The 144,179-nt window shown below is 37.1% G+C and overlaps 2 protein-coding genes across 4 annotated transcripts; both read right to left on the minus strand.

The window, feature by feature from the left end:
- Positions 1 to 618: 618 nt before the first annotated feature.
- On the minus strand, positions 619 to 88,622 carry LOC306872818 (mitogen-activated protein kinase kinase kinase kinase 4-like). Of its 3 annotated transcripts, XM_079421674.1 has the most exons (32): positions 88,349 to 88,610; positions 87,969 to 88,034; positions 62,227 to 62,283; positions 52,954 to 53,079; positions 52,393 to 52,503; positions 52,103 to 52,193; positions 51,636 to 51,766; positions 44,119 to 44,173; positions 42,656 to 42,734; positions 41,391 to 41,566; positions 40,537 to 40,609; positions 40,200 to 40,410; positions 36,454 to 36,615; positions 36,288 to 36,374; positions 34,993 to 35,139; positions 34,248 to 34,274; positions 33,849 to 34,082; positions 29,011 to 29,114; positions 28,755 to 28,894; positions 26,502 to 26,599; positions 14,783 to 14,949; positions 14,574 to 14,691; positions 14,025 to 14,258; positions 10,987 to 11,104; positions 10,211 to 10,363; positions 9,954 to 10,097; positions 9,718 to 9,852; positions 9,528 to 9,628; positions 6,979 to 7,128; positions 6,654 to 6,813; positions 5,643 to 5,782; positions 623 to 1,333 (listed from the first exon to the last, which is right to left on the minus strand). In XM_079421674.1, the coding sequence occupies exons 1-32, from the start codon at positions 88,403 to 88,405 to the stop codon at positions 1,250 to 1,252; spliced, it is 3,936 nt and encodes a 1,311-aa protein (XP_079277800.1). In that variant the 5' UTR covers positions 88,406 to 88,610; the 3' UTR covers positions 623 to 1,249. The 3 variants fall into 3 exon arrangements, with proteins under 3 accessions (XP_079277801.1, XP_079277802.1, XP_079277800.1); XM_079421675.1 differs by lacking the exon at positions 34,248 to 34,274 and having other exon boundaries at positions 619 to 1,333; positions 88,349 to 88,622; XM_079421676.1 differs by lacking the exons at positions 14,025 to 14,258; positions 34,248 to 34,274 and having other exon boundaries at positions 622 to 1,333; positions 88,349 to 88,622.
- Positions 88,623 to 103,516: 14,894 nt separating this feature from the next.
- LOC306872824 (LON peptidase N-terminal domain and RING finger protein 2-like) lies at positions 103,517 to 133,591 on the minus strand. Its single transcript, XM_079421684.1, has 12 exons — positions 132,598 to 133,591; positions 119,079 to 119,197; positions 115,347 to 115,469; positions 115,015 to 115,176; positions 114,672 to 114,843; positions 114,132 to 114,234; positions 113,455 to 113,569; positions 111,724 to 111,845; positions 111,441 to 111,599; positions 105,583 to 105,745; positions 105,274 to 105,423; positions 103,517 to 105,037 (listed from the first exon to the last, which is right to left on the minus strand). The coding sequence occupies exons 1-12, from the start codon at positions 133,334 to 133,336 to the stop codon at positions 104,879 to 104,881; spliced, it is 2,286 nt and encodes a 761-aa protein (XP_079277810.1). The 5' UTR covers positions 133,337 to 133,591; the 3' UTR covers positions 103,517 to 104,878.
- Between the last annotated feature and the right edge of the window lie 10,588 nt (positions 133,592 to 144,179).

Genomic DNA, 144,179 nt, shown 5'->3' on the forward strand with positions numbered 1-144,179 from the left:
CGAATTTGGGAAGATGTTTGTCGCACGTATCACATTGTCACACGTCCTTAAAAAAAGATAAAAATGTTATTGAGCAAATGACAAGTAACAGGGTTTTAGCGCAGATTTTCCTCGCTTTGGACTTTAAACCCTGGCGTTGAGAGCTAGTGCAGCGCTTTTTGAATGCAATCCGTACGTGTATTTTAAAACATTATGCAGTTTATTTACTAATTGTTTAAGGCCATTTTGCGATTTCAATCACAGTAACCAGCAACAACCACCTCTTCCTCTTCTCATCAGAGACATGAGATGCAGCACTAAGCAGTCTCGTTGTCGGTGCTTCGTGCTTGTAATGAACTTTGCGTCTTCGACAGTTTTAAATACTTCCACACTGCAGGCGTTTGCTGCATTAGTGCGCGCCTCTATTTGATCTCGTCACGTCATTGTTCGGTACAATTTATTCGGTCTTTTCGCTAATTCGACCGAACACCGAAAGAGGTCTTTTTTGCTGGTATTCGGCCGAACGATTTCGGTTGCCGAACATTCGGTGCCATCCCTAGTTAACAGAGTAACAGAATACAAGTTGAACATTTAAGTGTCTGTAAATGTTCCTTCACTCAAATCATACAGTCTGCAAATCAATGGGAATATACTTTTGAATTTATTTAACAAGTGCAATACCTATAAAATAACAAGGACACTCATGAAATGTAGATTTAATATTATTAAAGAAAAAGAAACGAAGCTGCATCCCTATATTAACCGGCACTAGTACTGTGACCCAGGTCTATGTGGAATTGACAGTTTCACAGAAAAAAAAAAAAATTACAACAGAGATATCATCACAGATGGCCAGTCCATGGAAATACACTTACATACACTAGAGAATTAATTCTCAGCCCTTCAATTCCTTGATATAACAAAGACTGAGCAAACAAAGCCCTGAATAATAATAAATGTTCAAAAGGGGTAAGATTCAACAACAACAACAACAAAAAAAAAACATTAGAAATACAGCAGATCACCGATAGTAGAGCTGTGGACATAACAAATGGCATAACACTCCTCCACATAAAGCTCCTACTCCCTTTCAGAATGTCTTTAATGTTTACATAAGAGTCTCTCAGTTTTCCCTACAACAGTGCAGGTGTTTAGGACAGCACAAGACTCTTGAATAGAACTCAATTTAGCATTAATATTTATCATGCTGGGTCCACAGAGTTCGGACAGACAGTCTTGTTGGTAGTTTCATTAGAGGAAAGTATCCCAATCACCAGTTAAGTAGGTTGCTCCGTCCAAGTGTCATGAAATAAACTTGGCTCACCCCTCCAGAGCGCACAGAGGCGAAGAACACCTAAAGAAACAAAATGACTGCAGATGTTAAGATGACAGCCATGTAATTTACAAACAATAAAGGGTTTACCCCTCCTCAAAAAAATGTCACAGTTTATTCAGCCCTCATTCCAAACCTGTATGCTTTTCTTCTTCACAATAGAGGACAGGAAAAATGTTTCAGTGTGTGCATACAATTAAAGTCAATGGGATCTTTATTTTTAATTGCATAGAAAAAAAACTGAACGAGTGTTTTATCAGCAGGACAAAAATGGTAACACTATTTTATGGTATCTTTGTTCCACACTACATGTACTTAATATAATAACAACAACAACAGTAAATTATGCATAATTACATGCAACTAACCCTAAACCAATCCCTAATCCTAACCCTATAGTAAGTATAGGTTAATTAATGCACTGCACAAAAAGTTAAGGGAACACTTAAATCACACATTGGATCTTGATGAACAAAATATTTAAAACTTTACTTATATACACTGTGTAATTAGTTGAGAATAAAATGATGTGACATTGGTCAATGGAAACCAAAATCATACACCATGGATTCAACAGCACACCAAAAATGAAAGTAAAAAAATAAAATTACAGGCTGACTGAACTTGCATGAATTTTTATCAAAGCAACTCATAATGCGAGTCGCTAGCATGTATGGCTCCCACGTGTCTGTATGCACTCCTGACAACATCTAGGCATGCTCCTAATGATATGGAATGAGCGGATGGTTTTCCTGGGAGATCTCCTGCCAGAACTCGATCGGAGCATCAGTGAGTTTCTGGACAGTCTGTGGTGCTGCTTGGTGGCTTTGGATGCTCCGACACATAACATTCCAGAGATTCTCAATTGGATTCAGATCTGGGGAATGTGAGGGCCAGTAAATGGGATCAGTGCCTTTCTCATCCAGAAACTGGCTACACACTCCGGTCACATGAGGCCAGGCTCAGTGTCTTCTTCATGCACTTTAGACTGCGTAGGGCGACACACCAAACCTCCTTGCAACGGCATGTCATCCTGGAGGAAGCTGGACTACCTGTGCAACCTGACTGGGTTACAGGTACTGCTACAGGTACTATGCTACAAGTACTGACCCTAACAAAACACAAAACTAGATACAAGTCCGTTAGAAAGGATAAGCAGAAAGCAATCGTCTGTGGCCACTACATGCAAAACCATTCCCTTCATGGGCGATGTCTTACTGTTGCCTCTTCAGTGCACCTGTTGTCACTTTGAGTTGCACCAAAGCAGGTGACATTGATTCACAATCACTTAAGCTTCCTATCTGGACAGACTCATATCCCTGAAGTTTAACTGACTTGGTGTTATGGTGGAACTGTTATTATTAAATGGTTAATTTTTTGAGCAGTATTACTTAAGCCCCTTTCATACTGTTGGTCCTGGAAAATTGCCGGAGTGCCTTCTGTGTGAACGCAAACACGTCCTGGGATTAATTCCGGGACCGATCTCGGGTTGGGGATCTAGTAACATTGCCGGGTTCAGTCCCGGAATGAGCTCTGTGTGAGCAAAAGCCAGACCAAAGCCGTAAAGGCTGATGACGCGCATTATCATGCGACTCTTTTACCAGGTGTTTTGAAGGCAGATCAACGTTCACACGACAAAAAATTGGTAAACTGGAATGAAGCAGCGGTCGGGGAGCTCCTCACTATCCGCGCTGAAATCATTCGGCAGTTAAGTGAAATGGTGCGTGGTGCATTATACACGTCACATGAAATGTCACGTGTTTTTACGGGATCTTTACGGGTTGTGTCTTGTGTCTTGATCACGCACTGATTCCGGAAAATCACTGGCACTGTCAATGAACCAAATCAGACCATCCCGGGACAAATCACAGGACACAGTTTCCGTGTATTTTCCAGAATGGCTGTGTGGAAGAGGCTTTAGACTTAAATGTACAGTTACACAAAACCTCTATAGAATATAGAACACCTATTGAATTAATTACATTCATTAAATTATTCAAATCAGGGAATTACACAGATGATCACTTCAGCCAGCAGCACTGTACTGGTTCGATTGATAATGTTTTTTAATGGCCAAAAATTATATCGTTCAAAATGTCTGAATGAAGCATCACAGTTTGGCTAAAAAAATGCTCTGTGGAATTAAAAAGTCTGAGCTACAAATAATCTTTATCAGACAGTTTAAGTGAGCTGTAAACGTTCAATTAAGGCCTATTTTTATCTGTCAGGAAAATAATGTAACACTTGCTTTTTTAATGCGGCATTGGTATAGCAAGAGTATCTGTAGCAGATATTCTGCTCTTTCTGCACTCCATGTAAGACAGTCAGTCATACAGGTTTGGAATAACATGAAAGTAGGTGAAAGTTTCTCTTTTTCACATTTTCCCCCCTTGCCATGGTCACTTTTGGCTTGTTTAGTTGCGGACACTTAATTTCCGGAAATATTGTCGACTTGATTGCACAGATACTATTTGAACTGAACTGAGCTGGACCATGTCATTACAGAATCAATGATGAACTGACTGTAACTGGAAAATTGAGTGTTTACTAACATCCTTTTGCATTGTTGACACTATTTTCCTGTTTAATTCTATAAAGCTGCTTTGACAATCTTAATTATAAATCTTTATTGCTATATAAATAAAGATGACTTGACTAGGGCTGTGACGGTGGCAGATTGTTACCACAGCGGTGGTAATGGAGATATATATATAGAAAGTAGCCTAAATAAGGAAGTTAAATATTAAACATTCGTTGCCAAAACTTTGAAACCACATCAGTCACATGCTGGAAAATATGCGTTTGCCTGACAACAATTAGAACGCAAACATATGCTTTAAGACTACCTTGGCTTTTCTATACAGATTTGAAATTCTTTGACAGAAAAACTCAGAGGTTGACTGACTACGTTTACATGGACATCAGTAATCTAAATATTTACCTTACTCTGAATAAGACAATATTATGATTAAGGTGTTTACATGAGCTGCTTTTAGAATAATCCTTTCATGTTTCCGTTTTACATGTTATAGTACATCGATCGATTACTGTCACACGTCATTAAGTCACCATGCGACGCCATCCGACGTCCCCTCCAGAATTTCACATATAAACATATAGTTTGTCTTCGTGATGATGCCATATACAGTTTTGGGTGTTTAATTTTAATTTTATGAAAGCTTCAAGTGCAGTTAATTATCTGTATGTGCATACAGACGACGGCAGTGTTGAAGCTCTTTTATTTGCCGTCAAACGGTTGACCACTGCCATGTGTGTGTCCTGTCACAAAATGTGGCGAAAAGTCCTAAACAAAGGTAATAGTTTGATTAAGGTGTTTACATGTCTGTACTGCACTTCAATAATGGGACTAAAATAGGAATACTCCACATGTCTTAATTCGATTTGTGTTTACTTTGAATATGACTAGCTGGATTAAGGTAATCAAAAATCTCTGTTTACATGGTAGATTTTTAATCAGAGTATTGTCTTAATCGTATTAAAATCTGAGTATTGATGTCCATGTAAACGTAGTTATTGTCCGTATTAAGGGAGCACCTCATTGGTGTTACGATGTTTCCAGCCGCACTGAACATACGTTCAGATGGTTTGCTTGTTGCACAAAAGCATTCTTAGCAACTGTGGCCAAGAGAGGGTATCTTGCCTCACTGTTCCGCCACCAAGCAAGTGGGTCATCGCTGGCATCAATTGCCTCCTCTTGCAAATAGCGTCTGGAGATGTTTCTTGAGATTGGAAGTGTTCTCCCTTTTAACACTTAATGCTCCGCACCGCAACAGCTAAAGTCTGTCTACACTGGATGCGACAAAAGTACTGTTAAAAACCATTTGAACTTTGTGTCAGTTCATCACAAATAGAATGAGGCATCAGTTTACTGTTGGGGATTTGTCATGCCAGGCCACATCCAGTGTAGACAGCATCACTGATTATAATGGGTTCTATAGTATTTTGTCATGCCGCGCCTCTCACGTGTGGTGTAGACACGGTGTAAAGGAAATGGCATGTATGGTGTTTAAGGTAATTTGTGAATTAAGAGTCTTATAGTCTAAAAACTATTTAAAGATAAATTATATATGTTATAAATAGCTAATTCTATTGCAACTGTTACTATTATTGCACTTGTATACAAAACTTTGTATTTTATACTTGTTATAGAGTGTGTGACATCATGTGCACTGCCGTCGGTGGTAATCGACCACCGTGGTGACGTGGTTGTCATGACGACCGTCACAGCCCTACTTAACTTTTTTTTTTTTTTTGGTACCCATAAAGGTATGCCATCATTTTTTTTCAAAATTTTGTGTGGATGTCTGACCTTGTCATTTCTTTCACAGAGAAACTTCAACTGTTGTGCCCTCTTGTGCATGAACACACCATCCAGATGACCAGTCTCAACAGAACGGATCTCAATAGCTTTCTCCCCCCAGCCCATGATCTGGTTCGATCTGATGTAAGCTACAAAAAGATGCAAAAGAGTTCATAATTACAATTAAAGTTCAATTAACTGATATATTCCTGACATAAATCAAAATCAGAAAAAGGAATTATACACACACACAGCAGATGTTTGTTTCGCTATCTTAGTGAGGACATTGCATAGACTTTCATTGATTTTCTATCAGGTTAATGATATTTTCTTTCACCTAACCCAACACCTACCCCTAAACTCAGCAACAAAGAAACGTGAAGAACATTTGATTTAAATAAAAACAACTTTTGGCTGATTTTTAAGCCCTTTAACTAGAGAGGACCAGTAAAATGTGCTCACTAGTTCAAAATATAAGTGAGGACATTTGGTCCTCACAAGTATAGTTAAAATAAGTACACACGTATATTGTGGTGACCTGTCGTCAACCTGGGAAGTATTAAAATTAAACAATCTACTTGTTCCTGATGTTGGCATCCTTCTGAAGGCTGTACTGAGAAGCAAACAAGCTATTTAAACTGGATGTGTCAAAGCCACATTACTAAATATGTTACTCTCCCATTTGTCCTGTTGTCAGCCGAGTCAAGCATACGGATTATGACAGAAACTGTGAACAGAACAGGTATCTGTATGCTGTCACAACTCACTGATTCAATGTTTCAGATGGAGTAAGTCTCCAGTTAACTAGCCAAGTAATGAGCCTAAAAGTGGGAGAAATATGATTTTGAGCATGAAGAGGATTTGACTGATGGTGTGCAAAGTTTCTATTTGATATTTCATTAGCTGTACTCAAGCAAATTATTTATGTACTTCATCCACCACTGGACTCTTGTTTTCCACTAGGAAACAAGAAAAGAGCATGTTTTCTGCAATCTGAAGAGGAACAAATGTTCAACGTACCCACAGAGGTGGGCATCTCACCCCACTGCAGCACCACGTCTTTGGTGATCCTTCCATAAGTGTTTACATACACACCTTCATCCTCATAGCACACTAACAGCTCAATGCCTTCTGTGTTTGGGAGGATGATGATGGCATGGGTCTGGATACTTGTTTGAATCTGAGGAGAAAAAAAAGCAAAGTATTTTGATTAAAGTGATTATAGAAAGCATGACTGGTCCTTCAAATAATTTAAAACCGTAAAGATCACGATGATAAAAGCTGGAATATAAAAAGAGCATCTGACAATACTTAATTCAGTAGTCAAAGTCCTAAAAAAGCTTACATGTGTGGGAAGGTAGATGTCATAAACTGCCCCTGAATCCACATCTACAGCATGAAAACCAGAGCAGGAGCCATAGATGACCTTTAATCTTTGACCCTCTTCCACAGTGAGATCAACTAAGAGAGGCTTGTGGACCAGGTCTCCAAACGACTACAAAACAAGATGGCAATGTCAGTTAAGAGATACAACCACCACTCCGATTTTTAAAAACTTTACATTTTGTATTACTACAACCTGCAATTCAATGTCAAGTCACCTTTATTTCTATAGCGATATATACAATACAGATTGTTTGTTGAAAGCAGCTTCACAGAAATATACAGTGTTAGGTTTGCAAAATTAGTTATATTATCTTTATTGATTACAACAGCCTTGTGATTCCACAGCGAAAGATTCTGTATTTTCTACACATTTTGTAATGGTTTCTTGCTAGCTATTCTGAAAAAAAAAAAAAACAAAGAAAAGAAAAGTATTTTAGGCACACACAGACATCAAGAATCAGCGTATGAATCTCAACAACTGTGACAAACAGCATATTCAGATAAACAGATCAACTCTGAACATCACAAAACAATGGGAGCCAAGGATGAGTTTTATTGGCTACAACAGGCTTTTTTTTGATGGTCACCATTGTTGTGATTCTCACGCTGATTCTTGATGTTTTGTGTGTCTGAATTAAAGATTTTTTTAAATATTTAAATATTGAAGCAAGTTTCAAAAACATCTGTCCGATTATGCCAGAGCTTATATTTTTCACCTTGTTGACGTAATCAATCAAGAAAACCTCACAACATGATGATTAGCTCAAAACATAATCAACACCACATGATCACTTTTCCTCTGGTTTGTCTGGCTGTTATAAGTCAGTTACCACAGCCAAACAAAATGTAATGTTAAAACTGTATGAGTCAAGATCCCAACTAATGCAAACACTGACCACTAAAATGGTGACATACAAATTTTCTCCTTTGGTGATTCTGCTTGTTAACATCAGGTGTCTTCAATAATGGTCAATCATCACTCAATTAATCACCTAATTATCGCATTAACTTTAACACTGCTTAAGTGTTACTTTTAAAACTGCTTCAGTGTTTATATGAGTCCAGTGAGTCCACACTCAGAGTGTTAAATTAAACACTGGGGATTTTGGGATAATCATTTTTATTCTTAACCGTTTTAATTCATTTTAAATCATTCTAATTTTTTTTATTTCCTTGTTTTATTGTTTTGATTTTATTTTTTATCATTATTTTAAATCCTTTTTTATGTAAAGCACTTTGAATTACCAATGTGTATGAAATGTGCTATATAAATAAACTTTGCCTTTGGCTTTCTGAAAGAGCTTCTTGGCACTCTGTAAGGCTAATGTTGCTAAAGCTACCATTGTTTCTGCCTGTTTTCACTGATGCTGCTTTCTTGTCCTACCAGAATAATTGTAAATAGGAATGTGGTAGATAAAATATTGCATATGAAAGCAATGTGAAGTTGACCGCTTGAGAGTTTCTGACATTTTCAGTGTGTGAGATTGTTTGTTGTTGCCAGTGTCCTGGCATTTTATCCTACCCGTCAGATTGTCCTACCAGGTCTTACTGCACATGCGCACATCAATATTACGTAATATTTCTCACGCTGAACAACAATAATTACTGTATTTGCATAGGGTTGGGGTAGGTGTAGACGTTAATCAAACAAATAAGCAGAAATTCAGTGTTGTTAATTTATTGTTGGTTTCCGGGCCATAGCTGTGTCCCTTCTAGCCACACAACCTTGAACAACACATAATTACTGTATTTACATTACTTTAAGGGTACATTTAGGGTTGATGTAGGTGTAGATGTTAATAAACCATAATTTGACAGGTAGTATTTTTCATTGTCGAATTGAACTATCTACTGTTTTAAAGGTAGCAAAATCTGACAGGGTAGCACAAATCGACAGAACACCAGTATGACAGAGCATGAGCTCTTGAAGCTCTGCCTTCTTCTGAAAAGAGCACCAGCTCATTTGCATTTGAAGGGACAAACACAAAAATGGCACGTTTTGGCTCATACCCTAAAAGTGGCAACTGCAAAAAGCTATCAAAAAATGATCTGTGGGGTATTTTGAGCTAAAACACATACACACTCTGGGGACATCAGAGACTTATTTTACATCTTGTAAAAAGGGGCATAATAGGTCACCCTTAAGGTTTTCCTCATCCGATAAGTGTCAGTGAAGTATTACGGAACATTAATTATTTTTCAGACCCCAAATAACTAAGCCAAAGAAACCCAAACTCCATTAGGTGACAGAAATGGAGAAAAAAAAAACCAGGCTCAGTGGGGGACCAGGACTCTTCTGGTCTAAATCAAGTCAAGTCAAGTCTGCTTTATTGTATTATATATTTATCAACAAACATTATGAATTATAGTGCTGCAATTACAAGATCTGTGGACTGAAATTATTCCAAAATTTTGTATCCAGCTCCTTCAGCCTAAAGATAAGTATACATCAAATCTGAATTAGGTGGAAAAATGGTGTGACTTGAATATGTCGGGTATTGCACTCACCTTAAAGGCCATAAACTTGTGGTACGGCTTTGGTGCCCAAGCATACACTTCCACTACATTTTTCAAGGCAATAACCAAGAACTTGATTCTTTCGTATTTAACTAGAATGTGACAGAAAAATAAATTTTATGATCATATCCTACAGATTCCAGTTGTACTAACCATGTCTGACAGATGGAAACTTACTTACCGACTTTGTAGTGCACACATCCCTCCAGCTCCCCAACTGTAGTCCAACCCTGTTTCTTTTCCACCTCAGGGTCATTATGCAGAATCTTGTTCCTCAGCCATGAGAGATAATAAACTCGCAGTTTGTTCTTCTTTCCTGTACAAGGGTTACGATTATAAACAACATTTCAAATATTCACTAAAGGAATGAACAAGTATTTAAACATGCTCTGACAAGTCTGTCATATATTTTCCAACCTGATATTGTCACTAGAATATTAAGGCCTTCAAGAACATCCATTTGTTGAAAACGGCGTCTGTTAATAAGTGGATAAACTTTCCCCTGCCCACTGCGATCAAGAAGCATGAGGCCACTTTCAGTTCCTACCAACAGATTTACTCCTACACAGGGAAATACAGGAAAGAGAGAATGATAAAAAAAATACACAATAAGCTGTTTATTTTCTGTATCCACATGTCCTATGTCCAGTGGGCTATAACGGTGTACTACATACCCCAAAGTGCAGCACAGAGAATCTCAGAATTGAATCTCTTTTTATATTTGCGGATTTCAGGTGTGTCACTCTGTGGGCGAGTGTTTACTGGGTTCACATTCACCACAGAGCCCTTACGGGATGGGTCCTGCAGACGTCCATCATTATTAAAGCCTGTTGAGATAACATACTCATACAATCAGCTTGTGATTTAAGTGCATTTAGCTAAAATATATTCATTAATAATTTAAACATTTCACATGTTTAAATGTTTTAAAAATTTACATGTACTTCAAGAAAGAAAACAAAAAAACGTATTGATTTTTTATTAAAACACTGCCTCTAAATGATAAATACATGATTAGTGTTAGGCGATATGACCAGGTAGTTTTATATATCACAATATAATGATTTATGTTATTTTATCTTTGTTATTAAAAAATAAGAATAAAGATACAAATGAAAAACAGTGCTTTGTGTTTTTCAGGTAGAGTAAGTCAATTTAATAGTAGCATTCAAGTAAAATAATAGATAAATTGAATAATCTATAGTGGTCCTCACAGGGCAGTATACTGGATTTTGGTCACATACTTCATTTAACAGCAAACTGTGCCTCTCTTTTCTCAATTCCGCTCCACGTGAGACTCAGGAGTAGTGATGTCTGATTTTATATATTTGCATACTCATTATAGCAGAATGTCTATCGATAGACACTTTATATTGTCACCACAACATATATTGTCTCATAAGTCTTAGGCCTTGAAGAAATACTTGCCCATGACTTCAGAATGACTTACCCGTGTTGTTGAGGGAACTGCCACTGGAAGCAGAAATCTGTAGAAGACGTTGGTCAATAAATGGGGTAAAAGAGGAAGAAGACTTGTGTTTTTGCAGTGTGTTGCTGGAAGATTGTGTCTGGAATGAATAGTACAAAAAAATGAGACAAGAAACAGGGTTGAACAATTTAAGGTGACGCATTTAAGTTTCTCATTTAACATGTTGAAACTGGCTACTCATGAAATAAGCTAAAATATAGTCTCTAAATTATTTACTTTAGAGTAAATCCCTCATATCTAAACTTAACATGAAATAAAATGTAACTGATGCAAGTTATGTCAATTCAACACTATTTTGTGATGTTGCTTCAACTTTGCTTTTCAAACTGGACAAATGAAATGGCTAAGAAAAAGGCAAAAATATCCAGTTTCCCCTTAATAACAGACACTATGGCTACTAACATTGTTTTCAGTGATGTGCAACTTGCATATATCTGTTAATAGTGCTGGGCGGTATTTATAAAATTTATATCATGGTATTTTTCAAAATTATACCCGTTTCACGGTATATGACGGGGAGGGGGTGGTTTATGCATGACTGGGTATTAACCACATGTTCTACTTACTGAGAGAAGAAATGCTGCAGTACTTAGAATGCCATATTTTACTGTCATTATGAGTGAATATTGTAGAAAAATTCCACACTAAATATTGTGACATCGTCTGGTAAAATCAACATGCATCTACAGTAAAGGCGGCTATGTGGTGGTTTTGGCTATATTACTTTTTTGTCTCATGCAGCGCACTACCTGCGTCTGAGTAACAAACTACACAAAAACAAAAAAAAGTGGATAATTTTAATACAAACTATGCTCATATGCGACAGGTGCTTGGAAACGCTGTTTTGTACTCATTTACTGACAATCTGCTACGGTACGACCAGCTGAAAGCGATGCTTCTCTGCCACTCGCTGCACGAACAGATACCGAGCGAGGCGACACTGTGCCGGGAGAGTCAGACCTCACCCTCGTGAGGCACTACTGGCAACATCTTCCAACTAATCCATAGCTAAGGTTTATCCAGAAAAGTCGCTAGGTTTGTAAGTATGTATTTTCTATGGAAAAAAAGCAGATAAAATGGTCTGAAAGTTGCTAAATATAGTGCTGAAGTCACGCTCGTGTGTGTGAGACGCGGGAGCTGATGGCAGGGGGCGGTGGATATTTGTGGCTGAGTTCACATTCTAGTAGTACACATTCTAGAGCAGGGGTTCCCAAATTCGTCCCTGGAACCTCTCCAACACCGCACATTTTGCATTTGATTGATTTGATTTGATTTGATTGATTGATAGATAAAGGAGACATGCCAAATGTCCAGTGTTGGGGAGGCTCCAGGAATGTTTTTGGGAACCCCTGTTCTACAGCTTCAGTTTCGGAACTTTCACACTTAGTAACACATACAGCTGTGCCCTCCCCACAGTGCTACAGTGAAAAAAAACCCTCTCAAACTGTCGCATTCTGAACGTTGTTTAAACGACATACACCGACAACAACAACCCATCGTATTGCGATATTTTAAAAATTCATATAAGAAAAAAATAAATACCGGTACACGGTATGAACTGGTATACCGCCCAGCACTATCGGTTAACATATCAAAAATGTGTTTTAGGGTTTCACGCTGCTTAACGATCCACTGCAGGGCCTCATCTGTGTGTTCTAGAATCTGGGACTCTCTTAGTATCCCACAGCCAAGGGCGCAGAATTTAGTAGAGATAATAGGGACACGTCCCTACCAATATCCAGCAACTACTAAATTGTCCCTAGTAATAATTTTGATCGAACAATTAAATATATGTATAGCCTATGTAACCACTGTTGTTGTAATTTAACACCTTAATAAATATGTACCTATGTACAGACAAGCAGAAGATCCCAGAATATGAACTCGGCACCCAGCACTCTAAGGCTCTAAAAATTTTAATTATTGTCTGTTGAACATGCTAACATAAAAAAAAACAAAAAAAAACACTCTTTGTGAATTATGAGTATATTGGCTACCATGGGGGGTTGGTGTTGACATGTCACCACCAATGTCAAAATCAAACCTACGCCCTTGCCCACAGAGCTTGAAATTCATCTGCTCATCTTTACCACAATATAAGTAACTTTCAACCATACCAAGGAACAACATTGAACTGCCTGAAATCAGTATGTATATTTCTAAATATCAACATACTGTATTCGCTTAAATTACTAAATTAAATTTGGAAAATGTTAAATGCACATCAGACTCTTTGGCAACCAACTACTGTTCCACTTAAGACAACTGATCTTCTCTACATTCCCAGAATCCCTCTGATTACTAAATGAGACTTGCATCCTGAAATAAGCTAAAAAATAAATGCTAGAAACATACACAGATGAAAGGTCTGTTGTGTACTGCACCATCTACTGTATGAAAAGCTGTTCTTTCAGTCTGACAGATATTCATTTTGCTCTTGCTTTGAATAGACCCATCGCTTGTGATTTCAAAGCACACATTTTCTTCCCCCAGACCATCAGGCTCCTAAACTCTAACTCTGTGTCATAACATCTCACGACTCCATGTAAATATCACTACATCAATAAGTTATTCATAATTTTTTCTACCTCGTATTGCTGCTATGTAAATACCCTGTACAACTTTTTTGCACATTCCTTCTTATACTACTATTTAAGTCAACAACATACTGACCTGCACATTTATATTTATATTTTTTTATCTTATTTTTTCTACTTTTCTTTTTCTTAATATTTATGTATATTTGGGTTTTTGTATTCTATATAATTGCACTGTCCTTGGAGCGGACCTAACTTACATTTCACTGCTGGTTATACTCTGTATAATTGTGTATGTGACGAATAAAAATCTTGAATCTTGAAACTTCTTGCGTTTGGTGGGAAAAGGACTTCACGCGCTACCAATACCTCAAAAAATAATGGTTTTGTTTGAAGCAGTCAGAATAGTAGAGCCCACATGAAGACAGCAGCAGAATTCAGTGCCAAGGGCAGGGGACATACCTCACTGACTATCAGCATGTCCATGGGAATCTGGGGGGACATGGATGGGCTGGCATGACTGGATGAGGGGGAGGATGAAGGGGAGTGATGACTCTGTTGGATGAGATCAGGCAGCAGGTGAATGCGGCCTGCATAGCAGTTTCTCTCCTGGTGGCTTTGACTGTGTGAAGGGCTCAAACCTGGACCCAGACTGGGCCCGGGAATGGGACGCAACTGCTTTCTCTCAGATATGTTCTGGAACCAAGAACAGGGACAGTTCAGTCTGAACTCAGCTAAAAAGAGAATGAGGGTCTGAGGGAAGGAATGCTGTATTCTGCAGAAGCCATCGGCTTAAACATTGTATTTGAATCGTTTGTGTCTTATTCTTGCTCTGCTCTAAATAGTACCTTTTTTTTTGACAAAACATAACCCAAAATAAAAAATCAGCACAGAAATGATGGGAAAAATATAGAACACATGAAGACAAACCATGTGATATGATACACGACATGATATAATGAAACTTGTTGATATAATGAGTTGAATTGAGAAAAATTATTGTTACAGTACCTGTCTAATGATTAAAGTTACATCATTGCTAGGTGTGGTGGCTGGATCACTCTCCGATTCATCATGAACAAGCATGGTTTTCACTGACTCTGTTTCACCATTACTCAGCTTTGATGAGCTGGAGAGGAAAAACAATTTATCCTAAACAATTGTGGTTTCCTGTATGGTTTCCAGAGTAGTGTTTTAATTAATGGGACTGTGTCACATACCATGTCCTTGAGTCCTCTGCTCCTGAAGTAGATTCATCACCCTGCTCCTGCTCCACCACATCATCATCTACATCTGAATCTTCACTCGATGAGGAGTAATCTGTCACCTTATGATGAGGTCGCACATCTTCCACTGCACGTAGCTCCTTGGCTAGAGCAGTGAGATCCTGGAGGTGTGGGAAAAGTTTACATGTAAGAGTCTTTGTCAACAGCACTCTTAAACTGATCCCTCTTTTTCTTTCTCACTGAAAAGTTGGATTTATTGCAGGGTCATTCCGTGTCAAATCAATCAAATTTCAGAAGCTTCCTTACTTTGCTAATATTGTTTTCTGAAGAAAGATAAACATGTATAATGATGAAATCCAAAATATTAAATGAATATCTACCGAGTAATCCACCATTTTGTAGAGGGGGGTCAAAATGGCGATTCAGAGCCAAAGTACAGGGGGTTAAAATTAACTTCAGAAAGATGGCAGCAGAATAATGTTACTTTTACACAGAGATTTGTAGTTCTATTAGTAAAATCTGTTGACTTTAGCAATCTGTTACATTATGTGCCAGTGATGACCATTCAAAAATGGGGAAGCGGCACTTTTCAAGTTTTCACTCCAAAGTTTCATGCCTGCAACTCAAGGAGTATTAAAGATATTGCCATATGATTTTAGATTCTAGTTCCATAGGTGCCATAGAATGCATCGATACAATATTTTAATTGTTCTCTGATATCTACATAGAAGGTATGTGGCTTAGGTAAGGGCAAAAATTCTCCAGAAAGGGTTTAACATGTTCATTTACAACCCCAGGATTTTCAGGATTTCTCCCTAGAATGAAATAGTCTGTTATTACCTTATTTGGAAGGGTCATGAATAATGTTGAGGTCTGCTCTGACTGGTAGTTTCACAGTGCACTCATTTCAGTAGCTCACACAGCAGGAAGGAAACAGGGAGCTGCTATTAATATGCTGGGCATTGAAACTGCTTTCGAATGCATAATCGCTTTTTAGTTTCACTTTCACTTTCGAGATTTGCGATCGCATGTACTCTGTTTACACTATGGAGCGGCAGTATTTATCACACATTTTACAAGATCAGATGCTTGTCAGTGGTGCTCAGGATCTGTAAATCATTTGCCATCATCCTCAGTCAGCTCTCCTCACTCTGTTTATGTGGTAAGTGAAATCTTATGTACTGTAATGTAACAGGCTACCGCTAGCGAGGAGCTAACCATTTCTCTTTAGTGGCGTTATTTGCTTTCTGTGCCTTTCTGAATACAAACACTAACCCAACCCTGCACATCATATTCCCTGCACAGCCTGGAACATAACATTTAAATTTCCATGATCTGCCATTTTCGCTTGTTTCTTCACAATACCTGCAGAACTTCTGATGGTTCGGCTGGCAGCTGGCCTAGAACATGGGCGGGTATTAGGGCTGTGTATTAGGACTGCCAGCCTTGAGTGGCGGTCTTACTAACCAATAGAGTGAGCGCACCTCCGTTCTCCCCGATCAGCACTGCTCTAGCCAACTGCGTAAACGCCCACCATTTAAAAAGGGTCAGATCGAAAGTTAGACAAATTAAAACTAAAGAAAAACGTATGTAACTTTAGCTTCGAAATGACAGACAACGAACAAAAAAGGTAATTTGCAAGAGCTGCGTCACAACGCATTTCAAGAGCTCCCTTATCGGTTCTGCTTTCAGTACTGGAGAATAAAATATACATTTTTAGATGTTTTTATTAGTAGGCTACATGAACGTTATCTTACACATTTTATCTCCCCAACAGATTAATTTGAAATAAGTTTATGTTCGCTAAATCAGAAGACCGCACACAGCCCGTGTCTCTGAATGCTTCTCATACTCGCTCCTCTCTGCCCCACGCTAGGCGTCTCCCACGTCTCACGGACGAGCCGTTTACACGTAGCCTGTCTTGTAATGCGGTTTTACACTCGCGATCTCGCGCCCGGTTCTGCTCCACAAGCCTCTCACGAGAGCATCTGACAATATGGACGAGGCCTGAAGCACGCAAGCAACCTGTGTCCACTCGCGCCTGGCTCCGCGTTTAAAACGAATATAAATTAACTGCTTGCCAATTTCACTTGGATGAAATGAAACATTCAGCACATTTCCCACTTGTTCTTAAAATCCCAAATACTTAAAAATTAATAAATCAGCCCGTGTAACACGTAATACTTTAATAATTGACTAAAGAAATACAGTTCTTTATTTATAAAAAAATAAATTTTCTGTGAAATTCAGTAATTCTGTAAAAGTAGTAATACCATTATAATCTTCCCTGCAGAAAAAACAAACAAACAAAAAACTAAAAAAAACTGTAGAACCCCCCCAAAACAAAATAGAAAATGTAATGGATTTAAGGGTTATAATGGGAATTGTATTGGTTTTAATGTAAACTATAATGGTGTCTACTGGCATTTGATGCATTCTATTGCTGGGATGTAATCTAGCAGGTGACAACCAATAGAACAACAGTAATTCCTATTGGAATAATGCCCAAAACAAAAAGGAATTTTGTAATGGTTTTTCAGCAGGTTTTTCAGCAGGGTAACGATACTCATACTGTGCTGCACACTATTGACAATATTGAGCTGAAGCTTGACTTTGCAAATTAAAAAAAAAAAAAAAAAAAAAAAAAAAAATCACAAATCAAATTGCAATCGCAATGTCAAAAAAAATAAATAGCAATTTGATATTCTTCCCCAAATCGCACAGCCCTAGCGGGTATATGCAAATATTGGGGGCGTAACTATTTGTGATCCCGACTGTAACATCACAGTCGGTGTTATGTTCTGATTCGCCTACTTTTTCAGTGGTCTTTTGCATTCACGGGATTTACATAAGGTGGAAACAATGGTGTTTGAGGCTCACGGTTTGTCATTTCCATTTACAGAACTCTTTAGAAGTAGATACTACTTCGATCTATAACTGCTTCACATTTTATAACAATGAAAAAGAATTTCCAATAATTAATCCAACCGAGGTCAATTTTGGTTTACTGATATGAATGCAATGTGTGGCAAAAGCAACCACACTTCTCTATGAGGCGTGGGATTTTATTAAAACATGTTACATTACTGCATGCTTAAACTCTTGGTAGCTTCAGAAGCTGTTAAACTGAACAAAATCCCTTCTTCCAAATATCCCTGAAACTGATTCAAATATAGAATCTTATGAATAGACTACAGAGAGCAAGGTAATGTGCCTCAACATGACCATTTCAGTGAACTTTTAACACTCAAACGTGTGTTCTGTGTATTGTTTTGATAGAGGGAAACAAGATACAATTCTAATTTCAACATTATTTATTCTTAGTTCAAACATTGTTTTTTAAATTAAATAAGTATCAGCTGTCTACAAAGTGACTAACATTAGGTTTTCAACCACTGAAAATGGGTACAATTCAACAATCTGAATATAGAGCCTCATCATCATTCAGTCCTAGAGATCCCCATATCTCTAGGACTGAATGATGTAGGGCCTTGAAAATTAAGATTCCAAAATAAAAGTTCATTAAGAACTAAAATCATATTGGTTATAGGCACGCAAACTTTGGAAAAAAGAATATTTATGTCACTCAGACAGGTATTTTCAATGCAGTTGTCTTGACAAAATGAGATACATCTCCATTTTCAACATTGACCCACATTGGGTTTAAATGTGTACAATTTAACGATTTACTCCTGGAGCCATATTGATATTCCAAACCGAACCATGTAGGGCCTTAAAAATAAAGATGGAAAAGGAAAGTTTGTTGAGACCCAATATCTAAAAGGGCATTAAGATATCTTTAATACTTCTACCCCTGGTTTCACAGACAAGGCTTAAGCCTAGTCCCAGACTAAAGTGTAAATCTGAGCTGTTTTAACTGAAAGAAACTTGCACCGTCTGATCTTAAAATATATCAGTGCCTTTGTTTTTCTCGAGATGCACACCAGTAATGTTTTTTTCTAAGGCATGTTAAAAAAAATTACTTAAATTTCCTAATTGAACAAAGCCTATTCCTGACTTAGTCTAAACCCTGTCCGTGAAACCGGGCCCTTGAGTTACAGACATGCGATCTTTGGAGTAAAAACTTGAAAAATGCTGTTTCCCCATTTTTGAATGGTCATCATAAGCACATATTGTAACAAAGATTGCTAAAGTCAACAGATTTTACTAATAGATCTACCAATCTCTGTGTAAAAATAACATTATGATGCTGCCATCTTTCTGAAGTCATTTTTACCCCCTTGTAATTTGGCATTGAATATCAGATGAACACTGCCATTTTAACCTCCAAGTAATCAAAATAATGGATTATTCTGTAAATATTCATCCATGACATTTAGTATTTTGGCTTTCATCACTATACATGTCTATCTTTCTTCAGAAACAATATTAGCAAAATCAAAAATTTGAGCCAGGGACCTCTGGTTGAGTTGCCACGAAATGACCCAATAATAATTTGTAGATTCCTCAGCCAGTCAATAACATAATACAATACAAGGTAGTGGCAATTCAGGAATGTTGATAGGGCCTAAAGATGCATCAGTATGGAAGTTCTAAGAGGCCATGCATTATTATTTTTTTTCTTGTGATTACAAATAATAATTGAGAATTATTTTTCTCATGATCTCAACATAATTTGTTCTCTAAATTACACAACTGCAGAGGACTTCCTTCATGATTGCTATAATTTGTGCAGTTCAGTGCAGTCAGTTCATTACTGACATTACTAAATGTTAAACGCTTGAATAAATATAATTTTGCTTGAAAGTGTATCTGTTATCCTTACGTTATTACTGCTGCACGTCTCACAGTTTCACATATCCAGTGACATTTGTAATCTGTGTTCTCATTTTTAATCTATATTGATAATAAATATATATTGATCAGACATGTGTATCATTTAGTTTAGTGATTTTATAGCTTACAGTGTTGTAGCCTAATCTTTTGTATTTTCTATATTTCTTTGTAGGAAACCACACACAATCAAACATAAACACTCTTCTCAAACAGCATCCCAAGCTTGTATTGCACATGATATCACAGCCTATCCTACATGACTAATAAAAATCACCAACAAATTATTATAATATTATATATACTTATTGCAAACGCATGAGGAAAATAAAGTGAGTTGAATCCAAGCAGCTTAAGATTTTTAGAATAGGATAGTTCTTCTCTGTATTCTTCTGCCTGCGCTTGTGGTGTTGAATGCTTTTGAAACCTTTTAAACATGTTATATACACAAATAAAATGTTTAGCGTAGCTTAACTCTGGAAAAATAAGCAGTATTTGAGTAGCCTATATTTATTTTAGACGTTATTCGAAGCAACATTTGCTAAAATATCCATAAGAAACCGTATAAAAGCACATGGTTATCTGTCGGTCAGATGCGCCTCCAAGGGGACATTCTTAACGCTTAACATTGCTCAGTGCATTAAGATACGTTAGATAATATACACGGAGTCGGGACAAAGATGAAAGGTGTAAATAAGAGAGTGATTAATCCAGCGATCTTAAAAAATAGAAAATGGAAGATATTCCAAAACCTTAATCAATCTAGAATAGTTTGGGATCCTAAAGCTAAAATGAAGGGTCTCTTAGGTGGTCATCTAAACATAAGAAGTATTAAATCGAAAAGTGATCAAGTTCATCATCTCTTACTAAACTCAAATTTTGATTTCCTTTGTTTATGAGCTTGGCTTCACAAAAATGTTTCTACTGCAGTAATTCAGGTGCCTGGTTTTAAAGTTTTTAGAAAGGATAGAGAAGGTTCCAAGGGTGGTGTAGTAATGATATATATAAAGAATACTATTCAGTGTAACGGAATCCAGTGGGTGAATTGCCAGGAATTGGAATGCATTGGTTTAAACATTGTCTTATGGGAAGTCGTGGCCTAATGGTTAGAGAGTCGGACTCGTAATCGAAAGGTTGCGAGTTCGAGCCCCCGGCCGGCAGGAATTGTAGGTGGGGGGAGGGAATTTCCAGCGCTCTCTCCACCCTCAATACCACGACTGAGGTGCCCTTGAGCAAGGCACCGAACCCCCAACTGCTCCCCGGGCGCCGCAGCATGGCTGCCCACTGCTCCGGGTGTGTGTTCACGGTGTGTGTGTGTGTGTGTGTGTGTGTGTGTGTGGATTTGTTCACTACTCACTGCTGTGTGTGTGCACTTGGATGGGTTAAAGGCAGAGCACCAATTTCGAGTATGGGTCACCATACTTGACAATACGTCACGACTTTTATCTGCACAAATGTAATTTACTCTCATTGTAACTAATGGTCCCCATTTTTCTAATTGCAGTTTCTATGAAAATTGAGACTTTACTGAAAGAATGTAATTATCATGGGTGATTTCAACATTAATTGGGAAGATAAATCTACTATGAAAAATCTTAAGCAGATAACAGGTAGTTTTGATCTTAAACAATTAATTAGTGGACCTACTCGAATAACTCATTCTACTAAAAGTCAAATTGATCTTACTAATTACTTTACTAATAGACCTGAGTGAATTTTGAAATTCTGTAATATGTTAACTGGCCTGTCTGACCATAATAGGTTTCTGGTAACTAGGAAACTAAGAAGAGGTTTAGCTCATTTGTTAAGAAATGTGAATCCTTTGGGATACCAAAGAATAAACAAGAGAACTTTAAAGGTGCTATTCAGGGGGAAGTTATGAGGAAGATATATGAGGAAGATAGTGAAATTTTTACAAAAAGATTAGAAAATATTATTACTGATTATACCTGTAAATTTAATCATAGAAAGAAAAAGAATATGGTCCCATTGATAAATGTAGACATTCTGAATTTGATGAAAGAAAGGGATAATGCTTTGAAAACCTCACTTAATACTAAATTGAGGGTCCCACTTTATATTAGGTGGCCTTAACTACTAGGTACTTACATTTAAATTAATAATTTGGTACAATGCACTTAGTGTACATATGTTTTTACATACTTATATTTTTAAAAATACCTATATGTAATTGCATCTGTAATTAATTTCTGTAATTACATTTATAATCACACTGTTGACCCTTCCCTTACACCTTAACCCACCCTTAAACCAATCCATACCACCAAACCTGTCCCTAACCTTACCCGTATCCCACCTCAATAGCAGCAAAAGTGTTTTGCAATGCAATATGAGCACAACAAGTACATTGTACTTATTTTTTTTATCTAAGTACATAGTAGTTAAGGCCACCTAATATAAAGTGATATATTCCATATCCACCCAGATTTTTTCCTCACTATGATAGAAAAAGCAAGAAGCAATCCTAGAATCCTATGGAATCATTTAAAAAAAAATTAACAGGATGACAAAATGAAGATAAGAAAATTCTAGAACTTCAAGTAAAAGGGAAATTAACAAACAATCCAGCTGAGGTGGTAGTGATTTTTAATCATCATTTTGTTGATTCCGTAGAAACTATTACTCGTAGTTTTCCGCCTACGTATACTAATGTCTGTCCAGTTACAACAGTGGAGCCTGTTTTTAGAATAAGGCCTGTTAGTGATTCTGATGTTATGAGAACAATTAGATCTCTTAAATCATCTGGAGCAAAAGATGAATATGGCATGGATGTTGTTATGCTCAAAGAGTCTAGTTTGACCCTAATTAAACCTATTACTAAAGTTATTAATCTTTCAATTTCCCAGGGAACATTCTCAAGTGTTTGGAAGGCCAATTAGTATTTTACCCACTGTTTCTAAGGTTATGGAGAAACTAGTTGCAGAACAGATTAGTATTCTGTGTTTCATTGCATCCAATGCAGTTTGGTTTTAGAGCAAAACACTAAACGGAAACCGCAAATTGTTTTTTAATAGAAAATATTAAAACTTTCTTAGATAAAAGTGGTGTAGTTGGAGCAGTGTTCCTTGATTTAAAGAAAGCCTTTGACACCGTTAATCATAGAATCCTTATGTCTAAGTTATCTTTTAATTTCTCATCACATACACTTAACTGGATAGAGTCATATCTATCAGATAGATTTCAGTGTGTTAGAGAACAAAATCGCTTATCCAATGATTTAGGTACATCAACTGGTGTTCCGCAAGGATCTATCTTGGGTCCAATGCTTTTTGCTATGTATATAAATGATTTGCATGTCCTGGCATTAATATAAAAATGTATGCGGACGATACAGTAATTTATATACATGGTAATAGTCTGACACAGGTTGCAAATGAACTTACAAATTCTTTGGTTAATGTGTCGGCATGGTTAAAAGAGAATTGCTTACAACTAAATGTGTCCAAAGTCTTACAGTATTATTAAAGAGCTGGATGTTTACGTGTCAGTGGTGAGGCTGCTGGTAGTGCCTCAATATAAATATCTGGGAATACTGATTGATTCTAAATTTACATTTACAGCTCAAGTTAAAAAGGTTTGTAAGCAGGTTAAGTTTAATCTCTATAATTTTAAAGTTTATTAGAGATTACATGTCATTAGAGGCAGCTAAGATGTATATGTATTCTATGGTTATCTCTCACATGACTTACTGTTCAACCACCTGGTCTCAGGCGAGTTCAGTGACTCTAAAACCATTAGAGTCCTTACACAAACGTACACTTAGCGTCTAAGATATGAAATCGGTACATCATCATCATTGTCAAATACTGGAAAAATATAATTTGTTAAGTTGGGAAAACATGATTAAGTATGCAAATGTATGCTTGATGTATAAAACAATTTATGGTTTATCTTCTCCCCCTCTTAGTCAGATAGTTCATATCAGAACAACTGATTATCGCACTACAAGAGGCGCATTAAGAGGAGACTGTATCATACCACTTAGACAAAGTAAATTTAGTCAGTCTGCTTTTTGTGTCAAAGCTGCACGAGAATGGAATACTGTTCCGACAACTATAAGAGCGATCTAGACACGTTTTATTTAGAGTTGAACTGAAGAATTGGTTAATTAGTACTCAGATTTGTCAACACTAGAATCTTATATCTGCTAGCTATCCTATTATTGTTTGTATTTTGTTTGCATTGTTTTTAATTGATCCTATATAGTTCTCAAAACACTACTGTATGATTTGTATTGTGTAATTACTAAATGTTCTAGTATGTATTTTTAATTAAATTAATTTAGGGTGACTTGAAACATCTTGTCCAGGGACTACGGATGTAAAATAGCCTTTGGCTAATTCTGGTACATTTACAGGAATGTTTTATTAATGTACACTGTCCCTGTCAACTAAATAAATATTATTAATAAATTATACTGTGTACAGACAAGCAGATGAGTCCTGGATGCGAACGCAACTTGTTTTTCTTAAAGGGGTCATGTTGTTGAAACAACATAAATGTGTGTTGGAAGTGTTTGTACACATCCATCCTATAATGATAAAAATCCACTCAAGTGTTTTTTTTTTTAATTCCTATTTTAAAATCCCCTCTCTCAAATCAGGCTGTTCTGAGATTCCTGTCAGAATGACGTAGTTCTGCACAGGCTGTTCCCATGATAGTTGACAAGGCCATCTTCCCTTAGACCTGCACTGAGTGAGCTGAGAGCTGTCTACCATTGTGTCGACTCACAAGAATGTCTCAAGACAAGAATGTCTCAGATTAAGCGATTGAGGTGTTTTGTTGTTGGATGTAGTAATGAACATAGCAGTCGTCATTTACTCCCGACATCTGAGCCGCTGAAGACACAGAGAATTAATGTTACTTTCATTTTGAATGCGCAAATCCCGATCTGCCTAAATGCGTCTGTTCGCGCAAATCATTCGTGATCCAGCCTCACCTACAGAAGAAGGGAGTATAAGGGTTTTTTATGAATCTTTGCAAATCGCCTTTTCTAATAATGTGCTAGTTAGCCAGTTTCGCAGGCTGAAGTTTACAGTCTGCTCGTCATTCCATGGAAGAGAGGGGTGGGGTCAGCAGAGCTCATTAGCATTTAAAGAAACATGGACTAAAAACAGCTTGCTGAAAACAGAGCTAATTTTGACGGTAAAAAAAAAAAAGTTTTTTACATTACCATTGAGAAATTTTAACCAAAGTATGTTATAGACTTTTCATTAAGACCCTAAAGAATCATATCAACTTGTGGAAAATGGGCATCCGATGACCCCTTTAAAATGGTTTTCTATGGGTAAAATGTTTAACAGGTTAAACGTATTGCGCTAATTATTGGCTCATTTGCTTGTCTGTGCATAGAATGCTTTATTAATGATGCATTTACCAAGTTTGGCCTTTTAAAAACACTGCCTTAACGCAAGTGTTAAGTGTTGTCTGTATGGTATTCTATGGGAGGAAAACACTTAACGTGTAACTAAACGCATTGTGTTCTTATTACGGGCTCATCATCTTGTCTATATATAGTATGAATTAGTAATAATGTGTATACTGAGTTTGGCCTTTTAAAAACACTCTCCATTAACGCATTAAGCCAGGATGAGCATTATAGAATGTCCCCTTCAAGGATGCGTTCATTACTATAGCAACAGTAGACTCATGATGCATTGTTTGATGCAAAAAAAAAAAAAAAAAAAAATCTAACAATCATTGTTACAGGAACCACTTTTATGTCAAGATCACGAGAAAAGACAAGACACTTTTTGCTTCCATCGGAATAAATTAATTCTGATCGACGAATCTGAACATAGCGTTTACATGAACACTAAATAAAGTGATCGGGTTGATGTGAGCGTTTGTCACAAACTTCTGATCGGATTTAATCTTTTGACGTGCAAACTGCATGAATATACAGAGTTTCCCGCTGTTGTTGCATACCGTTTTAAAAAGCACACTTTGTATTTATCTAAATGTTACTTTGGGTCCTAATTAGGTGACGACGACCAGCACATGAACTGTTGTGCTGTGCTGCTTACTTTAGAAAGCCGTAAAAGTGCCCCTTTCCGCACTCAAAACCAGTCGTCTGTGGACGAGAGTCTTAAGCAAGGACTAGTTGGACGTTGTGCTGCTCTACTTCACAGACGCTGAGTGAAAGCAGAATTTTAGAATGACTGGACACTCATTTATGACACTTTATTCACCAAAGAGCAGTCATTACGCTATTTTTACATCACTGCATATGCGTATTTTCCAGTTTCGGGTTTTCAGTTCAATCAAGTGTTTACATGTCCTCTTGCTCAGATTACAAAAGGAATAAACCACCCCTTACAATATGATCGAAATTTTAATCAGATCTGGCCAATTCAATCCGATTGACGTGGTTACATGTGACTTTTTTTTATTCCGATTGTGCTTCTAGTCCTATTACAATCGGATTACTATGGTCCATGTAAACGCATCTAGTGTAACATTCAAAATGTAAAAAACAAAAAAAGAAACCCCAAAAAACTTTAATAAGATGTGGTGTTCACTTGAACAGAAAATGTACAGCTATTCAAAAAGATCCAAGTGCAGTAAAATCAAATATCGCAATACAATATGTGCAGACATGGCATCCAACTCACCACACTAACAAGTTTAAATTGTCACTGGGATTGATTGATTGATTGATTAATGGTGAAGATGATCATTGTGAAGAACACCATGGACAGTACAAAAAAATTCCAAAACTCAAAATATTGCAAAAGGAGTAGAGGAAGAGAGAGCTACAACCAGAGTAAAAATTTTCCATGTGAATGTGTCTATCATTTAGTTCAATAAAATATGTTTGAATATGAGGCCTTTTGACATGTCTGTAGTGTACACCAACAAATCAGATGGTTTGACATTCAGGACAGCAGTTACTTACAGCATGTCTAGCTGGTCTTACAAAGTCTTTCTTCTTTTCTGACTTCTTCCCAGCAATCTCTGGCCGCTGCATTGGTGAGCCCTCAGACTTTGAAGAGGCTGCAGAGAGAGTGAAAGAGCACAAGATTTATTTGCAGGTAGACGGGTAGGACACATCCAGATCACTTTTTCCCAAAGCTATAGGTCGCCACTGCTTGTAGAAAAAGCTCACAGAAATGCCTTATACAGGGGAAGAATCGCTTCAAGTTTTGATTTCATTTGTGTGGGTTTATGAGTGGCAATCTAATGTTTGGCACTCTAAATATTTTAATATACATCAACTAATATACACCTATAAAAATCAAGCATAGTGTTAGTTCTGGCAGGTTACGTTTGTCAAGCTTGCATCAGCTGACTCGCAGCTGATCCCCATCTACCTATAGGGATACAACACAAAGCACCCATATATAAGGTCCTTCAGTATTATCAGCAGCTTTTGCGTTGCTCAATAGATAATTACCCTCCTCTGTCCAGTCAGGATTTGGCCTCCTGATTACAGTTTGATTCAGACTAATTTCTAAAATGTTTACATTAAATTATTGAACATAAATAGTATCCACAATACATTTATGTTGGTTCTGTTTTGTTTACCCTAAGGGGGTTATCGCTGCTCTCATCCATGCTAGGCTGCATGGATGCACAGGGAGCTCTTGCCCAGAACAGAACCATACTGCCAATCCAAACTGTATGCTAATTGTCAATCATCATTGACGATAGTAGTCCTGACAGAATTTGGTTTATTAAAACAAAAAGTTAAATAAGGGCACATTAGAACACAGGTACTCACAATGAAAATGTTACCAACATTATCAAAATCAGATACTGATTCATGAAATTTTAGACTGACATACAGTATCCCAGACCTGACAGTGGCAGATGAAAGAATAAAGTTATGCAAAGTTAAATAAAGTTATGTGAGGATCCTGTTTGTGGACTTCAGCTCGGCCTATAACACTATCATTCCAGACCTCCTCCTGTCCAAACTAACTCAGCTCTCTGTCCCCACCTCCATCTGTCAATGGAGCAACAGCTTCCTGACAGACAGGCAGCAGCTAGTGAGGCTATGAAAATTCTCATCCAGCACCCGCACCATCAGCACTGGAGCTCCTCAGAGCTGCGTTCTCTCCCCACTGCTCTTCTCCCTCTACGCAGACAAGGTAAGGAGCTGGCTGTATGGTGCAGTCTTAACAACCTGGAGCTGAACACGCTCCAAACTGTGGAGATGATCGTGGACTTCAGGAGAAACCCCCCTGCTCTCCAGAATGGAATTTTATTTTAATTTTTTTACTATCTGTGTCTTGTCCTGTTGCGGTCATTCTGTCGCACTGTGGAGCTACTGTCACTAAAACAAATTCCTTGTATGTGCAAACATACCTGGCAATAAAGCTAATTCTGATTAATATGTCATTTGATCACGACTTGACATCAAGATTTAAAGACAACTCCTTCGATGTCAACAAATAGGCACTACATTTCCTGTTTAAATAGTAATACGTTTGGGAGATTTTTAATTGAAAAGAGGTCATGAATTGAGGAATCACATTTTATCTTTTGACATAAGAGATCATATAAAAACGTTTTTCAGAACTCAAAATGTCCGTGTCGAAACTGTTTTTATTGGAACCAAACGACTGTCAGAACGACTCCCTTTCAACTTCCAGGTTTTTACATTTATACAGAGGAATACATCAGCACAAGATGCCTGAACAGACACAGACAACTTCAGAATTTACCAATTTACAATTTTGCTGTTGACCATCAATGATTAAATTCCACTATACAAAGAGCACCAATTTGGGATTATAGCATTAAAAATTAAACATTACAGTATGTATGTGTTTAATTTTTACTTTTTATTCATGACATAAGAGCAGGAGTGTCCAATCCTGCTCCTTCAGGGCCAGTATTCCTGCAAAGTTTAGCCTCAGCCAGCTTCAACATACTTGCCTGGAAGTTTAGTGTTAGTGGCTAGACTCGATAATGTCTACTAAGGTTTCTGACACCACTAAAATGGCTGTCCCCTCAAATAGGGCCCTGTTTAAGGGTATAGGGGGCAATTTTGGGCACAGGGAGTGAGTCTGAAAACCTTGATTTACTCTGGTTCAGGTGTGGCCCTCCAGGAAGAGATTTGGACACACCTGCATTGAATCATGTTTGTAAGTGTTGAATTAGTTTGTATGTCAGTGTTTTATTTAAAAAACAAAAAACTACTCACAACGGACCCTGAACTTCTCCCCTGAGGTGGCCTGTGATCCAGTCTGAGAGCTGGAGTTACTGGAGCCAGAGGAACTCCCACTACCTGGTCTAGATGAGAGCCGTTCAACTCGCTCCCACAGCAGCCGTGGCTCCACGTTACTAAAGGGATGAGAGGTCAAAAGACAAAATTACGGAAATGTTCCTGAGAAACATAAACTTGTACATGTAATGTCAGAGGTGAACATTCTGCATAGAAATTATGTTAAAGATCACACATTCCAGCATTCCTCTGTCCAGCTTGGTTGTTATGCAGCCCAGGTTGTAGTGGAGAATCTTGACGGGACAATACAGGAGATCTGGATGTTGTTCTTATTGGCACCTTGCAGGAAAGTAAGAAGAGGATCTTGTAAATATTACGTGCATATTAGATTACATTTGATTTTGAAGCAATTAGCACAAATTACTACTTGTATAACAACAAGCAGCATTTTGAAGGATCAAGCAGTTTTAAAAAGTGGAGAAAATGACCAAACATGGCAAATTTAAAAGAACCAGTCTTGATGATGTGTTGGTAATAAATGTTAACACACAGTTAAACAGTGTTTTAGATCACTGCTTCCAACGAGCATAGTTTGGTATGGAATGATATTCCGGACATTATTCAAACGGAATTGCAAATTGTATTTGCAATTGCGTTTTCAATTTGTGGACGCATAAAATGTGACAATCCAAACGCAAATGCAAATCGCGCATTACCGTTTGCATTTTAATTTAAGCGAACGCACAGTGACTGCCAAATTTAAAATGGAAATGCAAAGTCCGTTTGCATCTGTGTTTCCCATATCTTACGAGTATTGACCCAGTCATATTTAAATAGCAATTTCAATTACCACGTCTGCTTTTTCACTTTCTCAGCGTCGCGTATGTAGCCAGCCAAAACTCAAATGGAATCGCAATTCCCTTTGTATTTCCATTTCCGATGCCTTACACGGAAAACCTGTCAATCAGTGTCAAGGGTGGGATTATGCTATGGGGCGTGTTCGTGTTGGGACGTGACGTCACTCACAGTCAACCGCATTTGGCGGACCATGCGTTCAATGGGTTTACGTAAAATGTGTTGATCAGAAGATCGGGCAGTTTTTTTATGTACAATTTTCAATTTAATCTCGTAATGGAGAAGTCAATCTCTCAACTGCTGCGAGAGGCGGCTGCAGCTCTGGAACAATCAACATCGGACGTGTCTCCATCGAGTGCTCCTTCCCCTGTGATGATACGCACAATAGTGTTGTCACGATACTGGAATTTCTAACTTCGATACGATACCTTGAAAAATATCGATATTCGATACCATTTTCGATACCACAGAGAAAAAAACTGCCACAATATTAAGGGGGTATTTTTTTTTATTTAAAGATAAATGTAACAAGTCGAGAACATGCGGTGTATTTTACATGAACAAAAAATGTCTTGAGGTACTGCATTTGTTTTATTTATTAATCTTTTATTAATCTTAGTAAAATTTTAATTGAAACTAACGTTTACTAATATATATACTAATTAAAATCCAAAGTTCTATTTGTTGATATTCTCATTTGCTTCATAACCAAAATATTTACAGATATAGGGCCCTATGAAATCCGTTTTATTTTTCCCCAATTTCCATTTTATTTTTTTCTACATTCAATTTTTTCCATTTTAATTTTTCTGGATTCCCGTTTTTTCCCGTTTGAATTTTTCTGGACTCTTTTTTTTTAATGGTCAAATTAAATGCTATTAATCTAAAAGCATGACTAATTCATTAAAATCATGAAAATTATACAATTTAACATTTAATTTATTAAAAGTGTAACAAAAATGACACGTTTAGGGCCGTATGAAATGTTTTATTTTTTTCCTCACCTTATGTTTTATAGTTACCAAATTCTGTGTTTTAGCATGTCTATTATTTGAATGCATACAAACAATTTTTATTTATTCTTACAGTAGCCTTATGAAATGTTTTCTCCCCCTCAGAAATTCTGTGTTGTGTATTTAAATTTTACTGGATATCAGATGAAGGCATAAAACTATTTTAATTAATTTATATTTGAATTAAAGAAAATTAAACATTTACATTTTTGGCAAATGAAGGGGATTTACTATTAAAATTTAAATATTTTGTGATTATTTCTTTAAAAAAAAATTAACAGTAGTAGTAAGTAGTAGTATTATGTACATTCTACTAAATAATAGTAATATAGCCTATTTCTGGCACACAGTCTTTAATAGGCTAAGTTAAACAGAGTTAAACCTTTTATTTTGACGGGTTGCCGTGAATACTTTTAAAGTTCTGTGTATGATATGACGCTAGTTTTACTCAAATTAAATGGTAAAATGCTCATAAAGTGCCTTTCAGATCAGTTCTGGAGATATTGTTGATGTATTTATGTCCTCATTGAGACGGCAGACGCTGAAATCACCCCGAGCGCCACATTAATAAACAACCAACCGCACGTGCAGCACATTCACACAGAGACGCGCAGAACATGCAGGGTTCATATTTAAATAGACGTTTTGCAGCTTAATATTTACAGATACTAGTCCATATCGCGATTTGATTTAAGTGTAATGACCTACTTTTGATTAATTCATCCAAACTTTGACAAATTCCGTGACATTCCGCGTTAAACTGTAAATTCCGTGTTTATGACTGGATTCCGTGCGCGTTCTCTGCATCGCGGAGATCATAGATCCCTACAGATAGCGCTCCTGCTGTGTTCTTTAACAACCAGAGCAGTCATCTTTCTATTCACTTCACTTTTGCCATTTATCCAGAGCGAAGGAGACGAGTGCGGTCACGTGTGGTGCTTGTCCACGCGCCTTTGGAGAGAAGTGAAAGTGACAGCTCGGCTAGTATCGGTGTATCGATACGTCGGGAAATTAATATTGGTACCTTTCAGATATTTATCGAAATATCGATATTTTTGACAACACTAACGCACAACACAGACTCGCGCACCCTTGAAGCTTATTCTGTAATTAACTAGAAATTCAACCCATTCTGGTATTTAAGCATTTTACAAATAAAACCTGAACCTTTAATATAAAACAACCTGAGAGATTAACTTCTCCATTACGAGATTAAATGAAAATTGTACATAAAAAAACTGCCCGATCTTCTGATCAACACATTTTACGTAAACCCATTGAACGCATGGTCCGCCAAATGCGGTTGACTGTGAGTGACGTCACGTCCCAACACGAACACGCCCCATAGCATAATCCCACCCTTGACACTGATTGACAGGTTTCCGTGTAAGGCATCGGAAATGGAAATACAAAGGGAATTGCGATTCCATTTGAGTTTTGGCTGGCTACATACGCGACGCTGAGAAAGTGAAAAAGCAGACGTGGTAATTGAAATTGCTATTTAAATATGACTGGGTCAATACTTGTAAGATATGGGAAACACAGATGCAAACGGACTTTGCATTTCCATTTTAAATTTGGCAGTCACTGTGCATTCGCTTAAACGAAAATGCAAACGGTAATGCGCGATTTGCATTTGCATTTGGATTATGTCACATTTTATGCGTCTACAAATTGAAAACACAATTGCAAATACAATTTGCAATTCCGTCTGAATAATGTCTGGAATATCATTCCATAGTTTGGAGCTACCTTGTGTCAAACTTAAAAACATTACACATTAAGTTTATAAAATGATACCTTAATTTTTACTCTTCGTCAGCGGTTTTCAAAACGATTTTTATTTTTTTACTGTTTTTGGCCTAATCGACACGAAAACATGAAATGCTCTTGTTGCGTCATGCCGACATCACGAGGTCAATATGTTAACATGATGTGTGATTGACTGGACATTTCAACTCGGATGTTCACACTTCCAACCTTGTCTGGAATGTGGCATAACGACCATCTCATACGTGCCAGTATTCATCTTTTTTTAATGTGTTTATTTTTAAAAACATTCTGTGCAGTGTTGCCAAGTCCACGGAATTGGGCTACTTTCAAACTTTTGCCGCGGATTGTTTTTCATGTTCGCAGGTTGAAGCGACCCCAATAATGTGAAATTTAGCACCTGGAATGCAAATTTTACCAGGGGAGCCCTGCCAAAAAATTTATATTTTACCACCCGGAACGCGATGTTTACCAAAGGACCCCCCTTCAAAAGCTTTTGAGTAGCAATTGGGCGGGTTTTGTTGTGAAAACCTGGCAACCCTGCTTCTGTGGCTGGCTATTTTCATGGAGAGAAAATTTTACGGTAAAACTATGGCTGTTTACACTAGTGCGTTTTCGTTTTAAAACACATAACTTCTGCTACGGTTACGCCTATCTTTTACACTACTCCGGCGTTTTCAACCCTCAAAAATTGAGACTTTCGGAAACGTTGCAGACCTCATTTTAGTTTGAAAACTCCAGGGTTACATTTCAGTGTAAACGGACCAAAACGGAGACTTTTGAAAAAGATGGCATGGCTGCCCACATTCGCTCTCCGTGTCCTTGGCGACCGTGTAAACAATAACATCATGCTCATTGTTGTACCATAGATTTGTTAGATATAGATAGGTAGATTCCCCATTCGACCGGTCCAAGCACGTAGATGCATCCACCATCTAAATAATGAGGAATTTAGACAGATCAACCACACTCGAACAAACCTGGGTGGCTTGTGTACGTCAAGCACATTTGAGCTTCCATTATTTATATGTGCATAAAAGCCTAAATAAAATGTGTTCAACATACTGAGCGATCATGTCTTTTTAGCAGACTTGAATTAAAGCACTCAATTCATATTCAGTCTTTCATGTTGTCTTTATGAACTTTTTGAAGCTTTAAAGTTTTTAGTTGAATAGACTTTAAATGGAGGGACAGAAATCAGGTTTCATGAAAACATTGACTTTTAAAAAGGAAAAATAATCTTTGGGTTTGGAAGGTGAGTAACTGATCACAATTTTATTTGAGGGGGGTGCACTATCTATTTAAAAGTATTGAAAACAAGATTTTAGCCTATACGATTGAAGAGTTATGGGTGAAAAGATAAATGTACTCAACATAGTGCAACTTAGTGCAAGACAGATGTCTCTAAAAATGAATCCATGGTCCCTTTTCTTACCCTCGGGGGCACCTCTTCATCAATAGTCTGCTCAGGGGCCTCATGGCCCCTGGATTGAGGAGGTTGTGGGTGGTCAGGGTATGAAGGGTGCACTGGGTGGTGCTGGTGAGAGGAGTCCTGAGAGCGAAGATGAAGATGTGCAAAACTTGGAACAGGATCACTGAAGGACTGGGAGCGAGACACATGGGGTGCAGATGAGTTGCTCTTTAGAGCAGCTAAGTGAGACCACTGGACCTTTCAGGGAGGGGGAGAGAACAACAGGTAAGAGTGACACGGAGGGTATAGGCACACTGAGCAGTCAATGAGTGAGCAACTGTGAAATATGAGGGAGACTATTAATTCCCAGATGACAGAAGAATTATGTCATCCAGAACCTTTTAACAGTTCAGTTTCACTCACATGTCTGTCACGCGTTTCATCATGAGTCTTAGGTGACACAGTAAGCATTACCAGGGGTGGGAGGGAAAAAAAAAAAAGATTATCCAATGAATTGTGATTCTCTCTTTAATGTTTTTAAGTTTATTGTTTGTGCGGTGGCACTTGTGTGCACTAAAAACAACTGTATTCTTCTTGCTGTCAATTAGGCACTGTGTAGTGGCGAGACCAATCAGACACATAATTGTTTTGTTTTTTTAATTTAATGAATAATCCAACAGATCTCTCACCATGTGATAAAACTAGGTGCCAATGTAAACTAACACCCAGATGCAGAACAGAGGCCAGTTGTATAAAAACAGCCACTATGCTGTGTTTTAACAACTGGTTTTATCAACTAGCAGTTAGGCAAGGGGTAATCAGTTTCACGTTTCAGATTCAAATTGCAGATTAAAAAAAAAAAAAAAAAAAATCAATCATAAAATCAAATTGATTCTAGAATCAGAATTGGACCAGATTGTGAGGTGTCTAAAGATTCCCACCCCTAACTATTATGATGTGTTTACACCTAAGAAAAAGACATGCTGTATAAAACAAACACACAAAGTAACCGAACAGACACAAAGGTATTAAAATGGTACCCCTTACGAGTTGACATTTACACTTTTAGATTTAAACAATGTGAATAACCTTCTTACAACTGTTAAACAGAGACAGAGACAGATGGGAGGAGAAATAGGAAAAATAGGAGTGAGTTCTCTCAAGTTACTTGTGGTTCCATAGGCCTGTGCATGCCTGAAGACTCAGTGGAGGAGTTTTCATTGGTGTACAGTTCAGATCCTTGCGGCAAAGGCGGTTGTTTGGGTGGAGCAGTATGAGGGGTGCCCTGAAGATTCTTACGATACCTCTCATCAGCCTGAGAGATGGACAAACAGGGTGATAAAGTAGGATCAGCAGGTATCAAGACAACAGTCAGGATATGCTCCTCATGACATCATGCTAATATTTGACAGCCTGACTGAGACAATGGATAAGTGGGAATATACAACAGAGGAAGCTATATTATGATATATATGACAAATCTGTGTAAGTATAGCACATAATCTAACACTATATGCCATCAACATTAATTTTAAACAACTTTTTTTATAACAAACTTTTATAAACAGAACTTAAATAAATGTAAAGGTTTCAGGATAAATACAACTACAAAAGATAATACATAATAAAATGAGCTTGCCAAAACACAACAATACTATTCTTCATAAGAGGTCATGGTTCAGTTCATGGAAAGAGCATTTTCTAAATTCCTTCATTTCATTAATCTATAAAAAGAAAAGCCCCTTGTGAATGAAACTAAGCAAACAAAAAAAATAGCTACAAACAGCATTAGTGCATGTTGGGGGAGTGCATCATATGTAGATGTGTTCAGGCCTCTCATAACCCTACAAAGGATATGGCGTTTAAAGAATGGAAAGGTGGAATGTATGAATGTCTTTGGGGGCAGGATTCATCAAATGTGACGTCTGGTGCAGATTGGACCTTATAATTTTAAAATAGCACAAAATTTGCAGATATATATCAAAATGATTGACTTCCTGTTAGGTTTATAGTATAGGTCAAATAAACTTTTTATAGGTGTTATGATGTGCCTACCGAATTTCATCAATGTATGTGAAGGTTGAATGCATTCAGACTGAAATTTGATCTAAAATCACACAAATGGGGGGGGGGGCCTGTCTACTGCCTTATTAAGTAAACAGACAGGTTTTTATGCATAGTTAATAGATGTACATTATTAGGTTACTTTGACCATCGCCCACTAGATCAACTAACAATCTATAAAAGATGAGAATCAAGATATTTCATGATATAGTTAATGAATTTGGGAATGTTGCGAATAAAAAGGAAAAAACTAAACCTTAATGTACAGCTAAATCTTATATTAGACAAACCAACAATCACTATAATTTGAAGAACAAAACACTATTAAAACATAAAACACATACAGCCTTTATCCTGAAGGGCTGAAACAATGACAACTGAAACAAAGGTTTTTAATACCAGTAGTTTGGCCTGCTCCTGCAGCAGCTGTTGCTGAAGGATTTCAAGATGTCTTTGCTCCTCCTCGAGCTGCCGGTGGATAAACTCCTGTCAAACAGAGACAAACAGAATCAGTGTTTAGCTTAAGTTCCATGTCATTATAACTGTGAGATACTTATAAAGTCACCTGTTCAAGGTCAATCCTTCTCTTTTCCTCTTCAACTCTCCTGCGCTCTTCTTCCTCTTTACGCCTAAGTTCCATTTCCTCCTTGTGTCTTTTGTCCTCCTGCTCCTTGCGTCTTTGCTCCCGCTCTTGCTGCCGTCTCATCTCACGCTCCCGTCGCTGTTGCTGTCAAAGTCAAGAGACTTTTGATCTTAACTTTTTTGATCCACTTCAAATGTTGACTACTGTATTTGAAATCTATGCATCAAACAGTCAAATCCCATACTGAATGCTGTTAAAAATGTCCTATACATGTAATGTGTGTAGTGGACAGCACATTCCAGGGCCCAGTTTATGGCGGAACCCCTCTCTGACAACAATAGTGTAAGAAGGTTTGCTGATTGGATCTTGGAGGACTAACATAAGCAAAACCTTAAACTGATGCAAAACTACAACACACACATCTTATACTTATTCAAAGAAATAAGTATTCTCAGTGACAGCGATGTGTAGTGCAAAACATCTTACACAAACTCAGCTGTTAATGAACAAATGAATGCATGTATGACAGTTCAATCTTTTCCATCATGTTTGGACTTAATGTGTTCGTAACATTGCCAAAGGTATTCTGGTTGTGATTTGGAAAGTGAGAAATGCACTAGTAAAACATTAGTGACACTTTCCTAACTTTGTGATTGGACTATGCAAATTAAGTTCCACAGGAGGAAAGAAGGGTGGGCCACACCATGTCCTCCCCTTGTGATGGAAACGGCCAATCACAGCACGGAAATGGAGAAGCGCTAAATTGCAATCTCCTCCTCATTGGAAAGGGAAAAATGTACCTTCCCAAAAGACACTCCCTCTTCTGAGTCTCAGTCCTGTAAGGGAGAGGGACACTAACAGGTCAACCACCATTCTGAGTCCCGTGAGGGGAAAGACATTAACCAATACACCGTTCTGAGTCTCCCATCCAGAGAGACAGAAACAGGCATTCTTGTTCCAGACCCTTTGGTGCTCCAGGAGATTAACATCCTACAGAGCTTCATATTCAAGGATTCCTGCTCCTTTCCCCACTTGCATTGTTACCAGCACAACCAGTGGATGAAGTCACTGCCACCGTACTGCTCACTCAACCACAGAGAACGTAAATATCACTTATCCAAACCTCTTCCAGAGACCTTGGCATTGTTTTATATTGCCAGTATATGATTTTTATAATTTACATTAGATATTACATAGCTGACCGCCGTTGACAAATAATTTTTCTCGTATTTGCTTGATGCATAATAAGGTTCTTCACCTTATTTGTTTCAGAGTAGCAACTGCTTATCTTTCCAGATAGCATAGCTCTGACATAGCAACACCCAACATAATCACTAGAGATCGACCGATATATCGATTTACCGATATTTAAGCATTTTACCATAATTGGAGATCAGTTTTGTAATATCAGATTTACTTAATAAAGTTATAACTTTTACCACAACTGAATCCCTCATGAGTCTCACATGCCGTTTCATTGATGATCAATGAATTCGCAGACAAGTAATTCTAAACACAAAAGCAATGACTGGATCACACACTGGGGAGTACATTAGTGAGATGTTCTTGGGAATGCTGGAAGAATGGGAAATTGACAAAGACAGAGTGGTTCTTGTTCTCAGGGACAGTGGTGCTCACATTGTCAAAGGTATGAGAATTGCTGAACTGCCTGACATGAGCTGCAGTGCCCACATATTACAGCTTGTTGTCAATGATGGCCTCAACTCACAAAGAGCTGTCCAAAATATTCTGTCAGTGCTGAGAAGCTGTGCTACCCATTTTAATCATTCATTACTAGCCAAACAGCAGTGATCCAACAGGACCTTGGGCTACCTGCACTTTCCATCATTCAGGCTGTGCCAACCCGATGGAATTCCACCTTGCACATGCTGGTCAGGATGCTACAGCAAAAAATGTCTTTGAACATATTTGCCAGTGAGCACGGTGGGTTCACTAGCCTGAGTGCTGAGCAGTGGAATATTGTCAGTAATCTTATTGACACCCTTTCTCCAGTGGAAGAGGTCACTCTTGAGATGAACCACTACGAAAGTTCAACGCCATGCATCATCCCATCTGTCAAAGTTCTGAAGATGTTGCTCAGCAGCCAAGGTCCCTCCTCTCATGGGATTAAAACAATGAGACAGGAGATGCTGGAGAGTCTCACCAGACGGTTTGCAAAAGTGGAGGAGGTGAAATGTGCAGTCCTTGCCTGTCTTCTGGATCCAAAATACAAGGCACATGCCTTTTCATCTGACACCACACTGTCAAATGTAAAAGAGTGGCTTAAGGAAGAGACCGAGACCTTACACGAGAGCTTTTTTTTTGCAAGGAGGGAGGTGTTTAGTGGAGGGAGGGAGGTGTTCAGTTCAGTGGTGTTGTAATCATAGTGTCAAAAACAGAAGTATAACAGTAAGTAAATATCGGTTCTGCATATCGGTTTATCGGGAACAAACAAATTATCGGTATCTGTTCTAAAAAAATAAATATCGGTCGATCACTAATAATCACTTGCATTTTATGCATCTTATGCACTTTATTCCTTTTCCATTCATGGTATTCCCTTAGAAGTTGTGATTACTCTTGTCTATCTTTTGTTAAAATTAATTTTATTGCACTTGTGTCTTCCTTGTGTTGATGATACAGAAAGAGGTTCTACAAGTTAGGTAACCCACCAATCTTTCTTATGTGATGTACTCATAACTGCACCTTAAGTGACAAGTAATCCAAAAATCATAACGTCATCGGTGACGTGAGTATCCATCACCACACTATTTAGCCTCCCTAGGTGGTGAAAGCAAATTCACTACATGTGCCTGCCTTGCATAATGATCATTACACATTTAAACTTAAGCATTCACTTAACCATTTTTATTTCTATGCACTTTCAATGTTCATTGCACTAGTGTTTATATATCTTAATTTATAGCTTATTCATATCCATTTGTAATTATTTTCATAGTTTTTGCTCAGTGTACATACATTTACTGCACAATCCATCTGTATAGTATGTTCATATCACCCATCTGTATATCATACTGATAGTATTTAAAAACTTGTAAATTATGTCCATAGTACTACTGCCTTATCTGTATATTCTGTACATATGTAACATATTGTAGGCACTGTATATCCTGTACCTCTGCTTATTGCACTTCTGGTTAGATGCTAACTGCATTTCGTTGCCCTGTACCTTACATGTGCAATGACAATAAAGTTGAATCTAATCTAATCTAATCTAACCACTTAACATTAGCCAATACATTCGTATTAAAATCAACTGAATTAATAGGCAGCACAGGACCACAAAGAACAAACTCAATATTATAAACAGAATTCCTCCAAAAAAAGTTTGTTAACGTGTCACAATATATAAAGGTACTGTTGTTCGTTGCCACAGCAACCACCTACAATTCCATTTTCTCCAAAATCACACAAACACACACGTACGTTCATGCAGAACAAGTATAAGCAAGATTAAAGCCCCGTTCACGCCAAGAACAATAACTATAAAGATAACGATAATAGCGTCCACACTAGCGTCTGTTTATTCTAAGCGTGCACTCATCTGCCACTTTAAATTCTCGAGCTTGTGACAGTAGGATGGATTCTGATTGTCTGTCAATGTTTGTATCGTTTAACAGAAAATCTAGTTCTGAAAGTGATTCCAACGATATAGTTTCTTAACGGGCCTTAAGACAATAATAACATTATTTATATCGAAGCCCAACCTCCTCAAGTCGTCTTCTTTGCTCCTTCTGCTGTTCAATGCGTTTCTGTCTCTCAGCCAACAATTGCCGCTTATATTCCTCCTGTTCTCTGAGTTGCTGTTCCTGGAGTAGCTGTTGTCTCCTCAGTGCCTCTGATCGCTCCTTATTCTCTTGCTGCAGACGAATGAAGTCACGTCGCAGAGTAGATTCACCAGGCACGTTCACTATAGAACTAAGGGGATATATCAGTAAGAATTGCGACAAACCACCCAGGAATACACTGAAAGTTTCAAGATACATCTCAAGCTAAGTATTTGTTACTTTGGAACAAAAAAAGGTTTGCCAAGTTTTGTGATACCTGGGTTCTCCTTCCTGTTCTTGTGCCTCTTCTTCCTCTTCTTCACTTCCACTGTACTCATATTCCGTCTCATCTGAAAGGAGAAAGAAATTAATCAAAAATCTGATTTGCTTTAAAAAAAAAAAAGAATTCATGCAAAATACTTCAACTCAGCTTTACAATGTGAAATAAAACACTACAAATTTCAGATAACAGAATTACACAGTTGGCAACCTTTATATGTTTTTGAACTACATTATATGCAGTGGTATTGGTACTGTCTGTGTTTTACAACTAATGCTAATAAGCAAGGTTTACTTGGTCTGATCCACAGATGCATGTTTTGCTGTGTTTCTCATCTGTTCACTGAAAGTGTGGGGTTGCCCAAATTGATATGTTCTATGCACTGAATTGTGTGAATGGTTCTTCTGTGCCACAGGAAAAGGAATTTGGCTTCAGTACCAAATAAAACTTGCTACATGACTGAGAAATGAGTTCTGGCATGCAGGTATGAACAATGAAAACAATGAATATGAAAGATCAAGAAACTGATATTATCAGTCCAGCACTAGTGTCCACACTGTTGACATCTTCACTTGTTGACGTTTATCTACATTGAGCACGAAACAGACAATGGCATAAGACAAAACACCTGATAAAGAGAAACTGAAACATTAATGAAACGTCAGTATCTGTCAGGGATTTCAGCTCTCCAAACGGATTTTTTTATTTAAAAAATTAAAATTGAAATTATACAATGGCCTAGTGAAAATCCAGACAAAGTCAGACAGGGCAAACCCTTTCCCAGCACTATAAACTGTTTTATTATTTAAAAAACAAATCCTATTAAGAATTCCTGTATTAATGTGTCTAACCTCTCTCTCCTCTCTTCTTACGAGTGCGGTCAATATGGTCTTTGAGCTGGATGCGAACATGTCTCTCGTTAGGTTGGTCTCTAATGAATGGATGTTTTAACAGTTGCTCTGTAGAGGGACGATGGTTGTAATTCTTCACCAGGCAGGTTTCAATAAAGCTGAAGAACTTCTTGGACCTTTGGAAAATGGGAACAGAAGCTTAGAGAGAAAAGCAAAGTCTGGTCCGTTAAAGGGCTAATTCACCATTGGCAAACTTGGGTTTTTAATTAAAATATGCTGTCTATGCAGTAAAAAGGCATTTTTTTAAATAATGCTACACAACTAGAGAAAACAGTGAAAAAGGGCTGTTTTGAAAATAGGTAGGAAAACTTCAACACTCATAATACACTGGACTCAATCAGACTGTGTGCAGGGACACAAAAATCTGCAATTTCAACAAAAGTCCACTGGACATATAATTTTTCCTCATCCAGGAAGAATTTTCTTGACAAATAAACAGGAATGTCTAGGTGGAGGTAACAAAGAAAAATAATACACATTTACTTACACTACTGACATTGGCAAAATCCAAAGCTGATTGAAAATCCTTTAATTTGACATCCAACACTTGCCGGATACCAAAAGGATACAGAGATTATCAATTAATAAAGGCTAATTTTTGTGAGGTACCTTGTACAATACAAAGCTATGACCTCAAAATACTTTTAGCATACCACACATTTTGATGTTGGCATATCATTAGCTCCTCATGTAAGGCTGACATGGTAAACTTGCTCATTTGTAAACTTCCTGTGAAACATTAGTCTTGATAAAAGAGCTCAAAGAATTGAAATGGCATGGTTGTTGCAGCAAATGTGTTTTTATCTAATGCTTGCTTTTGTTATTGCCTAGTCAGGTTTAGTGTAGGTGGTATGCTATTTTCAAATTTGATAAAGCATTATTGTTTTAGCGCCACTCATCAGATATTTCATTTCTGACCAACCACGATATGTACAACAACCAGTGTAATAAAACACTGACAGATTCACATTCATCTGCTCTTTTAGCGTCACTCATAGGAAATTACACATTGAAAGTAAAGAACGAGCTTCATGACTATAAAAGAGAGAGGGTTTTTCTGTGATGGAAAAAAATCTTGGTAACATCTGACATCACCAATGTGGCTGTTCTGTTACGAGTAATTTATCATTCAAAAATAGTTAAAAAAAATACAAATACAATGATGGAAAAAAATTTAAAATAAAAATCACAGGGGATCGTCTCACCACTTCTTTGATTTGAGCCGTGGAGGAGGATTTCTGGGAATAAGGAAAAGGGCACGCATTGGATGCATGTCACATAGAGCTGCAGAAAGAGACAGGAGAAAAGACAAAAAATTGCCCATCAGCACAACAAAAATAAACACACTTAAATGTAGCTTTAGTCACACTTGGGGAGAAACTAGGGGAGCAACAGAAAACTTTAAACAGAGCATTCAGTATTCAAAAAAGGTAATTGTAACAGACATATTTAATAAAGACCTAACAATATACTTTTTTGTAAAAATAAGATCACTAAACAGATAACATGTTTTTTTTTTAAACAGGAAAGGTCATAGACCATCTTCGCACACACAACTTTATCGGTGGCTGATCTCCATTCTGCTGCTACTCTCACTGAAACATGCTGAAATAGAGTGAACTGACAGTTTACGTATGAAAGATAATGACAAAAAAAAAAAAAAAAAAAAAAAAAAGTCAGGTTAGGCACCATATTGAATATAATAAGGATGCAAACATGACTGTGAAGGATAGACTTACAGTATTTACAATTCCAAACACTGCATAAATGTCCTAGATCATGTAATTTTCATGGCAACTTTCCAAATAGTTTTATGTCTACTGTAACTTCTCAGAGACGTTTCGTCAGCTGAACAGTCAGTATTAGGGGTGGGCTATATGAACAAAATCAAATTTCAGCGTATTAAAAAAAAAAAAAAACGTTTACAATAATGACATTTTCCATATAGTTATTTTATTTTTGTTATTAAAAACAACAAATAAGCAAATTATAAACAATAGGACAAAAAAAATAAAAAAGATACAAACTTTCAGTTTTAAGTCTAAAAAAAAAAACTACAGAAATTTAATAATCAAGTGTTAAACTAAAACACAGCATAATATTAAATGCAGTGGTGTAATGTAACAAAGTAATACAATTTAAGTATTTTTGGGGAAAATCTGTACTTAGTAGTTTTTATATGTGTCAACTTGGTTCAACCAACTCGGTTTCATACATTCCTAGATAGCTACACTGTAAAAAATTATTGTGATTTTAACAGTAAAAAACTGTGAAAATGCTACAGTAAAAACCTGTTAAATGGTTAACGGTAAGTTCCTGTAAAATTTACAGGAAAAAACTGTAAATTGACATTCCCAGAATTCCCTGCGTTGCATTTCAAATTTTGTTTGAATTTGATGTTTTTTCTCTGAAATAACTATGCTGCTTAGTTTTTTCTTATCAGTTATGTTTATTAGGATTGTGCGTTACATCTAATGTTGTTAAATTAATGTTTATTGCATATTTCAGTTTAATTACTATTACTAAATGTAATAACATTACTATATGTACTATATGTAATACCATTTATACTATTATTTGACTGATATCTTAATGAGCAATTAGTCATTTGTACTGGAATGAAATGACCTAGAGGACAGACTAGACCAGGAAATGTCTGGATACTTACGAGGAGCTCCTTCACCCATTTCTATAGCAGTGATACCACACGACCACAGGTCACTCTGGAGAAAGAGAGAGAAAGAAGGTCTCTCAATATTGCAGCACACAATCACATTTATATGCACACCAGAAACTGGTTATTGTGAGAAGCAGTCTAGCAGCCTGTGCACCCACATGTTTTTCCATCAAAAGGTCAGTTCAGAGCTAGAAAGTTCTTCAGTAGAAATCCAGGGGCCGTATTTACAAAACATTTAATCTTACTACTAAGTTTTTTGGTAAGAGTTTCTTCTTCACAGAGCTTCACAAAGCTGCTGGGAATGGGGAGAAATCTTAAAGGGATAGTTCACCCAAAAATGAAAATTCTGTCATTAATTACTCACCCTCATGTCAACGATGTACTGTAAACTGGAATGTTTCCAGACCCAGAAACGTAGTAAGAACATCAATAAAATAGTCCATGTGACATCAGTGGTTCATCCGTAATTGTACAAGGCTACGAGAAAGCTTTTTGTGCGCAAAGAAAAAAAGACAACTTTAACAATTCTTCTCTTCTGTGTCACCATCCCTTATCAAGAGTACCATGATGTAGAGCCCTGCACGAGACGCTCAGACCGACAAGATAGGCAATTTCGCGTTCATAATCGCAGACGAATCGCCTTCAATTATGAACACAAATTGCCTAGCTTGTCAGTGAATTACGGTTCTGTGCAGTAATTCCTGCTCCATTTGAAAGCAGGTGATGGCGATTAACTACTAATCAAGAAACCGGTTTTACTGACTAGATGCGCATGATAATCGAATTCGATTAATTGCACAGCCCTACTAGACACAGGTGGAAGTTGCTCCATGAACATGCATCCATTTTTTCAGCAGTTTTATTTATTTCTGTTACATATTCATAAAGCAAGTGACTATAACATATCTACAAGAAAAATAACAAAATCTGGAAAATCGGGATGATACATTGCAGAAATTCTGGCTGAAAAGGGGAACGAGCAGGCAGCTAGTGATCCAGCCCAAGCGGAGGATGAGTTGCAAACAACCCTTTCATCGCTAGCTCAGAAGATTGTGGACACTGAAACGGCATTTAATGACTCAGACGGCCATTTGACTGCGGTTAAGACAGAAAGCAGAGAACAGCAGCCTAAAATTTAAGGTGGATGATGTGGAGAACCATTTGCAGAGGCAAAACCTAAGGATCACCGAAATACCAGAAGAATTGGAGGGCTAAAGTCCGGATGCTTTCATGATTTTGTTTTTTACTGAATTGTCCGGCTCCACCATTACCAAACCTAAGAACTCATATTGAAACTTAGGCCCAATACCATTTCTACACCTTACCTGTCTCAATTCTGTTCTGGTTGGAGGGGCAGGGCAAAGGGAAAGGGGCAGATAGACCTTCAAATGAAGATTTTTCGGTACCATACTTCAAACGAAGGGGTATGAGAATTATCACCGGCTACGGCGGCAACATGGCTGCCCAAGCGAACAAAAAGACACATAAAATGTAAGCATTTTTGGCATTAACAACAATTAATGAAAAGTAATCTAAATAATCCCTGGGAAAGTCTATGCCAGGGTACTGGAGAGGAGAATACGGCCGATAGTAGAACCTCGGATTCAGGAGGAACAGTGTGGTTTTCGTCCGGGCCGTGGAACACTGGACCAGCTCTATACCCTCTACAGGGTGCTGGAGGGTTCATGGGAGTTTGCCCAACCAGTCCACATGTGTTTTGTGGATTTGGAGAAGGCATTCGACTGTGTCCCTCGCGGCGGCCTGTGGAGGGTGCTCCGGGAGTATGGGGTCCGGGGTCCTTTACTAAGGGCTGTCCGGTCCCTGTATGACCGAAGCAGGAGCTTGGTTCGCATTGCCGGCAGTAAGTCAGACTTGTTCCCGGTGCATGTTGGACTCCGGCAGGGCTGCCCTTTGTCGCCGGTTCTGTTCATAAGTTTTATGGACAGAATTTCTAGGCGCAGCCAGGGGCCGGAGGGTGTCAGGTTTGGTGACCACACGATTTCGTCTCTGCTTTTTGCAGATGACGTTGTCGTGTTGGCTTCATCAAGCCAGGACCTTCAGCAGGCATTGGGACGGTTTACAGCCGAGTGTGAAGTGGCTGGGATGAGAATCAGCACCTCCAAATCCGAGGCCATGGTCCTCAGTCGGAAAAGGGTGGTTTGCCCACTTCAGGTTGGTGGAGAGTTCCTGCCTCAAGTGGAGGAGTTTAAGTATCTTGGGGTTTTGTTCACGAGTGAGGGAAGGATGGAACGGGAGATTGACAGACGGATCGGTGCATCTTCTGCAGTAATGCGGTCGATGTACCGGTCTGTCGTGGTGAAGAAAGAGCTGAGCCGCAAGGCGAAGCTCTCGATTTACCGGTCAATCTACGTTCCTACTCTCACCTATGGTCATGAGCTTTGGGTCATGACCGAAAGGACAAGATCCCGGATACAGGCGGCTGAAATGAGCTTTCTCCGCAGGGTGGCTGGGCGATCCCTTAGAGATAGGGTGAGAAGCTCGGTCACTCGGGAGGAGCTCAGAGTAGAGCCGCTGCTCCTTCACATTGAGAGGGGTCAGCTGAGGTGGCTCGGGCATCTGTTCCGGATGCCTCCTGGACGCCTTCCTGGGAAGGTGTTCCGGGCGCGTCCCACTGGGAGGAGACCCCGGGGAAGACCTAGGACACGCTGGAGAGACTATGTCTCCCGGCTGGCCTGGGAACGCCTCGGTGTCCACCCGGAAGAGCTGGAGGAAGTGTCTAGGGAGAGGGAAGTCTGGGCATCTCTGCTTAGACTGGTGCCCCCGCGACCCGGCCCCGGATAAGCGGAAGATGGACGGATGGATGGAAAAGTAATCTTATGTTACATTCAATCATGTGTTCATATTTATGGTCATGCTATTCAAAGAAATGTTTGCAAAAATATCGATAAAGTTTGCTAACGTCATATTACTGACTGCACAGTAGTGCCACAACATATTTTCATGTCTGATCAGGGTGATAACCACCATAGACATTGAGGGCTAGTCCCCCCAGTAATTAGAAATAGCTAAACCTTTATCTCAAATACTGCGAATTCGAGAGTGAGACAGAGAGAGAGAGAGAGAGAGAGAGAGATGAAAGTATGCGTCTCTCTTTACACTGAGTGAGTATACTTCAAAAACAGCGATTCTATCCTCATGTTGCTGGAAAATATAATGTAGCGATTCAGTATTTAATTTGTTATTAATAAAAGTCGTGGGGCAGTGTTGACAAGTTTCTTTGCTTCTGGATATGTGAGCTGCACGATCTCCAATATATGTATGTGTGTATCAGTAAGCAGCACATTAATATAGAACTGTAAGGCTCTAATGCACACAGAACACCAGTATAGGTGTGTGTATTGTAGGAGCTAGATGACGTATAACAGGATAGTAGTAGTTTTTTCATACGATCAGAAAAATTGCACATCGTTACAACGAATCCCATTAATGTAAACACTGTTATTCATAACAACACCCCGAAGTTTAAGTCTAGTTCTATGTTGCGATCCAGTGGATCATTGGCCAAACACATTCTTACACTGGCAGGCTGCCCACATACACTTCTTGTTTTACAATGTTAAAAAAACCCTCTAATATCTGCTAACTATCCAAGACAACCTTTAAAAGTGTAACTACTAGTACTAGTAAAACACTGCTAGTAATAATCAAGATTTTGATATGGACAAATATCTGATGGGGCATTTTCCCCATGCAACCTCTTAGCCACAATGTTTAATGTGGCCTAATGGTTAGAGAGTCGGACTCGTAATCCAAAGGTTGCGGGTTCGAGTCTCAGGTCTGGCAGGGATTGTAGGTGGGGGGAGTGAATAACCAGCACTCTCTCCACCCTCAATACCACAACTGAGGTGAGACCCTTGAGCAAGGCACCGAACCCCCAACTGCTCCCCGGGCACCATTGGCTGCCCACTGCTCTGGGTGTATGTGCACTTGGATGGTTAAATGCAGAGCACAAATTTCAAGTATGGGTCACCATACTTGGCCACACACCACTTCCCTTTCCTTTCCCTTATTCATTGCATGAACAATGTACTTTTCTGAATATCAGCACGTGCGCGAGCATAAATATGCTAATAATTTGTGTTTCGTTCCTTGAATGAATCTGTTTTTGAATGAATTAATCGAGCCAGTGATTCAACGGTCCAATCACTTGTTTTGTTTCTAATTGAATCAGCTGTTTTGAACGAATCATTTGATTTGAATGATTCAAATAATTTATTAAAACCATAGACTGTATAAAAAAAAAAAAAAAAAAAAAAAGATTGAAGTGCCACTATTATGGGTAACGAAAGGTTCATATTTTGGTTTTGGGAGTCCCCAACAACAGGTTGACATGCATGCAAGTTCAGGCAGAGCGGTGACACATTTTCCTAGCCCGATTGGAAAACACAATAGCCCTGGAACATCGGGGAAAAAATGCATCACCGCTCTGCCCGACGGGCTATCTTAAAATACAGGGCTCCCGCAGGGTCCTTAAAAGCTCCTCAATTTAGCTGTATCAAATTTAAGGTTGTAAAAACTTGTAAATACGTTAAATGGTATAATAAAAATCTTAATTATAATTTCAAGATGTTTTACAGTTGGGGACTGAAGACAACAATCGCAAAAGGGTAAAAAGTCAAAAGGCAGCGCGCATGTTTTTATGCAAGGGAACCGACTGTCTTCAGAAATACATCATTGGCATTTTCATTTCATCTTGCCTATAAAATGCCTGATGAAGCAGCGTTTATGAGCACGGTGCTGCTTTGTGTACTGCCCTTGCAGGGGAATCTGCTATATTCCAGCAGCTCCTAAAGCGCCACCTCATGGCAGAAAATGAATTTGCATTTCCAAAAATGTGAAAGTTAATACTAATACTAAGTTAATGCCTATTAAAAATCTAAACAACTAAGACCGTAATTATTTATAAGTTTTAAATTGATATAATTTATGTTTAACTTATCCCTTTTCATAAAAATGATTTGAAAGGCAGAAATGTCATTAAGATTTTTGTTTTTGTGGAAACCTGTATCTGAACTGTAAATCATGTCATTTTATGGCTTAATATGATACCATATATAGACACTGTCCAACCCCACTCATATGGTGTTGCTTTTACTTGCGTACCTCTTAAAAAGGGGTCATAAATTGCTTTAAATTGATTTAAAAAAATTCTGCAGATACCCTGTAAATAATTCAATAAAATTCCTTCCTTGATATTTGTTGATATTTGTGTATTGAATAAGTTTTTGATTGACATTTAGACATCTATCTGATTTTCTATTTTAAAAAAAGTTATTTTTTATTTGGGCTAGTTAAATTAATTTTCGGGCAACCAAAATCTGAAGAGTACCTGCCCGAAGGGCTACCAGGGATTTTGAACTTTTGTGAGCCCTGCTTTGTGTACAGCGTTCAATGATTCAGAGTCGACTCTTTCTTTTGAGAGACAATAACTTTATACACGGTGCACTTGTAGATTTAAAACTTTGCAGGATGTTTTCATTCACTTTTCATTTCATTCATTCAGCTGTGTTACACACTGCATGAAAGGTCATTTTCACTTGCACTGTAAAACAGGGACTTGCTGCCACCTACTGGCGTTTTTATTCTCATCATTATTTATCCATGACAGGCCTAAACCAGCCAAGGTGCCAGCACAAAAACACATGAACACAAAATATTGATTAATTAGCAGTAAGTGGCACTATTGTGTAGTCAGTAATGATATGACGTTAGCAAACTTTAACGATTTTTTTGCAAATATTTCTTTAAACAACATGACCGTAAATATGAACACATGATTGAATGTAACAAAAAAGACTACTTTTAATTAAAATCTTTATTAATGCCAAATATGCTTACATGTATGGGTCTTTTTGTTCGCTCTGGCTACAGCAGCAACATGGCTGCCCGTTTATGCTGAACATTCTCATATCCCTTCGTTTAAAGTGTGGTCCTGAAAAATCTTCTTTTAAAGGGATATCTGGCCAATTCCCCTACCCCTCCAACCAAAAGAGAATCAAGACACCCCTACCCCTTCAAGTGAATGTGAAAATAAGTGTAGGGGTAAGGGGTAGAAATGGGATTAGGCCTAAGTGTCACTAATTAAACAACTAGCGGCTATGCGTATAAGCAGCCTTTTAATTAAGAGACTAGAACAATCATGGCTGATAGGAAGATGTTTTGCAAATGCAAAGGAAAACCAAACTAGAAGCAACTCAACAGTTGTAACTTCTTACCCAACTTGTACATGAAGGCTAATTACCAGCAACAGCCACACGTTTAGGATTGCTTGTGATTTGGTTTTTCTGACTTAGCCCTCTGACTACCCCTAACAGATTTAGGAGCTGATTTCAGCATTAAAATGCTTTGTGAAATACTTAATTTAGGATTCCTAAAATTCGGAATAACACGGCCATAATTTTTTCATTAGTTTCTCCTAAATCAGCAAGTTAGGAGCCAATTTTAGCCTTAAGATCTTTTGTAAATATGGCCCCAGGTGTGTTAAACCACCCTTATTCCCTGTAACTCTGTAAGGAAAATAGCGTTACTGTTTAATAAAGTGCAGGGGGTGGGGGGGGGGGGGGGGGGGGGGGGGGGGGCGGCGAACGTCGGTCCTGTAGAGCCGCAGCCCTCTAGAGTTTTCCTCTGAGTTTTTCAAAAAGAGTTTTGCTTCAACTCTAATCAAACACACCTGAACAAGCTAATCAAGGTCTGAAGGGTCACTAGAAAGCTACAGGCAGGTGAGTTTTTATTAGGGTTGGAGCTGAACTATGAAGGGCTGCGGCCCTCCAGGACCGGAGTTCGCCACCCCTGATATAGTGTCTACAGTGTCGGGGACACAGATGTATGGGGCAGAGAAAGATTTCAACAGTAAGGTCTGAAAAGGACTAGATTACAACAGAACAAAGGGCTTTTCACACTGAACGCAAAAACATTGAAAGCAAATAGACGATTATGACAATATATTTTATGTATGCGTTTTGTATGCAGCTCATGATATTTTTATAACAATAAAGGATGTTTATGACTATAAGCAGTGTGGCGTTATTAAACATACAAAGAGTGTCTGCCTATTATAGAATCAAAATCAACTATAGATCACAATCGGAAGTTATTACAAGCACTCGATGATGGTTTAAGGTGGGTTTAAGCAAAAACATTAATAATCACATACATTTTCAAATGTGGCTTGATGCTAATTGTACTTCTATTTATATTTCAAGATGTTTTCATGTAAAGCATTATAGATAGTTTGTGTTTCTGGCGTAGAACCAAACTTTATTTAGCTATATTAATTTAATGCAGTAGACTATGTTAAATCCATATATGAGATACATATCTGACGAAAAATGCATTGTTGGTCGGTGCCACCTAGCGTGCAGGCGTGAATTAGCAGAAGACGAACAATCGTTTCGTGCTCTGTGTGAAAGCAACGTTCATCGGCAATTCGCTTTTTCACATCGCGCTCAGTGTGAAACGGCCTTAAGATGTTCAAGACAGGCTCTTACTCTGTAGTCATATGTCGCTTCTGGGTTCTCATCACAGGCAATGACCTCTGGCGCCATCCAATAAGGCGTGCCAATGAAAGTGTTTCTCCTGCCAACTGTCCGGTCCAACTGAGCGCTCACACCAAAGTCAACTGCAAAAAAAAGGACACAGTGACGTGATTAAAACAGGAATGAAATGGCAAGTATCAAGATTACAGCAATTAGCAATTTTTCAATTTCATACACGAAAACTAAAGACTGACATTTGTAGCTGTGCTTGCAAACCGTTGAAAGCTCTAATTACACCCAAATTGGTTGATGTCGCTCATCTGAGGTGAAGTGGTCATTCATTTCCGAAATAAAATTCAGATTTTTTTTGACAAACAATTTCTAAAAGTAAGGCAGTTTTTGATGTAAAGTAGCAGTAATGCAATAAAGTTTAAAAGTATTTAATTTATTAAAAGCAAATAAAAGACAATGTGACTTACCCAGTTTCACCTCGGCATTCTCTGTTAATAGCACATTCTGACCCTTGATGTCACGATGGATGACATGGTGGGCATGCAAATGGGCCAGACCCTGAGAAGAAAAAGTAACTCTACATTAAAATTTAGATGTAAAAGTTATGTAAATTACACAAATTTCCACCCTTGAGGACAAACAATGAGTAAAAGAATTCAGTGAGGAGAAAGGTGAAATAGATTCAAAAGACTGGTGATGTTTCTATGAAAATGGAAAGTCCTGAGAAAGTGTGTAATAAAGAGCTGCTGTCACTCACTCTCAGAATCTCTCTGGAGATGTATGCAATCCAGTCTTCTTTCAAACTGTTGCCTTTGGTGTTTTTAACAAGGTCTGTTATAGAGCCAGCACCACAAAACTCCATGACCAACTGCACAGACAGAAAAATCAAAGGGGGAAAAAACAACATAAAAAAAGGCCTTTAAAAAGTTAAAATACTAATGCTGCATTTAAATTTCTTATTAAGTTTTATCTCATATGTTGCTTCTGCTTCTATAGAAATTTAGCATCCTTATAGGAAAATGAGCCAGCCATCTCTGAACATAAGAACATTGGAGAATCATGGGTGTGGGCTCTTTTGATTCAAACTGGCAAATAAGTCTCTCAATAACACTCTATAAATTTTAGCAAACTCCTAGCAACCACATAGCTATCGGTTTGAAATACTGCAAGGCCTTAAACCCTTCCATCTTCAAGCATTTAAAACTGCTTCAAAGTTTCTGGTCAGGCTTTTTTGTCTTGACAAACATTTTTGAATTTAGAATTCTACAGTACATCAGTGAAATGCGCTGTGAAAAACGATAGATGTTCAGATACCTACCCACAGCTGATCATCATGTCCAGGAGGACTCTTCTTGATAAAAGCACCATAGTATGTGGCAATGTTTCTGTGGTGGGAGTATTTCTTCAGCATGTTAATCTCAAGTTTAATCTCATCCTCCTCATCCTAAACCAAACACATCAACAGAAAAACACATACAAAATTTGATGAACCACAAAACACCAAAGAGATCTGCAAACCCTTTTTTTCTTTTCTTTTTTGCTTCATGTACAAATATATATATATATAAATATTGACCCCTTCGCAAAACATGATTTAGTACTTGGTGGCAAAACCCTTGTTGGCAATCACAGAGGTCAGATGATTCTTGTAGTTGGCCACCAGGTTTGCACACATCTCAGGAGGGATTTTGTCCCACTCCTCTTTGCAGATCCTCTCAAAAGTCATTAAGTTATTCGAGGCTGACGTTTGGCAACTCGAACCTTCAGCTCCCTCCACAGATTTTCTATGGGATTAAGGTCTGGAGACTGGCTAGGCCACTCCAGGACCTTAACACTAGAACCGCCAGAGGTCGCTGTATACCTAAAAGCGCCAGCGGATAAATTTTACCCACACATAGCAACTGTTTTTATATGGCTAAAGAACATTATTTTACTGTATTATGCTACTGTCTTCACAAAGAAGTGTCTAGAGTCATGAAATTATTATGTCTAGTTGTCAACTATATTTTTACCCTGATGTTTTATGTTCAAGACTTTTTAATGCAGCCTACACTAATCCATTATGGTCAGTAAGCTAAAAAAAAAAAAAAAAAAAGCCTGCACTGACAACGAAAATTAGAAGGTAGTAAATATTTGGGTGGTGTAATATTATAATACAATGTCATTAATCAATCTATTAGGATAACCCATGTTATTTAAATTACTAAAATAGCCAATAGACAATAATGAGCAATAATAATTCACCACACTATATAGGATGATGCTATGACAAATTCAAGCGCACAGCTTCACCTAGGCCCAATTAGTAATTTGTTTAGTTATATCATTTATAATTTGAATAAGAGAACAACACCAATAAACTTCGGGTAATAAAAAAAAAAAGGGGTTTTATTCATTACATCATAGATCAGATTTATTTATTTTTTCTTCAGGAAACGGCCAGACTAGAATAAATAGCAGCACAGTAGCAAACAATAAACGATATGGCAAGACAAAAATTAAATAAAACCAAAGTTTGACTAATTATGAGTAATGTTAGGCTAAAACATCTAAATATGATGTCTGGATCACTGTCAGATGCTAAGCCGACTAAACCATCAGACTCTGCATCACTCATGGCATTTAGTGTTTCTAATACCTACCTTCCATAAATCGCCTTCTTTTAGTCATTTTGACTTTATGAAACTGATAACCGCTAAATCAGTGAGTAAAAAGCATTGCCTAGAAATGTACAATGTTAAAACATAAGCGACAAGGAAATGAGTGCGAAAATACATGCATTATATAGACGGTAAATTTGACCGGCACGGCGCTTATATGTATACATGCTCCGTTTATTGATCTGGTTTTATCTAAATTTTTAACAACATTGGATTGTAAATTACATAATTTTAGTAAAAGTCAATGACTGGGAGACTAGAATGTTTTGATGAAAATCTGTTATGTAAAATTTACCCTGTGGCGGTTCTAGTGTTAATGCGCTTCTTCTTGAGCCACTCCATTGTTGCCTTGGACGTGTGTTTTGGGTCACCGTCGTGCTGGAATACCCATACACGACATGGCCCGGTACATGGCCCCGTCCATAGTCCCTTTGATGCGGTGCAGTTGTCCTGTCCCCTTAGCAGAAAAACACCCCCAAAGCATAATGTTTCCACCTCCATGTTTGATGGTGGGGATGGTGTTCTTGGGGTCATAGGCAGCATTCCTCCTCCTCCAAACACAGCAAGTTAAGTTGATGCCAAAGAGCTCGATTTCTGCCTTGAGATCATTGACAAGATCCTCCCGTGTAGTTCTGGGCTGATTCCTCACCGTTCTCATGATCATTGAAACTCCACAAGGTGTGATGATCTTGCATGGAGCACCAGACCGAAGGAGATGACAGTTATTTTGTGTTTCTTCCTTTTGCGAATAACTGCTGTCACCTTCTCACCAAGCTGCTTGGCGATGGTCTTGTAGCCCATTCCAGCCTTGTGTAGGTCTACAATCTTATCCCTGACATCCTTGGACAGCTCTTTGGTCTTGGCCATGTTGGAGAGTTTGGAATCTGATTGATTGACTGCTTCTGACAGGTGTCTTTTATACAGGTAACAAGCTGAGATTAGGAGCACTCCCTTTAAGAGAGTGCTCCTAATGTCAGCTCCTTACCTGTACAAAAGACAACTGGAAGCCAGAAATCTTGCTGATTGATAGGGGATCAAATAATTATTTCACTCATTAAAATGCAAATCAATTTATAACTTTTTTTGAAATGCATTTCTCTGGATTTGTGTCATTGTTATTCTGTCTCTCACTATTCAAATAAACCTAACATTTAAATTATAGACTGATCATTTCTTTGTTAGTGGGCAAACGTACAAAATCAGCAGGGGATCAAATAATTTTCCCCCCTTGTATTTGATTACTGATGGGTGTCATTGTGCTCCACCACAGTTTTACATGCACTTCTGTCAAAGACCCATATGAAATATGGGTCATTTCTGTTAGCCATGTCTAAATGCAGCAAACCAATTCTACACTCTAAATTTAATTATATTTATTGCACATGCAAAATGTGTATGAAAACTGTGTATGAAGCAAAATGCACTGGAGAGATGTCAGACAAGGAGCCCCCCCCCGGAATGGTGCCATCTTTGATTTAAAGGAATAGTTCACCCAAAATAAAGAAAACTAACATTTACTCACATTCATGTTGTTGGAGACAAAAACATTAAAGGGGTCATAGGATGCCCATTTTTCACAAGCTGATATGATTCTTTTGGGTCTTAATGAAAAATCTATAATATACTTTGGTTAAAATTTCTCATTGCTACTGTAAAACAACCCTTTTTACCCTGTCAAAATCAGCTCTGTTTTCAGCAAGCCGTTTTAGTCCATGTTCCTTTAAATGCTAACGAGCTCTGCTAACCCGCCCCTCTCTTCCGTGGGGTGATGGGCCGTTCTCATGATACGGTTTACTTTAGCTGCGGAACTTACTAACTAGCACATTAGTCGTGGCCTAATGGTTAGAGAGTCGGCCTCGTAATCCAAAGGTTGCGGGTTCGAGTCTCAGGCTGGCAGGGATTGTAGGTGGAGGGAGTGAATGTCCAGCGCTGTCTTCACCCTCAATACCACGACTGAGGTGCCCTTGAGCAAGGCACCGAACCCCCAACTGCTCCCCGGGCGCCGCAGCATAAATGGCTACCCACTGCTCCGGGTGTGTGTTCACGGTGTGTGTGTGTTCACTGCTGTGTGTGTGCACGTTGGATGGGTTAAATGCAGAGCACGAATTCCGAGTATGGGTCACCATACTTGGCAGTATGTCACTTCACTTCATTATTAGGATAGGCAATTTGTAAAGATTCATAAAAGAACCTTATACTCATTTCTTCTGTAGGTGAGGCTGGATCACGAATGATTCGCACGAACAGACATTTAGGTAGATCGGGGGCACATTCTCTTCAAAAACAAAGGTAATCCACCGTCTTCAGCGACTCAGATGTCAGGAGTAAATAACGACTGCTATGTTCACTATTACATCCAACAACAGAACACCTCAATCGCTTTCGGAGCCATTCTTGTCTACTCCTGCTTTGGCGGAGAAACAATGGCAGACTGATGACAGCTCACTCGGGGCGGGTCTAAGGTAAAATGCTAGTGCCAATCAACAATCGTGGGAGGGGCCTAGGTCTGTGTGACATCACACAGACAGGCATTTGAGAATGGCTTGATATGAGAAAGGGGAAATGATTTAAGGAAAAAAAAAAAAAAAAAAAAAAAAAAGTGGGTGGTAAAGTCACTGCCAACACATTTTAATTTAAACAACTTGTAAAAGCGCATGTTGCATCCGATGACCCCTTTAAAGTGCACTGCAACCCTGGCAGACAGGTGTGTTAACTTGGAATAGGGTTGGAAGTGTACAGGTAGGTAGTACTCCAGGAGCAGGCCTGAAGAGGTCTTCCATTTCATTTTTGGCAGGGGTCTCCAAACCTGTTCCTGGAGGGCCACTAGGGGTGGGCGATATGACCAAAATCTTATATCACGATATGACTAATTTTATATCACGATAACGATATATATCACAATATAGCTATTTATTTTTTTAAAAAGGATTATTTTTTTATCTTTGATAGTCAAGTCACCTTTATTTTATTTAAATACTTTATTTAATACTGTCACATTGAATTGATGTTAGTGGTGTTGAAAGCAAAGTGACGATATCTCAGATCATTATCTAGTCTTGTGTAAACTCCATATAGCTAAAACTGTAAATTCTACTCCTTTTTTTACAAGTATGGTAGAACCATCACTTCTACCACAAAAGACTGCTTTGTAAGTAATCTTCCTGATTTCTCTCAATGGACTATGGACTCTCTCTTTTCTAGCACTTTAGATACACTTGCTCCTTTACGCTTAAGGAAGATCAAAGAAAACAGTCTGACTTCGTGGTATAATGAGCACACTCGCACCTTAAAGAGAGCAGCCCGGAAAATGGAGCGCAGATGGAGGAAAACAAAACTAGAGGTATTTTGTATAGCTTGGCGGGAAAGTACCCTATCCTACAGAAAAGCATTAAAGACTGCTAGATCTGATTACTTTTCATCTCTTTTAGAAGAAAACAAACATAACCCCCGGTATTTATTCAATACAGTCACTAAACTAACGAAAAATAAAGCATCAACAGGTGTTGACATTACCCAGCAGCACAGTAGTAATGACTTTATGAACTACTTTACTTCCAAGATCGATACGATCAGAGATAAAACTGTAACCATGCAGCAGTCAGCTACAGTATCGCATCAGATAGTGCACTATAGATCCCCTGAGGAACAATTCCACTCATTCTCTACTATAGGAGGGGAAGAATTGTATAAACTTGTTAAATCATCTAAACCAACAACATGTATGTTAGACCCTTTTCCATCTAAACTACTAAAAGAGCTACTTCCAAAAGTCAAAAATCCTCTTTTGGCTATTATTAATTCATCATTATCATTAGGATGTGTCCACAAAACTTTCAAATTGGCTGTTATTAAGCCTCTCGTTAAAAAAACACAACTTGTCCCCAAAGATCTAGTTAATTACAGACCGATCTAAAATCTCCCTTTTCTGTCAAAGATACCAACTGGTATCTTTAGACCGTATCATAGTACTGAGCAGTGTTAATTTTGGCAGGCATTTTTGATTTAGTCTTAATCTTTATCTTGAGACGAAAAAGCTTAATAGTCTTAGTCACATTTTAGTCATTTAAGTCTTTCATAGTTTTAGTCGACGAAAAGTCATTGCATTTTTGTCAACTTTTAGTCATTACTTTTAGTCAAACTGCAGTTAGCAACATTTATTTTGGTAGCTATTTTATATGTAGTATTCAAACAAAAATAGTCATTAATTCTTCTCTCATTAATTCTTCTTTCAGTTTTCACCCACCTGTTTAAGCTCACTTAAACCATAACGGACTGTATTTCCGTGAGATACTCTACATGAGAGACATTTGGACAGCTGTGTGTGTATTTGAGCGCTGAGAACTGATCGCGCGCTGTATGAGAACTGAAGAAGTGGAGAGCGCGAGAGAGAGCACTTCTATCAGCGCGTTTCTGCCTATCTCACCTTCACTAACTTTAAGTTAATCGACAATGAATTGTGACTCCCGGGAAAAATGGGACGTCTGGTCACCCACTCCCTAACCCTTCGGGTGCTGAGGCCATTGCTTCAGATCGCTAGTTCGCATTTTGGTAGCCTATCCGTCCACCGTGGCTGCCATGCAAACAGACCTTATCCAATGACAGAGACGCACATTTTGAAAGACAAGACAGTTAATTTAGCCTATAGGATGTATTTTGAATGTCCGGTAGTCCTCAAATAACATTTTAGTCCCGTCTCGTCTTGTTAACGAAGATGTGGCATAAATTTCGTCAGTTTTTATCATCAGATATTAGTTTTAGCTCGTCAACGTCTCGTCTTAGTCACAGAAAAAAGGTTCGTTGACATTTTTCGTTGTCGTCGACAAAATTAACACTGGTACTGCGACTGCTCTCATTAGAGTTACAAATGACCTGCTTCTATCATCTGATCGTGGTTGTATCTCTTCATTAGTTCTACTGGATCTTAGCGCTGCGTTCGACACTATCGACCACAACATTCTTTTGAATAGACTAGAACACTTTGTTGGCATTAGTGGAAGTGCCTTAGCATGGTTCAAATTGTACTTATCTGACCGCCATCAGTTCATAGCAGTGAATGAAGAGGTATCATATCGATCACAAGTGCAGTATGGAGTACCTCAAGGCTCAGTACTACGGCCGTTACTTTTCACGCTTTACATGTTACCCTTGGGAGATATTATCAGGAGACATGGTGTTAGCTTTCACTGTTATGGTGATGATACTCAGCTCTATATTTCTTCGTGGTCCGGTGATTACTAGAACCAGGAGGTATGACCATATTAGCCCGGTTCTGTCACCACTGCACTGGCTCCCTATCAAACATCGTATAGATTTTAAAATCTTGTTAATTACTTTTAAAGCCCTGAAATATGAAATAATAATAAATACTTGTAAAATAATAAATAGTATAATAAAAATAATAAGTGTATATATATATATATATATATATATATATATATATATATATATATATATATATATATGTGTGTGTGTGTGTGTGTGTGTGTGTGTGTGTATATATATATATATATATATATATATATATATATATATACACACACACATACACATGTACGCACATACATACATATACAACAGAATTATATTAAAATGAATTAAATTATATATTAAAATTATAATAAACAAACAAATATATTATAAAAATAGACAAACAATAAATGCTTTAAACCATACATTACAATTATAGCAAATGAATAAATCATAAATAAAAAACTTCAAATAAATGAATAAAACACAAATATAACAAATACATTAAATTATAAATTAAAATGCCCCATTGGGACAAGACCACGGGAATCAGATAAGCCGTTTGCACAATCTGACATGGCTGGGGTTGGAATTGAACTGCGGGTTTCATCTGGCCAGAGGAGAACTGGCCCCCCAACTGAGCCTGGTTTCTTTCTCCATTTCTCCATTCTCAAGGTTTTTTCTCCATTCGGTCACAGAGGGAGTTTTGGTTCCTTGTCGCCTCTGGCTTGCTCAGTTGGGGACACTTAATTTCTAGCAAATATCGTCAATTTGATTTCACAGATCCTATTTAAACTAAACTGAGCTAGACAATGACATCTCTGAATTTAACAATGAAATGCCTTTAACTGAAAATTGATTGTTTAATCATCATTATACATTACTGACACTCTATCCTCCAATTTGATACTGTTAAGTGCTTTGACACAATCTGTATTGTTAAAAGTGCTATATAAATAAAGGTGACTTGACTTATTTATATAGCGCTTTTAACAATACAGATTGTGTCAAAGCACTTAACAGTATCAAATTGGAGGATAGAGTTTTAGACCGAAGTCAGGATCCAATATACTGTTACATATGCATTTTCTTTTTCAGCTGTTTGCTCTCTCTTAAGACCTAAATCACTGTGTTTATGAGGATACTTGCAAAGACAGGGATTCTGAAGTGTGTTTATGTAATCGTTCAAAGCCAATAAAGTGGCAAAAAAAATGTGCACCTCTCACACGCCGCACACATATAGCTCTATTGTTTGTGTTTCAACGGCTTAAAATCGGTTGTTTTAAAACTGCAGTGCTTAAAAATGCATGTCCATGGTACAGATGTAGTCCCTCATTTAGGAACGAGCTCCTTGTTTTGTCCTGGCTAGTCATTCTCCCCTTAAAGATCGCAGTCATCCAAATGGTGAAAAAGTATTACCGTAAACAATGTATTTTGCGACACCACGAAATAAACTATAGAGCATAATATGAAACGATAGACTTTTTATTTCGTCCATCCGATATATTGTCATATCGCACAGCCCCCCGCAAGGGCCACCGTCCTGCAGACTTCAGTTCCAACCCTAATTAAACACACCTGAATCAGCTAATCAAGGGTTAAACCTCATTCATCTCACTAATCAGGGAGTCATTTTAGGAGCTGTCTCAATTGCAAAATCCTTCCAGTGCACTGGAATGTTCTCTCTCTGAAAAATCCAACAATGCACCGCAAAAACAAGGAAGCATTAATGCTCACTATGCTACTGTATGTCACATTTCTGAAGCACAAAACATAAAATGCACAAGCCAACTCAACAAATATGATGACACGCAATTTTATTATTATTATTATTTCAGCACAAACACATTGCTAGACAGGTAGTGAAGACATCTAGTAAACATTTAGAATTAATATTTATTTATTCATTTTTTAACGCCATGCCAGCATCAAGGCTATTTTCATGGTGATCTCTTATTAGGGCTGGGCGATATATCGAACGTGATGATCATGCACATCTCATCCGTAAAGCCGGTTCTGTGATTAGCGGTAAATCTCCATCACCTGCTTTTAAATGGTAAATCTCCATCACCTGCTTTTTAAATTTAATACACAGAGCCGTAGATCACTGACAAGCTACGCAATATCATGTTCATTATCGCAGATGAATCGCCTTCGATAATGAACGCGATATTGTGTAGTTTGTCAGTGAACTACGGCCCTGTGTACTTAATGCCACTCCATTTGAAAGCAGGTGATGGAGATTTACTTTACTGACGAGATGCGCATGACAATCGCATGCGATATTTCGCCCAGCCCTACAAGGTATACAATTAACAAAAGGTTATAAAAGACATTTCTTTAGAATTAATATCAATTAATATTTAGCTTAAATGTTCCAAGAATGTAACAAAACAATGTGTTTAAAGAGCATAAAAAAATGTTATAAAAAAAACATAGGTCCCATCTGTTGATCTGAATCAGGTGTGTTAAATAAGGGAGACACACAAAAGGTACAGAGCGGTGGGTCCCCAGGACCAGGATTGAAAACCACTGCAGTAGAGCCTGGCCTTGGGTTAATCTAGACCAGTTTCCTATGCCCAGACTCTGATACCAACCACTTTTATAGTTGCAAAAGATCAGTAATATAGGATAATATTATAACATTTTAAAATATTGTTTTTTTGTTTGTTTTTGTTTTTTACCTCTGTGACATCCATGACTTTGATTGCTGCCAGCTGTCCTGTTTTGACATGTCGACCCTGTAAATGAAAACAAAGGATTAGTCAGCAGCCTCACATAAGGGAAAATAATCTTACCTGGTCAAGTAGTACAATAGGAATGCGTGACAGTTGACAGTTCCACCCAAGATTGATATATCTTTCTCATCTTTTATAGAGACATTCTTAAATCACTGGTTGTTTTTTGTGTTATTTTTTAAATCCATTCAATGAAATGCAATGGGAATTCAAACTTATTTTGAAACCCAGTGACTTTTACTGTATGGACAACAGTTGATTACCTAGCAACATTGTTGCAGCCACACAGAAAACCCTAGCAAGTACACAGAAATGTCTCAGACAATAGGCTTGCTGCGATAGACGTGTTGGCGGTGTTAAGCCGCAACACTGGTTACTTCACTTGCCCACCGCGGCACCGTCCCTCACCGTAATTTAGATTTTTTTTTAATAGTAATAAAAATCATTTAGTTCAATTAGAGAACAGACACTACAATTAAAACTGAACACGGCTGCTCAATGCAACACATCGAGCGAACGACATTCGCGCATCACAGATCAGATTTCATTGAACACGTGAGGAGAGTGAGCCGAGGTGACTGACAGAAGAGTGAGGTGAGACAGACAAGATGATGGCAGAAGAATTTCAAAACGAAATGTAAAAGCGCCTGTTTAAAAAATTATTTTGGATTTTGAAAAGCCTGTTGACCTGCCATTTATCTAAAGTGATATTGGAAGTTTTATTTTTTAACATTCGTTTCTCATTTATTTGGTTCCACAGTATTTGCTAAACTGTGTGATTTTCCCCCCCAAGTGAAAGTAAAATGCGCACGGTGCTTTTACAAGCAAAGGAAAGTGGGAAAACTCAAACAAACTAAAAACAGACAACTGTTTGATGCCGAATTGCCGCAAATTCGAGGAAAAGAGGGAAAACTCAAACGACCCCACCACCACCACGGTAATACCGGTATTGTCACACGTCGATTAACCGGTGGGAAAATTTCCTCACCGTCACAACCCTATCAGACAACACTTAATACATTGAGCTTTCAAAACTACTTAAACTTAAAACTGTGTCAAAACCTTCAAGCTTTTTAAGGGTGCTTCCTGAAGGACATCAAAGACTATAGATATACAAAAGATGGTTCACTCCTATACTTATGAATGGGAGAAACTGCAATGCGCAATATGGCGGAATAGTCTAAATGAAAGAGCCAATCACTGATTGGTAAAGTCATTGCGTCAGTGCAGCGGCCATTAGAAGCTCCAGTTCCCATAGAAACCTTAGGCCAGACCAGCTAATGCACATGTGCATTTATGACTGCGCATTGGCTGGTCTAGCCTGAAAAAGAAGCTTTTTAAACGCTATTTGAGCATAAGAAACAACATTCACGGGGCAGTTCATTTCAGATTTTGTTGCTGATTTGAAATATGTAATTTAATTGCTAGTTCAGCAAGCAGTTTTTGAGATTTCAGGATTCCCCTGTTCATTTAGATAGGACTGAGTCTTGTTTGAGCTGCCTGGAGGCATTGCAAATATGGCAGCCGAGTGAACAGACTTTCCTTGAAAGGGACTTTGAGGACATCTAATTTCTGTCAATTTTGCACTGTGAGGAACGAGGACTGAGGAAGCTTCCAGAAGAGCTAAAAGGAGGATTCACAGGTGTATCCTATGAGGAAGTGTTTCTTACTAAAAAGCCTCATGCATATATAAATTCTCCTCTCCCTTCACATCTGTCACAATAATTTTAATTCATATTTTACCATTGCAATTTAAATAACCCATACATTACTTCATACATCATATTTCAACAGGGCATCTTACTTTATTAATATTTATTATGATTTCTTGTACCGGGACTAGACAGCCCTAGTAAGAAAGTAATATATTTAAAATAAGTATAGTTCAAATCTATTAACATATTTACTGACAGATAACTCAAGACTTACTGATATAAAAATTATAATTAAACTAGTACTGGTCAAACGATTAAGCGCATCCAAAATAAACGTTTTTGTACCATGTATATTTATTATGTATATTTAAATACACACATACAGTATATATTTTGAAAATATTTTCATGTATATATTCATATCACTTATATATAAATATATTTAATATAAAAACAACATTTTTCTTAAATATATACATTCATGTGTGTGCATTTATACATAATAAATACACAGTACACACACAATACGTAAACAGCAACTTTTATTTTGGATGCGATTAATCGCAATTAATCATTTGACAGCACTAAATTAAACTTTACTTGGCATATTACGTGTGCACAATGCACTTTTCTTAATATTAAGTCTAAAATGTGTTTTAATGTCACTTTTGATTAGGATTGTACGATCTTTGAATATTATCAGATTTTAATTGCTAAATATTTAAAGTGTACCTGAAGTATACTTACAATAGTTCCACTTTAGCACAATAAAATATACTAAGTATATCTTTAATTGTACTTCAGCACTACTTCTGCACAATTAAAGTGCATTAAGAATAAAATTGGTTGTTCCGATTTAGCAGACTAAGTATACCTGTTTAGTACACTAAATGTACAATTGCAGGACATTTTATTAAGTACATTAATAAAAAAAATATTTGTAGTATACTTAGCATGAAGTAATTGTATTTCAAATACATTTTAGTATATTTATTTTTCACTAGGGAGGACACAGCCTCAATAGGATTCAGCCTTCTGTTTAAGCACCCAAAGAGACTATGCACAAATCTTTAATGAAGGTCATTTTTTGTCTTTTTTTTTTTTTTAAATCACACACGACATTCTAAGAAAATAAAAATCACGTAATGATACCATATTTTCAATTCAAATCAGCCATATTTAACAACCAGGGCAGTAGTTTGTATCACTGGATGTTACTGTCTGTCATTTCTATCGTGAAAGAGTCGTTAAATATGAAATGTTTAACTGCATCCATCTGACCTTACTTCTTTCAGTTTCATTTGCAATGAAATTCGTGCTTTACCTCTGTGAACAGTAAACCCCACCTAATTTGATTTGACAGTACCTATTAACATACCTATTAATCTCACCAAAATCTACATTGAGACATTCTTAGTGCACAAGTTATCGTTTCAGTAAAAGAAGTTGTTAAAATAAAATGAATCTTTCACTTAATATTTAATATTTTATTTTAAATTAAGGAGCACAATATTATTGGACTGATATCGGAATCGGATGATAGTGGCTTTAAATGTAAATATCCACATCGGTCCGATATGAAAAATTATATAAAACACACGTGCTCAGGGTGTGCAAGTGATTAGATCACGTCAACAGTGTGGCTCATTCTTGAAGCAAAGTTTTGTCTGAACGATGATTAAATTCACTCTTTCGTATCTCTGCATTTAATCTGTGAAAGCGCATACAGAATGACACGTTCATTTTGTGATAAGAGTAAACAGTGATCCCACATGCAGCGGCAGCAGTGACAGCCTCCCCCGGGTCCTAAAGCCCATTCGGTAAGGAGTTTTACTCTTTAGGGGGCGCTGTTGGCCTACTTATAATTAAATTAAAAGTAAAATAGCCTGCACTACACAAATAACATTTAGACTGTTTCTGATTAAATAAAGCAGTAATTGATGTCAAATAATTTTTTTATTTAAAAGTTAGAAGCTTACATGGAAAAACAAAAATTACAAACATGACACTTGTAAATCAAATGATTTTATACTGATTTATTCATTGTGTAATAGGTTTTATTTTTTAAACAAATCATAAGCTCTAAAAGATTTTCAGAATTTTTACAACTCTTTTGCTTTAGACCATCTACAAATGTTGAATCTTTAAACAAAACGTTAGGGTTAAATGTTGCATCTTTCTGGGGGAAAAAATGCAGTGATTGATATAGTTTATTTATAGTTATTTTCAAAGCTATATTTTAAAAATATTTTACTTCTTATTTCAGCATAGGAGAGGAGTGTTGCTTCCAAACTAAAATAAATATATCGATATCGGCCACAATGAGTTGAAAAATATCAGGATATCGGCAAAAATCCAATATCGTGCATTCCTATTTTAAATGACAAAAGGATTTCAATTAAGATGTACATCATTAAATGCAAAAACGTCTGGCTGTGCTTAATGGGCACATTTTTGTACCCTTTAAGCACACCCCTGTTTCCAATAAGCTCACATCATGTTTTATTAAAAATTCTTGTTTAAGCAACCTATTTGAAGAATAATTGAAAAATATTAAGGAAATATTAAAATATAATACAGAAAAAAAAAAAAAAAACCCCCCACTAAAATCAAGCAACAAGGCATTCAATTTGATCAGTTATAGTATATTCATACTGTCATTCAAAAGTGTCAGTCAAACATATTACAACATCTAGACTACTGTAGTCAACGGTCAGCTAAGTAACACATAGGGTAAATGTACCTATTAAGATCACCAAAATCTATGTAGATTAATTTTTAGTCTCTTTTTTGCAACTAGTCAGATGTACGGTCACTTCCTCTACAGTCAAAAATCTGGGAGTTATATTAGACAGCAACTTTTCTTTTGAAAATCATATTTCCAATGTTACAAAAACAACATTCTTCCATTTTAGAGATTAGATTAGATTAGATTCAACTTTATTGTCATTGCACATGTAAGGTACAGGGCAGCGAAATGCAGTTAGCATCTAACCAGAAGTGCAATAAGCAGAGGTACAGGATATACAGTGCCTACAATATGTTACATATGTACAGAAATATACAGATAAGGCAGTAGTACTATGGACATAATTTACAAGTTTTTAAATACTATCAGTGTGATATACAGATGGGTGATATGAACATACTATACAGATGGGTTGTGCAGTAAATGTATGTACACTATGAGCAAAAACTATGAAAATAATTACAAATGGATATGAATAAGTCAAATGGATATGAATAAGAGATATTGCAATGCTACGAAACATGTGACCTGTTTCCGATTCATGCTTTCATAACCTCTAGACTGGACTAATGTAAATGCACTGCTAGCTGGTTGTCCTGGATCTTCAATAAACAAGCTACAGATAGTCCAAAACGCAGCGGCTAGAGTCCTTACCAGGTCAAGAAAATATTAACATATTACCCCAATTTTAAAGTCTCTGCACTGGCTACCTATTAAGTTCCGTATCAATTACAAAATATTATTACTTGCCTATAAGACCCTAAATGGTTTAGCTCCTATGCTAACTAGTCTTCTACCACGCTACAATCCAACCCGCTCCCTAAGGTCACAAAACTCTGGACTTTTGGTAGTACCTTGGATAGCAAAGTCCACTAAAGGAGGTAGAGCTTTTTCACATTTGGCTCCCAAACTCTGGAATAGCCTTCCTGATAACGTCCGGGGTTCAGACACACTCTATCTGTTTAAATCTAGATTAAAGACACATCTCTTTAGCCAAGCATTCACATAATGCATCTTATAATCTTGTACTGAAGTTATATCTGATCATACGCACATTGTTATTCTTTAGCTTGGGTCGAACAAATTATTTTAGCTTGGATGGAACAGCAGCTATGCTAATTATGTCTCTATTTGTTTCTCTGTTTCTGCCACGGGATTTACAGAAGCTTCAGTCTGCATCCAACCCTTAAATGATCTGAGATAAGCAAACACCTGAAAAGAGATTATGCCAACCACTCAGAGGACCTCAGAGCATGCCAACCCTCAGACAACATACAGAATTACTGAATTAAGAATTAAAACAGAATTTTAGTGCACAAGATATCAATTTCAGTACAAAAAGTTATGTTAAAATAAAATATTAATCCCTCACACAATATTATTTAATTTTATTTTAAATGACAAAAGCATTTCAGTTGAGATGTATGTCATTAAATGCAAAAAGTATGTCTGTGCTTAATGGGCACATTTTTGTTCCATTTTAGCACACCCCTGTTCCCAATAAGCTCACATCATGTTTTATTAAAAATTCTTGTTTATTTTAAGCAACCTTTCTAAAGAATAACTGAAAATCGTTTTACCTGAAGGTACAAAGTCAATCACAAAAAAACAGAACACTAAAATCAAGCAACAAAGCACTCAATTTGATCAGTTATAGTATATTCATACTGTCATTCAAAAGTGTCAGTCAAACATATTGCAACATCAAGACTACTGTAGTCCACGTTCAGCTAAGTAACACATTCAAAAATCTAACAACAAAACAAACCAATAAAATATTTTATTCATGGCTATGAACAGAGAAACTATCCTCATTATGAAGCCTCTTATTAAATGGATGGCAACTTATTTATATTCTAAGACTGGAATACACTACACAATTTTTTTTGTTGACACTAGTTGCCAAAGGTCAGAACCAGTCTGTAGATTTGAGCTAGCATAATAGAAAATCACGTAGTGTATGATGGTCACAGACTCCAAATGTTTTAGCTTCGGACTTTGATTCCATCCAGTTGGAGGAGATCAAACATGTTTGATATTTTCAGCATATTTTAAAACACATATTGGTTCTATGTGAGTTTATTGCGATCGGAAGGAATTTAAAGTCTGGTGTTGTGTGATCCTCGGCCGTTTTGTGTATGATGCCCAGTTTTCCTTTGTGACTATTTACAAAGTCAATAAGTATATGATGCGGATGCCTGGCGTTTTAAAAATCTGTTCAAATATTAAAAGTCGTGTAGTGTATTCCAGCCTTTAGTCGCTTTTTCCCTGGATAGATATGACAGGTTTCTGATGGCTCCTTCTTTGTACGAATGACATGCCTCTCATCTCAAACAATCTCTTAATTTTGCTTGAAGTAGTGAAACTTACCCAAAATAAAAGCTTTAACATCTTAAAAATTCACATTTAAAGGGTTAGTTCACCCAAAAATGATACTCATGGTATGATATTAAAAAAATGATAAATGATAAAAAATCCGATACTCAGGATCGGTATCGGCTCCGATAATGGCATTTTCTGACGGATCGGGTATCGGTCAGAAGAGACCGATCCAAATCTGATATTGTGCGTATACTATTCTGTGTTATTGTTAAAGGGGTCCTATTATGGTCTTTCACAAAGTCTTGATTTTGTTTTGGGGGTGTACTAGAACATGCTCTCATGCTTGGTGGTTTGAAAAATCAATTATTTTTCCATTAATTTACATTATTACAATACCTCTCTCCGCAGCCTGACACAAACAGCTCGATTAGTTTTGATGAAAGCCCGCCTTCCGAAAAATTAAATGTGTTGTGATTGGTTAGCTGTCCCAGTGCGTTGTGACTGGCGAACAGCTTAGACGGCGTTTCAATACTGCCCCGCCCCTTGCCAAAGCAGCAAGTTCGTCAGTATTGCCATATCAATTCAGATCCCGAGAATATTGAAGATCGCGCAGAACCTTTGCACCAGGGATGCACCGAAATGAAAATTCTTGTCCGAAGCCTAAGAAAATGAAACACTGAGCCAAAGGCTGAAGGTCAAATACCGAACATGGTTCTGCGCATCCCCCCCCATGTAGGCCTATTTTGCCATTTTTTTCACCATTGCATAAATTACATAGCCAAAATGTGCTTTTTACTGTTTTGTCCCGCTTTTCAAATAAATAAAAAAATCAATTACAAAACAACAATTTAAAAATATTTACTTAACACTGAACATTTTATCAGACATTATACCAACAAAGCACAATTTAACCTAAAATGAATAAGTTAGTAAAGTAATATTTTTTGGCCATTTTTGAGACCCCCTTCTTGAATCAGTCATGTATTTTTTACTGTACAAATAAATGCAGCCTTGCTGAGCAGAAGAGACTTCTTTTAAAAAATTTGAATATATTAGAGATCCCAATTTGAACACTATTGGTGAATGTTATAATAAATGTATTAATGTATTTTCTTTTCGGTTGCCGAACATTCGGTGCATCCCTACTTTGCACGCACGGATATTTCAAGACATATTAAAGTGGTAACGTTATTGTTAGGGGTTCAAGCACGCAGTACTCAGGCGCAAAGGCTCACCTCAATCGGCCTATGGGAGGGCGATGTGAAAAATGTGAAATCGCTCATAGCTCCTAGACCGCTTGTCGTAGACTCAAAAAAAAAAAAAAAAAACATTTTTGGAATCCTTGGGTCAAGGTGGCCAAAAGCCAAAAAAAAAAAATCAGATTTGCGCTGCGAGGTACGGTTTTTCAGCAAAATTGAGCTCAAAACCTACTTTGCGAACTAGTCCAAGGTTTTTCAGCCAATCTGAACCAAACCAGTGCAGAAAAATTCTCTGGACCGTGAATATCAATAATTATCAAAAAAAGTTGAAATTTCGACTCACTGTCACAATAGGGCGCCAAAACGTTCGAAAGCGGAGGACCAATTTTATGAAAAAGGCTATAACTAGTCAACAAAATGAGATGTCTTCACCAAACTCGGTACACGTGTAAGAGCTCAATCTTTGGTCAAATAAAAGAAATTGTGCAGCTCTGCCACTTAGTGGTGCTATAAGATGGAAAAAACATAACGGCTATAACTACGCAAGAGTTAGTTAAAATGATCTGAAAATTGGTATGCAGTGTCTTGGTCCAATGTGCCATAAGTATCTATGAGGACATTGGCGTATCTCAAAAAACATGGCCGCCATCGGCCAATTAAGTTTGAGCACCTATTAGACTAGGTTAATTGAGGTCGATCGGAACGACACTCGGTGGGCATGTTCAACCCATGGCCCTAAAGGTCTATAAGAATTTTGAAAGAAATCGGCCACTAGCTGACGCTAACAAGGTTTTTTGGCTCTGTATTCACGTGGTATTTCAACCATCCACACAATAAGCATATAATTTGATAGATCTCATAATGCACAACTTTGCCTCAAGAACCACTGTTGTCAATCAAATCATTCATTAATTATTCACCAATATGTTAAAAACCCACTTTTGCAAACTAGTCCTAGGTTTTTCGTTCAATCTCGATCAAACCTCTGCAGTAATATTCTCTGGACTCTCTAGATCAATAATTATCAAAAAATTTTGAATTTTGTTCTTTGGTTACCTCTAAGGATGTAATTTAGAAAAGGTGCGTGGTCAAATATACCCAAAAGCTTATAAAACCTAAACAAACATGTATCAGATTACTCTTAACAAGCATGCAAAGTTTCATGGAGATTGAACCATAGGTGGCGCTATAACAGTGAAAAAGGCCTCGTATATAAAAAAAAAACAATTAAAAAATTTTAAAAAACCCTTCCAGCACATGATGTAGGACATATGTGTAGCGTGCGCCTCTGATATATGTAACGGCTTCCGCTTATAACAGTTAGATGAAGTGAGAGAGAAGTGTTTATTACGTTTGAAATATGGATATTTTTCTTACAAAAATGCATGGATTCGCTACAGGAGGCCTTCATTCATGACCTGGAGCCATGTGAGGCATGTTTTATTATGGATGCGCATGCTTTATTTGACGTCTTTTGGACTGTTCAACAGAAACATCCACCACAATGATAACGCTTGGAATAGCCAGGACAATTTTTTATATAACTCCGACTGGATTCATCCGAAAGAAGAAAGTCATATACACCCAGGATGCCTCGAGTGTGAGTAAAAGACAGGCTAATTTTCATAATTGGGTCAACTAACCCTTTAAAGATGGAGTATGCATTTTTTCAAAAATGCTTTAGACAACGAGTCAGGGCCGCATACCAAAACAAACTTGTAGCCAATCAGCAGTATGGGGCGTGTCTACTCATGATGCAGAGGAGAGAGCACTCATCAGTGCACAGGACAGACATTAGTCGAGCGATGACAGAAAGATAGAGATGGCGATAAAAAAACAAAAGATGAAAACGTCTGCAGAACAAAAGGTGGCTTACACCGTGTCTACACTAGGGGTGTGCTCAAAATATCGATTCTTAGATACATACCGATATAATAAAAAAAGATACAGTATCGATATTCTAGCCCTTAGTATCGATACTCCGCCCAGCCATTAGGGGGCGCAGCGGCGCCCGCGAGTTTCAAAAAAACTCATGGAAAATGTTAAAGCAAGATGTAGCATTTAAGCGATTTCATAGTGAAATATGTTATGGCAGTACATGGTGTCACAAAAAATAATTATAAGAAGATTTAATAAGAAGTTAAGAATAATAAGAAGAAGATTTTGTGCTTGTGTGAGCTCAGACTGTACCCTTGGAAAGTTAAATGTTGACTTGTGGTAATTTCCAGATTAATACAATTTGTGTACAATTAATCAGAGCACTTAAAGTTGCAAATATTTAAGCAAAATGCACTTTGTTATAATGCACTTTTGTCTTCAATAAATTGAAGAAAAATGCAGAGTTCTGTTTGTTGAGTAAATGTGTTCAGCATTAACTAATTGGCTCTGGCCCATGTATTTTTATTGAATCGTATCGAATCGTGTCACATTGTATCAAATCGTATCGAGACAGCTCTGTATCGAGGTACGTATCGAATCGTGACCTGTGTATCGAGGTATGTATCGTATCGCCAGGTTCTCCAAGGTATACAGCCCTAGTCTACACCGGATGCGACAGGACAGTGTCCAGGACAGTGTCGTGGGGAACGTCATAAACAGAACGCGGCAGCAGTTTACTGAAGGGGATTTTTGGTTTAATGGCACGGCATCCAGAGTAGACAGCATCACTGATTTTGCTTCGTTTCACAGAACCAATCGTTGTCGTACATATGTGTGGGGTGGAACTATCAAAATAGGGGCGAGACCCTTTTGGGGTAGTTGGTGTTTGTTTTGGTGATTTCAAATGTCAACATTGGCTACCAGACATTGGCTCCTCTTTTGGTGAAAGCTTTCAGACAGCTTTCAAAATGGCCACCAGACAGTGTGAACACATTGATACTCGTATCTCAGCTTGCAATGGTCTGATTGACTTGAAATTACAGGAGGTATGTAGTAAACACATCAATTGTTTAAGACATCAATGATAATACATTATTTTTTCTTTTTATAATCCGAGTAAAAATAAAAAATGGTAGTGTGCTTAATGGATATGTGAGCTTAATACAGGGGTGCCCAATCCTGCTCCTGGCAATCGACTGTCCTGCAAAGTTCAGCTCCAACTCTAATCAAAGTCGATCGCCAGGTGCAGGATTGGGCACCCCTGGCTTAATAGATACCTTTACCCTAATTAACAGTCACCACGCATGTGGGTCAGGTTAACTAAACAATGAAAATGATCCAAGATGGCAGCGCGGTCAGACGCAGCGGCTGCTCCGGGTCCCAAAGACGGTGCTTTTGTCTTTTAATGTTGTCTGTTTGTCTCCAAATAGTATAAAATTACCGCTAACTCGCAAGGAAATCTCTCCAAAACACATATGATCGCCAAAGCCTTTTGGATATCGGCAACGCGTACAAACACCAACTTTCGGCGGCGGCTACTGAGAAGCTACGAGGCCTTTGTTTACTGCTGGAGCCGGACCTCGAGAATGCGGCCTCGCCTACTGACCCCACAAGACCGGCTCTTCCAACACTCATGCTCTCAAACGTTCGCTCTCTGGAAAACAAACTGGACATAATTCAACTCAACTCACACAGCATGAGGCAAGGGATTGTTGTGTGTTTGATTTCACCGAAACATGGCTAAACGACAACATCCCGGACTCCGCCATTCAGCAGCACGGGCTAACCAGCTACCGAGCGGATAGAGATTCATCACAATCTGGTAAGACCCGCAGAGGTGGCTTGTGTGTGTATATCAACAAAGACTGGTGTAACAATGCTGCGGTATTATCAAAACACTGTTCATCGCTGGTGGAGTTTGTTTGTGTCAACCGTTCTATCTGCCACGGGAGTTCACGGCCATTGTTATTGTCGCGATTTACATTCCCCCGTGTGCAAACGCTAAAGACGCGCTTCGTGAACTGTATCGCGCCATCAGTGAACAATAAACAAAAAACCCCGACGGCTTTTTCATCATCGCCGGTGACGTCAACCACGCAAACTTAAAGACAGTTTTGCCAAAGTTCTACCAACATATGAACTTTGCAACAAGGGGAAACAACACACTGGACTTTGTTTACACAACAGTAAAGAACGCTTACAAGGCTGTACCCCGCCTCCGCCCCCGCCTCGGGTACTCGGACCACATCTCTGTTATGCTAATCCCAGCATACAGACCAGTTCTCAAACCGGTTCAAAAACTCATTACAATTTGTCCAAATGATGCTACCTCAACACTACAGGACTGTTTTCAGTGCACAGACTGGAACATGTTTAAAGAGGCAGCCACCTACAACAACCACACAGACCTGCATGAATACACTGAAACTGTTGACTGCTTACATCAAAAAGTGCACTGATGTGACAGTCACCAAGACCATCACTACACGTGCAAACCAGAAGCCATGGACGACAGCAGAGGTTTGTGGGCTGCTAAAAACCAGAGATGAAGCATTCAGATCAGGAGATAAAGCAGCCCTCAAAACAGAAAGAGCCAATCTGTCCTGTGGCATTAAAAATGCAAAACGGTCATATGCTCAAAAAAAATCAACAATCTCTTCACAGACAGCAGAGACACATGGAGCCTGTGGCAAGCCATTCAGACCATCACGGACTACAAGCCCCCGCCACAGGCCTGTGATGATGACACATCCCTCCCCGATGCACTCAACCACTTTTATTCACGGTTTGAAATGCAGAATGACACACCTGCACAAAAACTGCCCACACCTCCCAACGACCGGGTGCTCTGTCTGTCTCCAGCCGACGTAAGGAAGACCCTATCTAGGATTAACCCACGCAAGCCTGCGGGTCCTGACAACATACCTGGCCGTGTTCTGAGAGACTGTGCTGCACAGCTGACAGATGTGCTTACAGATATCTTCAACACCTCGCTGAGCCAGGCAGTCGTCCCCACATGTCTCAAATCCACAACAATCATACCGGTACCAAAGAAATCACCTGTGTCCTGTCTAAATGAGTACCGTCCCATAGCACTGACTCCAATCATGATGAAGTGCTTTGAGAGGTTAGTCATGCACAACATCAAAACCAGCCTCCCCAACACACTCGACCCGCTCCAGTTTGCATACCGTCCAAACCGCTCTATGGACAATGCAATTTCCTCCACCTTGCTCTTACCCACCTAGAAGATAAAGACTCCTATGTTAGAATGCTGTTCATTGACTTCAGCTCGGCATTCAACACAATAATCCCACAACAGCTCATAAAAAAACTAAACCTGCTGGGCCTTAACAATTCCCTTTGTAATTGGATCCTGGACTTTCTAACCGGAAGACCTCAGTCAGTCCGTGTCGGCCACAACACCTCGAGCACTACCACACTGAGCACAGGTGCCCCACAAGGCTGTGTGCTCAGCCTGCTGCTCTTCACACTGCTGACCCACGACTGCACTGCCAAGTTCAGTTCCAACCTAGGGCTGGGCGATATTGCCTGAAAAAAGAAAATCTGATTTTTTCACAAAAAGTCCGATTTACGATTTAAATTGATTTCTCCCCCCCTACTTAAAATCAATCTGCAGATGACAAAGAAATTGTTCAAAAGTTCTAACTTTACGGAGGAGTGTCTAATCCAAAATTTTCTGAAGACAGTCTGTTTCCTTCAGAAATGCAGTGATATAAAGACACCCACACCGTGATTCGATTCTGAAACGTGCAGCGCTTGCTTATTCAACGAAGTCAAAGCTTTTTAAAAAAAAAATATATATATATATATATATATATATATATATATATATATATATATATATATATATATATATATATATATATATATATATATATATATATATATATATATATATTTTTTTTTTTTTTTTGTGGCGGTCAGTTTTGATATTGTGGCAGGCCGCCACAAATAAATCAATGTATGGGAAACAGAACAGCATTACAGAACATAAAATTTCACTTAGCCTACCACATAGAGTAAGGAGAGATGAACGAGGACGATGACGAATGATTTGCAGATCATGAGCACCATGACAAACATCTGATCTTGTAAAATGTGTGGCAAGTAGGCTACTGCCGCTCCATAGTAAAAACAGAGTATGTGCGATCGCCAATCTCGAAAGTGAAACTAAAAAGCCATTGTGCATTCAAAAGCAGTTTCAATGCCATGCATAATAGCGGCTCCCTGATGCCTGCAATTATGATTACCTAATGATATAACTGCGAGAGAAAGTATTGATATTTATCTCCGATCTCGTATTTATTGGAGTTCTGTAGTACACGTCTTTTTTTTTTTTTTTTTTTTTAGAAAAAAAGATTTTCATTCAAACAAGTCGACAAACTACACATTCGAGTTAATCGATAAAATCGATTTATCGTCCAACCCTACTCCAACCACATCATCAAGTTTGCTGATGACACAACAGTGGTAGGTCTCATCAGCAACAACAAAGAAACGCACTACAGAGAGGAAGTGGCGCAGCTGGATGAATGGTGTGGCACTAACAATCGGTCCCTCAGTGTGGGGAAGACAAAGGAGGTTGTGATAGACTTCAGGAGAAACTCCGTTGACCACCCCCCACTGACCATCGACAGCTCGACTGTGGAGAGATTCAGCAGCACTAAATTCCTGGGGGTGCACATTAGAGGGCTGCATTGGGATTGGGACCCAACGCAAATCTCGCGGGAGCGGGCGGTTTGAACTTTGCTGCGGGCGGGAATGGGCGGCTAAAAAAAAAAAAACACTGCGGGATCGGGAGGAAACCTAACGACATGATGTCATTGTCAACAAAATCAAAGTACTTGAAGTCTAAAGAAACGCGCGGTAGCCTAAGCGTTTTAGATGTCCCCGATAGCCCAGGCTATATTCATCTTCCCTACCAGTGCGTCAGAATACATGCAGGTCAGGGAAAGAAACAAACATGAATCTCTTTAATAATAGCAATACAATACTTTTTTTTTTCCTGCGGGACGGGAGAAGACACAAAATCAATGCATCTCTATTATCGTGCGGGAATAAATTCTCAGAGTTTTGCGGATGCGGCGGGAGTGGACATACATATTGCGGGTGCGGGCGGGAGTGTAACACACACGTTGCGGGAGCGGGCGGTAATGGTCAGAAATTCGGGCAGGAGCGGGATGAAGAAAACAGTCCCGCGCAGGGCTCTAGTGCACATCACATACCCCTTTTCCACCAAGGCAGTTCCAGTGCTGGTTCAGAGCCAGAGCCTAGTTTCAAACCGGTTCTTTGTTTTTCGGCACCCAAAGCACCAGCTCCAAACCAGTAAAAGCGGTTCATAAGTAGCACCAAAACATTGCTGGGCTAGAAGGAAGAACCGCTTGCGTCAAGGGCTGGGGGCAGGGTTACAGTGACCAACAAGACGAACAGAAACTTGGACCGCCATATTTGAAATAGCAGCTAAACGCTAACACGTTTGATTCGCCGTGTTTGGATGTCATGGAATTTGTCAAAGTTTGGATGAATTAACGAAAAGTAGGTCATTACACTTAAATCAAATCACGATATGGACTAGTATCTGTAAATATTAAGCCGCAAAAGTTGATTCAAATATGAATCCTGCATGTTCTGCGCGTCTCTGTGTGAATAGAGCAGATGCGCGGTTTTGTTTACTAATGTTACATACACGGCGCAGCATCTGCCGTTTTAATGAGGACATAAATACATGTACATCTCCAGCACTGATCTGAGAGTCACTTCACGAGCATTTTACCATTTCATTTGAGTAAAACTAGCATCATATCATATACACACAGAACTTTAAAGGTATTCACGGCAACCCATCAAAATAAACGTTCGGTTTAACTTAAAGACATTGCGCCGGAAATAGGCTATATTACTATTATTTAGTAGAATGTACATAATACTACAAACAACTACTTACTACTACTACTACTGTTGAAAAATAATAAAACTTAATTTTTTTTAAGAAATAATCACAAAATATTTTAATTTTAATAGTAAATCCAAAAATTTAAATATTTAATTTTCATTCAGTAAAATATAAATTAAATCAATGTTTTATGCCTTCATCTGATAACCAGTAAAATTTAAATACACAACACAGAATTTCTGAGGGGGGAAACATTTCATAAGGCTACTGCAAGAATAAATAAAAAATTTTGTATGCATTCAAATAATTAGACATGCTAAAACACAGAATTTGGTAACAAAACATAAGGTGAGAAAAAAATAAAACATTTAATACGGCCCTAAACATGTCATTTTTGTTACACTTAATAAATTAATGTTAAATTGTATAAGTTTAATGATTTTAATTAATTAGACATGCTTTTTGATTAATACAATTTAATTTGACCATTTAAAAAGAGTCCAGAAAAATTTAAACAGAAAATTAATTTAGAAAAAAATTAAATGGAATTTGGGGAAAAATAAAGCTGATTTCATAGGGCCCTACAAAAGACACTAAAATTACTCTGTTGATTTTGGTGACACATATAAGTGTTCTACATCAATCGAAACTGTTAAGTGTCTACTTTTTTTGTGTACACTCACAATTCAAAAACAAAAACAAACTGGGTGCGCTCTTTGTCTTCTCAGTCTCCCGGAACTGCTTTTTGAAACACGTCACTAAAATGAACCAACTCAGCGAAAACTCAACAAACAAACATGGGAGTTATATCTATAGAAACCTTGAAGTGTCTACTTTTAAATGAAGTAGGGTAAACGTACCTATTAAGCACACTTCCATTTTTGAGATCAGATTATAAAAAGAAAAAATAATTTATGATCCTACTTGATGTCTTAACCAATTTGTGTGTTTGTTACTATATACTAGGGCTGTCACGATTCGTCGATTTTAGCCGACTAGTCGATTTTTAAAAATCGTCGACTTCATTTTGCTCGCGTCGACTAACCGGCAAAATACCGGAAGTGGTGCATTTCACAGACGAGAATCCATAAAACACATTCTTAAACTATTTTCCAAGCCTGCATGATATATTAAACCCATTTAAAAATCATAATTAAGCAAAATTGTGAATACACAAAAGCTATGATTTAAATAAATAATTATATGCAAGCGGAGACGCGGAGTCCATCTTTTTTTACAGTCTATGATTTACACATTTTGATGTCCACATATTCATTTAATTACAGTAGCTATAGCATTTCTGTCCTAAAGAAGTGGCCAAATGTTAAAGATTAAGTGGACATTTTAATTAAATGGTGTTTGGTCGATATTAAACAAGGATTAGATTGCGCAGTAATGTGTAAAAACAATCATCAGGCCGTCAGTGCCCCCTGCAGGCCTTTGTTGTAATGCGTAATCCATATGATTTCTTGCTTTTGATACTTTATTTGAACTAATTATTGCATCATCGCTATTATATATGTATTTTAAGTCATTTTAAAAGCTATTGTTCACTTCTATTTTTATTACAAAAAAATAAAATATTATAATTATAGGGCCCTATGAAATCCGTTTTATTTACAAATTCATTTTTTTCCATATTAATTTTTCTATACTCTGTTTTAATGGTTAAATAAAATTTTATTAATCAAAAAGCCTAATTAAGTTTTACAATCGTATCTTTATCTGTTTTTTTGTTTTTTTTTCTGGATTCCATTTTAATGGTTCCATTAAATTTTAATAACCAAAAGCATCTCCAATTAATTGATTTTATATTTAAATTTGTTTTTTTAACTGCACATTTACATTTTTCACCTAAATAAATTCTGGTAAATAATTCTGGTAAATACTCCTTTAAAAAGTGTTTTTGATTTTAGTATTAGTAGACTAGAACACGTGGATATGTTGTCATTCTTACACTATAATACTGAACTTTGATTTCAGTGATTTGGACTATGAGATAGACGTTTGCTTCTTGCACTCTGTTGCGCTTTACTTTTGCTTTAAAAAAAGGATTTCATAGAAATTTGGATTTCATTTGGTTTAGTAAAATATTAAGTAAAATTGTTCATTTTTCTTGTGGGAAATTAATCGTTTAGATTAATCGATAAATTAGTCGATAGATTAATCGAAATAAAAATAGTTGTTAGTGGCAGCCCTACTATATACGTCCTATAATTTCAAGTCAATCAGACCATTGCACACTGAGATATGTTTGTCCATGTGTTCACACTGTCTGGTGGCCATTTTGAAAGCTGTCTAAACTCTTTTGGTGAAAGGTGAGCCCCTTAAATGTGCATTTTTTAGATGTTTAAGCCTTTATTTTGGGTAAATTTCTGTAGTTATTGTAAAATTAAGAGATTAATGTTCAAACTTTTGCATATTATAACGTTGAACATGGATGTGGGAAATAATTACATTAGATCCAAAAGATAGTTTTAGCAGCATAGCGCAGATGCTACAGAACACAGTTAGCTGACTAGCTCTATAAGATTGTGTGCTACGCTAACATATTCAATCACACGCATTACTGGCTTGTACTTTTACAGCCATAATATTATAAATTGACAGTTTATTGCTGGTCTGTGGTTTTACAGTGCTGAAATTTTGAAAGATTTCATATTATTTTGAGGTGAGCTTAAAGGGTGCACTACTATGAAAATCACAAGGCTTCAGTGTGACATCAATAAGAAAAAGTATAATTTCATAGATATTTTAATATGAACAACTATTATTAACAATATGTATGAACTTAATACATGACCTAGACTATTTATTTAGCAAAAATCCTGTCATTTTAATAAATATTGCATGAAATTTATAAAAAAAATTGTTGCTGCTCCCATTAAGCTCAGTGTGCTCTCTTTAAGCTCTTCCACACTGAACGTCTATGTAAATACTTCAGAAACAGACTTTAAATATTAACTGATGGTTGTCACTTTAAGTTAAGTTAATCGATTTGCTATGGATTCTTTCAACTCAAATCTACAGACTGGCTCTAATCTTTGGTAACTAGCATCAACTTCTCCAGACTGTAAATCTGTGGAAAATCGGGGCAAAAATCTTGTAGTGTATTCCAGCCATAAGAGACTTTAGATAAGATTATATCCATTTAAAAAGAGGTTTCATAATGAGGCTAGTTTCTGTGTTCATCCCCACGAATGAAAAGTTTTATTGGTTTGTTTTATTTTATTTTTGAATATTACTTAGCTGAACATGGACTAGTCTAGATATTTCAATGTGTTTAGATGACACTTCATTATGAATATATAACTGATCGACTTGAATGCCTTGTTGCTTGATTTTAGTGTTCTGCTTTTTTTTTGTGATTGACTGTACCTTCAAAAAATATATTTTTACAATTATTAAAATAAGCAAGAATTTTAAATAAAATATGATGTGAGCTTAAAGGATTAGTTCACTTTTAAAAAAACTTTTGCTGATAATTTACTCACCCCCATGTCATCCAAGATGTCCATGTCTTTCTTTCTTCAGTCGAAAAGAAATTAAGGTTTTTGATGAAAACATTTCTCCATATAATGAACTTCAATGGGACCCAAACGGTTCAAGGTCAAAATGACAGTTTCAGTGCAGCTTCAAAGGGCTTTAAACGATACCAGACGATGAATAAGGGTCTTATCTAGCAAAACGATCTGTCATTTCAAAAATAAATAAAAAAAGTTTAAGTTTTATAAGCACAAATGCTCGCCTTGCTCTGTTCTGTGATGCGCGTTCGTGACGTCACGTAATACGCAATGACGGGGAAAAGGTCACGGTTGACTTAGGCGGAAGTACCGAGTCAGTGTTTACAAATGTGCGGAAGGAGGACCATATGCACATTAGGGATGGCTCGATACCATAATTTTGGCTTCGGTATGATACCAGAATGTAGTACCTCGGTATCGATACTAAATCGATACCATAGGTGACAAATAACCAGCCTCAAAAGTTGAGTGAATTAAAAAAATATATATTATTAATAATAATAAAAATTCATATGTTAATACCTTTGTATCAAACTGTAACAAAAAACCAAAAGGGAACATAGGTTACATTTTGATGTTGGAGAAAATAAATAAATAGGCTAACTGAAGTAATAAGATGAAAATATATTAAAATCTTATCTTTTCAGTGCAAACACAGTGCCAACTAAATGTCTCCTAAAAAAAAAAAAAAAAAAAACTACCGGAAACATAGGTTTCATTTTGAAGAAGTTTGAAGAAAAAAAAATAGCACTGAAGTTGCACAATTGATGCAACAAATGTTGCTTTATTGTAAAGTGTTATTCTAACTGTCAAAGTAATATTCAAAATCATGTTATTATTTCTCTCTCTCACATTGTTTTCAGATGTCAGACTCAACCAAAGAAAAAGCATTAAATATAAATCTCACTCTCTCACTTGCTTCATATTAGCGGTCAGCAGCGCGTCAGAAACATTCCCTTCATATCATTGATACTAAAATTAATATAGCAAACTCTTGCTCAATTCATATCCAATTAAAATTTGATTGTATGAAATGCAAGTGCATGTATTACGTGACCAAAACTTCATTGATGATTCTAGCGTGTCTCACATGCACGTTTGCGCTTACTGTATTACATCTGAATGTGCGTTGATCAGATGTAAATAAAAGGTCAAATCAAATCTGAATTTATGAATGATGCACTCACCTGTCGATCTCTAAATTCTTTGAAAAGATCAGGATGAGCAAGCGACAAATACTTAAAAAGATTTGATGTGTTCCTGTGGCAACATGATTTAGGCCTATAGCAACGCTTGCATGCAGGTGCAATAAGGTCAGTTCCTTCACCTTTGTCATCTGTTTTTCATCCAAAATAATGCCATATTTCAGTTCTACTGTTCTCTTTATTTATAAATTTTGGGTGCGCTGAGTTTCATCTGTTTGATCCATCGCGTTGTTCTGTTGTCACATTTACCGGTTGCGCAGCAATTTGGGAAGCACTGCCACCTACAGGTGCATGTTGCAACAGCAGCGTATGAAATACCGAATTGAGCAAAATTATGATATTGTACCGTTTGAAATATAATATATACCGGTATTTTTCCAGTATCGGTATACCGCGCATCCCTAATACACATATTCAAATGTCTTTGTGTCAGTTTATCGTTTAAAATGCCCATTTCGTGTGCGTAACCTGGGTGTTTTAATATTAAAAAGCCTACTGACTCGGTACTTCCGCCTACCTCAACCGTGACCTTTTCCACGGCATTGCGTATTACGTGACGTCACGAACACGCATCACAGAACAGAGCAAGGCGAGCATTTGTGCTTATAAAACTTAAACTTTTTTATTTATTTTTGAAATGACCGATCGTTTTGCTAGATAAGACCCTTATTCATCGTCTGGTATCGTTTAAAGCCCTTTGAAGCTGCACTGAAACTGTCATTTTGACCTTGAACCGTTTGGGTCCCATTGAAGTTCATTATATGGAGAAATGTTTTCATCAAAAACCTTAATTTCTTTTCGACTGAAGAAAGAAAGACATGGACATCTTGGATGACATGGGGGTGAGTAAATTATCAGCAAAAGTTTTTTTAAAAGTGAACTAATCCTTTAATGGGAACAGGGGTGTGCTTAAAGGGTACAAAAATTTACCCATTAAGCACAGCCAGACTTTTTGAATTCAGTGATGTATTATCTTAATTGAAATGCTTTTTTTCCATTTAAAATAAATTTAAATATTTTTGTGTGAGAGATTAATATTTTATTTTAACTTAACTTTGTGTACTGAAACCAATATCTTGTGCACTAAAAATGCCTCAATGTAGATTTTGGTGAGCTTAATTGGTACGTTTAGCCTAAGTCTTATCGAAAACAAACATTCTGTGATGAAGTAATCCGTATGAAACCAACACGATGTTCAGTATGTCCAGTCTAACTCATTATCTCTAATGCGATCCCGCCCCCTCGTGGCTCTCACCATTCATATGTAAATATCCACGTGAGCCGCTTGCACATGGAGACGCCCAACATAAACAGAGTAAAGAGGTTATTCATCGCGGCTACTGTTGTGCCTGATAAAGCAATGTTTGTAAGCTTAGCGCTGCTTTGTGTACAGCTGTTACCGGGGAAACCTCCATTTCTCCCGTTTTAAAGCACCTCCTGCTGGCAGAGAATGAATTTGAAAGTCTGTCTGATTTACGCAGCAAACATATTTTGCTTGTTATCAAAAATAATCTACACTATAGGGACTTCTATTTGGAAGTCTACCGGAAGTTAAATTAGGGTCACAGAAGCGAGCATGTTACCGTTGAAACCTGTCTATAGACAGTGTTTCTTGAGTAAAGGAAACACTGTACTTATTTAAACATCAGTTCTTTCTTTACCCTTGCATTGCAAAGAAGTAGACATCGGTATTCAAACAGCGCGTCGCGGCGTTTCATTTTGAATGGTGGCGGGGTGGAGTTATGAGGTTTGACTGACAATTTGAGGATCCAATGGCGTTACGAGGTTTAGTCACAAGCTCTTTTGAACGCTTTTTCATTGGTTAAATATTTGTACCCAAAAAAGACATAACGATGACCAACAGCACTGATTTAAAATAATAATAATGAAATAAAAGAGATAAGGAAGTTTTTGATAATTTTCTATGGCACACCCAACAACCTGTCACGGCACACTAGTGTGCCGTATTAGGCTACTAATGTTAATCTAACAACAAAAGAAAAACATGAAAATCACAAGTAACTTCTGTAACTTTATTAGGTAATTGTGTCCAATTACTTCACACAGTAATACAGTTTGCATAAGCTCAGTAAAATACTGTTTAATTAGGTAATTTGTATCGTTGTATCTAATGGTCTCTCTGAGGGCTAAGCCCCACTAAAGATGAAATCCTAGAACCGCCCCTGATCCCTAGTCAATTGCTGTTCTATTTTTCTGTCGCTACCTGCCACCGTCATTTACAGCGCACGAGCCCCGCCTATTTGCAAAGTCCAGCCTTCTAGCGGCGTAAGTCCCACCCACTCGGGGTTATCCAGATTGCAGCGATACATAACTGAAACCACCATGAGAGTCTCAGCTTCAGATGTCACGACCACAGAACGTTGGCTGAACGTCTGATGCATATGACACAAAAGTGGAAACACTTCAGGAGTTTCAAAGTCGTCGTCGGATTGGATGAATTATACAGGATTTATGGGAGACGTGTGTGTGGCGCCAAACCCCCTTACAAAAGAATAAAAAGCCGTTGTGTTTAAAACTGTGATGACAAAAGCTTATCAGGATCAAATAAATGCTGGATTTTCAAAAGTATGTGAAATATTTAAAGTTCACGGCAGATTCTTTAAAATACGTCCGAGAGTTTTACACACCGGTAGGGATGGGTACTGAGAACTGGTATTTTTATGGACCGGTACGTAATTGGGTCAGTACCCGGACTACCGATAAGCCTCATGACAAACAATACTGTTATCAATACTTGCGTTGTTTTATCTCCGTATACTTCAATGTTAATGACGAATTAGAAGCTGCTGCTTGACATTTTTCTTCACTGAATTATGTGGCCGACGTTTGCTAGACATGCATGTGTTATCCATGTGCATATGCGGTGTGTTTGCGTGCAATCAGTGGCGGCAAGAATGAAACGTTCAAAAGTGTGGGCTCGCGTTACAAAACTAAGCGACACCAGTGTCAGATGCAATAGGCTATAGGGGTGTGCGATATATATCGTCTGCGATAATATCGTAATTGTTGTTTTAACAATGTGCAATTTGACAATATCGAGTATTTTGCAAAAACCAAACAAAACACCTACGGAGTGCACGCTTACATTAGCCTACGTGGTGAACAATGCACGTGCGCATTTAGAGTGTGTTCTTTCACTGCATGATTCAGTCTATTAAAATGCATTAAGAATGATCGCAAAATTCAAGATATGGGGGCAGAAAATGTATATATTTATGTTTCATGTCATTTCTTCTTCAAAAATAAGCATGATTACAAATGTGATATTGATTTTATACAACAGTTCAATAAACAATAAGTTAATATTAAGAGACTTACGTTTTAGACACCATATTGGCTGTTTTTTCACAGACAAAAATAATTCCAAACAACTACAGCACTGTTTTGCGTCTCTGAGCAACATGTTAAAGATTCGGTTCAGTCGCAATATTGACTCACTTATTAAGAGTGACTTTCTGCCACCTACTGGTGGTTTTATTTTCACATTTAAAGTCTATTTTCATTTTTAAAATAATTTTAAATATCAGTATTCAATGTTTTATGTTTAAAATGTTCAAAAAATTATGCATTTCTAACTGGTTAAAGCACTCCATGTCCCTCTGAGCTGCATTAAATAGTGTGTAAATACATCTACTTCAGATGCAACTTCTGCAAAGATTAATTTTGATGATACTGGTTTCATTTATTTGGTAACAGCTTAAATGTGAATTATCTTAATTGACTGATTAACTAACAATTTGACTCAAAAGATGTACACTATTAGAAAAAAATTGCTTTATTAAAGGTAAAAATCAATTTAAACTTAAATGAAAAGATTAATCACTGATGTGAACTGACCACACAGAATATGAATAATATCAAAAACTGCAGCTGTCCACCGTAGTCAGATATCAGCACAATAACACACTCTGCAAAATATCGTCTAATTATCATTATCGAAAAAAGAAAAAAAAAAAAGAGATTTTTTTTTTTCAATATCGCACACCCCTACTAGGCTATATGCAGTAGTGTACAATAGTGAACAAAGGAGGCAACATCAGTAATATAATGAAACATTTACTGACAAAAAAACATCTACCTCAAGCAATGCGTTGTATTTACTATGTCTCCCGGCTCCAGCTCCAACCGAGTCTCCAACTCACGAGTCACATTCACATTAAATGTTGATTCAGCGGTTACACTCACGAGACACTGCACTCATTTGCAATCACAAAAGTACATTATTGGCGTGTGCTTTAGTTTAAAGCCTTGCATTTCAACACGTGCTTAAACATTTCATTCACGTGTTTTTCTGACATCCGCTTATTCAAAACACTTACACTTAAAGCACGCGTACACTAAAAGGACGGTCAGACAGCACGATTACTTAGTTATCTTAGTTATAGTCTGACTGCTCTAAAAACACACAAGGTTTACATATAAACACAGTCATGTCTAAAGTGAAAGTAAACAGTGACTTTGACAGTAGGGGAAAAAAGAAAATAGAAATCACTGAGGACCAGCAACTGTTTGGTTACCCAAATTCTTCAAAATACCTTCTTTTGTGTTCAGCACAAGAATAAAAATTAATACATTCTTGTGTCCAAACTCGGTCCTGAAGGGCCACTGTCCTGCAGAGTTTAGCTACAACTCTGATTAAACACACCTGAACTAGCTAATCAAAGTCTTACTATAGGCATACTAGAAACTTCCAAGCAGGTGTGTTGAGGTAAGTTGGAGCTAAACTCTGCAAGACACCGGCCCTCCAGGACCTAGTTTGGACACACCTGCCGTAGAACTCGCAACAGCACTGCATTTTGAATTGAAACGTGCAGTACTTATATTAAATATAATTCAATCATAGCCTTTTGAAGTTTAAGTCATATAGGACACTTCACGATTCCTGTTTTTCAGCCCCAAAATTAGATCTCTTTAAGATTTTTGGAACTTATACCATTTATGATAATAAAGACTCTTGTTACTTTAATATATTTTCATTTGAAACGGAATTAAAGATTTTTAAAGACCCGCGTGGGCCCTGAAATCCTCCGATCCCAAACACAACTGCAAAGTAAAATCATTGACAAAGAAGTTACAGCTTCCACAAGTGTGCTCGATAGTACTCCATGCTATGTTCTTAAACCAGCCCTTAGCTTTGAAGAACACATTTTATCGTTCCTTTTCGATATAATAACAGCTTTTTAAAAACATTCATTTAAAGTTATATTTAAAAACCAACCTTGAATACTTGACCATATGTACCATTTCCAACCACTTCGACCAGTTCAAAAATCCCGGCTGGGTCCTAGAGAAAAACAAAAGGTAAGAATAAAAACTGCGAAACTATGTAAATTAAAACAAAACAAACAATGTATTTAACAAATAAAGCTCTCCATGCTATGTATTTAACACGTATGCTAGTGGAATTCAAACAAAGGAAAGATCGAAACTCTTAAGCGATAGCCATTCCACATAACGTAAATTAATATTATGGTTTTAACGCTTTCTCTCGTTTAAACAAAGACTACGATACGTTCGTGGATTCTGAAATCATCGGTATCTACTGCAAAAGACAATGAAAACAAGCTAATGTAGTCGGTACAGGCTAACGTTACTCACCCGTAGTGAAGAAAGGTCTATGTCTACAAGACTTTTCGCTGGAGAGTCGTTCGCCATCTTTCATTTGTATAATATATTTGCTGTAACAATACTATTCACTCCCACTCTTCACGCTGTCGGCCGTAACTACACACCTGTCTCCGTTTTGTTTACAATAGCAACATTTCTCTAGTGCAGGACACACGCTGTTAGTTCGTGTTGAGTTCGACGGGATTGGAGCAGTAGCTATACCCTGCAGAAATGTCCGATTCGCCAGTGAATCATTTTAAACGGTTCTTTTTTTAGGACTCGGTGGAACCGATCGCAAGCCGTTTCTAAATCACCCCACTGAAATCTAGCTTACATTAATTTGTTTTGTAGTTAAACGGTGACGTGGGAACCATATGCATTATATTTATAATAATTTCACATTCAACATTACTGATGCGTAGGCCTACTTTATTAATAATAATGGGATCAATACTGCTAACAGTTATTAACAATGGTGTCTATAAAAATAAACAACACAGCCTTGGACTCAACCGTAACAACACAATGAAAGTAAAATGTTATAGGCTCTCACTTTTGATAGCTCAAAAGAATAGGTGGGTCAGTTTGTGGACCGTTTTTTTAACCGTCACAAGACCGAATCGATTCATTGATTCAAAGTGAATCGTATTACTTTCTAGAGCTAAACACAGGAAGTGGGTGTCGTGAGAAATCGGGTCCTCCCTCGAAATCAACTAGTTACACAAAGTACACACAAACGATATTATTTAAAACTCTTTTTTTCACTTTGATAAAATGTTAATAACAATAATGAACCAAATAATAATTTAATTATAATAAATTAATAATAATTTAACTAAATACGTGATTACAAGATTGTTGAGAATATATGTAGGGTAATCAGGTTTCTGTTCTTGAAATAATGTTACAGACTAAAGTCCGATTCGGACGGTAATTATTTCTCATATGGACGTCTGTAAAAATGTTGTTACATATCACCTCAGTGATAAAACTCATGGATTCGGACGGGGATTTATTCACAGTGGAGGAGAGAGTTCTGTGATCCTACGGGAAGACGGGAACGCGCTGCTCACGTGGCCAGTCACGTGATTGTGTGCTGTAAATAAAATGAATTTTATTTACAAATTTATTCTTATTATTGTGTAAAATGTATTTAAAAATACTTATGTAAAATCCAATCATATTTTATAATGTATAATCCTATTTATTATTTGATTATAAATCTCCTGTTTAAAAATGGGAAAATACGCACTATAGTTCCTTTATAATACGTTTTAAATTTGTATTGCATACCTGCTGCTACCATAATAAAGACCCATTTCGAATGTTTACGTGCTTTTCTTCTCTTTCTGCTCTCACTTGCTGTGGTTGAGCGGTTATGAAGTATTGTTCCTTTATACTTTCCAGCATTTCAGAAATAAATATGTATGCAAATTACACCGAAGTACAACAGTTACCGTACGGTGTTCGGGAGTGTTCAAAAAGGGTTTAAACGCTGAATTTTGAATCGATTTCTTCTCCTAAACTCAGAATTCGGGCGGCAATTAAATTACCACACGAACTTGGTGTTTGTCAAAAAACAGTAGGGATGGTGAGAGAAAAACACAGACGTTCTGGATTCGGACGGTAATTAAATCACCAACTACCCCCTGTATATGATGAAAATCACTTAAGTTACGTCCCCCTAAGAAACAATTACCGTCCGAATCGGGCTAATTAGCCCTATTCGCACGGGATTAGTATTACCTGGTGACCTCCAATCATTTGTAATAATTACGGAGGTTGTCTGTGATCTTAATCCCGTGCTAATCGGCCATGTCTGTAATTTGTAAAGTAAAAATTCCCCCGCAAATGACCCACCATATTTCGCCGAGGTCCTGTGATAATATTAGTCCCGTGCGAATAGGCATCTCTGTGATTTTGCCAGCATTTGGCGGGTCGTAGCTATATCATTTTTCAAGGTTTTTGTTTCCTGTGCACCTTTTTATCCATCTTTCGCGAAGAATGGAGCTGCGATGGATGAGTGTTTGATAGTATTTTGTGCTGTCATGGTCCCCAGATAATACTAATCCAGTCCGACTCGGGCTAATGACTGTATTTGGTATCTGAGGAATGCTCATACATCACTGAGGCAGTCTCATTTCAGAAAAGTAACCATTACTTTCCAAAGTGGAAGAAATCATGAATAAACGCCTCACAAGGAATAGCAGACAGTTTTATAATGATTACAAACGCAACCTACGGAAGGTGCAGCCTTCAAAATGACACTCAGTCAATGAGTTAGGTAACTTTAAAAAACCTTAGGTAACTGCAAAAGTGGCTGTTTTATATCTTGTTGACTAAAGCCCGATTCGGTAATTGTTTCTCAGGGGGACGTAAGTGATTTTCACCATATAGGCTACAGGGGGTAGTTGGTGATTTAATTGCCGTCCGAATCCACATATATGAGTTTACTAGAAGAAATCGATTCAAAATTCAGCGTTTAAACCCTTTTTGAACACTCCCGAACACCGTACGGTAACTGTTGTACTTCGGTGTAATTTGCATACATATTTATTTCTGAAATGCTGGAAAGTATAAAGGAACAATACTTCATAACCGCTCAACCACAGCAAGTGAGAGCAGAAAGAGAAGAAAAGCACGTAAACATTCGAAATGGGTCTTTATTATGGTAGCAGCAGGTATGCAATACAAATTTAAAATGTGTATTATAAAGGGATATATCGCCTGTAATTATATACAACTAGCGCGTATTTTCCTATTTTTAAACAGGCGATTTAAATAATCAAATAATAAATAGGATTATACATTATAAAATATGCTTGGAATAATAAGAATACATTTAGCATAAATAAGTATTTTAAAATATATCTTACTCAATAATAAGAGTAAATTTGTAAATAAAATTCATTCAGCACACAATCACGTGACTGGCCACGTGAGCAGCGCGTTCCCGTAGGATCACAGTCAGAACTCACTCCTCCACTCAAGTATAGGTCTCTGCAGCAAAGTAATGGGAGTTACCAGATCGGGGCGTTTTTAGACCATGTGTCCTGATTGGCTGACGTCATAGTGATGGTAGGTTTAGGGGTGGGGTTAGGTAAGGGGGATCATTTTGTTTGTATGATTGAGAAACTCCCAGCAGTTTGAAAACACCCACAAATTCAGAAACGCCCTCTTTTACTCTGCAGAGACCTCAATCTCCCTCCACTGTGAATAAATCCCCGTCCGAATCCATGAGTTTTATCACTGAGGTGATATGTAACTACATTTTTACAGACGTCCATATGAGAAATAATTACCGTCTGAATAGGGCTTTAGAAGGAGCTCTGCTGCAGAGCTTAATTTTAATTATTAGTGTTAACATCATCTTTTTACTGGTTGACAGACTTGAATAAAGCACCAACAGTCATTCTTAAATGGCTAAGTTATCTAAACTGTGACGCTTCTAAGAATTCCTTACTAGGGTTTGTTTGCTCAGTTTGCCCTGCCCTTTGCTGTGAATCAGTCAACCAGCTGTCATGAGAAATCTAGTCCCACAATTCCTACACAATCACGTTATAATATATATTGTTTAAACTATTTTATAAGGACCATTATTGTCTGTTGTAGTTTACGTACTAGCATAGCATACAAATACCAGTTAGCCAGATGGCTTATTTTACACACTCTGGATTTGCACGTCTGACATTGCCACCCCTTCAGTAGCTGCACATATTATGTGGTTAATTTCAAATTAATTCATATAAATTACAGTTGTGTGGGGTGGAGTTAAGTAAATGAGACGACTCGCTCCCTCAGTCAAGGGTTAAGGGTCTGTCCATATAATTTTTCCTCCTCCATTTGACGAAGTGAATTGTACTTCAAAATAATGCTGGCAATCCCCAGAGGGGAAATGCTTAGGGAAGTTCATGAGTGTATGTTTACAAGTGAAGTGGAATGCAGCACAGTCAGTGGGGGTATAGAGTCCTTCCAGGTCACACCCATTTAATTCTTTCTGACCAGTTCCTATGCAGCTGAGCTGATCGCTGAGCCCTTAGCAAGGCAATTTGCCAGTAAGCATAGTCAGCATTAATGCTTATCCAGTTCCCAGATGGCCATCGGGCAAATTAAAATCTGTAGAGCAATGGACAAATATAGCTGCGAGCAGCGATGACGGGCCCAAGCCGTCAGCATACGCCATCCCGGTGGCATCGATAAAACGGTGCCCAGCGAGCACAAGCATCACAGTAACCCTCTGGCAGTTTGGTTTTAAGGGATACGGCAATTAAAGGGTTATTCCAAACCATCAACTCTGTGAAACACACACACACAGAACAACATATAAAACTTTAAATTCTGTGAAAATATATTTTTCATTGGTAGTTGATGTTAGTTAATGCATTTACTAATGCTAACAAATGAGAAATTATTATAGTTACCAAAGGTTTTAATGATTTATAAGCATTTTTTAATGATTTATTTTTCCATTAACTAACATGAATAATTTATTCTAACACAAATGAATAAAGTAAAACATATATTGTTAATATTTAATGTTATTTGTGAATTAACCAATGTTAAAAACAACATTATTTAACTGTTGTTAATTTACATCATTAATAAATATATACCATTTAATGTTTATCAAAATCAATTCCAAAATGTGTTAATATATTATTACATTTTAAAGTTTTATCTTTTGAACATGACTATTTTTCTAATATTAAAAATATTTTGTTCATTGTAAGTTCATTGTAAGTTCATACTATCAATGAAGAATTAACATGCTGTAAAAAATATATTTTTCATTGTTAGTTCATGTTAATTAATGCATTCCCTACTGTTAACAAAAGAGACTTAATTATAAAGTGTTATCAAAACCTTTAATGCTTTATAAGCATTTTTTAAGGATTTTATTGAGAAGTTTAAACAGACCCTCTCTCTCTCTCTCTCTCTCTCTCTCCCCCTCCACACTCACTGAACTCACACAGTCAGTCACCCACCCAGTCACCCACCGCACACATTAGAAGCACAGAGACAGGAGAACTCTGATAGTTTTAATTTTCTGCTCTCCATAGTGTATTGTAAATTCATGAAATTAATCACATATCTCAGACTGTCTTGTTCTGTGTATGTAATTTTTTATGAAGTGTTTGGAAGCTGCTCTTTAAAGATAAAAAAAAAAAGTGTTCTTTTTTACTGTAACTTTAATAAATTGCCATTAAATCACCGTTCAAGATATCCTAAATCAGTCCGCAATGTAGCATCTTCAGTATCTTGGAAGCATGTGAAAAAATGTTTGGTGTGAATTTTTGGTTTCTGCTTGAAGGAGTATGAATTTGTTTACAGCCCGTTTAAAAAAAAAAAAAACACATAAAAAAAAAAAATAGCCGATTTCCTGTTGGTCGTAGCTAATGACTGTAAATTAGAAAGTTGTCCGGATTAATAAGAACAATTTATGTACCGAGTTTGGTGTCTGTAGCTATCATTATATATATATATATATATATATATATATATATATAATCATTAATAATTATATACCATTTAATGTTGATCAATATTAATTCCAAAATGTGTTTATATATTATTACATTTTAAAGTTTATCTTTTGAACATGACTAATTTTCTAACATTAAAAAGATTAATAAATGCTTTAAAAAAATTGTTCTTTGTTAGTTCATACTATCATGGAAGAATTAACATGCTGTAAAAATATATTTTTCATTGTTAGTTCACGTTAATTAATGCATTTCCTAATGTTAAGAATTGAGACCTTATTATAAAGTGTTATCAAAATCTTTAATGATTTATAAGCATTTTTTAAAGATTTAAAAAAACAGACCCTCTCTCTCTCTTTCTCTCTCTCACCCACTGGCTCAATCCACACAGTCACTCACACAGTCACTCACACCCCACCCCACCCCCACCCCTCACTCAGCTGCAGGCTGACAGGGATCTCTCACTCAGAAGCAGTCTAAGTCTAACTCTCTGATAGTTTTCAAATTTTCTCCTCTGCATAGTGTATTGTAAATTCATAAAATTAATCACATATCCTCAGACTGTATTGTTCTGTGTATGTAATTTTTTATGAAGTGTTTGGAAGCTGCTCTTAAAAGATAAAAAAAAAAAAGAAATGATCTTTTTTACTGTAACTTTAATAAATTGCCATTAAATCATCGTTCAAGATATCCTAAATCCGTCCGCAATTTAGCATCTTCAGTATTTTGGCATCATGATAAAAAATGTTTGGTGTGATTTCCGTGTTTCTGCTTGGAGGAGTATTAATTTGTTTACAGCCCGTTTTTAAAAAAAACCCACATTAAAATAAATATAGCCGACTTCCTGTTGGTCGTAGCTAATGACTGTAAATTAGAAAGTTGTCCGGATTAATTAGAACAATTTATGTACCGAGTTTGGGGTCTGTAGCTAAAACTAACCCCCTCATTTTTGACAAAAGGTGGCGCTATAGAGTGCCTCTTCCACGCCCGTATATGAGCTTTTTCCAGTGTCTAACTATCATTAATACTCATATGTGTGTTGAGTTTCATGACATTCTAAACATGTTATCTGCCTCAAAATCACCAGAAACGAATTTTCAACTTTGACACGTTGCCATGGCAACATAATTTTAGATATCAATCTTCCCTTCACAGTTTTACATCGGCCGTGTTTTGACATTATTCTGGTGAAGTTTGAAGCAAATCGAGTAAAAATAAGATGCTGAATTCAAAGCATTTTGAAAACGACACACTTCCTGCAGCCAGTTGGTGGCGCTATAACTTTCAGTCATAATAGTCACATCTATCCGATCGGCATCATACAAAGAACAAATCACTGAAGTTTGATCTACATCATACAATGTATGTGGACGTTATTAGGCATTTCCTGGGTCTCATTTTTCGCCATAACTTCATCGCCTCGCCACGGGCAAACCGTTCGACATATCAAAAATATCTTCGCAATTTAGCGTCCCCAATGTCCTGAGATCATGTTCACCGAGTTTGGTGGCAATCGTATGGAAATCCTCAGAGGAGTATATCAAATTCCAGAGCATGCGCTTTTTAAACAGCCCTGAATAGCCGACTTCCTGTTGGGCGGAGCCTAAGACATGCTGCGTGAAAGTTGTTCAGCTCAATGAGTTCTATATGTGTACCGAGTTTCATATGAATACGTGCAAGTATGTGTGAGCTATACATCAAGTTTTCTGACAATTTTCCAGGGGGCGCCGTAGAGCCCCTGTGCCACGCCCGGGTCCCAGCCTCAGCGGCGTCCTAATGGCCGCAGGTTCCAATGTGCGTGCCAATTTTCGAGAGTTTTCGGGCACGTTAAGGCCCCCAAAAGTGCCCGGATGATTGAAAAAAAAAAAAAAAAAAAAAAAAAAAAAAAAAAAAAAATAAAATAAATATAGCTGCGAGCAGCGATGACGGGCCCAAGCCGTCAGCATACGCCATCCCGGTGGCATCGATAAAACGGTGCCCAGCGAGCACACACATTACAGTAACCCTCTGACAGTTTGGTTTTAAGGGATACGGCAATTAAAGGGTTATTCCAAACCATCAACTCTGTGAAACACACACACACAGAACAACATATAAAACTTTAAATTCTGTGAAAATATATTTTTCATTGGTAGTTGATGTTAGTTAATGCATTTACTAATGCTAACAAATGAGAAATTATTATAGTTACCAAAGGTTTTAATGATTTATAAGCATTTTTTAATGATTTATTTTTCCATTAACTAACATGAATAATTTATTCTAACACAAATGAATAAAGTAAAACATATATTGTTAATATTTAATGTTATTTGTGAATTAACCAATGTTAAAAACAACATTATTTAACTGTTGTTAATTTACATCATTAATAAATATATACCATTTAATGTTTATCAAAATCAATTCCAAAATGTGTTAATATATTATTACATTTTAAAGTTTTATCTTTTGAACATGACTATTTTTCTAATATTAAAAATATTTTGTTCATTGTAAGTTCATTGTAAGTTCATACTATCAATGAAGAATTAACATGCTGTAAAATATATATTTTTCATTGTTAGTTCATGTTAATTAATGCATTCCCTACTGTTAACAAAAGAGACTTAATTATAAAGTGTTATCAAAACCTTTAATGCTTTATAAGCATTTTTTAAGGATTTTATTGAGAAGTTTAAACAGACCCTCTCTCTCTCTCTCTCCCCCTCCACACTCACTGAACTCACACAGTCAGTCACCCACCCAGTCACCCACCGCACACATTAGAAGCACAGAGACAGGAGAACTCTGATAGTTTTAATTTTCTGCTCTCCATAGTGTATTGTAAATTCATGAAATTAATCACATATCTCAGACTGTCTTGTTCTGTGTATGTAATTTTTTATGAAGTGTTTGGAAGCTGCTCTTTAAAGATAAAAAAAAAAAGTGTTCTTTTTTACTGTAACTTTAATAAATTGCCATTAAATCACCGTTCAAGATATCCTAAATCAGTCCGCAATGTAGCATCTTCAGTATCTTGGAAGCATGTGAAAAAATGTTTGGTGTGAATTTTTGGTTTCTGCTTGAAGGAGTATGAATTTGTTTACAGCCCGTTTAAAAAAAAAAAAAACACATAAAAAAAAAAAATAGCCGATTTCCTGTTGGTCGTAGCTAATGACTGTAAATTAGAAAGTTGTCCGGATTAATAAGAACAATTTATGTACCGAGTTTGGTGTCTGTAGCTATCATTATATATATATATATATATATATATATATATATAATCATTAATAATTATATACCATTTAATGTTGATCAATATTAATTCCAAAATGTGTTTATATATTATTACATTTTAAAGTTTATCTTTTGAACATGACTAATTTTCTAACATTAAAAAGATTAATAAATGCTTTAAAAAAATTGTTCTTTGTTAGTTCATACTATCATGGAAAAATTAACATGCTGTAAAAATATATTTTTCATTGTTAGTTCACGTTAATTAATGCATTTCCTAATGTTAAGAATTGAGACCTTATTATAAAGTGTTATCAAAATCTTTAATGATTTATAAGCATTTTTTAAAGATTTAAAAAAACAGACCCTCTCTCTCTCTTTCTCTCTCTCACCCACTGGCTCAATCCACACAGTCACTCACACAGTCACTCACACCCCACCCCACCCCTCACTCAGCTGCAGGCTGACAGGGATCTCTCACTCAGAAGCAGTCTAAGTCTAACTCTCTGATAGTTTTCAAATTTTCTCCTCTGCATAGTGTATTGTAAATTCATAAAATTAATCACATATCCTCAGACTGTATTGTTCTGTGTATGTAATTTTTTATGAAGTGTTTGGAAGCTGCTCTTAAAAGATAAAAAAAAAAAAGAAATGATCTTTTTTACTGTAACTTTAATAAATTGCCATTAAATCATCGTTCAAGATATCCTAAATCCGTCCGCAATTTAGCATCTTCAGTATTTTGGCATCATGATAAAAAATGTTTGGTGTGATTTCTGTGTTTCTGCTTGGAGGAGTATTAATTTGTTTACAGCCCGTTTTTAAAAAAAACCCACATTAAAATAAATATAGCCGACTTCCTGTTGGTCGTAGCTAATGACTGTAAATTAGAAAGTTGTCCGGATTAATTAGAACAATTTATGTACCGAGTTTGGGGTCTGTAGCTAAAACTAACCCCCTCATTTTTGACAAAAGGTGGCGCTATAGAGTGCCTCTTCCACGCCCGTATATGAGCTTTTTCCAGTGTCTAACTATCATTAATACTCATATGTGTGTTGAGTTTCATGACATTCTAAACATGTTATCTGCCTCAAAATCACCAGAAACGAATTTTCAACTTTGACACGTTGCCATGGCAACATAATTTTAGATATCAATCTTCCCTTCACAGTTTTACATCGGCCGTGTTTTGACATTATTCTGGTGAAGTTTGAAGCAAATCGAGTAAAAATAAGATGCTGAATTCAAAGCATTTTGAAAACGACACACTTCCTGCAGCCAGTTGGTGGCGCTATAACTTTCAGTCATAATAGTCACATCTATCCGATCGGCATCATACAACGAACAAATCTCTGAAGTTTGATCTACATCATACAATGTATGTGGACGTTATTAGGCATTTCCTGGGTCTCATTTTTCGCCATAACTTCATCGCCTCGCCACGGGCAAACCGTTCGACATATCAAAAATATCTTCGCAATTTAGCGTCCCCAATGTCCTGAGATCATGTTCACCGAGTTTGGTGGCAATCGTATGGAAATCCTCAGAGGAGTATATCAAATTCCAGAGCATGCGCTTTTTAAACAGCCCTGAATAGCCGACTTCCTGTTGGGCGGAGCCTAAGACATGCTGCGTGAAAGTTGTTCAGCTCAATGAGTTCTATATGTGTACCGAGTTTCATATGAATACGTGCAAGTATGTGTGAGCTATACATCAAGTTTTCTGACAATTTTCCAGGGGGCGCCGTAGAGCCCCTGTGCCACGCCCGGGTCCCAGCCTCAGCGGCGTCCTAATGGCCGCAGGTTCCAATGTGCGTGCCAATTTTCGAGAGTTTTCGGGCACGTTAAGGCCCCCAAAAGTGCCCGGATGATTGAAATAAAAAAAAAAAAAAAAAAAAAAAAAAAAAAAAAAAAATATAGCTGCGAGCAGCGATGACGGGCCCAAGCCGTCAGCATACGCCACCCCGGTGGCATCGATAAAACGGTGCCCAGCGAGCACACACATTACAGTAACCCTCTGGCAGTTTGGTTTTAAGGGATACGGCAATTAAAGGGTTAATCCAAACCATCAACTCTGTGAAACACACACACACAGAACAACATATAAAACTTTAAATTCTATGAAAATATATTTTTCATTGGTAGTTGATGTTAGTTAATGCATTTACTAATGCTAACAAATGAGAAATTATTATAGTTACCAAAGGTTTTAATGATTTATAAGCATTTTTTGATGATTTATTTTTCCATTAACTAAAATGAATAATTTTTTCTAACACAAATGAATAAAGTAAAAAATATATTGTTAATATTTAATGTTATTTGTGAATTAACCAATGTTAAAAAACAACATTATTTAACTGTTGTTAATTTACATCATTAATAAATATATACCATTTAATGTTGAAATCAATGTTTTAATGTTTAAAATCAATTCCAAAATGTGTTAATATATTAAATTTTAAAGTTTTATCTTTTGAACATGACTATTTTTCTAATATTAAAAATATTATGTTCATTGTTAGCTCATTGTAAGTTCATACTATCAATGAAGAATTAACATGCTTTAAAAAATATATTTTTCATTGTTAGTTCATGTTAATTAATGCATTCCCTACTGTTAACAAATGAGACTCAATTATAAAGTGTTATCAAAACCTTTAATGCTTTAAGCATTTTTTAAGGATTTTATTGAGAAGTTTAAACAGACTCTCTCTCTCTCTCTCTCTCTCTCTCTCCCCCTCCACACTCACTGAACTCACACAGTCAGTCACTCACCCAGTCACCTACCGCAAACATTAGAAGCACAGTGACAGGATATCTCTGATAAGTTTTAAAATTTTCTTCTCGCCATAGTGTACTGTAAATTCATGGAATTAATCACATATCCTCAGACTGTCTTGTTCTGTGTTTGGTGTGAATTTGTGGTTTCTGCTTGGAGGTGTATGAATTTGTTTACAGCCCGTTTTGAAAAAAAAAAACACATAAAAAAAAAAAAGCCGACTTCCTGTTGGTCGTAGCTAATGTCTGTAAATTAGAAAGTTGTCCGGCTTAATGTGAACAATTTATGTACCAAGTTTGGTGTCTGTAGCTATCATTATATATATATAATCATTAATAATTATATTCCATTTAATGTTGATCAATATTAATTCCAAAATGTGTTAATATATTATTAAATTTTAAAGTTTCTCTTTTGAACATGACTATTTTTCTAACATTAAAAATATTTTGTTCATTGTTAGTTCATTGTAAGTTCATACTATCAATGAAGAATTAACATGCTGTAAAAAATTATATTTTTCATTGTTAGTTCATGTTAATTAATGCATTCCCTACTGTTAACAATTGAGACTTAATTATAAAGTGTTATGAAAACCTTTAATGCTTTATAAGCATTTTTTAAAGATTTAAAAAAAACAGACCCTCTCTCTCTTTCTCTCTCTCACCCAGCTACTCAATCCACACAGTCACTCACACCCCACCCCACCCCCACCCCCTCACTCAGCTGCAGGCTGACAGGGAACTCTCACTCATAGAAGCATTGTAACAACTGTCTGATAGTTTTTAAATTTTCTCCTCTGCATAGTGTATTGTAAATTCATGAAATTAATCACATATCCTCAGACTGTATTGTTCTGTGTATGTAATTTTTTATGAAGTGTTTGGAAGCTGCTCTTAAAAGATAAAAAAAAAAAAAAAAATCTCTTTTTTACTGTAACTTTAATAAATTGCCATTAAATCATCGTTCAAGATATCCTAAATCCGTCCGCAATTTAGCATCTTCAGTATTTTGGCATCATGAGAAAAAATGTTTGGTGTGATTTACGTGTTTCTGCTTTGAGGAGTATGAATTTGTTTACAGCCCGTTTTAAAAAAAAACCCACATTAAAATAAATATAGCCGACGTCCTGTTGGTCGTAGCTAATGACTGTAAATTAGAAAGTTGTCCGGATTAATAAAAACAATTTATGTACCGAGTTTGGTGTCTGTAGCTAAAACTAACCCCCCCATTTTTGACAAAAGGTGGCGCTATAGAGTGCCTCTTCCACGCCCGTTTATGAGGTTTTTCCAGTGTCTAACTATCATTAAAATGGATATGTGTGTTGAGTTTCATGACATTCTAAACATGTTATCTGCCTCAAAATCACCAGAAACGAATTTTCAACTTTGACACGTTGCCATGGCAACATAATTTTAGATATCAATATTCCCTTCACAGTTTTACATCGGCCGTGTTTTGACATTATTCTGGTGAAGTTTGAAGCAAATCGAGTAAAAATAAGATGCTGAATTCAAATAATTTTGAAAACGACACACTTCCTGCAGCCAGTTGGTGGCGCTATAACTTTCAGTCATAATAGTCACATCTATCCGATCGGCATCATACAACGAACAAACCACTGGAGTTTGATCTACATCATACAATGTATGTGGACGTTATTAGGCATTTCCTGGGTCTCATTTTTCGCCATAACTTCATCGCCTCGCCACGGGCAAACCGTTCGACATATCAAAAATATCTTCGCAATTTAGCGTCCCCAATGTCTTGAGATCATGTTCACCGAGTTTGGTGGCAATCGTATGGAAATCCTCAGAGGAGTATATCAAATTCCAGAGCATGCGCTTTTTAAACAGCCCTGAATAGCCGACTTCCTGTTGGGCGGAGCCTAAGACATGCTGTGCGGAAGTTGTTCGGCTCAATGAGTTCTATATGTGTACCGAGTTTCATATGAATACGTGCAAGTATGTGTGAGCTATACATCAAGCTTTCTGACAATTTTCCAGGGGGCGCCGTAGAGCCCCTGTGCCACGCCCGGGTCCCAGCCTCAGCGGCGTCCTAATGGCCGCAGGTTCCAATGTGCGTGCCAATTTTCGAGAGTTTTCGGGCACGTTAAGGCCCCCAAAAGTGCCCGGATGATTGAAATAAAAAATAAAAAAAAAAAAAAAAAAAAAAATAATAATCCTTAGAAGAACAATAGGGCCCTGCGCCTTACTGGCTTGGGCCCTAAATAATAATCCTTAGAAGAACAATAGGGCCCTGCGCCTTACTGGCTTGGGCCCTAATAATCCTTAGAAGAACAATAGGGCCCTGCGCCTTACTGGCTTGGGCCCTAACAAGCAGAAATTGCTGCTTTTTCCATGCTTTGTAGGTTAAGAGTTGGGTTGGGCTGGGCTTAGTCCTTATTCTTATTTTAAATTATACTTTGAAATTTTCAAATTGCTTCATATTGTTTTCTCACCAGTTGTAAATACTGGCTCAGTGTAAATGTTTATTAACTGCTGTGAACTAAATGGCTGTTAAAACCCTAGACATTTATTCTCATTTGTTAAATTCGTAAATGTTTTGCTTTGGGAAATGTTTATGAAACAAGCTCTTGGTAATGCTCCCTTTATAAGAAAGAGTAAAACTTGAATGTGAACATTCACAAGCATGAAAATTAATTCTTGCATCATTTCTGAATCATTTTCCAAACACACCTTTCTGTAAAACACTGATTCCATGTTATGAACTTCTTTGAAAATGGCAACACATCACTGTTGTTAACAGCTGTCAGTCAATGCAGACATATCTGTTGTCTTGAATAGGAAGAAAGTGAGAATCAAAATGATGCATCATGTTGCTAAAAACTTAAACCATTGTACTGTGCTGAAAATCCTTTACCTAAATTGGTTTTCCTGGTCAAAAAATGATTAGACTTTTAAAAAGATGTTGTATTTATTTTTGTAATTGATTGATTTGAGATTAAGGACCTCTTAGTCCAATGCAATAACATTAACTAGCAATTTTAGGAAAACCCTCTCCAGGTCAAAATGACTGGAACACAACACAAGGGTTAAAAAGGCCATCCAGTCAGAAAAGTGTAAGTTATGGTAGACTTTATTTAGCAGATGTTGATATAAACCTACTCTACGATACTGCCTTGGAACAAGAACTCATGTTGGCATTATTGCCAACCATGTCTACATGGAGTTTTTATGTCATGTTGATGGTTGAAGAGCTGTAGCATTCATTCATAAAGTTTTTTTTTTTTTTAAACCACTGACATGCTTTAGTGAAGTGGTTATTCATATCTGTTGTGCATACATATCTTAAATGTATGTATACAGTCTGGTATATATCGCCTGTAGCTTAAAAAATAAATATGCCTGTGTTGTAATAAGTATTTCCATAAAAGGGTCTACCAGTGCATACTCTCAAAAATATGATCTGGTCGAGCTCAGGCACTTAGTTGTTTACACATTGAGAATAAAATTAACATTATGGAAGTTAGTGGTATACATTGTCCAATGAGGGATTGACAACTAGCCTGCCATAGATAGATAGATAGATAGATAGATAGATAGATCATTTGATCTATCTATCTATCTGTCGGTCATATTCATGACAAAAATTTATTTAAATAAAAGATGAAAACAATGAAGACGAAAGAAAACTAATATGATTTCAATTATGTCCAATTAATAATATTTAATGTAATATTTATGCAATCTATTAAGACATAAATGACAGGGACATGTATGAGTAACATCACAACACGTAAAGTTACTTCCTTTAGCCAACATTGTAATGACTGTCCCAGACTTCTCGGACTCGTTCAATTCATGGCTTTGAAAAGGCACATAGAAACAGAACATTTTTTGCTTTAAAATATAAAATAGGATTTATTTCATATTGATTTACAAATTTACATCAGAAATGCAGCATTTAAGTAGTAATTTGCACAGGGAAAAGGTAGATAATGGACATACCCAAGACAAGCACATCACAGAGAAATGAACAATGAGAAGAAAATGAGTGTGAATGCTCGGAGGCCTCTTATAGTCTATAAAGATTATTATATAGACATAAGCCACCCATCCACACATTGAACTCTACATGTATATTACACGTCACGCATAAAAATGGTGCTTGTTCAAACATGATTTATAGTAGGACGTCACACAATTTGGCTACAGTTTACTCATTCTGAATGTTTAAATTTTTTTCCAATTAATATTCACTTCATGACAAAAATGACAAACAGACTCTTGAAATATAAAAACAACACCTGTTGTTGTTACTAAATATCATTAAGGCTGTATTCAAGGTAGGAGTGTGCGGCCTTTTAAACCTATTGGGGAAAATTAAATGGTTGTCAGTAGAACATTGTAATTTCTGACAGAGGTTATGGTTTGTGAATGAACTAGACATCTAAATGTGTATAAGAAACAAAGATAGAGAGAAAGCAGGGTTACAGTACATGTAATACTAAATTAAGTAAAATTAGTTTTTCTTTTAATTATCTTTTACAATACGGAAATAAGGTGACCGCTCATTTCCAAACTGAAGCACATGGATTTTTTTTAACTAACACACAATAAGGCCAGTTTTGATATTTGCAAGCCCATGGGAAGCATTTGGTCAGTCGTACACACTATCTAGGCACAAAACAGAGGTGTTATTTTCAAAGGACCGAAGGTGCTTAAAAAACAAACTTCCTACTGTTTTCATGTGTGATGCTACAGTTAAACTGGTAAACGGTTTGACTGCACCTGAACTAAATGAGAACTTCCTAATGTAGGCCATTAGTGACGAGCTCTCTCATAGCATGACTACAACTTAGCTCACCACTGCTAACCGATGAGCCTAAATTAACATTTAGATGCATTTTTTTTTTCATTGAACAATGTCACAGGTGACTAACTGGTGAGGGTTGTGTGCTGCAATGACGGACCAAGATGGCCACTGGAGGAAACCTCAGTGACCCCAGCCTGAATCAGCATTCCCAAGCTATGGGTTGATGTTGATAATCTCATTTAGACCAAGACCTCATTTATCATCGAGGGCGCTTGCGAGTTACAAAAACGAGGACCCTGCGGATGGCGATCAGCCGATCCTTAAGAGCGTTCATAGCGAGGATGGTCAGCTGGGCTTTGTTTTCCAGCGGCAGTACAGCCAACAGCCACCAACACCACGCAGGACCATTGGGATTATCCTGAGAGAGAAAAAAAAAAAAAAAAAAAAGACCACAATCAAACATTAGCACTGAATATATTAGATTAGCCTGCCATTTAAAAAATGGCAACATTAACCTGCCTATAGAGGCAAACTACAAGAATTTTAAAATAAAAATGAAATACTGGTATGATATGCAACAGACAGTTTAGAGGTAATATTACAATGAACAATGATTTAGAACAAATGTGAGAATGATTTGATCCAAACATTCACCTGTGGGTCAGAGTCTTTGACAGGCAGCTGCCCAAAGTGGCTGATGATTTGGTTCTTCATATCATCTTTAAGGGAGGTGAACCAGCCCAAAGCCTGATCATACACAGAGTCATGCAACTTCAGGAGCTCTGTCAACTCCTCTCCTTCAACCTGAATACACATGCACATTATATGGTCAGTGTGGAAGACTGGTGATTGTTATTTTCTCTCTCTCTCTCTCTCTCTCTCTCTCTCTCTCTCACACACACACAATATACCATTTTTGTATTTGGACTTTTGTGCACATAGACTGCAAAAATATCTCTATACCTTTTTATCCTCCAAATATTCAATCTTGGCTGTGTGGTATCCATCTCTCTGGCCGTGACTGAGCACTCTGAAACGAGCAATGCCTATGGTGTCCACCACAGAGCGTCCATCAGGAAAAAACTTGACATCCCTCACCTCCAGCATACAGCCGTGGTCTGCAAACCTGTTAATCACACACCTCAGATATTTATCTCCATGTCAAGATGTTATGCACTTCATTAACACTTCTTTCTGATTAGGGCCCAAAGCTGTGAAAGCATGTGCACTAAACCAATACACGTATAGGACTCATCAAGATGAACAACTTTTGCACTGCATGTCATATGCTCTGCTCAACAGAAGTCGGCTACTCTGAACCTTTACATACTCCTCCTAGAGAATTAATGCGATTGCCACCAAACTCAGTCAGCACAATGCCAAAACACTGAGGATGCTAAAATGCGAATGGATTTATGATACTGAATGGTTTGGCTGAGGCAAGGTAGTAAACTTTCGCCAAAAAAGGAAATAAAAAGCATGTTGTAATTTTTCGTACATATGTAGTTCGTTAACCTGATGTAGTTCAAATTTGAGCGGTGTTTGATGGAGGAATTGGATGTGACTTATTGTGAGTAAAAATCATAATGCTGCCAACTAGCAACAGGAAGTGTCATTTACAAGGTTTAAAGAATTCAAAGGATTTCCACATGAAAGACTTCAATTTAACGAAGTATATTGAGGCCTTTATGCACTTAGTTGAAGCACATTTGGCAGTGATTATATGTATTCTAGAACACAGGAATTTAGAGAAATGTGGGTATAATCCATGAATAACTTTATGAGAATGTCCAGGGATTTACATTAAGCAGGTATTAAAATTATTAATTCACTTGGAGTAAAAAATAAAATAAAATACTTGTCATTAAAATTATTATTATTTTTTAAAATCCTATCATTTGCCTTATAGGATTGTAATGATACACAAAAGCAAAAGGTACATACCTCAGCTTTGAAGTTGTATTTCAGTATGGAAAAATTTTATTTATTTGAATTTTGTGATAAAATGGACAAAATTTGAAAAATGAGGCTATTGCGGTGTTCAAAACCACCCCCTATTCCCTCATTATACCCTATACCCTTCCCTACATTAGTGCACTAGTATAGCGTAGTTGAAGGAATGAATGAAAATGATTGAGTGAATTCAGGCTCCAAGTGCACCAAAACGGCTGTCGCGTTTGCATAGTTTGTGCTTGCTGTTTAATAATCATTTGTAACTTAGCAAAATGGCTAAGCTCCAAACTAGCATGTATAAACCTCACTTAAATTATGTTATATATATATATATATATATATATATATATATATATATATATATATATATATATATATATATATATATATATATATATATATATAAATAAATTAATTAATTGATATAATGCTGTACCCACATTGAACCAGTGGTATGGAAAACAGATGAATGTTTGATTCAGCTGAGGGTGCCATCTTTTGGCGAGATGCAGGAATAAATTTGGCATAACCCTTTAAGTCATTGGTCTCAAACTCACTTCCTGGAGGGCCACTGCTCTGCACAGTTTTGGTCCAACCCTAATCAAACAGACCTGATCCAGCTAATCAAGGTCTTCAGGATCACTAGAAACTTCTGAGCAGGTGTGTTTTGGAGCTAAACTCTGCAGACATGTGGCCCTCTAGGAATTGAGTTTGAGACCACTGCTTTAAGTGCATTGTGGGTATTCTCTAGCCTGTGAGTGTACGTACGTTGTTACTGTGGTGCATTATGTGATTGAATGAGTACACTCAATAACTTCCACTATGGTTTCAGACACCACAATCAAAAAAATGGCTATCCCCTCAAATAGTACCCTATTTAGGAGTATGGGGGCGATTTCGGACACAGCCTATGATTCTTATCGATAATAACAATACACAGAGCCTATTGTAATTATTGGTGGTAAGACTGGTTAATAGGCTACAATGCTGTATTCCTTGTGTACATATGCGTACTGAACCACAAAGCACATATGAATACGTGTGCCGCTATATCCCTAATGCTTCCAAAAACTTAAACAGAAAATGTTGCATGGGATAATTTTATGAGAATCTTGAATTTTTTAAAGCTTGAAGATGGTGATCATTTACTGAAGTGCGAGCAAGTAATTTGGGTGAGTAAAAACTATCCCTTTAATCCGCTAATAACCAAGAGAGTGATTGATTCACTTCTGTGGATGTACACTTTAATGTCCAACTATGAAATGCAAAAACTAAAATTTTAATCACTTGTAATCAAGCTCTTGCAAGTATTTTTGTGCTATAAGCGTGACCTTGCTACTGTATGAGAGTGGTGTCTGCAAGGATCTACCACAGACACTGTAAAATTAGGAAGCATTACAGCCACATCTTCAAGCAATTGAACACATGGGAAATGCTAACATATAATATCTAATATATAATAATAATTAATAATTGCAGCTGCATGGAGCATTTATCAAGCCAAGCACACAAACTATTAAAATGATTAATTTTAATAGTTTAATAATTAATAGAGTAATTAATGACAGAATTTTAATTTTGGGGTGACCTAACCCTTAACTTTGTAGACTATTTCATGCAAATAGTTGAAAAATATTAATTATCAATTGTGTGTGTCAATAAGGCTGAGTGATATAGCTAAAAATGTATCACAATATAATGTTCCATATTCAGTATCAGTAATTATTGAATATTTTTAAAACCTTTTTTAAACTAAGCTATAGGGGGAAAAAAAGGTTTAAACTGGGTAAAATAAAAGTGATTAAATTTAAGACAAACAAATAATTTTAACAACAAATAGTTTTAACAGTCAAAAAAAAACATTTTATATGCAGATTAGTTTTAATAATAATATAGTTTTAATAATAATATTTTAATACAATAATATGGAGCAAATTGTGTGCCAATGTTCATCAAACAAAATCTCAACTGTGTTGAGAGTTGCTGAAATCGCGTTTGGTCTCATACTGTATCGCGTATCTTGTCAGTGTCTGCACTAGTGTTGTTTTAATTTGAGTTTTAGTCTAGTCTTTGTGTGAAGCTGTCATTTTAGTTTTTATTAGTTTTAGTCACGTTCATACTCTTTTTAGTCTAGTTTTAGTCGACGAAAACTGATGACATTTTAGTCTAATTTTCGTCAATGAAAATTGTATTTTAGTCTCTTTTTAGTAATATAATTCTATTTAACCCAGTCAATATAGTAGAAGTACCTAGTAGTATAGACGAAACCAAAATTTTCTTTTAGCCAAACCCATTTCAAACAAGGTTATCTTATATTATTATTGTTACCTTATAGACTCAAGAATACATCCATTCCAGACACGGAAGATGCTCTGATTTGAATTTACAACAATTATTTTACCAACCAAACATGTTAGAAGTACACACACATCTCCCAAAGACGAACCCCGGCAGGCCGGCCATCGGTCCCTTTCTCTGTGTCAGACTTAACTTTGTTGTCGTCTTCTAAATAATGCCGCGAGTGAGGCTTGAGGAAGTGACGTCGCCTGCGTCTGCGCAGTGCGACACCGGAAACAGAAATACTGCAAAATAATTATAATAACGCGACTAAACGAGACGAAATAACGTTATAACATTTAGTTTCGTCTCGTTTTAGTCAACGAAAATGAAGAGAAATTTTAGCATAGTTTTTATTTTGTAAACCATATTTAGTCTCGTTTTTATTCGTCAACAATATTGCATTATACATTTAGTTATCGTCATCGTCACATGACCAGCATTTACGTTGCATCTCGTTTTCGTCACGTGATAAAGGTTCGTTGACGACGATATTTTGTCAATTTTCGTTGACGAAAGCAACACTAGTCTGCACTTGCTTGGCCATTTTTAGTGATCAATAGGAAAGTGGGTTAAGCTGAATTCTAGCAGTGATTTGTTAGATAGGCATAAAAAAGGTTATTATAGCGCGGCAGCGGTCGCGGCAGCCCTCACCCTTTTAGTGTGAAGACCAAAGAGTGTAAAGACCATCGACTCTACCGTGCGACTCCACCGGGCTGGGACACCGGCAAAGGATTCAAGTATCGCTTTTTATTTTTATTTTATTTTCATTTATATGTTTAATATTGAAATGTTGTTGTATGCATTTGTCAATTTTATTTAATTTCTGTATTTTCTTAAATGGGTGTGTATAGAGTATTTACAGAGTGTTAACTTTTAGTTTTAGTTACTTTTTCTTATTTGTAAGTCGCTTTGGAGAAAAGCGTCTGCTAAATGACTAAAAGTAAAAGTAAGTAAAGTAAATGCAATTGAGGAACTTTTCAGGGAATACAGCAGAACAACATGAGAGGGGAACAGGTGAGTTTCTGTCTTACTATATCTATATTTAACCATTTAGATGTTTTCACAAAGCGAAACTACAATCTCAGTGAAATTCACAATAAGTGCTGTAAAATTGTTAATATGATTAATTAGTTCAAAAATCTGTAGTGACATGACTAAACATTTAACTAGGCAGTCTTCCCCTATAAAACCAATCCATTCTCCTTACCTCTTATCCTTTGAAATGAAATTTAAAAAAATGAAAGCTTAGACAATTTAATTTAGTATCAGATATAGTAATATCACCCAAGAGGTCATTAATTAATACAAATTTGAAAACAAATCACATTTACAACATTTTTTAAATGTTGTAACACTGTGCAATCATTTGTGTCTAAAGTAATTATGTATTTTTTTACCTAAGCAAAATTATGAATCTCTCTCTTCTGGTGTAACTTTAACTTTTGTTTGTATATAGTCATAACAACAACAAAACAATGTGCTTTAAAAGTTAAAATGTTGCTCGGCTATATATAAAAAGCTTCATATTTTTAGATGGATTTTTCCAAACAGGCTATTGTTAGACTAAATTCAGAGTAAAATATTGATTGAATTATGAAATATCTCCTTACAGGCCACTTTTAGTTTTAAATGTTGTACAAGGCGTGTATATAAACTATGCTATATATAAACATAAATATGATAATAAACTATGATATCCTATCCCTTATGAAAATTAAAGTTGGTTTTACTATAGTAAAAGTGTGGTAAAAATGAAAATTCAAAACGCTTTCATTTTTGGTACACAGTTGTCGCCATCCACAATACATTTGCATTTTAGTATTACAATATATTGTGACATGATATATTGTTATACGCCTGCGTTGTTTTGAATGTTGAACAATTGTATCAACACATGTAGCCTATATATTCTATATCCCACGATCCAACATAGTATAAGAGGCAAGGAGAATGGATTGGTTTTTATAGGAAAATACTGCCTAGTTAAGTTATGTTTAGCCATGTCACTACTGATTTTTGAACTAATCAATCATGTTAACAACTTTACAGCACTTGTTGTGAATTTCACTTACACTCTAGTAGGGTCGTTTTGTGAAAACTTCTAATATTATTACTTGAATTTATTATGGGAAAGCCCCTTGAGATGCTTCATCTCATGTTCAAGGGGGACCCAATAGCGCATACATAAACCAATACAAGATACAACACATGTACAAAAAAAAAAAAAAAAAGTTCAGATTGCATTTAAAAACATATGAGACGCAATGGAATGGAATAAAACCCCACAAATTCTCAAGAAATGTTTTCTAAAAGTTGAACCTCTTTTAATTTTACATGGCTTTGTATGCATCTCGTGCGAGATGTGAGTGCAACAGTCACAGTTGTCCATCTTGCAGAACTTGCATTCTGTGTGAATGGTTTTGGTTTTAACCTAATCAAGATCTTCTCTGCATTAATCAAAACAGAACAGATTTCCCTTAAGAAAATCGATGTAGACCCACACTTTAAATTGATTCAAGGCCTCTTACCCTTTTAGTTCATCAGCAATGCACATGCCAAACTGTTTGGTTCCCGTTTCCATAGATCTGCGAATCATAAGCCTGTATCGAGGCTCAAAAACATGCAGAGGGCAGGGAATAGTAGGAAATGCCATAGTGCAAACAAAGATGGGCACTTCTTGGTTCAAGCTGAAACAAGAAAATAAAACATTTTTGATATGTACACATGAACAAGATACAATAATAATGTCACATTGACAGCATAACGACCAGAAAAGAGTTAGGAAAACCATTAAATCCATAGCCAACTTACTTTGACAATTCTTTCATCTCTTCTTCATGTACTTTTCGCCTTTCTGCTAGCTCATCACAAAAGAAGCGCTGCAATAATTTTTCTATTAGAAGAGTTTTGTTGTACGCTCTAGTGGCCAGATACTGCAGAAAAGAAAGATATATGCACTTTAGATGGGAAAGCATCTCCTCGATGCCTAACATAGAATGAAACTGTTTAGCTAGTTTTGTCATAAACTACTAAATGTCAAATGATACATTTATGCATATATTTCTTTGAGGAGAGGAGAATATGTTATCCATAGAGGTCAGGGCCGTAGAGTAACATTATTACATGTTAAAACAACATTATTCGCAGGTGTGTGATAAATTGAATATCTATGAATATGAATATCTACATTTCTAAATGAGAATCAGCATCTTTTAAAAAAAAATCCACTCAAAGTTCCAGGACAAATGTCAGTTCACCATGGCTGAACAAGCTTGCCCCAAATAACAACAGACACAAAATTACATGGTTTTAAACCTGTAATGGATAAAAGATGTCCCTTAAAAATAATAATCTATAGCAAGTATATAAATCTATAACAACCACATCCACAATTATCACGGCCAAAGCACCAACAGCTTATGCAGACAACACAGTCATACATGGCAGCTGTATTTTTTCCTAATATAATATGAACCTCTGGGGGTCTTTTTATGAAAGTGTTATTTGATGTAAAGAGACAAATAATATTGTATCTTTTTAATTGGACAGCAATATATTCAGGCAGGTCTAGAAAACTAGACAAATGTGTTTTCAATTTAATTTTAAAGATGACATATTATGCTACTTTTTATATGTAATAAAAGTCTCAGGTGTACCCAAAATGTGTCTGAAGCTTCAGCTCAAAATACCCCACATATCATTTATTATATTATTTTCAAAAAATGCCTATTTTGAGTGGAAGCAAAAACGTGCGGTTTTCATGCATGCCTCTTTAAATGCAAATAAACTGCTGCTCCCTCCCCCTTTTCCAGAATAGGTCTGTGGTGTTATAGCTCAAACCTCAGATACTGTGCTAAAAACATCTGTTTGGTTTTGATTTTCATGTCTGCCATGCTGAAATCATGCATTTTAAACCATATTAGTTTAAACTTCCGATATATGTTTCGGAGCACACACATCCAAAGCATGCACACAGAAAGCGGCTGTCACATAGCATGTGAGTACTAAACTAAGTTCTCGTTCATGTCTTATTGCACTTGTCAAATACACACAAGTTTACGTTAAAAACACGGGTTACAAAAACAGTTAGTTATGTCTGTGAAGGTAAACAGCTGGGAAAGAAAATCGTTTATATCTGTGTGGCAGCAGTGTAATATACAGTAATTAAATCAATAAATCCACTGCTCTCTTCTACCCCTAAGGCTGGGACTCTAAATAGTGTTCTGTGCTCGTCCGTGCAGCCAAAGACAGAACGGTTAGCATGCTTTGCTCGAACTTTCGCCATGGCATTAGAACTGGTATATCGTTGTCGCATTCAAAAAATACAATGGCGGCACCATGGGTGGAAACTTGCAGATTAAGGGGCAGTAATATTATAATATTTATTTAATAACTTCCTGGGCTGTACTTTCACATTTCACAGACTTCTTTGAAAAGGAGATATTTTAATGTCCCATGGTCCAACAAATTATTTGATAAATTGATTGATATTTGGCCCTTATATCTGTGTGTAGACTATATTGCAAGTGTATTGATATTTACCTCAGAGAGGTTCTCCTTGCACAGGGGACAGTTAGGGTTGTGGTCCAAACAGCGCTCCAAACACTTGAGGCAGAATGTGTGTCCACAGGGTGTGGTGACAGGCTCATAAAACAGTCTGGAATAATACATTAGTGAGGAGGATTTAGATATCTACAGAGTTAAAGGATTAGTTCACTCCAGAATCAAAATTTCCTGACAATTTACTTACCCCCATGTCATCCAAGATGGTCATGGATTTCGTTTTTCAGTCAAAAAGAAACTAAGTTTTTTCTTCAATGGCGACCAAGGGGTTGAAGGTCCAAATTGCAGTTTGGCACATCTTAGAGCTAGTGTAAGACGAGCATTAGTGGTTAAAAAAAAATATATAAATTTGTATTTTATTTTTAGAACATGACAGATTGTGTTGCTAGATAAGAGCCCTTTGAAGCTGCATTGAAAATGCTATTTTGACCTTCAACCCATTGGCACCCGTTGAAGTATGTAGAAAAATCCTGTAATGTTTTCCTCAAAAAAATCCTGTAATATTTTCCTCAAAAACCTTAAATTTCTTTTTGACTGAAGAAAGACAGACACAAACATTCTGAATGACATGGGGGTGAGTAAATTATCAGGACATTTTAATTCTGTAGTGAACTACTCTTTTAAGTGTTATTTCCAAACAGAGAATTTATCATCACCTCATGCAGAGAGAACATTCAAAGTCTGCACTGTCCAAAAGCTGTGACTGAACTTGCCTCCCCCCAGAAAAAGTAGGGAGAGTTTTACATGAAGATGCCTTATCTGGGAATGAAGCAAGTAGACAGAAACAGAGAGAAAGCGAGAGAGAAAGAGTGAGTGAGTGAGTGATTTTACATTTTGCTTCTGTAAATCTAATCCCATATTTTATTTTTTATTACTAGTTTATATACTTGCATACATTAGTAATTCATTTTGCACTACATGCTTAATACTTTTATATTACAATTATTATTATTCTTTTTCTTTCTGTTAATACGTATGTGTAGTTTTTGTAAGCAGCCCAGCTGCAATTGCTTTGGCAATACAAATAGTATAGTTTTTGTCATGCCAATAAAGCACACTTGAATTGAATTGAGTGATAGTATTTGTACAACCAGCCATAGATCTTAGTCAGATATTAATTATTCCTTCACAATATATGTTGTATTTATTTAGAAAAAAAAATTAAATAAAATACATCATGTTTTTAAACCACATACCTTCTTTAAGCTGTTTGCTGGGTGGCTCAAAGGCCTTAGCATCTTCTGTCCATTTCCTTTTTAGGACCGGTTGAACAAAAAGTGAACAGAGGCCAACAGAGTTTAAGTTTTCAGATCTTTGTAAAATAGAAGAGTTCCCATCTTTGAACTTGCTGCAACTGAGTGTTGATTCCTAACACACACAAACAAAACAAAACAGTTTTAGATTTGATGGTGCTATGATCTATGCTATGAATCTAAAATTGGTTTGCAAAATTAAATTCTGAAATATTCAGTGTGACAATCTCTCCACTGCAGCAAATCTGTGCAGTTGTTTAAATCAGTTGCATCCGAGCACAGTAACCTTGGAGCAGCCTGCTTTGGCTCCATCTCTAGGAAGAGAGGAGTGAAGAGAGCTGAGGAGGGATGAAGGTTTGATACGAGAAGAGGGTCCAGCAGGAAGGGGCTGCATGGACGTGGCCAGACCATCATTTGCAAAGACCGAAGAGAACATGTGACTCAGGATCTGTAGACACACAGAAAAAGTTATACAAAAGTAATAATGACAACTTCATAAAGCCAAAAAACTTTAAAATTTAAACTTTAAAATTAACATCAAAATTAGAAGACCAACCATAGCACAACAGATCTACCACACAAAGGCTGACATTCGCAAATAAACAAATTTTAATGTACCTTTTGGGCCTCCAGTTTTACAGCGATCCAGTCAGATTTCAGAGCCAAACAGTAGAAATACTCTTGTAGAGCCTCCTCATTGCGACCAGCGCTCCTAAACGCGGTAGCCTTAATGTAGTGAGCCTGGAAAGAGAAAAAAAAGACTAGACAGGTAAAAATGTCCTAATTTGTTTTCACACAATGGCTATTTAAAATATAGCTGCAAGCAACGATGACGACCCAAGTACCACCACCCCATAGCTTCAAGATAAACAAAGTGCAGTGGGTAGTCTTTGGCTATGTTTGTTTTACTTCTTTAGAATTTACTATGTGAACATACAAAGAAATATCGGACACGATTGGTGAAGACAAAATTGGTCCTAAAAAGAGTCATACTTGTACTCTTAAGGGGAAAATTTCTTAAGGCTATTTTTGGGAAAGAGTGGGGAGGTAGCTATCTACTAATCAGCCATGATGCAGAATAAAAGTACATTGCAATGAATGTGTTAAAGTCAAAAAAAAAAAAAAAAAAGGTGCAAAATACACACATCAACTGGTATAACCATAACAGAGCATGGATCAGGACTTTTATAAATAAAATTAATTCAGCCACAATGCAGTAACACAATAGATACCAATTGAGGGGTTAAAATCTAAAACATTTAGAGTGTAAAACAGACTCATAGACAGACAGAGTGAGCTCAAATGCTGAGTTTGAGAATGTACTCGCACTAGCCCAACTGAATGGTGCCAGAGCGCATTTACCCCCCAAAGTCCTGTTTGTTTAGTTTGATCATGCCATTACCTGAATATTGAACCATATACCCAGGCCCACTTGAAGAGGTGGACTCAGCACAGTTCAGTTCATGATATTAAAATTGCATTTACATTTAGTATTTATTTTATTAAATATGAAAAATATGATTAAATATGATTTTTAAAACAGACATTGCAGAATCTCGGGAACTTTATCGTCATGAAATTATATACTGGGATATAATTTGGTCAATTTTTTGTGCTATCTGGGTCACGGTATCGGAGAGGACCATGCGTGGTCATTGAAAGCACGTACAGTACATCGTATTAGAGCACTACACGCGGTTTAATATATGGGGGTAAATATAGAAACAGGATACAGAAATATAACAAGTTATAATCTCCAGATACAGGCAGGCCCGGTTCATTAATCAAATCACTGAGGGTGCTTCTGAAACCAGTGAGGGTGCTCTAGCCTTAATATACTTTGACATTTTTGCCCTGTTCATTGAAATGGGCATCCGCATAGCCTAAATGCCGCATTTATATGCGGATGTCACCCCCCGAAACTTTGCAACAGTCATCGGTCCAAAAGCATCATGACAGACAAAACTTATTAAAATTCTGAATGGATTAGCCAAGAGAGTGCGCTCCCTATAATTATTATAAAGCTGTCATTCATTTGTTTATTGCAATCTCACAAAAATCCGTTATAATCAATGAAGCTCTACACTGCACAATGAATCTCTTATTTACATCATGTTACACATTGTTTGTTATAATGAGAGACTCCCAACCATGCAGCACTGAACAAAACTGTGGTTTGGAGTTGGTTCTAACTTAAAACCATGGCCTCTCAGGAAATCAACAGAAAATGTCAGTTATCCTATTTCTAGCTTTAACCAAAGTCCCTTGTCTTTACTTTAATTGACCTTCTCTTGCTTTCATTTCGTTCCCTCTAGCACTCCCGTAGAACTTGCCCAGGATACAGCTATTTGAAAAGAAATGGGCTAATGAGTATTTCATACATTTTTAGGCGTGAAAAATTAAGATCATAAAAATATCAAGGCTAAAGGTTTTCATAAAGCAGTTATGGTAGCCACGTCACTACCGCGAGAGGGTACTAGGGTCTGTAACTTAGAATTTATATACATTAAATACGCTTTATATATTTGTTTTTACGATTATTAAAGAAATAGGAATTTTGAATAATGAAAATTAGTTTGTGCCTGCTTATTCTATTCATCAGTGTTTGAACCATTAAAGAATAAAACGCATTTTCCGTATTTCATTTTTGGGTTAAAAAACGAAAAATGAATGGACGCAAAAGTACACAGACCAAACTGTGTTTTTTTTTTTTTTTTTTTAAAGAAAACAAGCAGTTAGTAAATGAATAGAGTGCAAATCTAAAGGGGGCAAGAATTAGAATAGAGAGTGCTAGAGTTAGAGGGTCAAATAAAGATAGATAAAAAAAAAGGGTCAAAAAAAGATGGCAAAGAAAAATTAACATCCGTTTATGGTATTGAAAAAAAATGAAGCTGAAGGGTGGAGAATATCACCTCCGCATGCATCTCTTTTTTCCTCTTTAACAGTCTCAATTTGAGCCACAAACAAACTCACACGCAGTGAAGGAAAAAAAAAAAAAAAAAGTCAGACAACAGTGAGGTTGATGCAGGTTTCCTATTAACTTTAAGAATCTCAATATCGACACTTAATCCCAAGATCAATCTTTACCTCTGTGAAATTGGCACCCCATAAAATGAAATTAAATCACCAAAACTATGCCATATGTACGTGCTACATTTGTGCCGATTTGTCTCACAAAAACTAACATTCGTGCTGATGTATGTGTATGAAATCAAGTGAAACATTTCGAAATGTGTCATTTCATTGTCTAAATGTCTCGCAGCATCAGGATGTTTGTTTAATGTTTTATAACATATTAAACCACAAGATATAAAAGTAGTACGAGTGTTAACGCTATGGCTGTAATTAGAGTCTAGGAACGTTTAGCACAAAGGTGTGTTACTGTTCCAAGTCTCAGTGTTCAGAGCAGTATGTTCAATCATGTGTCCTTGACCTTCACTGTGCATATTTTTATTATACTGTGTTGTAAGAATACTAAATATTCATGGCCATTGTCACTCCCTCGCATACATCTTTCTAACACAAATCTTACAAAAGTTAAATCAATATATTTTCTGTGAACAGGATGATTTTCACATTTTGTAGCAAAAACTCTAGTCTACTACATCCAGTTCTCAAAACTCTTGTGAACAAAATATTCTGTATGCGTTTTATGGCCTTGTTTCAGTGACTTAATTTTTGTTTTTCACAAACCATGTATAAATGTTTTCTCAAAACACAAACATTCATGCTGCTCACATCGTTTTCTCAAAAACACATACATTCATGCTGCTCACATATTATATTATTATTATTGTTGCCCAGTTTGTCCTGAATACAGTGTTATCAGACTTTAGCCATTAATGTTTTTAAGATCCTGAAAAAAAACACAAATAATTTGTGAGTGCTGTTTTATGTACAGCGTTACCAGGGAAACCTCAGGGGAAATGCTCAGAAATACCATGAAATGCTCAGAAAGCAGAGCAGGCACACACTTTTTTATTAATAGATAGAATAACTGTAAGCTCCATGTAGATCATCTATTATACAGCAACTTTTCATGTTGTGTTCTGTTTTGGCCATTGGCTCAGTAGTATCAAGATTAGTCAGGTATCATCTTGAAGTCAAAATTTTGGCATCATAACACTAGTGTAAAGAGCATCATGGTTTGGCAAAATACATAGGGCTTCCATTAAAACAATAAGTGACTTCAGCACAAAGAAATATATTGTTTTTCATTTACATTTGCAGTCTGCCTGCTTACCAACCCCAAGATATGATGTTATCATTACACCCTAAATGGTGGGAAAGGGTCTTAAAGGGATTTTAAAGCCATGGTTTGTGTATGTGTGTCTCCTCACAGATTCCTACCTTTGGCCACTGGGGACGGAGTCGGCACATGGTATCCCCATCCTTGATGACTTGGCCAAAATTCTTCATTTCCATAAGCAGCTCTGCCCGCCGAGCCAGGAGCCGACATATACAGGGCTCTGTGGAGAGGAGAAGGGGTTTTAAAAAGAAATAGATAGAACAGGAATTTAACTAGGTAATTTTGAGGAGGTTGTAAGCTAGATAGTTGTGGCTAAAACATTAATACACTAATGTATTATTGTATTACATATAAAATGGATTAAAGACCATTCCAAGGCATAAACAATAACAAAAGGAACTATAAGGTCCATTCATAATTAATGAAGCGCATGACTTATCTTAATTCATTACAATGAGTAATCTAAAGGTAAAATAAGAGGTTCCTGTTCCTGTCTGCTGTACTGCTGAGTATTTTGCGTTTGTAGCTCAGTGTAGCTTTGTTTTTCTGTTGAACTGCTAAAGTATAATTTAATTCTTACCATATTTCTGATTTTACCTACCAAACTAGTTTGACCTTTAATCTTTCATTCTAAACTGCTAGCGCTGTGCGTTAGCAGCGTGTAAGCAGTCTGTTAGCTTGTTAATCATATCTATTTTCGCATTTTCTACTGCTTTTTTTCCTCTGTCACGTTCTGTTTCTTTTCTCTCTCGCTCTGTTTTTTTTACGAGTCCAAACAACTGTGGGGAATTATTCTACAATCATGGTGAGTAATGGTTTCTCCTTGCATTGTCACCTGCACTGCTTACCACATTTTCAGTGTATCAGTCTCCGTCAGCACCGAGGGATTCACATGTGATACATGTGAAATAGTTAGGCTGACAGAGAAGATCTCAGAACTAGAGACACACATCCAAACATTAATTGAGGACAGTAAGAATGTGAGGGCCCTAGATTGGATGCGACTAGCTTAGCGAATCATGTACATTGTTTGGTTCCGGTTGTAGAGCCCACACAGCGGGGCGACTGGGTAAAGGTAAGGCGGTATAGTCGCAGGAAAAAACACTGCTCTTCTGTTCAAAACATTAAACAGGTTCTCCCCACTCAGTGATGCATTCACTGAGAAACCTGATTGGCGATTATAATGTATAGAATGTGAAATAGAGACACCAGCCACCATAATCCAATGTTTACTGGGAGCCAGAGCGCCTGATATCTTGGCAAATTTAAAAGTGCTGGCTAATGCTAAACGTTAATTCAGTAAGATTGTTATTCACGTCGGCACTAATGATGTTCGACTTCGCCAGTCGGAGATCACTAAAAATAACTTTAGAGGTGTGTGAACTTGCAAGTACGATGTCAGACACTGTAATATGCTCTGGTCCCCTTCCTGCTAACCGTGGTGATGAGATAAATAGCAGACACTCAATGGCTGGATGTCTAAGTGGTGCCCGCAGAATAACATTGGTTTCATAGACAATTGGACGAGTTTTTGGCGGAAGACTCCCTCTGGGGGTGGTGCCGCTCTTCTCTCTAGGAATATGGCACATAGTCTTAGAGTTCGTACTTGACTAAATGGGGCCCAGCTCAGGAAGCAGACTGACTAGACTTCCGTCTGCTAGCCGCTTCATGTCACAGTTAATTTTCAGCACATAGAGACTCTTTCACCTAGATATCACACTATAGAGACTATGTCTGTTCCCCAAACTAGCAAATACAAAAAATTAATTTAATTAATGTTCAACAAATAAAACAAATGTAATACAGATAAACAAATGATAAAGCTTGGCTTAATGAATATTAGATCCCTTTCCATGAAAGCGGTTTCTGTAAAGGGGGAGGTGTTTCTAGATTTTATAACAATATCTTTAGTATTTCTCAGAGGTCAGGTTTCAAGTATAATTAGTTTGAATTAATGGTGCTTCATATGATGTTATCCATATAAACAAGCGTTAATGAGAAATCCCTTGTGACATTTATACTGGCTACTATATACAGGCCACTAGGGCTGTCGCGATGAAGGAATTTCCCTTGCGGTAATTTTGAGTGGCTCAATAGCACGGTATGACCACACACACACACCCACACAATGCAGTTTAGACAACTATTGACTTTAATGGAATGGAGTGAGATTGCGAACTGAGATGAGTGACTGCTTTTTAGTGAATGATGTGAACAGTAGGGCTGCAACAACTAATCGATAAAATCGATTATTATCGATTATGAAAATCATCGACAACGATTCTCATTATCGATTAATCGGGTCTGCCCACAGTGCACGTCCAACTTCAGCTGGTTAGTCAAATTACGGCACTGAATAATGCATTTCTATGGACAAAATGCATCTAAAAAATAGTGGAGGAAACAGAATGAGATTCTGCCGGAGAAGCACGTGATCCAAGCTGCCCAAAACATGATAATTCTTTATTTTAAGCTTTAAGTTAATGCATAAGAGTAATGGCTTGCCCTGTCAGGCGCTTTGACAGATGCGTGTGCGTCCTCAGCGCAAAAACGTTCAGTTTACGGTCATATCCTTATCTATAAATGCCACAAATTCACGCGAGCATTTCCATTTTTGCATAAAGGTCCGTCCTGACAGTCTGTGTTAAGTTTAAAATACCGAATGAGCGCCGGCGCGGCGGGCGCGCGCACGCGTGTCAGACGGACAGAACACAGTAGAGAGGGAGACAATTAATAGGCTTTTCAGCGCAAACATATCCATTGTGCTGAATTATCTGTTGTTGAAAGTTAATTTAAGGTTTAAAATAAATTAAAATATTTTATGAGAGTAGGAACTTTAAAGGGATAACAGCGTGTTGAATATAAACATGAGACGCTCCATAACGGCCTTTTACAGGATAAAGAAATGACGAGGTGACTGTGATCAAAGTAGTTCCTGCAGAACATTACTCTTACCTGTTGGTTAACACTGAGTTTGTGTTTTTATTCGTCTTTATTATTATCTTTATTATTTTAATTTTTAATAGAGGTTTAAACTATATTCAATTTTTACAATGCTTAACAAATTTATGTAAGTTTTTTAACAATGTGTTTATGTAAGGTTTGTGCCACTGCTGCTCTAAAGTAACAGTATTGGTGATAACCAAAATCATTTTTCGGCTTTCTGTACTGGTTAGTACTCCAATATGTGTAAGCTCTTTAGTAACAGTAGTAGGCTATTTTTAATGCTATAATATCATTATTGCTGTTATCTATGAAAGAAAACCAGAGCACTTATTTTTTCTTGTATTTTTTATTTGAGTATTTTTTTCCGCGATACCCAATTGCAGTCAAAAAGTACATAAACAATACCAGCAAGAATGCAAGCTGTTATGAGGACATTTTTATTATTATGTCCAATAAATGACAATAACATTTTTAAATTTAAAAAAATTGACACATTTCTAAAATATGTTTTCTCTTTATTATGATAAGTGGTCTAATAAATTAAGCACTGTATGTTTTCATAGCATTCAGTTGTCACGTTTGTTTGAAGGACATTGGGCAGAATGTGGAATAGTGTTTTTTTTGGTCAATATTTTTTTAATCCGATTAATCGAAAGAATAATCGGCCAACTAATCGATTATCAAAATAATCGTTAGTTGCAGCCCTAGTGAACAGTTTTATTAGACTCCAGCGCAGTGAAGACTGATACGCCGCTCAGCCGTTCATATTCGCCAGTCACTACGTTTGCATGCGCATCTACATCATTAAGGGTGTTTTCACACCTAGTTCGTTTGAGCCCTGCATACACACTCGGAGCGGTTCAGCTATTATGGTATTCCCTTAAAAAAAATGAGGTTCAATATCTTGGGATAATGAGAACCAAAGACCAGAAAAGAAGATGCTTACTAAGTTTTAATCCTATTATTGAAAAAACTAAAAAGAAATTAAATAATTGGCTTATAAGAGTCCTCTCTTTAAGAGGCAGAGTTTTAATTACAAAGGCAGAGGGTATTTCTAGACTCATTTATGCAGCAATGGCTTTACATCTTGATAAAAAGCTATGTAAAGAAATTGACAAAAAACTAATTGACTTTATTTGGAAAAATACATTAAAAAAATACATTACATAAAGACAATGAATGAAAATGGTGGCCTAAATGTTTGACTTGGCAACATTAAATAATACATGTAAGGTTAACTGGCTTAAACAAATTGTTAGAAATCCTAATTCCATTTGGCGTTTTATTCCCTCCCATATTCTCTCAAAATTTGGTGGTATACATTTTTTTCTTAGCTGTAATTTTAATATTGATAAAATACCAGTGAAACTAGCAGAATTTCTCCGTCGGGCCTTTTTACCATGGTCTTTGATCCACAAGCACAATTTTTCACCTCATAGGTACTATATATGGAACAATAAGGATATGTTATATAAACAAATCGCTTTTTCTGAAGCACTGGTTTGATAATGGCATCATATTGGTGGATCAGTTATTTAATATAAATTGTTCTCTTTTTACTTATGGTGAATTATTTGCACATTATGAGATTACTGTAAAACCAGGGGACTATGCCAACATTTTTGGGGCCATTTCTCCTGTAGTTTGTTTGTTATTTAAACATCAGACAAATTAACATCCAACAGTGGTCTCTGCCTAATATAATAAGTTCTTATATAGGTAACATTTGTTTTTCTCTTAAGTCACACAACAGTTCCGTAAGAGCTTTATTTTTATAACGAAATATTGTATTTTTGCCTTATGTTTATTCATATTGGAATCACCTGACAGACAATATTATTTGGAAAAAGGTTTGGTTAATACCTAATCAATATTTAATTACAAACAAGGTAAAGGACGTATACATTTTAAAATATACACAGGATTTACCCAGCCAAAGGCGATGATCTTGTATCAACGCTAGCCAGAGATATTGTCAAAAACATCAATTATTGGCAATATTAAGTGAAGTGAAGTGACATACTGCCAAGTATGGTGACCCATACTCGGAATTCGTGCTCTGCATTTAACCCATCCACAGTGCACACACACACACACACCGTGAACACACACCCGGAGCAGTGGGCAGCCATTTATGCTGCGGCGCCCGGGGAGCAGTTGGGGGTTCGGTGCCTTGCTCAAGGGCACCTCAGTCGTGGTATTGATGGTGGAGAGAGCGCTGGACATTCACTCCCCCCCAACTACAATCCCTGCCGGCCCGAGACTCGAACCCGAGACTCGAACCCGCAACCTTTGGATTACGAGTCCGACTCTCTAACCATTAGGCCACGACTTCCCCGCTAAAATAATAGCGATTTAAAGAGTATAAGAAATCTAATTGGCATGTAAAATGTGTTATTGTATTAATATATATTTCTTCATCTATGGTCATCTATTATTCACATTTTAATACAATATTATGTTAAAATATAAGATACAATATGCATACACAAGTAAATATCAATGAATGCTAGAAAAATGCTAGAAATGGTTTTAGCCATTTTCAAAAAATAAATCTAAAAGACATCTTTTTCCCCACCATCTGAACAATTAATACTAGCACTTACCTATTCTATTTATTTATATTTATTTAAAAAAAAAATCATTGCTATGTGAACTGTGCTAGACTAACTGAGACTTGTCACAGCACTTTATTTTGTTGCTCTTTCGTTGGTTTGTTTACTTCTACATTGTAAGTCGCTTTGGATAAAAGCGTCTGCTAAATGACTAAATGTAAAAAAATGTAAATTTAAGTTTTGCAAATACTTCAAAATAAAAAAAGGCAACTGTATTCATCAAAATATTTTATTATATAATATATCCACGTTATCTAAATGCAAATATAGCATATACTGCCTATTATCTAAAAATAAACATTAACTATAACGCGTTTCATAATATACAACTACTGGTCAGATTTCCGAGAGGTAAACTAATGCGTTATAATGTCAAAAAATGCTGTAATTTCCGCAACTTTCTGGCGACTGTGCTTAAGAAGCACTGAAATGAATGGGCTTCAATGCTGAAACTATCGGTTGTTTGGAACTATTGGCTGCTCCATGACATACTTTACTTCCGCATTCCTAAGTTCCTATGGAAGCCTATGGGAGTGTCGCAACTGTTTCTCAACGGCTCTGGTGCTGACCATGGTGCTGATGCGCCATCAGTGATAACAGCCAATCACATACTTTTCTGGTGCTGCATGAACGGGATTGGCTAGCGTCTGCGCTAGAGTATTTGCATAAGGCGATCTGATTGGCTGACGCCTGCGTTGGCGCTTGAAAAGTTTTCAACTTCTGCCGCATGCAATGCCAGTGAGGCAACGCTTGACGTCACTCCATTCAAAGTAAACGAGAGGCGTTGACGCCGACGCCCCGTGTGAATGTGAATATTTTTATTTATTATTGTTAATGTTCTCTTATGTTCAACAACTTAAAGCTTTAAAATTATTCACTTTAAGGGGTCTAAAATAAAGAAAAGAGACCATTTTTTGTTACTCCAGCACTTTATTATACTGAATGTCCTGTGGGTTTTTTTTTGTTTTTTTGTACTTAAGTGCAATACAGTTTGGTTGAAAAAATGAGAATCGTGTAAGAGAATCATGATCTCAATTCCCATGGAGAAAAATCGTGATTCACATTTTAGCAAGAATCGTGCAGCCCTAAACTCAATGGGAGGGTTAATTAAATGATTGATGGTTGTTTAGGTCTAACCAATTGCACATTGCTATAAACTTGGGATTTTACATTTACATTATCTTAAACTCATTCTTTCCTCACTTTCTCTCTTCCTGCAACTTGTGTGAATGTGTGAGTTGGATTAGTTTATATTCAACATCTTATTTATATTGAAAAGAGAAGTATCTTGTGTTTTGTGCTTAAAAGTTAGTCTTAAACTGCCAATTTCGTTACTGTACTGTAAAGCAAGAAGACGCGTCACACGCCAACTGTTGTGTGAACAAGCTCAGGACAGTTGGACCGTGCGGCTGATCAGAGGTAAAAAATTATATAAATACTGTTCAGTTTCTTGCACAGACCGATCATTTCATGTCTTTAGACCTCAATGTATCATCACGAGCCACAGGGTATAATTTAGTTTTGTCTGTGTATGTTTTCTCCCAAAGCCGTGAGTACCATTGACTGACATTATATGACTAACAGGCTGCAACGGTTTGAGTTAAAAATCTTTGTTTGTGTTCTACTGAAGAAACAAAGTCACTTAAGTCTTGGATGCCTTGGGGGTAAGCAGATAAACATCAAATTTTCATTTTTGGGTGAACTATCCCTTTAAATAAGGCTGTTACCGCACATTCATTCAGCCATTTTAAACACTGGAATAAGCAGTAGGGGCTCGGAATAAGAGCACCAACGCACACAAACAATACAAATTAGCCATGGTTTTACTACAAATAAAACCAAAAATTGCAATTGAAGTTAAACCATTTAACCACAAATTAACTCAGGTTTTACTACACTGACCATAGTTTAACTATGGTAGGCTATTTGTAGAATGTGTTGTCATACAAATGGTAAAAACGGAAAAAACATGGCACTTTTACTATAGTAAAACCATGGTTAATTTTCGTAAGGATGTTTATCAGTGAAATTCATTTAAAACTGTACATTCAACAGGTATGAAATATGATCAGTAAAAGAAAAACACTTTTCATGAGAACACAAGCGTTGATGTGGCAGGTTAGTGGGGAAATACATTTATTATTCAGAATGCACATCTGGAAGGGAAATATATTTATACATTTCAGCAGGTTGAAGATAATTCATGTTAACGCAGAGAATATGATTGTTATTTTTTTTAAAGAAATGCCAGCCCTAAAATGCAGTAATAATCTGCGTTCTCATGAAAAACTGTATGTAGTTGCGCTGAACACTAACCGTAAACTCCCGAGCCATAACAAGTAGAATGCGGAAGTAGTTGTGCAAGTAGTCCATTTGGGACCACCTGTGCTACCAAGTAAAAAAAAGTTAATTTCGAGCCCTGCATGCTTATGTGATAATATACCAAGGTTACACATCACACCTTTAGGAGCAAACTAAGCCAGACACAGAATTATGATGATATTTCATGTTTTAACAAAGATGTTTTTTTGTTAATTTAGCACCACACCCACTACCATAGTCATATTCATGGCAAGAAACAAGTAAAAATTGGAAACACAATCTCCTTATAAACAACAAAAAACATTTTAAAAAAGTTTTTAAAGTTTACATTCAAAGATACTGGACTCTGATATACAGTGCATAAAGCAGGATCTTTACCCATTTACAGAAAACTTGAACCCTTTAACTTGATTTCATATAAAGTGTTTTTGTGCTATACTAATTCAATTTGTATTTTTAACAGCAAGAAACAGAGACCGAGTCCCATCAGTTAACTGAAGAACATAGAGACTAAGTTCCATCAGTTCAAATTTCTCATGTCAGCCGGGTATTAAGGAGGAAGTTTAGCAGTGAGAAAATCATTGAGAGAAATATTTCTCAGCATTATCAGGTTTTGACTGTGTTTCTGATGTCATAGACTGTGACAGACTGTGTGCCTGCACTGGACAAGCAGGCAACATATGTGTTTACTGTCTAACTGCCTAAGCAGCATATTGTGAGATAAGAAAACATGTAGCCCACAAAACGCCTACATACAGTGAGAGACCAGAAGATATTTCGGTCAACACTCTAATTCATAAATATAGCAGTGATGCTCACTATAAGACTAGGGTTGTAGCGATATACCGGAATGATGGTTTATCACGGTTTGAACGTGCACAGTTATCATACCGTAAACATTTGCATATCTACAGTTTTAAAAAAAATGTAATGAAAAAATCTCACATATGCAACTTATTTCCGTTTGACCGCTTCACTCTGCATTCACTTGGCTGCTTAGAAATGTGCAGCGGAGAAAATGACAGACAGATTATATCTAATCTCCATCCCCACCGAAAAAAAAAGTTAAAATCTGCAGTATGGGAATACTTCGGATATTTAAAAAAAAAAAAAAAAAAAAAAAAAAAAAAAAAAAAAAAAAAAAAAAAAAATCAACAACGCATGGTTGTCCTTGAGGACGGATCCAATTTGCTAAAAATGTGGATGCAAAGTGGCTACAAAAGCAGGCAATACGTCAATCTTCACTCGTATTCTCAATCGCGGACACCATCCCTCTATGCAGATGAAGGTGTGTCGCATTTATAAAAAGTTATAAGTTAAGGCTGTATGATTTCCATGATGCAGAGGGAATCCCGGTGCAGTCGTGAACATGGAATTTACAGTATAACGAGGATGTCACGTAAAAATCTAATGGATGAATAAATCAAAAGTGAAATTAAAATCAAAAAATGATGTGTCTTTGAAGCACGAAGAGACTGCTATATATCTGCATGTCTCAATCTGCTTGTTTCCGCATGTCTCTGAGTGGCTCCATTTTATCTACTACATACTGAAGTACGCATGACGCTAATGGTGTTTTCAGCGTCTAACGTACATAAACATCACCAGAGCCTCTCTGAGAGAAAACTTAAACATTTCCTAGTTTTATTGAGAAAAACCCTTGTCAAATACACTGAAACTCAAAGGTCTGCTACAACCCGTCAAAATAAAAGCTTAATTTAATTTGAAATTATGACAGAAATATATTAGCATTGTACAATGTACTTCACAGTTATAATAATAATAATATTCTTTATAATTAATTTAAACATTTTTTTAAGGAATATCATGTTTTAACTTAGTACACATCTGGGCCCGTATTCATGAAAAATCTTAAACAAAATTCTAAGAAAATTCTTAGAAATGTGGGCGTTTCCTCTTAAAATTAAAGAAAAGATCCTAGTAAAGAAAAAAAGTAATTCAGAAAGCATCTTAACCCTTAAAAGAGGTCTTAAGGTCCAAAATTGTTAGGAGTACGTACGAGAACTTTTAAGGGGCTTAAGAGTTTCTTTAGCAGTGGAGAAAATGGACTAAACATGAAGAGGGAGAAGAAATGTGTTGCACACAATGCATGACAGTGAGTTAATAAGACGCTACACATTAGATCATGCAGGGATCATGTTTGTGACCGATCTTATTAAAGACATGCTAACATCTCCGACACCACGTTGAAATGCCATAGCACCAGAAATGGACGTAATCAATACATTAACATATTTGGCAACTGTAAAAATGCAACTATGCAGCAGTGATGATTTGGGTCTGTTACAGCACTTATGTCGCTGTTAATTTCCTATAAAATACGTTAAGTATGACAGCATGGTAAATAAAAATAAAGAATATATATACATATATAATGTGTGTGTGAGAGAGAGTACAGAAAAATTACACCTGTAATTTCAAAGTGAAGGCTTTTAATAAACCCTACTCTTAAAAGAGCTCTTTTATTTCCTTCTTGGACAACCAACCAATCACAGTCAAAAGACTGTGCCATAGCTAGCAACGGGGTCAGCACCGCCTCCTCACTAAGATAAAAGTTTTTGTCTTTGCCTCGCTCAGAATTGCTCACAGATTGGTCCTGAATCACTTTTAAGCGAAGACTCCTAGTTAGAAATTTTTAAGCTAAGTTACGAGCTCTCTAAAAGGATTCTTAGAATCTTAAGGAATACGGGCCCTGTTGTACAGAACTTTGCCAAAAATAAAAGTTGTTAAATTTTCATTTGAAAACAGTAATTAAAGGGATCATATGACGCGATTTCAAGTTTTCCTTTCTCTTTGGAGTGTTACAAGCTGTTTGTGCATAGATAAGATCCCTGAAGTTGCAAAGACTAAAGTCTCAAAACCAAAGAGATATTCTTTATAAATGTTAAGACTCGACCACACCCACCTAAAACGGCTCATTCAAACACGCCCCCACATGTCTACGTCACGGTGTGGGGAGACTTGCAAAAGACTGCCCAAATTTATATGCAAAGAAAGGGGGCGGGATTTTTATTCTCGCTGTAGTATTATTGTTGCTGCTGCTGGCACCATGTCCTGGAGACGCTGTGTTTCATTCTGAAAGCGAAACAACTTTGTTTGGGCTTTCAAAAGAGGACAAAACTAGAAATCAGTGGTTAAGTTGTATTTACAACACTGTTCCAGAACAGTTCCACCCAAATATTAAAGTGTGTGGAGCGCATTTTTCGGAAGACTATTTCCTGAACCTGGGAGTAGCCTGCCAGCTATGCTCAAAGGCTATTTTTATAAAGTGGGGCAATTCCAACTTTGCAAGGATAGTCTGGCGCTTCTGACTCACAACCTGTAAGTACATTTTCTTATTTAAAGAATTTGCCACTGACTATTCAAACATGAGTTTTGAGCGGTGTAGAGCTTGTTTGTAATTTCTCTGATCACAAATGCAGACATGGTAATGTTTATGCGGCATACGTCATAAAAGACAGCATACGTCATTATAATCAATTTTATTGTTTTTGTGTCGTCGTGCCGTCGGGACACGGCATCACAATACGCTAAGTGGTGTAACATTTCCATCTCACTCTTGAGGTATTTGGCCAATCACAACGCACTGGATAGCTGGCCAATCAGAGCATGCCTCGCTTCTCAGAACGATGAGCTTTGTAAAAATCGGTGTGTTTCAGAAAGGCGAGGCATAGAGGAGCAACAATAATGTACAGTTTGTGGAAAACAATGTGTTTTTGAACCTTAAACCACAAAACACATTGCATTACACCAAATACACAAAATAGGCTAATGTTCTTTTTAGCAATGTCATATGACCCCTTTAAAATGTTAAAGTGTGCTATAGATCTACTTAAGGTGTATAGCTTTATTTTTTTATTGTTTTTTAAAATGAAATGATTTATTAATATTTTCAGAAGGGAGACTTCAATACTTTCATTAAAATAAAGGATTTTTGGATTGTTGTAATAAAGGATTTGTTCACTCAAATAACTTGTTCTTATTCTTTTAAGAGTCATTGTTGCTGATAAGAATTATTGTTTAACGTGAAACAGTGATATTTTCTGAGACGATTATCCGTGAAATTCTTATACTGTTCCAACCCTATATGAGAGACTAGCTCAGCTTTCTGCTTTTTTATGCTGTCTCTGAGATCTAAGCCTGCATTCAACCACCCCTTACACATACAGCTTGGAATCCAAGGTCTAGACAGGCAAAATTAGGTCAAGCATGATCTGTGGAATTAATGCATCCTCAGCAAGTGCAAATATTTTGGTACTGTATTCAGGAATCTCGTTTGGAACTATATGTAGATTTTACCTTAAGAAAAATTTTAATTCTTAAGAAAAGGCAGAGTAGGGAATGTCATGGCAGGTAGGACTCATTTATGGCATTATTACCAGCAAATGTGTGTCGCATTGCTATTTAATAAAAGATATGTAATAATTGTGTGTGTGTGTATATATATATATATATATATATATATATATATATATATATATATATATATATATATATATATAAAAACAACTTTTTTATAAATAAAAAGGTATTCTTTCTATGGCTTCCAGATTTCAACAAATATTTTACATTTCTAGTGACTAGTATCAGTGTTATGTATGCCCAATCATGCATTTTTAAATGAACCGAATTTGTGGCCTTTTTTTTTTTTTTAACTGTGCAACTTAAACTGTAACTGACTGTCATAGAACTGTGAAAGCCAGCCACTGATGTCACTGCCATTTTATGATTGGCTGAGGTGCCTCTCGTGATCCAAGTTAGCCGTTATGCTTTTTCCAATGGTAAGTAATACAGACCCTCTCATCTCCCAATAATAAGACAATCTCTGGTTCCAAGCCCTGATCAAACTCACCTGTTGGTTATCATGTAGCGTTACCTCATAATTTTTATTAGCCATTTCAGTTGTGTTTGATCAGAAAGGTAGCTTTCCAAGAACAGGAATGGGCACCCCTAAACTAGGACTATCATCTTTTACATTTGATATTCTGTATGTATTTATATATGGAAAATCTTATCAAAACTGATGGACAAAGCATGCATCCACTAAAAGTCTTTGTTGCTCAATTAAGGTTTCATTAAGGCAGTCTCATTTGTGTATCATCAGACAATGCCGCATTTCAGAAAAATAACCATCATAAAATTTTTATAAAGACTATTATTACTCCAAAGACTATTATTCTTTGAAATTAGAGACAGCACACATTTCTTCCATTTGAAAAAATGAGCAGGTCCAATGCATTGACCTACTTTTGAAAAGCCCAGATATGACCTAAAACAAGAGTCTAACAGCCACCTAAACAAAATTAAGCAAACTTCATTTACAAAGTCTACACAAAAGTTCTGCATTACTTCAGTATTAATCAATATTGTGCCTAACTATGCAGACAGAAAGCACTACATGTTCAGAAGGCTGTGAGTTGGGTTAAACATATCAACAAGTCAACTTATGTTGTTTGCTAAATGCTGTGATCAGTTAAATATTGTACACATCTTCCATCTACCTGACAGCCAAATGAAACCCAATTCAAACCAAATTCAACTGGATTATGTAAATGATATTGGTCACGTTGTTATAAAACGGTGTCATTGTTAAGAATGAGACGTACAATGTCGCCCCCTGTAGCTGTTTCGTCAGTCTCGGAAAGTAGGTCAGTTCCTTATAAAATACCCGCTGCGATAAATTGGGTGAAAGGCCGTAAATATAACAGTCTCTTACCTAGTTCAATCGCCGTGTTGAACTTCAGTATTGCGTTGGATACGTCCTGTTTTTTCCAAAGACCTTCCCCTTCCAACCAACATCGTCTCGCTTTGCTTTCCGAATTGAACAATTTTTCAATCAAGCCACTGACAATAACATTTACTCTGAGTCCGTCCACAGTAAATTGTCTGGGTGATTTGTTGGGTTTTAAACGACAGCTTCTGCACTCTTTTGTAAGGTCATCTTCCAGACAGCGCTTACAGAAAGTGTGTCCACACACCAAGGACGTCGGTTCCGTCAATAAGCACTTGCAAAGCCGGCATGAAAACAAGTCTAAGTTCTGTTCATCGTCTAACTCGTCACTCTCAAAACATCTGCTTTCTAAGGTAGAGCCCACGCTTATTGTCTTACTGTCACTCTGCTCTTTAGTGCGGATCGTATGTGCTATAACTTCAACTAAATTCTGCAGTTCATCAGGTCTCAGTGCCTGGAGGTTTGCAGCGATGCAATACGAGTCCAGCGCATCGGCTATGCGTCCCCCACGGGCTAAAGCGTCAGCTTTCCGCAGGCAGAGGCCACGGTCGGTGTGCTCGAGCTCGGCGAGCTGAGAGGTATAGATCTCCGCGGCCAGATCGAAATCTCCTGCCCGGCAAGCCTCGTCCGCAACCCCGAGCATTTCCGCACACAATCCCGGTGCGGTCGGGTTGGAGAGGTCGTGCACATAACGTTCGGTGTGGTTTTGAATCCCAGAATCCATTGTCTGCTTCACCGAATAAAACGCAAATGACTTTTAGGAAAGCGGACAAAAGTACAACGTATAGGGCTCGAGTTTAAAGCTTTGGTGGAATCCTGGCTACAGATAACCAAATATAGTCCTATTTTAGTTGCTTCACAAAAACACCATCTTTAACCCAACATGATCGGAATACTGGCGAAAAATCAATAACCATGAGACCAAAGACTAAATGTTTATAAACACTATTCATTTCCCATTCACCACTGCTAGGCCCACCAAAACACCTAAATGACTGACGGTTCATTTCCCGGTAAAGCAAACAAATAATTAAATAATAATAATAATAAAATTAAAAAAATAAATAAATAAACAGTCTAACCTATGACAAAACAACACATAACATATCTAGCAATGTTTTCATGTAAGGTTGTAGTGTAAAAAAAGAGACAAACGTTTAAACGTCTTCAAAATAAACCAGAATGAGTTCGTTGGGGTTTGTTTTGAAATCACGAGTCTCCAAACAAGTGAGCGACCGCCGAAAGAAAAAGTTGAAAGCTGATTTTCACACACAAACGTCAGTGCTGATGATGAATTTCTTGATTTCTGCCGAATGAAGCATATTCACGACCAACATTTAGATGACCCATTAGATTTATGTAAGACTCAATGTCTCCGGCAGTGGCACTTTGCGTAATCCTCCCGAACTCTTTGGCTTGGAATACCCTTTAAAACGGTCCTTCTCCGATTCCCTTTAATTCTGATCATTCTAAAGGATGTCCATGTCTTATGCGAGCCAGTAGAAACGGTAAATATTAATCAGTTGTTTTACTAAAATGGAGACAGCTGCGACGTTACCATTCGGTCCGCACTGACACGGGAAAGTGTGATACAGTCTGCCTTGCTCTCGTTCACGTAAGAAGCACGTGACGTCAGGATTGAGGCCTCACTGGTGTGTTATATAGCTCACTTATATAATGACAAAACAGTTGTGTAACCTAAAAGGGGCAGGTATGTAGAAAATAGGAGATCATTTCACATAAATAAATATATATATATATATATATATATATATATACACATTAATGTAATATATAATGTATATATTACACTATACATTGTAATATATATATACATATAATGTATTTCACGTGCCATAGAATCAAAACCTATATATATATATATATATATATATATATATATATATATATATATATATATATATATGTTGGTTTTGATTCTATGGCACGTGAAAGACATTCAAAAACTGACAAGACATTCATAAATGTCACATGCTACTTGCTAGAACATGGTCACCTAACATTTATGCAAAGCTGTATGTAATTGTTTACTTTATGCAAGGTGCCATTTAAAAGCCTACATTCAGTGTGTAACAATAAGGACTAAACCTTGTGTAAAAAGAAATCTATATTTATGCAACATGCAGTATTTTTAATTCATTTTATTTATCACATGTACTAACATTAACATCAGTTTTGGTGTACAAGCTAAATTACACACTAAAATACTTTATAATGAAAATTATTAAAATTATGGAAATTGCCGCACTTAACTGACTTATTTTAAAGAAAAGGTAAATCTTTAAAGTTTGTGGCAATGATGAACTTCTGGGATCCCAAAGTGCACTTTATCCCTGTAGTAATCATACAACACCTAAAATCATAGTTAAAATTAATCCCAAAATCACTGGAGACATCTCCAGCAGGTGCATTATCCTCAGAATTGCTTTCATCAAGATCACTGAGTACTTATCAGAATCCATCATACTGATCTAATCTTAAAGTAAAAGTTAAATTTCAAACATGAGAAACATCTACATCTGTTTTATCTGTTTTCAGAGGTTACCTCAAATCATTTAAAGGTGAGGTAAGTGATTTCTGGTAGCCAATGTTGACATTTGAAATCAACAAAACAAACACGCCCCTACCCCAAAAGGGTCTCGCCCCTATTTTGATAGCTCCACCCCACACATACGTAAGCAACCCCGGCAACAATTAGTTCTGTGAAACAAAGCAAAGCCAATGTTACTCACCTATCGAGAAGGAACAAAGCAACCTCGGCATCCGATCGCAGGCCTTCTCGCTCCTTCAGTTCTCTCCAGTGCTGGAAAGCTAATCCGATATTTACACGAGTCCTACTTGCGTTATCATCACACCATGTCTACACGGGACACGTGTGGCGCGGCGTGACAAAATATACTATAGAACTCATTATAATCAGTGATGCTGTCTACACTGGATGCCACACCGCAACACTAAAAATCCCCGACAGTAAACTGCTGCCGCGTTCTATTTATGACATACTGACACACATTTCAAATAATTTTCAACGGTCGCTTTTTCACGTCCAGTGTAGACACGGTGTAAGCCTTCTTTTGTTCCGCAGACATTTTCCTCTTTTGCTTTTTATCCTCCATCTCTATCTTTCTGTCGTCGCTCGGCTCGGCTAATGTCCGTCATGTGCACTGAGAGCTCTCTGTCTCCTCCACATCACGAGTGGACACGCCCCTTACTGCTGATTGGCTTCAAGTTTGTTTTGACACTCGGCCCGAATCAGTTTTCTAAAGCGTTTTTGAAAAAATGCATACCCCACCTTTAATGTGAATATTAAAAACATTGTATTTTAGGCTACTTATCATAACACTTTCATTGTAAAGAAAGAGAGCAAAGAACTTACATGATCAAAGAACATTTTCACTGACAGTCTAGAGTTCAAGCACTCTCCAAAACCATTAAAATCACTGAAGCTGTTTGCATTGTGAAATGAATATGTTACTTATAGATTCATACAGATATCTGCACTTTGTTGTTTCTGACAAGAGAATACGTCAGAAAGAGGTATTCAGTCAGTGAGCGAGTGAAGAAAACACCGACATTTTAGCAATGACTCATCTGAACACCTCTGATTGGTCATTGCTTTAATAAGCTCAACATAATCGTGTGTGATTGGTTATAATGCACACTGTTGTGAAAACGCATCTGTCTCTGGCTCAGCACCGGCCAGTGAACACAGATTTGAATTTAGCAGCTGATGATATAACGCGCTGAATGATCAAATATAGAAAATACTATTTGGCTAATTATTTGTCTTTTGGAAGCTGCATTCAAAATCCACTTGGGTCAAAAAACTGAGGGGGCCACTTTGAATGGGCATGACGCCTCTGGGTACACTATAATTACAGAAACGTACACCATAAATTCAGTATACTTACGTAGTTCTTTGTGGGTTGTAATCTAAAGCGTTACCTGGGCCATTCCACCGAAAGGGTGCCATTTGTAAAATTCTTTATAATGGATGCTGGTTGAAAGTGTTTTAGATTATGCGGTGGTCAGAGGTTTAGTGATTCTGAATGGATCTATATAGTAGTACAGTCAGGTCAAGGCAGGAGGTTTAGTGGTCTTTGGTATCTCCATGTGGTCCTGTTTAGTATCACAGCTTGACTTAAACGTTTATTTAATTATTGTTTGATTGATTGATTGTGGCACTATACATACACTGTCAAGTAAAAAAGTACTTATTCATCTATTTAATATAAAAATGAATGCAAAATATAAAAATACATAATAAATTATGTTGAAATACCCATCTTGGCAAGTATCCTAGAGAAAACCATCGGTTATGTCTTAAGTGAACGTAAACACTTGAGAGAGAAATCGTATCACCGTACCACCCTTCTGCCACTTGGCTGACCGATGTTCTCCACAAACATTGTTCTAAGCTCAGGGCTGCTGAAAGGGTGTGGCGCAAATCAAAAAAATCCTACTGACCTTAATGTGTATCAGTCACTCCTCTCTTCCTTCTCTGCTAATGTCTCCACTGCTAAAAGGACATACTATCATAACTCTTGCATGCTCTTTAAAACATTTTCCTCACTCATTTGACCTCCTTCTCCTCCCCTCCCCCTCCTTCGTCAACTCTAACAGCTGACGACTTTGCCACGTTCTTCATTAACAAAATTAAAACCATCAGTGCTCAATTTTCCACACCACAATCTGTCAAGCACATCTCTTTTGGAGAACTACAGACTGGTTTCCCTTCTTCCGTTCATTGCAAAAACACTTGAACGAGCTGTGTTCAAGTCTCTGCCTTTCTCATACAGAACAACCTCCTCGACAGCAACCAGTGGACATTCAACCGAGACTGCCTTGCTCTCAGTTGTTGAAGCCCTAAGACTTGCAAGAGCGGATTCCAAATCTTCAAAACTTATCTTGCTGGATCTATCCTCCTGTCAACCCGATTGGCAAAGGGCATCTCAGGAACCGCACTCCAGTGGTTTGAGTCTTACCTCTTAGATAGGTCCTTCAAGGGATCTTGGAGAGGTGAGGTATCCAAGTCACAACATCTAACTACTGGGGTGCCTCAGGGCTCATTTTTTGGACCACTTCTCTTCTCTGTCTACATGGTATCACTAGGTTCTGTCATTCAGAAACATGGCTTTTAATATCACTGCTATGCTGATGACACTCAACTCTACCTCTCATTCCATCCAATGATAGCTGCTCAAATTTCAGCTTGTCTAACAGACATTTCTTGCTGGATGAAGGACCATCACCTTCAACTCAACTTTGCCAAGACAGAACTGCTTATGGTTCCATCAAACCCATCGTTTCATCACAATTTCACCATCCAGTTAGGCACATCAACCATAACTCTTTCAAAAACAGCCAGAAACCTTGAAGTTATGATTGATGATCAGCTGACTTTCTCAGACCACATTACTAAAACTGCCCGGTCCTGCAGATTTGCTTTATTCAACATCAAGAAGATCAGGCCCTTTCTTTTGGAACATGCTTCACAACTCCTTGTTCAAGCTCTTGTTCTGTCCAGGCTGGACTATTGCAATGCTCTCTTGGCAGGTCTTTCAGCCAGTACTATCAAACCTTTACAATTAATCCAGAACGAGGCAGCAAGATTAATTTTTAATTAGCCAAAAAGATGCACGTCACACCTCTTGTTTATCAATTTGCAACAGCTGGCGTTCTTTAGTAACAAACAACCATAAACAAAGCAAGGGAAACCCTTATAAGGCAACACTATCTACTAAAAAGGAGTCAGACAACTGAATAAAGCATCAATTTGCCAAGTGTATTTACAAATCATACATACAATAGTTCACAACTGAAAGGTCAATGTCGGTGTGTGGATGTGAGAGTTTATGTGTGTTTATAAGTCCCAAAGTTCATCATATATACAAAGTTCAGATCAGACTCACCAGCGATGGAGAGACTATGAGAAGTCCATACATCAGCGATATCTGTCCTCACCAGAAAGCATTCCACAAGGAAAAAGCTCCACATAATAATAATAAATAATACTCTAAAGTGAGATCGCTTGTCAATATTCCAAAAAAACTAGGAGAGAGAATAATCTGTGCTTTGGGCGAACGCCTAACTCATTCAAGACTCGGTTTCACACACCGCTCTCCCTAAAACACCAATTGACCGCCCTTTTACTAGTTCAAAAATCAAAACATTGAGAGGAACTTCCATGCACACCCCCGGGAGTGTGGGGTTTCCGGTATACATCTTGCGAGCGCGAGCACACAGACCACACACATATCATAATTGGATTGGATTGGATTCAATTTATTGTCATTGCACATGTAACAAGGCAACGAAATGCAATAGAGAAGAAGAATACAGCACAACATGAGGAAGGAAAGGAGAAAAAAATAATCCTCACACTATGCTCCTGAACGGGAGTACAGTGTGAGAACAGACAAAAAACCTCAGCATAGAGCACAGTCAACACAGGAACACTTGCAAGATAATCCAGCTCAGGCGACCAGCCATCCGGTCTGCAGCCATTACAGCGCTAACCCAGACCCGTTATCAGTCTGACGGGAAGAAGCGTCAAAGGCGTTGGATGGGGGTAGGGAGGTGAATGAATATCTGTATGTGTGTATGTGTAAGTTCGTGTGCCTTGAGATCCGCCGCGCTGGCACTCCAGACAAGTTGTTTCAGTCCGCAGATTGTATTGCCATGGAAACGACCTTGGCCGGAACCCAAACGCTCGACAATCACAAGGTGTTTGTTGAGGGGGGAGGGAAGAAAGAGCGTCTCTCTGCAGTATTCATCCGGGGAGTTAGATTCCAGAACAACCTTGCCAAGCTGTTCTGTTGTTTTGGGAAGCCGAAAGAGATAAGATTGTTTGGTCTTTGGGCGAAAAGCTGCCTTTTATTTTCACAATTTATTCTCATTGTCCATTCTGATCTCCTTGTCCATAAATTTTCCTTTCCAAAGCCGAGAGCTTAGCCGTGATCGAATCCATATTGCGGTTAATAGTCTCTGTCTCAGAGTTGACCGCTGCCAACTGCTTCAATCATGACGGGCAGCCTTGTGAGGTTTTGGACAGCTTTTCCCGTCTCCTGAATTCTCCGATAACAGGGTAACACCTAATCCAAACAGCAGAAACCCAGTTATCATGGTTCCGAATAGGTAGATGTCTTCAATGTCCTCCACGGAAAGAGCCGCCAGACACACGACCCGCCACCTCTCCCATGCGTCCATCGTGTAGCCAGCTGCGAAAGTCCAAGCAGGACACTTGGGTTCTCCCGATCCCAAGATGGTGTCAATTGCATTAAGAGACCAGTTGATCAGATCCATAATTTCGGTTTTGTAGAATATTGCGGAGAAAGTCTCTTCAGTGTCAGACAAGGACAAGACAGGAGAGAGCAAGCAGGGGTGATAAGGGCAGGGAGGGAAGAAAAATGTGACCGCCTTCGATGAGAGCCAAACGAGAAGCCAGATTAATGGGGTAATACCAGACAGAAAGTAGACAATACATTTAACATGTAGGCAATAACATTCAAAATGTTGGCAAATCAACAATGATACTCACATGAACGTATACACATGCTTACTACTATGTGGCTATGCTACAAATTTGCACTGGCTACCATTAGCTGCTCGCATAAAAGTCAAGGCATTAATGTTTGCCTACAAAACCACCACTGGCTCTGGACCCCTTTACCTAAATTCATTACTTCAGACTTATGTGCCCTCTAGAAGCTTACGTTCTGCAAGTGAACGTCGCTTTATTGTGAAATCCCAAAGAGGCACAAAATCACTTTCACAGACTTTTAAATTAAATGTTCCCTCCTGGTGGAATGACCTGCCCAACTCAATCCGAGCAGCTGAGTCCTTAGTCATCTTCAAGAACAGGCTAAAAACACATCTCATGCATCTTTTTTTGACCCTCCCACACTTTATTCTCATTGGTAAGATTCTGTAATGACAAGGTTTCAGGTTTATTCTAACAATTCAGTTACAATAAAGTCTGTTTTTATAACAGTAAAAGTTTTTTACTGTAGTCACACTGTTATATTGAGTCATCTTTATCAAAAAACACTGATAAAAATATGTTTATTGATATTTAAATGGCAGTAATTCTGTCTCTGCCCCCCCCATCAACCGTTCATTCTATAAAGCTACTCTGAGATGGGCCATTCAATTTTTGTATTGAATTTCTGCAGCAAAATAAACAAAATATATGCATTTACTAAACCCAAAAATAAACTGTAGATTAAAACACAATCTATGATCAATGCAACATACTGTCTATTGTATAAGGTCAGACCTGACACTTAAAACAATGCAGTTTCTGTGATTCCATTTGATGTTAGTGTTTTTATGATATTGTGCTATGACTGACTAAATGTTCATGTTGGAAGAGAACATGTGTTAGTGTTTTGGAGTCATTTGATTTTGAGATGTGTTTGCAATGTTTAGGTAGATGTAGTGTATTGTGTTAGTGTATTTTTGTAATTTGAAAATTAGTGTTGGAGTTTAGGTTGCAATGTGTGATTTTGAGCATGAAATTAACTGTTTTGTCAGTTGTGTGTTGTAGGTGTGTTGCTGCATTAAGAGTTTAGAAAAATTGATATAAGTATTGAAAAAAAATGTTATAGTGATCATAAAAAAACTGTATGATGAACTGTATGATGCTCATGAAAACATTTCTGAAACGTCTGTGCGTTTGACAAATATTGCATTTACAGTTTTTCTCGATTGCTTAAACGCATTTCTTGAAATTATGCCTCTTTTTTTGTGAAACTCTAAACACAAATCCATAACTTCAAACTCAATTCCCCAGACTTCCTATAGTCAGGTCAAAATGAAGCTCTCCACTCAAAACAACTCACTCTTGCTGAAAAACAAACTTTGCTCTTAGACATGACACATAAACCCTCAAAAACACACATTACAACACAGTCTTACACAATGAGATAAATTTTGGCCTAATGGTTAGAGAGTTGGACTCGTAATCCAAAGGTTGCGGGTTCGAGTCTCGGGCCGGCAGGGATTGTAGGTGGGGGGAGTGAATGTACAGTGCTCTCTCCACCCTCAATACCATGACTGAGGTGCCCTTGAGCAAGGCACCAAACCCCCAACTGCTCCCCGGGCAGCTGCAGCATAAATGGCTGCCCACTGCTCCGGGGGTGTGTGAGCTGCTGTGTGTGAGCACTTTGGATGGGTTAAATGCAGAGCACGAATTGCCGTATGCACGAATTACTTGGCCGTATGTCACTTCTTTCACTTTAGAAAGAGGTTTGAAAACCTTGGGTTATTGGTAAACCAATCACAAACCAGAGCAGAGCGATGGAAGCTGACATTATCCCAAACAACTATGTACCAAGGCTGCACTGACTCCCTTTGGTCAAGCTGGAACACACACTCTCTTAGACCATCAAGGAAAGTAAGGAGGAGCATAATGTTATAAGGTCCAAGAATGGCATGGCAGTGGAGTACCCCTCGTTGGCTGATGGCACATACCCATACAGTAAAAAAATGTATTTTCAAATATATTTTTAAATATATTTCAAAATATGCAAACAAAATGGCCAAAAATATATATTTGTGAAAATATATTTATGTAAATATATAAATATATGTAAATATATTTATGTAAATATATTTTCTACCAATATATTTTGGCCGTATATAAATATATTTTGACGTCTGTATATTTCAGTCTAAGAAAATGCATTTTCTTACCACAGAAATACATTTTGGAATATGATGGTTGAAACTAAATCTATTTACCATTTCAAAAATATATTTCATTGAGCTACACTATTAGCAACATATATTTTGCTTTTTTTGCCATATGGGCTTCACTCCTCCTCCACCACCTCCTACTTGTAACAGAACGTGCTTATGGAGAACGCCCACACCGGCGGAAATCCAAGGTAATAGTCTTTCATACATATAATATGGAGAAATACATAGGAACTGGCAAGCAATGCTTCCAAAACAACATTACATTAAGACAGGACAATGAACTGACAAAACAAGGGGCTATTAGTACTAAACTAAATGAGGACTAATGAGATAATCAAATGATAACAGGTGAACACAAAGAAGGTAATTAACTAATAATGAGAACAGGAAACAAACCAAATAAGGGAAAACAGGAACAAACACGTAACAGTAGTCTTCATCTTTTTTCATTTCTTCCTCCACTCCCTTCTCCTCCTCCTCTCTGGTGTCCCCGACCTCTTCCTTCACGTCTCTGGATACATTGTTTCAAACCTGAATGAGCTAAATTATAAATTTTGACTCCTAGTGTTTCCCCTTGGGTACTTGTGTGCTAACTGAGCTCAAACTGTGCAGACTTGAGTGAACAATGATGAATGCTAGTGCTTTCTAAATGGCCACATTGTGTAAGCACTGAGAAATGTAGGGATTTGTGTGTAGAGTTTTGCAGTAACAGTTCACCAAATCTGACTCATGTGTCAAAGCAGGGGAATAGTGTTTATAGTTTAGGGAAATGCTTTTTTTAAAATGGCATTATGGTTTTGAAATTTTAGTTCAAAATCTTGGTTGTAGTGTTTTAGCAATCAAGAAAAACTGTAATTCACTTAATCTGTGTCACGATCTCCAGCTGGAGTGCCCACGAGCTCCGCTCGAGGGCACCCCATGCCATACCCTTTACCATTCACCCCGGACTCCATTTCCCATAATCCTTTGCTTGGACTCATCAGAGCTCACCATCAGTTGACAGCTGTCTCTTATTAGGAGGACTATAAGAATTACACACAGACACACAGCTGGTGATTGTTTAGCCCTTCTGTTTTCTTCGTTTCTGTTTTTCTTTGTTTTCTAATTTTCCTGTTTCCTCGCCTTCGTGTTTTGATCCTTGGACTGTTTCCTTGTTTATGATTGTTTGTTGCCTGCCCGGACCATTGCCATTGTCTTATGAATTACTCTTTTGTCTTTGCCCTGGATGTGATTGTGTGCTATGCTCTATGGGGTTGTGGCTAGAAAGGATACAGCTACAAGATACCCCCAGCACTGTGGAGAATCAACAACTGGCAGACGATCTGAATGAGTTCTACTGCAGGTTTGAAAAAAACACCCCACTGAACACCTCTCCACACAACCATTAACACCTCCAGCAACCCCCCTCTCTCCCACACCTGCAATTCAGATCAGTGAAGATGACGTGCACCAGGTCTTCAGAAAGAACAAAAGAAGGAAAGCACCAGGCCCAGATGGTGTGTCACCAGCCTGCCTAAAAACCTGTGCTGACCAGCTGGCCCCCATCTTCACACAGATCTTCAACAGATCACTGGAGCTGTGCGAAGTCCCCTCATGCTTCAAACGCTCCACCATCATCCCCGTCCCAAAGAAACCCAAAATTACGCGACTTAATGACTACAGACCTGTGGCTCTAACGTCTATGGCCATGAAATCATTTGAAAGACTGGTTTTGGCTTATCTGAAGACCTCCACTGGACCCCCTGCAGTTTGCCTACAGAGCAAACAGGTCTCTGGATGATGCAGTCAACATGGGACTGCACTTCATCCTGCAGCATCTGGACAGACCAGGGACTTATGTGAGG

This window comes from Barbus barbus (genome assembly GCF_936440315.1).
Source record: "Barbus barbus genome assembly, chromosome: 7".
NCBI classification, from domain to species: Eukaryota; Metazoa; Chordata; class Actinopteri; order Cypriniformes; family Cyprinidae; genus Barbus; species Barbus barbus.

What these genes read in the sequence shown, in the direction of transcription:
- LOC306872818 (XM_079421674.1), bottom strand. Translation starts at nt 88,405, where the DNA reads ATGGCGAACGACTCTCCAGCGAAAAGTCTTGTAGACATAGACCTTTCT. An exon ending in ATGAAACGCGTGACAGACAT is followed by an intron (nt 34,083 to 34,247) that starts GTGAGTGAAACT and finishes CCTCCCTGAAAG; the next exon opens with GTCCAGTGGTCTCACTTAGC. An exon ending in ACATGCTGATAGTCAGTGAG is followed by an intron (nt 11,105 to 14,024) that starts GTATGTCCCCTG and finishes TATTCATTCCAG; the next exon opens with ACACAATCTTCCAGCAACAC.
- LOC306872824 (XM_079421684.1), bottom strand. Translation starts at nt 133,336, where the DNA reads ATGGATTCTGGGATTCAAAACCACACCGAACGTTATGTGCACGACCTC. An exon ending in TAAAACTGGAGGCCCAAAAG is followed by an intron (nt 115,177 to 115,346) that starts GTACATTAAAAT and finishes GTGTGTCTACAG; the next exon opens with ATCCTGAGTCACATGTTCTC. An exon ending in GCAAGGAGAACCTCTCTGAG is followed by an intron (nt 111,846 to 113,454) that starts GTAAATATCAAT and finishes TCTTTTCTGCAG; the next exon opens with TATCTGGCCACTAGAGCGTA.